The sequence below is a fragment of the Rhyacophila brunnea genome, unplaced genomic scaffold, assembly GCF_057557595.1.
Source record: "Rhyacophila brunnea isolate RB1 unplaced genomic scaffold, BYU_Rbru_1.0 scaffold_14, whole genome shotgun sequence".
NCBI lineage: Eukaryota > Metazoa > Arthropoda > Insecta > Trichoptera > Rhyacophilidae > Rhyacophila > Rhyacophila brunnea.
This window is the reverse complement of record NW_028232796.1, coordinates 25,393,324-25,497,055: the sequence shown is the minus strand read 5'-3', so window position 1 is coordinate 25,497,055 and position 103,732 is coordinate 25,393,324. Positions and strand designations below refer to the sequence as shown.

Below are 103,732 nucleotides of genomic sequence, written 5' to 3'. Positions count from 1 at the left end.
GTATAAATTTTATTGTTCTGACAACAATTTATTGTTCTGTGATAATCGCTCTTATATTTCCTTTCGTTATTATTCAAGTTAGGAAATACCTACAAGTATACACAGTGAGTGGATCCTCGGGTGTGGACCCCTTCTCCCTGGTTATATCTGTAGCAAGGCCCCCACATCCTGAACCGGGCCCCCATACTAGGATCTTTGGCGGGCCCCCTACCTATCTCTAAGGATGATGAAGGCAGTGTGATGCTCTACAGTAGCGCTTTCCAAATGATGTACGCGGTAAAATTAATGTGTATATTTAGTGTTTTTTGTTATATAAATTAATACCAACATCCATTTGAATTAAGGACTTGTCGAGTATCGATACACAATTAAATATTTTATCGTACAACGTATAATTTTAAGTAATAACATTATTAAAAGAGAATAACGCAAATTTGTGCTGAGTGTTTATCTCACTTATCTAGTCGACTGGCCTCGCCGGGCCCCCAGGCTAGAGCCCTGTCAGCCCCCCTTGTGGGGGCCATGATCTGTAGATCAATTTATTATCAGTGTTCATCGGTATAACCAAATCGCATAGTGTCAGTGGTGAAAGCGACAAAACGCGGCAAGTAAGGCGGAGTAAGTACAAAAGTCACATTGGTAATTAAATATGTTGTGTTTATGTTATTCGCTGATGTCTTGAAACACTTCGTAGTTATCACTTAGCTCCAGTTTGATATAGATAATAATATACTAAATTGGGTCAGACGTAATATACTTAACGTAACCATACGTCTCGTTTTTAGGTAGCCTATCCCGTTGTCCCCTTCGGGATGCTTAAATGTCCCGTTTTCAGAAAGAGAACAACCCACGGTAAAAATTTCAAAAAAAGGCGCGAAAATAAAAAAATCGATAGAAAGGGTTTGATAGAAAGGATCTTTTCGCTTATGAATAAGTTGTGGACGAGCGAAAAAACACAGTTGCAAGTCGCAGTTCTTAAACCAATGGGTACCAAAGTGAATTTTAACCTTTTCAATACCGGCAAAAAATAAATAGAAAACCCTCCCACACCGGCATGTGTCAACTGTCTTCAAATGTCTCCAACTGTCTCCAACTGTGTCCAACTCTCGCCATCTGTCTCCAACTGTCTAAAACTGTTTCCAACTCTCGTCAACTGTCTCCAACTGTCCCCAACTCTCGCCAACTGTCTCCAAATGTTTCCAACTGTCTTCAACTGTCTCCAATTGTCTAAAACTGTCTCCAACTCTCGTCAACTGTCTTTAACTCTCGCCAACTATCTCCAACTATCTCCAAATGTTTCCAAATGTCTCCAACTCACGCCAGCTGTCTCCAACTTTCACCAACTGTCTCCAATATCTCCGATTCGGAATTCTCCGAATTTTTCAGAAAACAATTTTTTTCGAAAAATTCTATAGATAGCTGAAAATATTAAATTAATTACGGCCAGGAAAAAAACCAGAAATTTCCGGGTCCGGTATTAAAAGGAATAAACATTTTAAGAAGTCCTGCCTAGAATTTCGTTCTTATTTGAAAACAAAACCAATTAATAGACATTGTTCTTCAAAAAAATATAAGACCAGATCAATTATTTATTTTCACGTGTTAATTCCTGTTCTCTTCATTAATACATAAAAACGATGAAGAAATATGCGTTTTCTTGAATAATACACATAATATTACCTAAAAATGGTAGATGTCCCGTTTTGAGGAAAAAAATAAATGGTCACGTTAAACATACTGGCCTTCAATATTGATTGCTTTGTAATCCTGTGTCGTTTACTGGAGCCTCACGGGTATTGTTTTTCTAATATTCGATGCATGGCAGAATAATTCTCTCGCAAACATCACTGACTTGTCAAGAACCTTGCCATTTATGTTCGACGGTAAACGTTGACAATATTTAGGTACTGGCTATACGGTTACCATATTGTGTAAAGCCGATTGTAGAGCCAATTAAGAATGGGCTATCAGCAACCATGTTCAACTAAATCATTTCGGATATTGATATATTCAGTGGCGGCCCGTCCATATGCACTGCGGTACTGCAGCACCCTCAAGCAAATTGAGGCAAATGTAATATTGTAATATACATAAACTTATGTATATTATATGAAAATATCAATACATATTATCAGCTCGCTCGGGCATCTATACATCCAATGTCCAATAATAATATTATCATACACCGCGGTACGGGTGACCAAAGGTTGGTATGACTTCAGTGGGGTATGCCTTGATGCCAGATCAGGTGTGCTTCCATTTGAAATGCTGAGTATGTCGACTATCCATGATAGCTCTGCCAACAAATCCTACCTCTAACCTCTCCGTGGGGGTCCCTAGGCAATGCAGCATGCTGTAGCAGATAGAGGAGGGTGCAAGGCGAATCACCAGCGCCTAAAAACTGGTACATTCTGGCTACGGGAAGGAAAACCCCAACAGAAATTTTCTGTTGGGGTTTTCCTTCCCGTAGGCCAGAATGTCACCCAGCTTTATCTCGGGTGCTGTGTGATACGCCTTGCACCCTCCTCTATCTGCTACAGACATGCAGCATAGCCTCGGACCCCCGTTTCCATCTTGACGACCTCGCCTGAATTCAATAAACGATTTTGTTTTGGAACCTACAATATCCGTACTCTAAATGTCCCTGGAAAGGCGAGCATCTAACAGAAATACTTTCTCAATACAAGTTAGATGTTCTCGGGATCAGTGAGTGTCGACTCACTGGCATTGGCGAGAAGTTTATTCGTGGGTTTCGTCTATTGTACTCCGGACACGCCACATTGCGACGTAGTGGAGTCGGATTGCTGATGTCGAAGGAAGCTTGCAAGTGCCTCACCAGCTGGGAACCTATCTCCGAACGTCTACTCCGCGCTACTTTCAAGACCAAGTCGGGCTCCATCACTTTTCTGCAGTGCTATGCTCCCACAGAGGCTGCTAGCGATGCAGATAAGGATACATTCTACGAAAGTTTGGCGGAAGCCGCTGGAAATATCCCCAGCTGTGATCATGCAGTTATCCTTGGTGATCTTAATGCCAAAGTAGGATCTGACCCCTCGCGTGGACCCTTTGTGCTGGGAAAACATGGCCTTGGCCAAATGAACGATAATGGTTCCCGTCTGGTAGATTTTGCCTCAATGAATGGTCTTGTGATTGGTGGTAGTCTTTTCCCTCATAAGACCATCCACAAATATACATGGACATCGCCAGACGGTAATACAAGAAACCAGATCGACCACATTTTGGTCAAAGCGAAATACCGGCATGAACTGCTAGACGTGCGGACATATAGAGGTGCAGACATCCACAGTGACCACAAACTCTTGGTCGGGAAATCCCGTATAGACCTCAAACGAGTCCCAAAACCCAAAAGGACGGTCAGACTCGATGTGGAAAAACTGAAAAGTACCCGTGTGCGTGCAACCTATGAGCTGGAGCTGCAGAAGCGCTTATATGATGCTAGAACTCTCACGTCTTCCATCGACTCGGATCCCTTGGAAGGAAAATGGATATTATTCCGGGATGCTAAAATGAGCTCCGCAACTACTGCATTAGGAGAGCGGCATACGCACAGACCGGACTGGATGTCACCTCATACATGGGAGATGATTGAGAAGAGGAAGCTCCTGAAAGAATTGCGAGACAATGGTACATACGACCCACAGCGCAGCGCGGAATACCAGACAAAGGACCGCGTGGTAAAGCGTTCTGCCCGCCGCGATAAGCGCCGACGCCTGGATGACCTCATTCGGGATGCGGAATCTGCTGCCTGCAAGAATAATCCAAGTGCTCTCTTCCGCATCACCAGAGCAATTTGCAGTAAGAAACGTCCAGTGGTCACTGCATTACGCAACTCTGACGGAGTGACAGTCACCGAACCTGCAAAGGTCCAGGAGCTATGGCGCCAACATTTCAGTGATGTCCTGAATCGCCCACCTCCATTGCATCCCTTCGATATTCCGTCGGAGATCACCGCCCTCGGAATCACTACTGCATCGGGATTCTGCGAAGATCCTCCGACAACTGCTGAAGTTAAAGAGGCTGTCAAAAGACTGAAGCGCAGGAAAGCTCCTGGAGATTATGGCATCCATGCAGAATTTCTGCTCTGCGGACTGAGCGCTGTATTGCCGTCCTTGTGTGACCTTCTGCACGAGGTGTGGGAAAGGGAGCAGTGCCCCAAAGCCTGGAGGGATGGTACCGTTGTTACTCTGCACAAAAAGGGTAACCCACAAGACTGTGATAATTACAGAGGAATCACTCTCCTCAGCGTTCTCGGGAAGGTGTTGGCGCAGATTCTCCTGTACAGGATTAGAAGTCCCATGCTGGACGTTTTGCGTGCGCAGCAGAGTGGATTTGTCCCGGGGAAGTCCTGCTCAGAGCATATTTCAACTCTCCGAAGCCTTCTGCAACAGTACCAAGAGATGAATATACCTGTCGCCTGCTGCTTCGTGGACTATGAAAAGGCATTTGACAGTCCTCATCGTGAATCTCTGTGGCAAATTCTGCTAGGATATGGTGTCCCACGGAAACTGGTCGCCGTGATAAGTGCTCTCTACACCAATACAGAGTGTCGCGTGAGAGCAGCCGGAACATCCTCTGACCTCTTTGAAATCACGTCAGGAGTCAAGCAAGGATGTGTACTTGCGCCCTTTCTTTTTATCATCATGATGGATTTCATAATGCGTAAGACGGTTTGCCCCGACAGTGGGATACGCCTACATCATGATGACACAAGCGATCTATGCGAAGAAAGACTGTGCGACTTGGAGTATGCAGACGACGCAGTCGTGTTTGACTCGACGATCGAGAGGTTGGAGGTGACCGTGAACAGGCTAGCCGCGAACTCGATGCGTGTGGGTCTTCATCTGAATGCCGCTAAGACCAAATCCATGTGCAGTGCTGCTTGCATCGACGCCGACACTGCTCTGCGGGTTTCTGGTCTGCCCGTCGAGCTGGTGTCCAGATTCAAGTACTTGGGTGCCACGGTTGCCGATGATGGTGGTATTTCTAGTGAGCTTGGAATCCACATGGGTGTGGCGGGCTCTGCGTTCAACCAACTTGGAGTCGCATGGAGGTCAAGGCTGTATTCTGTGAGGACCAAATGTCGTTTGTTTAACGCGTGCGTGCTACCTGTGCTCCTGTATGGCTGTGAGACATGGCATCTTACTAAGCTTCAAGAGTCACGGCTTTTGAGCTTTGAGAATCGATGTCTCCGCAGAATCTTAGGGGTACATTGGTACGACCGCGTTACAAATATCCGAGTTCGTGAGCAGACACAACAGCCTTCGGTGATTGAAGTTATCACGAAGAGACGATTCACGTGGATGGGACATGTATTCCGGATGCCGCCAAAGAGTGCGGCACTTCGTACCCTTGTGGCACAGCCTCAAGGGTTCCGTCGCCGTGGCCGGCCCTCCCTCACCCTGCAGCGATGCTACAAAAGCGACCTACGTGCTGCAGGTCTGACATGGCGGGAGGCACAGGAGTTGGCGATGGACCGAGGGAAGTGGCGCCAACTTGTGCTTGCCCTATGCCCCAATGTTGGGACGTGACAGGGTGAAAGAAGAGAAGAAGAAGACACCGCGGTATGTACCTACTTGATTTTGCACAGTTCCAATTTCAATAGAATATTATCGAGCGGGTGACGGAGGGAGCGGGCAGCGTTGCTCGCAGCTTCATACTGCCGGTCAGACAGTCCGATTTCTGTATTTCTCTGTTTCTGCGTCGCGCGTGAGCACGCGCGCCACAGCGAGAAAGAAATATAGCTGTAATGATTTATTAACATTGTTGAAATTTATTTCTGCAAGCAATTTATGCAAAGTTCTTTATTTTAATTATTAATATACTAATTATTTATAATTATTTAATTTTGATTTCTTCTTCTTTTTCTTTCTTTCGACCATGTCCGATCCTAATAGGATCATATGGGCCTCCACAGAGTAGAGGTTTGTATTGACAGATTTTGTTTTTTACGAGAAATGGATGTCACCCACTTGCTCAACCTATTAGGTCCATACCCTGACACACATAAATTGAAAAACAATATATGTACTTTCCAGACCCAGGATTCGAACCTGGGACCCACGGCGTTATAGTCCAACGCTTAAGCCACGCGGCCACCGTGGGCGTCAAATCGGAATTTTGATTTAGTAATAGTAAAATATAATCTAAATAAACATTTATTTTTAATTTTAATCAACCGCATCACCCCCAAATATCTTATCCATGAGCCGCCACTGGATATATTCCACCTACTTGAAATGAGTTCAAGTGGACGTTGTTAATTTTTAAAATAGGGTCTACCTACTTAGCTAATTTGGCGTAGGTACTGTAATGTAATGTTGTAGGTAGTTAGATTAGGTAGGTAGCATACCCGACAAACTACTAATATATTCTAAATTCTTCTAAGAGCTTGGGAAATTCCAATATTGCTATAGCGATATATTATATTATGATATGCCGGCTAAATAAAATAACACGCGGTTGAGAGGTTTTCCGGTGATGTCAGTCTACTGAAATACTATTAAGTCATTTACAATCAAAAGTCAAGACCCACATCAAGACCATTTTTAAAATACCTAGCGATACATATCTAACCACCAAAGAGATTTCCGACCGTCCAATCTCTTTGATAACCACCGACATCCGATATGCGACAATTCTTTTAGATTTTACGATTTATTTTTCTCAACATCTATCATTTTTCAATTTCGAAAAATATATTTTCTGACATGAATTGCAGTCAGTGGCGAAGCTCGAAATGTGACTCCACACACTATATCTTAAAAAAAACGTCAAAAATCAAAGTCGATGGCTTTTTTAAACATTTCCTTCTAAAATTTTCTCAGATCAAATCTGCTTTTTCGTTTATTTTTTACTGTCAATAATCAATGTTGGAAGCGGTTTTTAGTTTCCTTCCTTTTTCTGGTTTCTAGGTGATTTATTTGTAATCATTTTTTTTTAGTGAAAATTAATGTTACATGAAAGCAACAGTGAAATAAAGTGAAAAAAGTCAATTTTGTGATAAGTATTCTAATCAATTAATTGTTGAAAGCTATACCTACATTATGAATCACTAAGATTTTAAAAAAAGTGTAATACCTACCCATTTAAAAGCAAAAAATGTCCTGTAACTTCAAAGCAACAGTGGTATAACTGAAATAACCCACTGTTTAATAGTGTTATAAATAAAATCTCACAATAATTTTCATCTACATGATACTCGTATTATAAACCGCAGAATAAACAAAATAAACATTTGATTGACAAAATGACAATCGATTTGATTTGTATAAAACAAACATTAAAGTTCATCTCGAAACTAGTATTTTTTCTGATCCCACTGTTGTTTACAGGTATGGTATATGTATAGAAAAGACATTCAGGCTGAGATTTAGGTTGATTGATTTAGATTTAGGCCCGGCTGGGCCCCATTGCTTTAGATTAGTGGTCTTCAAACTTTGTCGACTCACGGAACCCTTAGAATTATAAGTTTTTTTTGGGGTACCCCACCCCATCCTTAGAACAATATATCTTAAAATAATTACATTTTTTACACAATTTGTCGAAGTCTAGGTCTATTTATCGAATTTTTATTTTGGCTCGTGGAACCCCCAGAGAGGTGTCACGGAACACAGTTTGAAGACCACTGCTTTAGATAATATTACTCTTTTGATGGCTACGCTACTGTTCCAGTTAAATATATTTTAATCCAGGTAGTGGCTGTTTATGATACGTGGAAGCCACAGACGCTGATTTTTGTTGGGTCTCACCTGCGACCTGCGATAGAAATGAAGTCAGTAAACTTTTGGTAAATTTTTTTATTTCGTTTAATTTTAGCTAAGTAGGTAGGTATATATTTTTGGTTCAGACACAGTTGTGGTAACAGTTTTATTATTAATACGTATGTTTCATGTTATCATAATATTGTGTTTGGAATTTTTTGACGCCTTGAAAACCATCATTTTTTCTGGCAGTAATAACCATCTACTCACCTTATAGCAGATAATATTATGATTTCGCAAGCCTAATACTGCAAGGTTCTAAGTGTTCGTCCTTGAAAAAACAAACTCAACAATGAAGTAGTATTCTAAGCTGCCTCATTGTTACTTTTGTTTCGTCAAGGACAAACACTTGGAACCTTGTAGTTCTCCACTCGCGATTTGTCAATGTCTTAAAAATGGGGTTTACCCACAGAAAAGAAAATCTAAGTTTCCTGGGTTTACCTAGAATGTTTTGATCCTTTTTTTATGTGAGCATTTTCATCTATTAGGTGATCTTTTTGAATTTTCATTTTGCCACTTCATATTTTTCCTCTCACACAGTTATTGACTAAAAAGTGCGAAAATAAATCTTACTTTTAATGAGTTTTCCGGCTATGCACCACTCGGTCTTAATCAAGCGTATCACAAGGCGTTTTGCCTACGTCTACGAAGAGCCTACATTTGGATGTGAAGCATCAGCAGTTGTTTACGCATGTGAATGTCTCAGGAGCAGATACCCAAGACTGAGATCGTCACACTCTCGAGTGAGCTTTGACTTGAGTTTACTGAAAGCAGTAATTTAATAAAAAGTGCCATGTGAGAGAAAGGCACAGGAGACTTAACAGAAATAAATGAATTTAATGATATATACAATACATAAGATCAAAGCTTGGCAACACATCTCCCTATTATGGGCCAGTCATATTAGATCAACAATGGCTTAAGGCCCTTACACATTGTTGACCAGTCACCGGCAGCCAGGTTGTCAGCAACCATGACGCATAAGAATAAACATTACTTATTAGAAATCGCATGGTTTGGCAGACACCAGATGGACAGTACTACATATTTTGTATCCTAACTATTTCGCGAGTGGAGAATTACAAGGTTCTATGTGTTTGTCCTTGATGAAACAAAAGTAACAATGTGGCAGTTTTGAATACTACTTTATTGTTGGTTTTGTTTTCTCAAGGACGAATACTTAGAACCTTGTAGTATTAGGCTCGCGATTTGTGGCTATTAATATAAAATATGATTATTAATTTAATATTAAAAATTTATAGTACCCACATCTGTGTTGAGTACCTATAATTAAATTATAGTTCAAAGGTAATATGGGTCAAATACAAACACAATACATGGATGGATATATTTTTATTTTATTTTTCTTTTTATGAGGGAAACAGCTTTCACTGGTAACCATTTCATACAAAATAATACAAAGAATACCACAAAAAAATATACTTACATAAAATACATTGCATTAGGAACCAGGTTATCCAAATATACAATTACATAAATTGCACAGGATATTTTATATAAAAATTAATGCAAACAAATCAATGTTTTAATATATTTTAAAAAAACCTACTTTTTAAGAAGGAACAACATTGATTATGTTCACATTTAGATTCTGGAAATAATAATTATAACAATGTTAAATTTACCTATACAAAAAGATGTTTCATTAATCCTTAAAATAATTTTGCATAAATACATACACGTTTTATAGTTAAGTAGTTTATTATTAGAAAATTTAAGACCAAATATTTTTTATAATTAGACCCAGGAGCATAACAACAGGATACAATAAATCATTCTTATAAATCAGGGTTTCCAAAAGAATAGCATACGAGATCTCATTATAGGGTGTGGGACATAGAGAAAATGTACATACTGTATTCATAATGAGTTCTTGAATTGCAATATGAAATTTGCTGGGACATTGGTGTTCGGCACTGGACGTGTTCACAACTTGGAGGAAAAGTACTGTATGTCCTCATTTCTGCTTGTGTGGCGTGTTTTGTCAATTAAGATAAAATCTTGGAATCGCCAGAAACAAAAGATAGGCTTGCAAACGTTTTAAGTTTAATAAGTCATATTCACAATTATTAGGATTCATTTAACTTAAATCGGACCATGCAGCCTCTCATCACTTTAAACATGAAGAAGCGACATTAAGAGCTACGTGGGATGCCTTAGAAGTATTTCAACCATAACCTGCCTGTTCTTCAAACCAACTAGATTTCGACTCCCTGGAAGTCCGCTGAATGTCATCCACAGGATGTATATACCGGAGCTACGGGATCCTGGCATGACTTGGGGAGACACAAAAAGACTGGTGAGTACATACATTAATCGAACATTTGCTAGCAGTGTGGGGCATAGAAAAGGTTAGGAATGGCCCTGTTATAGATAGTGATTAAAATACAACCCCAAGTGGACTTAGAATTGGACCATTTATAGACCAAGAAACATATCTAAAGCATATTAGTTACAACACCAAAGATAACAGCAGCTGTTAACCTTCGTTAGAAGATGGTACCGAAAGTAGAAGAATTATAAATAAATTTTTTGTTCCTGCTGTTTTGTCTATGGGTTGAATCGTGTTATGGAAGAAGTATTTCCTATCACATTTAAAATATGTCTACCAGTACAAAACCTAACTGCGTTCTTAAATTTTAACATCACATTGATTGAGTGGAACAATAATATATTTATCGTATTTACCAATATGTAGTAATACAAAATAAATAATTTCAGTCTTATAAACTAGGAATATTGCATATTTTTAATACATATCATTGAATAATACATAACATAATTCAGTTAAATATTTTTGTTTCACTACTTTTCTAAATATTTTTATACATAATAAACCTACAGATGAAGGAAATATAACTACCAAATTGGTATTTACAAATTTTGTAAGTTAGACCGATAATAGCTTTACCTGCATATTTTCACTTGACAAGATTTTGGAGAATCTTTTTTAATTACTGAAGAAGGAGAAACTTATCACAGAAACAATAATATGACATACATTTGGAATGAAGTCAAAATCCAACACGTCCTGATTATTGTAAAAATGAAATTTTAAAAGTGCAAACATCGGAAGTTTTCAAAGTGTGCGTAATTCGCAGGATGTTCGAGAACCTAAATAGTTTCAGGCAAATTTATATCCGACCTTGTCTGATCCTAATAAGATCATATGGGCCTTCACAGAGTGGAGGTTTGTATTAGCAGATTTTGTTTTTACAAAAAATGGATGTCAGCCACTTGCTTAACCTATTAGGTCCATACTCTGACTCATACACAAATTGAAAAACAATATGTGTTCTTGCCAGACCCAGGATTTGAACCTGGGAACCACGATGTATAGGCCGACGTTATAGCAGTAGTCATATTACTATGTGTCCGGAAACTTGTATGTATGCAGTTTGCCGTATCACACTTCACTGTGAAATGTATCGGAAATATATGGCAGTATATTAAAGACCGTCCAACCTCTTTGGGTCGTAGAGTACTGACATAAAATTCATGTCTAAATAAAACATAGTTCTTGTTGGTTTACACTTTACATGAAGCATCAGCAAACAAATTTTGAAAATAGCTGATATACTGGATTATTTGTTAGGTTAGGTTTCATTCTTGAATTCATGAATTTTGCCAAAATCAGCTATGAAAATTGAATTAATGTTCATATTGAATCTAATAAAATTGTAGACCGTACGGTATGCGGTCATCTCTTTTCGATAAGAAAGCTCACGGCGAACTGTGCCATGGTGAAATGTTTTACGTACAATTTACATGTAAACATATTACTGGAGACCATAAATCATACATCTAACATTTATGTACTTTATTCAAAATGATCACCTATTCCCTTCATAATCAACTTAATTTATTATATAATTTTTAAAACATAGATATAGCTACATAAATTTATTTCTATCCTGTCACCTGTATAGAGAAGTACATATTAAAATAAAAACTTATAAAAATACAGCTTTCATAATACTATATTATACAAAATACATACATGAATAATTTCCCAATTTCTATATTGGAAAAAATCAGATTTATTATTTTCACTTAATACTGTTTTCTATTATATAATATAATATATGTTTAATTGATCGTTTAATGATTATTTGAACTTTTGCTTTTGTCTCCAAGTACGTAGTAATTATTATCTCGATACATTTGGCATCATAGTATATAATAGTTATAAAATAATTATTATTCATAACAATTGAAAGCCGGAGATAAATTGTAGTGTCAATCCTCAATTTCGTTAAAATAGTGTTGAATATAAACGAGAATCGCATACAAGATATTTGCAACAAAAAAACTGATTTAAAATTCAGCCAATAGTGTGTTTAGACTGTGGAATCCTTTAATCGAAAAATATTTTAGGGTAAAATAGTGTCAACCATAAATCGACGATATACGAAATGTCATATTGTGCACACAAATAAAACATTTTGATCAATTTGTTTTGATTTGGACAAAGTTTAAACATGATTTTCCTTGGAGTTTTAAATATTTTCACACTAGAAAAGTTTAAAAGTTTTTCACTATCTGATCTTGATTTCCTTACAAAATCTATACGTATGTATCTAAAAGCCTATCATAATTTATTGTAAATCAAAAGGTTCATTTCCAGTAGAAAAGTTTAATAGGGTACAGTTCTGGGATTCGATTCCATTAAAACAAAAATCAGAATTCTGGTTACTAATACTTTGACTAGGTACTATTTTAAATTTAAAAACTCAACAAGCGGATAAATATATGAGGCGTCTAATTCCAAAAAGTCCAAATTTGTTCAAAATCGAGAAAAAAATACGCACATATTCTTTGTATAATTTTACACAATATGTATATCTATAAATTCTAAAATGCGACATAACACTACGAAAAAAAATATTTTAAGTCTCGATTTATTACAAAAAGCGCCAAGTCCGTGGTTCATATTATTTAAAGCTTGGTCGATTTCGCGTGTGTTAAAGTCAACCAATAAGGGAACGTTCAATATTGAAAATGGCGTCTCCCATGCTGTAGCATCTGGTAAACTCATGACAGTGCCACGGAAATATGTGCCTTATGCGGAATAAATTTAAAATTGAGGTACAAGTAGCGCTACATCCAATTTTATTTTCCCTATATTTATTACATTTTAAAGTTTATCGGCTGAAACAAATTGCCATTAGGTTCTAATTTTGACATAGAATACAACGGAAAAAATAATCTCACGTTAAAACATCTAATTGAAGCTTGAAACATAAAAACGTTGTTTCCCGAAAATATTGAATTGTGGACTTGTCGCTTTTTGTCATTAGACGCCTCATATGTACTATTTTTTCAAGATATCCTTACCAAATGGACGCTACAATTTGTAGGTTTTCAGCCGTTATGGTACCAAAATTTTGTAAAACATTACATCGGAATCTATAATTATTAATTAATATGGTTTTTTTAATAACAGACATCAGCACACAAAGAAACATCCAGAATCTTGAGATTTTTAAATTCTCGATCTAATTCGGCATTCTCAAGTTTGGAACCACGGACCAAAATAATGGTTACGGTTGACACTATTTTATCGGTTGACCTTTCATTTATAGACCTCGGTAGTTCAGTAATTTATCAAAATATTTTACATATTGAAGAAGTCTAAGTGAAGTGAAGAAGTCTATGATTTTTTTTTAATAAGACACTGAATATACTTTGTTATCAGTGCACTATTATGATCATAACGATCAAAGCAATTTGGCAGCTAAAAGTTCTACGATATTAGTTCCCTCACTACTTACTGCACATCAATATTTTGTATTTAAAACTATTCATATTTTAAAAAAATCTAACTTACAATAAAAACATCCACTATGTATAAAGTTTGTGAATGAGAGATAAAATAGTATATCACACAATAGTTACATAAAATGAGATATCGGTCAACCGTAATATTATGACATTTTTTTTTAAATGGAAGCGAAGATTAATTTAAAAGTCCATCATAAAGCTGCCTTGAACATCACATTGAAAAGATATAGAAATTATTGATTGTCATTTGATTCAATAAGTTCATTTATCTTTTGCTAATATCAAGCTTAATACAGTAAAAATTCATTAATTCGAAATTTAAAAAACCGAGATTTTAAAAATAATTTGAAATTTAAATTATGAATTACAAAGCAAAATAAGAAAACAAACATAAATGTCTGAAGAATTTCTCTAAACTGCCTTTTAATAAGACGAAAACTTATATTATTGTGAATTTAAGATGAAATACATATTAAAATAATGAAGATTTACACAAATTTGGCTGTTATTGACTTTAAGACTTGTTCCAAATTTCGAATTATATGTAGAATTTCAGAGGAGTTAAAAATCTGCGAAATATTTGCATTATAAGTATATGAATTAACTCATTTAGTGCTGATAACGCAACTGCCGCGTTTGCATTAGTTGGCCATTAGATATAATTAACATGATAATTAATTAGTAATTAGTAGGTCAGCATGAATCAGTTTGATTCACTCAGTCAGCAGTGAATGATTTAACTGAGGTTTTACTGTATATTGCAAGAGTTGATGAATTTGACATTCTTTTATATTATATAAAGACAAAGAATCATAAATTTTCTACTGCCCAATAAAATATCAAAATATATTATCTTCAGCCAATATTTGTGTTGAGGGGGAGAGGGAGGACACAGGCTCCCGCACGGCCGGTGTTGAGGGAAGCCAGGGGCCGCCACTCGTCTGCTTGCACATCGTACTGTTCCACCATCCTTAAGTACTGTATGCCGTCATAACCACCTATAGACAGACAAATGAAATATTTAAGAGACACCTTCACTTACACATTAATAAGTTAAATTAGCATATTTTTAAAGTTATACTTCTTTAGGCGCGTTTGGAAAATGAGATCTGAGTGTATTTTTGGCGTGTGACATGTAACACATAATTTATTTTTTCACACAAAAAAACACACTCAATTGGATTCGAACCAACGATTGTTCGGTTATCAGCCAAATGCACAACCATTATGCCACAGAATGATAGTACTGCAATAGTGATGATTATACAGTATAATATTATAGTTTAGAATTGAAGAGTGACATTCCAAACCGGCCTAAGTCTAAAAATCTGATTTTGAGATAATCATATTTTTGTGATTTGCAATTTACCTCTTAACTTTTCGGTACTATAATGTTTGGCAATTTTATAGAAAATTCAAAGACTCGAAAACATAGTATATAAATAACTTTAAAAATTATAGTAAAACTCCAAAAAAATTCATTCAAAAACTGACTTTTTTTTCAAAATGGCCCTAAGTCTGTACTAAGTACAGTTTGGGACACAATAAAATAAAGTTTAGTGTCTTTTGTGTATACAATTATGATTGTGTAATAGAATGTGGTCATGGACAGTTCTGTTGGGATGATTAATGAATAAAAATTATATAAAATTTCTTTCACTTTGATGCATTTTTTGATAAAAAGGTAAACATTGTAACTTTTACAGCATAATAATATATTATATAATAATACTACAATGTAGGATCATTTTCAATAAAAAAATAGTTTACTGATGTGCACATGAACTTATAAAACACAAATTCTCTAATATTTCGTCTGACATTTCTAATCTGACGTGTTACAATATTATATTATGGCCGCTTGAAGCGTAAATGTAGCAAAAAGAGTTCAACTGCGCATGCGCATACATCCTTAGGCCAGTTTGGAAAGAATCAACCGTTACCTTAGTGCTGTTTTGAGAAAAAAAAAGGCAAATAATACTACAATGTAGGATCATTTTCAATAAAAATGTGCACATGAACTTATGAAACACAAATTCTCTAATATTTCGTCTGACATTTCTAATCTGACGTGTTACAATATTATATTATGGCCGCTTGAAGCGTAAATGTAGCAAAAAGAGTTCAACTGCGCATGCGCATATATCCTTAGGCCAGTTTGGAAAGAATCAACCGTTACCTTAGTGCTGTTTTGAGAAAAAAGGCACATTTCGACATCAAATTTAAGAGACTTAGGATTTTTTGTAAAATATAAGTTTTAGTGAGAATATAGATCTCAACACACTCTATCGGATTCCATCAAAACATGAAAATTTGTAATTTTGGACTAAGGCCGGTTTGGAATGTCACTCTTCAATTGTTCCGTTGCAAGGCAGCAAATTTATTATTGTCGGCCATTTGCAATTCCTTACGTAAACAAACTATTAAATGCCATAGTGGCAGTTGTTACTTTAAAAATAAAAACAACGATAAATAATTATATAATTTAGTAATATAAGTTAAAGTGCATAGAAATAAACCAACAGCGTTCCAATAAGCGGTCCTTTTTCTTGAGTGTGTAATTTAACAAGATAATTAAGAGCTAGTCGAAGAATCTAGTTTATCATAAGTTTTGTTTTTGTTTTGTTATGCCAAAGAAGTATAACTTCTAACGCGCGTACATAAGTACACACACCGTTTTTTTTTTTATTAGTTTGACAATTCAATATACCTCGGCTTTCGTGTATTCAGTGTTCAAGAGTATTTTTATTTTTAATTTTTAAAAGAATAAATGTCAATGTTGATTCTCTTGAAAATTTAGATGGAATATATCTGATGTATTGAGTGCTATATTTTTGAGCGAAAAATTTAAAATTACCCGCTCCGATTAGAAAGAGTTAAGGAAATCAAATACAACTCACCAACTGCTACTAACTTATCACCCAGCAAGCACGTTCCGATCGCATCCCTGCCGCAAGACAATTTGGCCACGTACATCCAGGTGTCTGTGGCCGGGTCGTACCTCTCAACACAAGAGAAACGAGCCGCGGACGGGTTAGTGGCCGGGGCATCGTGTCCGCCCAAAGCGTAGAGATAACCACCCGCTACTGCCACCTTTGTATAAATAATAACACTATTATTCATCACATTATTAAATCAAGGAAAATTATACAACGATATGAAAAAATTATAGATTCGAGCTAAAGAGGAGCTAATAGAGGAGCTAAAGAAGCATACATTGACTTGAAAATTAAATATATTATGATTATAAATTCTACATAATTATATTCAATGTTATATGAATAAAGTCTTTTCTCAAATAATCTATTACAGTAAAACCCTGTTAATTCGAAATAAATTCTGACTACAAAATACAAAATATTTGTGCAAAGAAACAGTAAAATATAATATTTGGGACATTCATGGTTGTTCGGTATCGTAGTAGATTTTTTGGTTTTCACCGCGTGTTCTTCCTCCTTCTTTCCTTGACGTTTCGGGCTCATTGCAAAGGCCATTCCCCAGAGACAAATGTCTAAGATAGAAAGAGGAAGAACATGAAAAAAAATGTTTTTTTGTTGCAAATTAACAACATTGTTTCTGTTTCCGATATAATTTCTTTCAGATCATCAGTATCAGTGGTGACTATTATGATTCATCCATCGAATTAATGGAAATAAATAGATTTTATAATTTTTAGCAAATATTTCAATTTACGGCGAATTTTGAATTAACCATATTCGTATTAATGAGGGTTTATTATATTTCAAGAAAAAATATTGATATATTGCAGTGAAAATAATAACTATCTTTTACGCAGAGGAGTTCATGAAATGTAATACAATCGTAATAGATTCTTGGGTTTCCACCACCTGTACTACTTCCTTCTTTCCTTGATGTTTCGGGCTCATTGCATAGGCCATTATCAAGAGATATTGTGTGTTATGATGTAGGTGTATGAATGCAAACGTCGCTCTAAGAATGTCAAAAGGAATCCGAATTCATTTAAATGATTGCCATGCATTCATTGAATTGAATGTTTTCAAATAATTGAATTTTTGATTTTAATACGTAATTTTAATTGAATTTTGAATAATTCAGATGTAAATATTGCGGGAAATAAAAACATAAAACCAGGAATTAAATGCACTAAAACAAAACGTGAATTCCGGGCATGCAAAATCGAGGTTCCATAGTATATCTAATGAAAGTGACAGGGACCTGAGACATTATAAATAAAACCAAGTCGAAATAGCCATCATATCCAACGTCAGTGTACACTTACGATGTAAATGATAGTTCAATTGATATTAATGAAGTTTGGAAATAGGTAACTCAAATATACTTACGCTGACACCTCCCCTGCGTCTGGCCATTGGGGCGCATTGATGCCAGCGATTGGTGTGCGGGCAATAAGCTTCCACTGTCCGCAGGCAAGCGCCCCCATCCCGCCCACCCACTGCATACAGTCGACCTCCCACAACTCCAACACCGCATGTGCTTCTCTGAGCATTCATCGCTGCTACATAAGACCATGTCCTGGACACCGGGTCCCACCTGATAAAATAATAATTATCGTCATATTAATTATGGATATCAAACTAACAAGTTCTATGGATGACAGATTTGTAGCTGCTGTCGAATTAGAAAAAAACACTGTTATAATTTCCAAAATTAATCATTAGGCACGGATCACACTGTGTATATAGCTTTCGTCTTATCATATTTGCAATGGTTACTGGGCTGTAGGGTAGGAGAAATGCAAATGATTTTTAATGTGGTGAGATACTTTTTAATTCACTGTACCTACATCTCATGCACAATTTTGTTTTAAATGGCTGAAAATTCTAATTCAGCTGCTGTTTTCCAAGATAGCGGCAGTAGCACTTACTAGAAATTAGTATATATATGCAATGCTTCCCCTTTAACAGAGATATTCATTTTAACAAAAACAAAAGAATACCCAGAAATTATTAAACAACTAAAAAATTTACAGTGAAACCCATGTACTGTACGACAACATTATTTAGGCAACAACAGGAAGTCGCTCTTATCGCGTATAGAATATTTCACAGTGTTATCATTTTTTGAGAAAACATATCCCGCGAAATTAGGTTTTAAGTTTATATCAATTCTATTCTCAGTAAGTTTATAAGTACATTAATTTATAAGTCTAATTATTGTTCAATAAATATCAATAGAATTTTTTTTTCAAATAATTTCACCTCTTAATTATTACTATTATATTAGGTTAATTAATACAGCGTAATTATTGAATTTGGAAGGAAATGTATCATTGAACCCACATTAACTGATAATATTGGTGCAGGTATTTATTAATTAAATAACTAGAACACAAATTATGACTAAAAAACTAGAAGTAGAAAGATATAACATATTCAATATTATATTGATGACCCAATCACATGTTTTATAATTTACAAATGATGTCTTTATATCGTATTTTTAGTAAAATTGTTGTAGAAACACATACTGTGAAAATAATTTTCTATAAATTAAATTATATCCACCTTACATAAATTTTAAAACAATATGTACCTACTTATCGGTTTAAAAATTAGGAAAATAATTAGGAAAAAATAGGACAATTCATTATCTAACTAATGATCATTTATACTTAATTATTATACGTCTAAAAATATTAATAAAATAGATTACAATACACATAACTTTATAATATACAAACATAATTTCCAGTATTTGGGGAAATATTTCTAGTATTACAACACTGAATTTTGACATACCTGACATGACAGAAACCCGTCAAATGGGCTTGTTGAAAGTATTGTATAGGCTCGCCTTTTAAATACGACTCTGTTTCTTCTTCGCAATAAATCAAAAGTTTACTGATAATAATTCGAACATCATTTCGTATTGTTTTAGACATCTTTTGAATATAAAAAGCTACAAATTACGTAAATTGATAGATGCGTCCAATACGAAGTGTCAAAAATGTAATGAAAAATTTGGGGGCGTTCCTAATTTGAAACCGGAAGTTCGATTAGCTGTACGTAGTTCACAGATTTGCCACGTAGCCAAGATGAAGTTGCCGGACAATAGGAGAGTGTTGATTTTGTGTTATGCTAATATTGGGCACTAGTTACTATTCATATGCAAAGCTTCCCCTTTAGGGAAATTATTTACAGATAAGAGGATAATTTCACCTAATATGACTGAAAGTAAAAATATTTCACCCAGTTTTGCCAGTAAACACAGTGCCAAAAATAAACATTTTTTCAGAATCAAGTCCGGATACTCATCCAGCAACACAATCACTGCTGACCTTTTAATTACCACATTTATATAACACATTAATTATATCTAATGGCCAAGTACTCCGGTGTTAGCACTAAATGAGTTAAAAGATATCCATTGGAATTGAAAATAAAAAGCCCACCTTCGCTTAATCCATAGGCTGTTTGTTGTATGGTACGCTTACCTCTCAACGGTGTTGATGTAGCTCCAGCCATCGTGGCCCCCTACTGCGTAGACGGGGGCATTTGGTCCATCCCCCATAACGGCAACTCCAAGTCCATGACGGTGAGTTCCCATCGGTGGCAACGTTGTAAATGTCATCGTTTTCAGGTCGACACACTCCACCTGGTAACAGTTTATAAAATTTTACATTTTACTAGTGTTCAGTATTCTGACTTATCTCATCAGAAGCATGACAACCGAGGGCAGCTCTTGATTTTCTGCGACAACTCTTTCCATCTATTCCACTCCAAAGTGGCTTCATTCTCCCAAGCAGTCTATAAAATGAAGGTAAAGTCAGCTTTTGATAAATACTTATTGAGAAACTATTACATGAACTGAATTGATTTTCTGCGACAACTCTTTCCATCTATTCCACTCCAAAGTGGCTTCATTCTCCCAAGCAGTCTATAAAATGAAGGTAAAGTCAGCTTTTGATAAATACTTATTAAGAAACTATTACATGAACTGAACATGACAGCTGAACTGCGCCACAGGAAATTAAGAATGCTCGGACAAAGGAACTTTTTGAAGGAACCAAGACCCGCCAAGGGTTATAGTAAATGGTGATGAACATCATCCAAGACTGACAGAGAAATTTTGGTTGAACGTCAGCCTCCAAATCCATGTGTTGTGATACAGACCAATCCTCTTAAGCAATCAATTAATATCATGAGGGTATAAAATGCAGTCTGCACCCGCGATCGACATATTGGAAATCCGCAGCTGACAGACTCTAGGACTCTAGAATTAGAAATCAAAGTAGTACTTACCGTATTCAAAGTTTTGAGGCCGTCTCGTCCACCTACTACCAGCAACTTATCCTGCTTCATGGCCACTCCAAACTGAAGCCTGCGCACTCCCATCTTCATGAATTGTGACCATGAATTCGTACGAGGATCGTATAGCTCTATACTTGTTGCACCCTACAATAAAAAATATGTTCGGTAAAAGATTAAAGTACATAAATCACTATTTCCACCCTGCGACTGAGCATATATGTGGTGGTTTGTTAACAGGCTCCTTCATGCGGATTCACTCAATCAACGATTTCTATCTTTTGAATACAGGGGGTCCTCTTTATCCCAGAGTAATTGCGTCCGAAAAAATACTTCTTAAAGCGAATCCGCTTAAAACGGGGACCAAAATTACTTAGTGAATGGGTTTAATTGAGACATGTTTAGAAAAGAAAAAGACATTTGAGCAAGACAGAAATAGCGTAGGAGTGTGGGATTGAAAGTGGCAGTTGACGACTGTGAGCTATTGCGCTTGTGTTTTTTATGTGTTTTTATAGTTTGTTTGCATTTTCCTTCAAATTCGTAACTACGGGGACTCAGATAACGAATACTCGGATAATGAGAACCCCTATATGTAATCTATCAAGTGTAGGCATTGGAATACTACAAATTTCCCCTGCCCTTTCAGTAAATTTATATTTATCCAACGCCTGTTTCTGTTGTTTCAAATTACATACAGAGCCATGATGTGTCAAAAAAATACTATTCATACCAACAGCATATTACCATCCTGTAACCAGAGTATCTCGAAAAAATGCAGTCTTAAGTTAATTATAGATATTTTATCAGTACCTAACTATACAATCCTCCCACAAATGTTAACAATTACATAAGTAATATCTAAATTTTCTTGAATGGAATTAATCACAAAAATACAGTCATACTTCTAATAAAAAATAGGCACTGGAGTTAACTGTGATTTTTCACATACACAGCAATAATAACAAAATATTTTTTTTTATTCAACAAATAAATCAAAAGATTCTTTATTGAACATGCGTGCGTTAAAATACCTAGGAAAAAATATATAACTACACCAAAGAATCTTTCATGAAAAAATTATGACACCCACCAGGACTCGTACCATCGTTCACTGGATTCGCACCAATGTGCTCTACCAACTAAGCATTGTGCATTCCATTTAATTATGATGAAATTAACTAGCATTTTTACATTTTTAAAGCGCTTCACAAATTGCGACTTTGGCAGTCGGCTATTGTAATTTAAAACAAAGTATTTATCAATTACCTTAATTACTAGCCAATGTCAGAATCACTTCAAATTTTAGTCGAATTTATATTTTTTTTTTCTGAGGTGTTCAAATAAATTATGTACATACATTGTTATTTTAAGTAAGAATTCAAGAATGAAAACTGATAAATTAAATTTTGCAGTCTCTTTCAAATTATTTTTTTTGTAAGCTTGATCAGAAGACAAAGGTTTACAACGTGGTCTGAGAGATATTTGAGATTTTTCCATATGATACAAAATAGAATGTAATGATGTAAAATGGAATTGCTATCAAAAAGGATTTAACCAATTATCTTAATTAGAAAACAAACAACCCATCGAATAGCTGAAATGACACAAGGAAGTCAAAAGCATTCTAAATATCTAAATCTCTCTAAATTTCTGTTTTAAAAACATACACTCAACATAATACTATAGGCTGAGGGTACTTGTTGGAATTTAAATTTATATACTCAACTGTTCTTTAATGAATAAGTTATCTCCATAACACTTTTGCATATTATCAAACAACAGTAAAACTGAGCGAATATTATACCTTATTAGAGTCCATGCCCCCTACGGCCAGAAGCTTTCCAATTGTGGACTTTCGTGGGCTCGTTCGATTTGAAGACAACTGCGAACGGCACTCGGGAAGCAGATGCCATTTTAATGCCTCCATTATGAGCGGCTGGCACTCTTTAATGGCTGCACAAGATACTTGCACTTGATTGAATATGAACTGAAAAATAATATAGAAGAAATCAGATTCGTCTTTATGGTAATTGGCCAGAAGCGTTATTATACTGATGTGCTGTTGTCAGTGGCGGACTCGATACTCAACTATGATCGAAATGGTAGGTGATCAAAGTCACAAAGTGGTCAGTAAGTGATTGAAGTCATGAACAGGTTAACACAAACACATACCCATCCAAACCAATCCGCCTCGCACCACACTCAGTCTCAATTGAGCGTATCACGGGACCCTACGTTTGATGTGAAGCATCAGCAGTTTTCCGCACTGGTAATGTCTGTCTAAAACTGAAGTCGCCACGCTCTCAAGTAAGCTTTGACTGATTCTAATGATTTTACTCTAATACAAAGTGCTGTGGTAGAGAAAGGCATGGAGAATTAACAAAAGAATTTAATAATATGCATAACAAAAACCGAAGCTAATCAATACAGACAGCAAAATTTATGTTAAGAGACGCCAGCGGTATGATGCCGCAAATTTTTGAAAAGCACTAAAATTTGCCTTTGTGGCGGACCAGGTCGGACGGCCCAATAGCTAATTGATCTGACTTGAGCATCTCCTCCCTCTTGGAGCACATTCTTAGAGGATGTGGTTTGCATCTTGTTTTTCTCCGCCGCATGGACGTATTGGTCGGGTAACAAGTCCAAGCTCAAAAAGCTTGGCAACAAACCCACTATGGCCTTTCAAAAATTGATTGGTGTAGTGATCAGGAGTCAACTTGGTCATCTCAAATCGCTATAGTACGTTAGGAAAGAACAAATATGTGTCACGAACTGGTCGAAGTTATTATTATAAAGTTTATTATGAAATTACTGTCAATGTCTAACAATTTATAAACTAAAGTATATATTTTACTTACAGCCGGAGCTAAGAGAGGAAGTTTGACGAGTTGAAGCAAATACGGTATGTACTGTTCTCTGTCGGTTTGATCGTGCGACACCCACGTCATGACACTGTCGAAGACGCATTCTTCCGAAGGTACGTTCAGATCGTCGGATCGTAGCAGAGTGGCCAACTGCTCACTGCCCAGAACGAGGAACTCTTGGTTTTTGAACACCTAAAATTTTGTGAACATCGTATCAAATATTACCAAAACATATTAAAATAAATCCAATATTTGTGAATGTAAAACATGTATTGACTATGTCAAGTCCATTTTGGAAAATACAAAAGTGTCTGAGTGTATTTATAGTTACAATAAAATTATTATTACACGTTCTGATTTTAATATTAACAGTGGAAACTTTACCACAGCGACTAAAATGCGTGTGGTATAAGATCTTTGGTATTCCCAATTTTTATATATGCCCTGGAATCTAAAGGTAAAAGACTAGATGCATTTGAAATGTTGATATATAGAATCAATCATCAACGAACTCCAGATTTGAGACAGATTCTCATCAGTTTACTGGCGACGCTCACTTCACTATACTCATATTTCCCAAACAGGAATATTGATTGATGAATAATTACTACTGACTAAAGATGAATTCATTATTATGCCCATTACTCCAGATAATCGAGGTCCCACTGTGTAAAATAAACTGACTGGTTTTGAACAAATTTAAATTAAACTGAATATGAAGCAGTGGCGAAGGGTAGAGGTAGACTGTTCATGAGACTGACATAAACAGTGCACACTAAACTTTGTCAGTCAAACGTATTTGTTTTCATTGAACTAAGACTACAATGTGTAGGTAGTGTTTGTTAGTTTTTAAAATTCAATGAAACCCTGCCCAATTCAAGCCATAGTAGATAATAGTCAAAAAATATTCGTTTATCTATAAAATATCTAAAATTATACCATTAAACCATACATAATTTTAGATATTTTATAGATAGAAGAATAATTTTTATCGATTACGGTTTGGTATAGGCATGGATTAATGAATTTTAAAAAACTAACTAACACCATAATATGTATTCATAATTCAACGAAAACAAATAAATATGACTGAAAAAGTGTGCACTATTTTTGTGGTATCACCCATAGCATACCTAAACTTTATGGTTGGGTTTAGACAGGTTTTAATTGAATTTAAAAAACTAAGCAGCACCATCTGCAAATTGTATTCTTAGTTCAACGAAAACAAATAAGTATGATTGATAAAGTTTAGTGTGCATAATTTATGTCGAATCTTAACAGCCTACCTCCACCCTTTGCCACTGATATGAAGCTTCACTAATTCTAAAGCAAAATTTATAATTAACATGCTCTTGAGAGATTTAAAAGAAAATTTCACCTCCATAAAATGCTGACAAGTATATTCAGTGGCATATTTTTGCAATGAACAGCACGATTGCTGCTCCGCAAACATGGCGATACCCAAGCAGTTTGACGGGTGCAGCTGTTTCTTGAGGAAACTACAGCAGGCATTGGCGACTGATGTTAGTTGCAGTAGGCATGCTGTGGATAGATATATTTCGACAGTTTCTTCGCGTAAACCTAAAACAACACATGAAATGAATCAATGTTAAAATTAATTTGATAAGTTGGGGAAGAATAGTTGCTATCCTGTATCCTGAATATTACTGGCAACACTGGACCGATGCACACTTGTCTAGGGATTGCAATACCGGTATCCCAATATGTTTGAATACCGATATTAATAAGCAGACAATATCGATATATTCAGTATTGAAAGTTGAAACTAAATGTATTAATTAACACAATGCTTACGGGCCCTTTTAATTAATTTTGTAATTAACGTGTTACACAATTTTGTGAGGCCCGTAAGCTATGGGTTAACATAAACGGTTTAACATGACTGTAATTCTGTAATTAGTAACCTCAGCCCTAGTGGCGAATATTTCATGATGCCTGTGCCTAATTTTTTAATGTTCATCTACTAAAGAGTAGTTTATACAATAATGGGGAAATATAATTTTGATGAACAAAAAAGTGAGCAAAATTGTGTTTGGTTTTACTTCTAACATAAATGTAAAGATAGTTCTAAGTGAAATAAAAGATGTGGAATTACCTGTGGGTCACATACATATTATTGAAGAACGCTTCACAATATTATAAATTGAAAGATCATTAGAATAAGAAAGTGCCAATAGTTCAACTACCACATACTTATCTGTAAACATCAGCATCTCTACAATATCTTACTTTTACCTACCTTACTTTTTTCTACCTATTTAGATATTTTTGCTATAAAATATTATAGTTTAAAGAGATTTTTATAATCTCTATATATATAAAAATCTCGTGTCACGGTGTCAACGGCTCGACCGATTTTTATGAATTTTTTTATGTATATTTGTTAGGTATGAGAATGGGTCGTAAAGTATATTTCACACCGCTAGGTGATTTTGGTATCTCTATCCAGAAAAATTTTTCTTATATTTTTTCGTATTTTTTTTTTATTTGGCATCAAAAAATACATATAACCCCAAATTTTCACCCTCCTACCCCAACCCTCCCATTTTTAATAGCGATTTTAGTATTTTTGTATGAACAAATTTAACCGTCGTTCGTATTTCAAACAGAACGGAATTATTTATGTTGTTGAATGACAGATGGCGCTACGTCCGAGAAGAATTCAAGAGAAGCGTCGTGTCATTTTGACATTTCATTCGACATATCACAACGCAGTGCGTGCAAAATTTTGTATGATTTATTCTAAGTAATCTATTTGTGTGCGTGTATTACAGTGAACAATGCCAGCAAGACGCAAGGGGGCCCATTTGGGCCGTCGAACGAATAAAGCAATAAACATGCGAAATAGTAGAGCAGAAAGAACAGACAAAAAAAAATCCAACAAGATAATAAAAATGTGCGTGTGAGCATGTCGCAATTGCGTGCATCTCAATCACAAGAGGCACGAGCTGAACGAAATCAACGACAATTGGAACGGAGCCAAGCGCGCTGGTTCGCAGTTAACACACGCAGAGCAAATGACCGACAACGCCAACGAGTACATCGAGCATTTACATCCGCTTCGTTCATTCGTCTCGCATTCGAGTACGAGCCAGATATTGAATATTCCGCTCATCCGAAAGTGCTGATTGTATGGACAAAGAATGTCCCCATTGTCATGCGCTCAAATTTAAACATGAGTCAGCCGGGATGTGTTGTGCATCAGGAAAAGTGCAACTACCAGATATTGAGACACCACCAGAACCATTGAACGGCTTGCTCATCGGCACGGATCCAGATTCAAACCTTTCCTGAAGTCCATTCGCACATTCAATTCATGCTTCCAAACGACTTCGTTCGGATCAACAGAAATAGTTCACAATACTGCGGCAAATGTTCAACAATTCCATTCAACGTTCAAAATCAAAGGCCAAGTGTACCACAAAGTAGGCTCATTGCTGCCAATGCCAAACGAACCACATACATTTTTACAAATCTACTTCATGGGGGGTGAGGACATCAATCGTGTGGATGCACGTTGCGGCTACAATAACCTCAATTCGCCTAATGCCAGGCCCATTGTCGGCGAAATGGACGCCCTATTGAATGAGCACAATGAATTATTGAAATTCTTCAAAGCACACATGCACGAATTGCAAAGTGACAATCACGCTATTGTCAGCAATCTTGATAAAACACCAGCTGGAGAGCACGTGCGTCGATTCGATGCGATGTCGTTAACGACGTTGCTGGAATCATGGTTAGCGACCGCACATCGACGCGAGAAATCGTGATTCGAAGAATTAAAAATATTCTGGAGTTCATCGCTGACACACCGTTCATACGACGCTTTCCAATATCCGCTAATTTTCTGGAAGGGACAAGACGGATATTGCATAAACATTAAACAACGAGATCCCGCCACAGGTAATTCATTCATTATGAACATCATTACTCATTTTGAATTGAGAAAATGAATGGTTGGTGTTTTTTTGGTTTTATCGGCGGTCATCGTCTACAGCGCTCCATTCCTCTTTCTGTCATAGATCCCATCCCCACACACTTACAATACAATACAAAGTAGGCTCATTGCTGCCAATGCCAAACGAACCACATACATTTTTACAAATCTACTTCATGGGGGGTGAGGACATCAATCGTGTGGATGCACGTTGCGGCTACAATAACCTCAATTCGCCTAATGCCAGGCCCATTGTCGGCGAAATGGACGCCCTATTGAATGAGCACAATGAATTATTGAAATTCTTCAAAGCACACATGCACGAATTGCAAAGTGACAATCACGCTATTGTCAGCAATCTTGATAAAACACCAGCTGGAGAGCACGTGCGTCGATTCGATGCGATGTCGTTAACGACGTTGCTGGAATCATGGTTAGCGACCGCACATCGACGCGAGAAATCGTGATTCGAAGAAGTAAAAATATTCTGGAGTTCATCGCTGACACACCGTTCATACGACGCTTTCCAATATCCGCTAATTTTCTGGAAGGGACAAGACGGATATTGCATAAACATTAAACAACGAGATCCCGCCACAGGTAATTCATTCATTATGAACATCATTACTCATTTTGAATTGAGAAAATGAATGGTTGGTGTTTTTTTGGTTTTATCGGCGGTCATCGTCTACAGCGCTCCATTCCTCTTTCTGTCATAGATCCCATCCCCACACACTTACAATACATTCGTTATTTTTTATTTAACAACCAAAATATTCACTAGAAATAATTTATATGGCAGGACAACATTTGCCGGGTCAGCTAGTATATTATATAATATTTATTTGTAGATATTTCTGTTTTTTACCATATATTTCACGAATACCGGTATTCAATAGAAAATACCGGTATTGGTATTTTCATTCGGTATTGCAATCTCTACACTTGTAAGGTCCACCCATGTCCATAAATTCACATTTTTTGCTATGTTAAGACTAATACTTAACACTTAAACATAAGACTAATACTTAACACTTATTTAACCTTATCCCTAAGTTTATCTTTTGAATTTGATCATTTCAAGATGGTTCGAATCCTGGGTCTGGTAAATACACATATTGATTTTCAATTTTTGTTTGAATCAGAGTATGGACCTAATAGGTTGAGCAAGTGGCTAACGTCCATTTATTGCAAAAACAAAAATCTCCGTGGAGCCCATATGATTTTATTAGGATCTGACATGGTAAGAAAAATAAATATTAAAAGTATGTGTTTTTTAATGATAGTACATGGGCGCTAGATGTGAGTTGGAAATACTGTCACCAGTTTGTGTACTCAAGTATCGGATGAAACTACCCATACTCGGTAAGTGTGGCCCAATAAACTTGTTCCAAAAAACTTATGATGATATCATTGCGAGTCGCTGGCTAGTTGGTAGACTTTCAATACTATTGACATTAAATGCGCGCTAGCGAGGTAGCACTTGAATACAATTATATTTTAATTTATTAGTCTATGCATGAGAATGACATCATCTTATGTATGAACAACTAGGTCATAAATTTTCTGTAGCAGCATATTATTCCTTCGGAAATGTGGTGAGGTGACTGAGATGACGCAGTTTACAATAAAAAAAATCATTGTTATTCATTGTATGTTAACAAGAATATTATAACATAACACAAAAACAGCTCATAAATTTTAATGTGTTTAAAATTTTATAATAAATGCGACATTTCGAAAAGCCCAGCTCAGTGTATGTTTAGCGACTCTATTGAAGCTGATATTTCAAAGACCAATATGGAGTTAAGTTTTAGTTCCAGTTTAGTATGAGACTTACGTCGCATACGCACGCCAACCGCTCTATATAGTATTCCAAATACTAGTAAGTATTTTGGAACAAATTTTGACACTAAGTTATTTTTTTATACTGGTAGTAAGTATACTTAGTCTTCAAAATCTAAAAGTTTTCCCACCTATAATGGGCACTTTTAAATACGATTTTAACATACACTTTATTAACCCTTTCAAAGTTTTCCTGGAAGTATTTAGATGCCAAAATTTTGATAAAACAATATTGACCAATATATTTTATTTTGTGTGCATGAAAGTGGGGCGACTCCATTGGACAGAACATGTCTTACGGATAGAAGACACTCGAAGCTCCTCTACAACAGACGAGAAGGGAAAAGGAAGACTGTGTAGTAAGAGACAGTATACCCGAGTCTGAGGCGATCTATTTAATTTTTAGATTTACAACAAAATTAGATCATTGATACATTATTAATTGCAATCTGATCAGACTATATAACTCTCACCGATCGTTCCTGTGTAGCAATACTGAATCAGAGCTTGAAGGGCCTCGCCATCCACTTTCTCGAGGGTTATCTCACTCTGTTGGGCTTCTCTCAATGTCCCCGTGAACATGGCTGCAAAGTATTCGCTGGCAGCTGATAAAACCAACCGGTGAGCGGGAACCCTGCAACAGAGAAATGACAATTGGCCTCTGCATTAGTATTGCTGTTACCATTGGACACTAATAATAGTATTAGATAATGGGTGTTAATTGGGGTTATCATACGTACCATTCTCCCCGGACATGTCCTCTTTTTGAAGGCTTAAATCTTTATCCAGTAGTTTTTTTTAATATGTAGAAATATTGTCAGTTATTCTTTACGCTTTATAATTTGAATTTTCTTTGTTAAAATTGCTGTTGAGATATACCAGTGAATTAAAAGGTTGCATGCACAGCAGTTCGCCAGACAGAAAATATTAAGTTTTCACATAGTTCCGCTCGCCAATAAGTAATTTTAAACTTGATCAAACGACAAAGGTCGGTCCAAAATATTAATGAAATTTGATATCACTTCAGTTGAATGGTTATTAGTGAATATCGTCATGATTAGGTATGAGACGGATGGCTTAATTGATAAAATACGTTGGCTGGAATCAAATGGATGCGGCTTCCAAGTCCCGCTTTGTACCAATATTTTATCTATAATTATCTCCTATATATTATTATCCTAAGAAATTTTGGAAAATACGTCAACTTTTTTATTTAAACACCGTTTTGTTGATTATTAAAGGAATTCACTTCAATTTTTAGAGTCCCGAATCTACTTCCATTTGAATCGGGCACAATCTGATAAAACTCGACACAATCACAGATACTATCGTTTTTAAATCGCGTTTTATATCCGTCACCATACATATTACGCTCTTCTCAATATTATAGTAAATCGACTGTGATCTGACAATAGTATCTATCTGCAGTTTTGGCAAATTCTAGATTATTGGTGTATTTTGTACAAAATGGTGACGGATCGAATGGAAATATTATTGTTCTACGAAAAAAATCCTAAAATGCTCAAATTTGACGTGGAAAATAGTGTCTATCTGCATCGAAGTGTCTAGAAACTAAAAAGAAATATTATCTATCTGCGTGATTTATTTTATTATGACATTACAATTTTCATACATCTTTAAATGACTGTTTTAGTACTAATATTAAATCATTTCACTTGAAAAATAAAAATAATACTGATACCGACAAAAACAGTTTTTTGAACCCCATGAAAAATTTACTATAAATGCCAGATAGATACTATTGTCAGATCAACGTCGAAGTATCACACACTTCCATATAAAATAGATAGGTAGTTATCGTGATTCAGTAATAATTGTATTATTTTTACATTTCGTTGGTAAATGAAATTCATGTGACGTTTAATACAAGTAATTAAACATTATTAATGTTTAGGTATATATTTTATAATAATAATTACATATAAAATTACAGTAACCTTTCTTCTTCTTTTATATCATTAGTAACTATTAATATTAATAAAAATTAAATTGCAATAATGTTTCTTTTGATAATGATATTATGCATGTTGTTTGCTATTTCATCTTTTATTTCTTCGTGTGAAATCAAGTGAAATATATACTTATAGTCAAATATAGTCGATTATGACCTTTATACGACACAATTAGGTACAATAAGTAAGTACCTACCTGTTTCTTTTTCCATTTTTGTACATGATAAAAATAATATTTTTTTTATTTCCCCACAAATATAATTTGTTAAATAATAATTTTAGCATGTTGAAATTTATTCATTAGTATATTAAGAACTTACGAATTTTAAAATAAAGTACTATTTTTGCTCCTAAGCAAAGCATATGGACACACCCCTTCAGAGTGGTAATTACGAGTATCTTAAAAGACTTATTATAAGAAATAGTGGGTGCAATCTAAGGTGATCCCATTGAATAAATAAAACGAATTATATCGCAATAATCTAAATGTATGAAAAATAAGACTATCCTGCAGTGGCGATGGGTGGAGGTAGGGTGGATCCACCATAGATAGTACAGACTAAACGTTGTTAGTTAAAAGTATTTATTTACATTGAACTAAGACTACAATTTACAGATAGTGTTCTCGTTCATTCATATTTATTTTCGTTAAACTATGAACATACATTACACGTCATGTTGTTGGTTAGTTTTTTTAATTCAATTAAACCCTGGGAAACCAAGCCATAATACGCATCTGTCTATAAAATATTTAAAATTATGCCATTAAATCATACATCATTTTGGATATTTAATAGATAGAATAATATTTTAACTACTATTGTTTGGTTTAGGCAGGGTTTAATGAATTATAAAAAACTAACCAACAACATGACGTGTAATGTATGTTCTTAGTTTAACGAAAATAAATAAGAATGAATGAGAAAGTGCAATATATAAACATATTAGGTATATTCTATTAAAATGTCAGTAGTAGCAATCGGCGATTGCCAGCTGTTCTGCTAGGCCTATCAGTCTGAAGTGGTGTCAGACGATATTGTAAAGGCCAGACTCCAGAATAGACTACGCATATGACCCCGAATTTATATTGGCAGTGACGACTTGCAAATCGTAAAACTGACAAATCAGCAAAATATCAAACTGTCTGAGGTGAATGAAAATCTATGACGAAGGGAAAATTATGGCGCCGCCTATGCATACTTCAATATTATATTAATATCCAATACCGCCAAGCCGTCTGCAAGACCTAGCGAGACAGACTGGCGAGAGCCAGCTGGCTCAGCTAGTCTCCTATATATTATTATCCTAAGAGATTTTGGAAAACGCACTGACTTTTTTATTTAAATACCGTTTTGTTAATTATTAAAGGAATTCACTTCAATTTTTGGAGTCCCGAATCTACTTCCATTTGAATCCGGCACAATATGATAAAACTCGACACAATCACAGATAATATCATTTTTAAATCGCGTTTTATATCCGTCACCATACATTTTCGCATCTTGCTGTCCATCTACCACATATCAATTATAATGTCACTTAATACTTTCTATATAATCGAAATTTCATAAATCTAAATTAATATTCCACAAAATTATTCAAATCTGTAAGATGCACATTGGCGTACTATTGAGTTTTAACTAGAAATAAATACATCTTTCCTCACTAATTACTACGAAAATATAATCTAAAACTACTTCACTGCCACTTATCTGTCAAACTGAAATATATGATTGATTTTCAATTGTTTTCGCCTATAACAAGTTCATTTGACGTGTCAGAATTCAAATTTAGAATTTGCAGAAACAATCGAAAAATGTGACATTTCTATTAGCATGTTAAATAATCAATTTCAATCAAGACATTTTTATTGTAAGATGAGTTTTCTATTAATTAATAACAAATTTGATTTTTTTAAATACTTCTTTGTGGCTGTTCACGAACTCTTTTTTATTGAATAATTAGGCTACTAATTTCGATAGATTACAATATAGTCATATGAAGTTGCCATTGCAAACAATGAAATAAATTAATACGAATTGTTATAGTTAACAAAATTTGTGATATTGTATAATATCTACCTATTTTTACCATCCTTATCATCTATCTATCCACTGCTGGATGAAGGCCTCCTCAGCTTTATTATACTCCTTACTTACACATGAATTATTATATTTATCAAAATTAGTGATATTATACTATCTAACTATCTATATTTATAATGCCATTATTATCACGAGCCTTAATAAATCCACTGCTGGATGACGGCCTCTCTACGTTGATTGTATACTTGATAGTCTTGAATTTCATCATCATCATCAATCCACTGCTGGATGAAGGGTTTGTTTTAACGAATTTGTGATATTATACTTATTTCTATCATCCTTATCATCGACTTGAACCAATCCACTGCTGGATAAAGGCCTCCCTAGCCTGATTCTACTCCTTTATGTCATTTGAATTGCTGTATTTATCAAAATTGCTGATATTATATTATATCTATTTATATTATATCATGAGCCTGAATCAATCCACTGATGGATGAAGGCCTTTCTAATTTGTTTGTATTTCTGTCGGTCATACGGTCATATGAATTGCTATATTTATCAAAATTGCTGATATTATATTCACCCATTCATAATATTGTCATTATCATCATCAACCAAGATCAATCCACTGCTGGATGAAGGTTATCCCAACCTAATTCTACTCTTCTTAGTCATATAAACTGCTATATTTTTTTAAATTTGTGATTTTATATACCTACCCATTTATATCGTCATTATCGTCATCAACCTGTATCAATCCACTGCTGGATGAAGGCCTCTTTAAGCTGATTCCACATTTTTATGTTTTATAAATTCCTGTTTTTATCAGAATTGGTCTATTCCTCTCAGATATAATATGAATTGTTTTATTATTTATTAACATTTGTCTCAATATGAATGTCCCGCACTGGAAAACTATATTGGTTAAGGTTAATTTTGAATTCAAAATTTGATTTTGTAAATATTATTCTATGGCTGCAGGCATTTATTTTTTATAGACAATGAAATAAAACAATGTTTAAATTTATTTTTTATGCTGCTAACCTTTTTCTAATATGTAAATGGGACCCGAAAGAGATTAATATTTTGATATAATGGATCGCTTTTTAAGATAATCACATATTATTGCTGTATATTCGAACGAATGAGATGTATAATTATTTATCATATTTAAATGCACATACCTACACATATATTGTATTAAAATTAAAATGTCATTGGTAGCAATCGGCGATTCTGCTAGGCCTAGCAGCCTGAAGTGGTGTCAGACGATATTGTGAAGGCCAGACTCCAGAATAGACTACGCATACGACTCCAAATTTGTATTGGCAGTGACGACATGCAAATCGTAAAACTGACAAATCAGCGAAATGTCAAACTGTCTGACGTGAATGAAAATCCATCCCGAATATATACATACTTTACAATTATATTAAAATCCAACACCATGTCATCATGACGAAAAGCTGTCTGCAAGACCTAGCGAGACAGACTGGCGAGAGCCAGCTGGCTCAGCTAGTATAATAATAATATTTTATCTATTAAAAATATTTTCAAATGGGTAAGTATGTTTCGGAGATATTCCAAATTATGTATAATTTTAAACAAATGTCACATTATTAAATCTTGTGATTTATTATTGTGGAATGTACTTATTAAATTAATGGAACCCATTACCTGATAATAATATGACATACCTATATGTTTTCAAAAAAATAGCAATCACTATTTTGACCATTTTCATTGTTGAATTATATAGAATGTTAGACATTGCATGTTAATAGGATTAAAAGTGTTCAATTATAAAACGCAAACAAATGACATAAAATAAACAACAAATAATAAATTATACTAAATTGTCATCAAAATATATTTTTGTGTATTGTCTAAATAAAATTTAGAAAAAAAAATAAGTAAGTAACTTAATTAGTAGTTAATCTTTTTTGGTAAATTTACAATAAAACATTCTGCAATACCTAAAATATTTTGATTTATTAGTTAATTCATTGGACAAGTGAATAAGATACACAATTAGAAAAAGATTTTTATCCCTGACCTATAACATGCGAGTGATTCAGTCATAAAAAGACTTTTGTTACTGAGCTGGTAAGTAGGAATTTAAGAGGGTTTATTACAACAATGTCCTTTGTTCTACTTATAACTGATTATCTGACACATATATGAAATCTATCTATTTTTAATATTCAACGAAACGCAAAGTAACTATGAACTTATAATATATGACTGTGAAAAAACAATGAGGATGGCGTATATTATAGTAAGTAGTGTAAAAACATAAAAGTGACATTAAGAACTTCAGAATATTCTGCTGCACATTTACAGTTATATTCTTCAATCTTTTGTTTTCAGTAAAAATATAATTCAAATTTAAAAAAAGAATATTCATCTAAACATTCTAAACTCACCTCATGTAAAGCGTCAATGACATTGAGCTACTTCACAAGCTGCTTGTTGGCGAATTTACAATCTGCTTGTAACTCGCCCAGTGTCATCATCGAACAAGCTAACAAGCAGATTGTGAACAATCTACCGAGAAAAGTTGAAAACTGCTCAACTTTACACGCTGGAGTGTGGGCCTACTGCGTCTGCGCAGTAGAGTGATGGTAGCGATCTCCCGGTAAAAAAATGAACTACTCAATATGTCTTGTCAAAATAGTACCAAAAATGACAGTTTCAACTCGCTAGCTTGTTAGCTTCTGAGCGAGTGGAAAGTTATGTGTGCCCGCTTTTAAATTCGCCAACAAGCAGCTTGTAAAGTAGCTCAATGTCATTGAGGCTTAAATAAAATATATCAGTTTGGTATATTTTCTTTATGTGAGGTGATCATAGCTATTGACCTATCAATTGGACTTTAGTTAGGCTCCTGATTTATGGGGTAGTTAGCAGACATAGATCCACTAGTCAGAATGGCAAAATTGTCATTATGTATGGTACACATTATGAGAGGATACAATTGGATATAGTTTCATAAACAAACATTGTAATTTTGTGTCATACCTGCGTCCCCCGGCAATGAGGACAACATCGCATAATTGCCTGGATTGGAGATAGCCATACATATGCTGCAAGCTGCTGTCCGCGTGGCCCATGCACCTGAACGATTCATCTTGGCTGGTACTGGAAGCGAGACTCAGCTGACTGAGTTCCCTGGGCAATCCTTCGTCAATTGAACAATTCGAAATCCCATCTTGCGCTGTTTCCCGAGACGGGCTCCCCAAAGCGGACATTTGAAAATACTTGTAGAGGCAATAATGTAAAACGCTGAATTAGATCAAGTACAAGTGCTATGATCTGGTTGAATCGTCATACAAGGAAGACACAGTCAACAAAGAAATTTTAGGATCTACTAATAACATATTTCAAACAAAGAACCGCTGTCAAGTCACTGAACTGACTGACAACACAAACATAGATAATACTGACAACGACAACTCCAAACGACACTGCCAGATTTAAAAATTATTTATTATTCGAATTTGACTTTGAAGTCCTTGAGATAGGGTTTGCTCTTTCTTCTTCGCGTAAGGTTAAGTATATTCTACTAATTTATTTTCTTTTTACTTGTCGTTGGTCATTCCTCCGTTTTTATTTACTGGTCATACCCGCGCGTCCATTTTTTATGTATGGAGCTTGGGATCCCTTTGTCTTCATTCTGGATTTGACTTTCTTATTGTTTACATGTTGCGTCTGACACTTCATTCTAACTATCAAAAAAATTATCTTGGACGAACGTTGTGATAGTTAAGTGAACGTTAAGTGATCAGTGATTATGGCGCAACATTTGAATGACCGTGAGGAGGATATTCTAAAAGCAATGGACACCAGACGGCGGTACGGTCGTAGAGTTAGGTCTAAATGACAAGTTGCGTCGGTGCGACCACTCGTCATCAGCTAACCATCTGACGGAGAGGACCATCGCGGCCCTCCAGAATGCGATGTTTTCCCAACGGGACAGCATATGGAAGGGTATGCAAGGGTTAGTGGATTGGGCAACCAATCCTCAAAACATCATAACAGCGATGAGCCTATAGGTACCAAAAAATCGAAGAGGGTTTTGGGGACAAGGTATAATAAAATTTGCGAGAACATGACTCAGATCCTTACCGGAAGGATACCTTCACTCGGGAGGCACTATCAAGGATTCCTCCGAGCTGAGAGTCCCGGAAGACCCTCGAACTCACATTATGGCCGGGGTACTCCCAAGGGGTGACGTCCTGTGGGAAGGGAGTTCTCCATCGGAGGTACGGGCTCCACCAGGGATCCGTACTCTAAGCGAAGGCTACCGCATCTGGACGACCAACAACATTGGGGGCCACCTAAGTGACATTCGGGGAGTCTGGATGGCGTAGTGTACCCCCCCCCCCAACATTGGTAAAAATAATAGCCGTAACCCGCATACCTTTTGTGCGGACACCACCATTGGTAAGTCCTTATTTACTTTTACGGAAAGAATTTCAAACGCAACAATCAGCAGAGGTCACTCTCGAGATCGAGGACTTGAAGAACTCAGGGGTTCTAGAAGAAACGGGTCAAACCCCCAGTTTTTCTCTCGACCCTGTTTCTGATCAAGAAAGAAGACGGGACCCTATGCCCTGTTTTCAACCGAAAACGTTTGAATGCGTTCCTACAGCCAAAGCCATTCCCGATTTCCCGATGAGAATCCCACCACAAGCCCAACGGGACATCATGTAGTGGCTCTAGGCGATAGGACCCTCAGAGTTGACACAACGCAGGTACAAAAAGGCAGTTGGTCCCTCAGGCAGGCACATGTTCAATCTCTTCTGGGGCGACTTAACTTCGCATCCTACCTCCACGAGGAAGGTTGCATTGCCGACGGCTACAAAGCTCCAGTCATCAATATTGTCAAGGTCCCATTCTCGCCAATAGATGACAATCCCACCACAGGCCTAACAGGACATCATGTGGTGGCTCCAGGTGATAGGCTCCTCAGAGTTGACGCACATCAATCACTTCTTGACGACAGACGCAGCTGACACAGGCTAGGGAGCCCAACTGAATGAACACCACCTATCAGGTACGTGGGAACAAGACTAGTTAGCATGGCATGGCATTCCAACAGGAAGGAAATGTTTGCAATTCAATCTCATGTACAATCAATCATAGGATCAGATCTGCTTCTGCAGACAGACAACAAAACAGTGGTGGCATACATCAACAACGAGGGCGGCATAAAATCTGTCACCCTCCTAACCTATGCCGACAGATACTAGTATTTACCAGTCGAGCCAACATCACGTTTACTGCACAATACTGCTGCAGAAATTACAACTGCGTAGCAGATCATCTCTCCCGCAGACAACTCATTCCCGAATGGCACCTCATCAACACCGCAACCACCCCCCTGTTTCAAAGATGGGGTGTTCCCGAGGTGGATTTATTCGCAAGCGAAACTGCACATGACATTGCAACGTATGTGTCACGAGACGTTACAGACAGTGGCGCGCTGTTTCACGACGCCTTCAGCTGAGTGTAGGACTTCAGATTGGCGTGGATATTTCCCCCACCAAACATACTTTCACGAGTCCGAACGCACCTGAACTCAGCAAAAGGGAAGTACTTACTAGTGGCCGAGCTGGAAACAATGCTTTTGGGGAGTGGACTTACGAAAAAGGGCGATAGTACCTCCTTATACAATGCCTCACCTACATACGACACTAGTAGGTATGGAGACCAACCGTCCACCTCCAAGGACCCAGGACCTGTCCCTTTAACTGTGGATAATTTCGGGTGGGGTGGAAATAACATCAAATTTAATGGTGGAAGAAAGGGCACTCCTTACTTCCAGATGGCGGCCTTCGACTCTAAAAACTTACAAACCAGCTTGGAACAAATGGAAGACTATGACATGGGTAACATGAACCTAATGGATCATAATAGCCCTCAACCAATGGAATTGGCCAGATACCTAGGCTACATGTACAACATGGAGGGTTTGTCGTACAACACCATCCTGGTGCATAAGTCAGCCATAGCCACATTTTACAAACCGATTATCATTGTAGATATCAGCATCAACTTGGTAGTACAACACAATATTATGTTACAGGCAATTTCGGTACATAAAACGAAACCCGTCAAACCACCGGTTTGGGATCCAGGACGAGTGGTAGATCATCTTAGGAAAACAACACCGGTGGAGTACAACCTATTCGAAACGTCTCGCAGGACAGCTACCTACTCGGCTGCTTCTCGCATCGGGACGAAGGGTTCATGACCTCACACTACGCAGTAATAGTAGACAATGGATTAGTGGATAAAAGTGACCACATAATTGTATGGCCAATGTTTGGCGCAAATACAGATACCGCCAAGCATCGTCAATCGGAATGGAAGCTAAGCGCTTCCACGTGTCAAAACATCGACCCAGTATTCTGGTTACGGAAACTCGTCTGCATGTCAAACCCAAGGAGAGGGGCAGGAGGGGATATTTCGGAATTATTTATATTTTCAAGAGGATCACCAAAACCAGCCACCAGGAAAGTTATAGGGAATTGGATAAGGTCAGTACTATTGGAAGCAGGGGTACAAGAACCACCAGGCAGTGTCCGCTCAGCGGTGGCTTCCTTAAACTGTAAATATACCCAATAGATGATATCTTAAAGAGAGGTAGTGAGTCAACATTTCACGACAACTACCAGAGAACGATGGACACACCACCATCAGAAGGGAAAAAGAACCCATTAACTTCTCTATTCAACCATACACATTGAAAGTCACGATGGTCTATACCTCGTCAATGAATCATTGTCACATACAGGAATTTGGCATACCCAACACCAGGTGATAACAAACAGATATCTCAAGGACTTCAAAGTCAAATTCGAATAATGAAAGGAGTTTTACCTACCAATAAAACTCTTATTATCCATGTTGACTTTGAAGTCCAGGTAACTTCTACCTGGTTCCTTGAGTCATATCATAATGAAGACAAAGGGATCCCAAACTCCATACATAAAAAATGGACGCGCGGGTATGACCAGTAAATAAAAACGGAGGAATGACCAACGACAAGAAAAAGGAAATTAAATTAGTAGAATATAACCTCACGCGAAGAAGAAAGAGCAAACCCTATCTCAAGGACTTCAAAGTCAACATGAATAATAAGAGTTTTATTGGAAGGTAGGTAAAACTCCTTTCATTTTTTATGTAATGGTTTTTTGTGAATATTTTTTTTATTTTTGAATGAGTGGATTATTAAAGTTTGCATTCATATTTAATTATTGATTCTCTTTCTCAAACAAAACGTTCTCATTTGTATAAAATATGCAAATTTTATTAGTTTCAATTGGAAAATCATTTTTACGCTTAGCCACCCTAGATAGCTGTCGGCTGTCTCCCGAGATTTAGTTTCCACGGCAGAAAAAGAACAAAATTTCCGATCATGTCTTCGTTGAAGTGTGCTGTTTTGGTTTGTATTTATTAATATATTCTAATAATTACAAACAATCCTCAGATGTGTCCTGAGGTGCTTATTTAAATACCACTGTGTTATAATGTAGCCGAGTAAATTATCTGAGGTTAAGGTTATATAATGTTCATTTGATGTCAAAATTCTTTTTTTCAGTTTGCTGTTTTTTTATTTCGCGAGAATGAAATGTCCATTTATTTTGTTACAGATCCGCAGCTTGAGCACCTCCGCCAGCGCCGGTCAGATGATCAAACCCCCGATCCAAATATTCGGTTTGGAAGGGCGTTATGCCACAGCTTTATATTCTGCCGCAACCAAATTGAAGCAACTCGATGTCGTCGAAAAGGAGCTCGTCAGCTTCCAAGCCAGCATCAAGACCGACCCAAACTTGAAGGAGTTCATCAAAAATCCAACACTTAAGCGCACAATCAAAGCTGGCGCCTTGAGGCACCTTGCCACCAAGGTATTGTACAATTTGTCAGCTCAAAAACGGTCCACATTTACGAAATTCAAAAGTCTGTAAGGACTAACACATTGGTAAACACAAGAAACATGTGAATCCACTTACTGCGTACCTATACACTTTGTCAGCTTATCCTAACTATCTGTTTTCAAAATAGTACTAAAGATCTGTATATCAACTAACAACTTTATAGCGATATCAAGGAAATAACACATTATTTTTAAATGTCTACCATTGTTTCTTAACGTAGATCAGAGGTTAGCACATTGTGCTTCAGAGGGATGGATTAAAATTCTGTTGGCTGGGATATTCATATCATTTTTTTTAATCTATGTGTATTTGGCTCCAAAGTATGGAGGCCAAAGGCTTGAACGAACAGATATAAACGTCAATACTACAGTAACGTTAAGTTTGATAGTTGTGAGAGTTTTCAGAATGGCAACTTAAATGTTAAATTGCAATAGCCATAAACAATAATGCGTATACTTACCGAATCAATTTGGCTACCAGAACTTTAGAAGAAATAATTTAAAAAAATTCTTAATATCTATCTTACCATTGATTTACGAAATTTATTTGTACATTAATCATTAAAATGATAGTATGCATTGATTTACTATATTATAAGCTTAGGCCTTTAGCTAAATTTATATAGATTTGATGCATACACATGCCTCACCCAGAAGACAACCCAGTTCCTATTTTTATGTTCCGTGTCATACAGATCTTAGAGTTGAGTATTTTTTAACATCCTAAGAGAGCAGAAGAAATCAATCATTTTTCGCTCATTACACATGTTTATTGCTATACAATTTTCAGACATCTATGTCTGCAGCCACTGGCAACCTTTTGGAGCTCTTGGCTGAAAATGGTCGCTTAGGAAAGTTGGAGAATGTGATCAACGCATTCAAGACCATGATGTCTGCCCACAGAGGCGAGGTCATCTGCGAAGTCATTACTGCGAAGCCTTTGGATGATGCCCAGCGCAAAAACCTGGAAGGTTCTCTTAAGGTGAGGTGTTTCACTTTGAAATTCATTTTGACTCATTTTATTATGACACTATTTTTTAATAGGATTAAATTTAATACAAACCGAGTATCGTTGTTGAACTGTTAAAACCTCCATTGTTGCAAAATTTAAATGTATACAAGAGACAAAAAACTGCTTTATTAGCTATGTCCCAACAATATTACAAAATCTGTGTGCTACAGGAAAGGCGTAATAATTCTGGCAAATGGGAAAATTAGTTGAATATGCCAAATTGGCAATAATGCAGAGGCAAGGGGTGGAGGAAGGCTGTTAAGAACCGACATAAATAATGCACACTAAACATTGTCAGTCATACTTATTTGTTTTCATTAAATTAAGAATACAAATTGCAGATGGTGTTGGGATAGTTTTTTATAATTCAATAAGCCCTGCCTAACCAAACCATTATAGATAAAAAATGTTTTTCGTATTTTAGATATTTTTGGACTATTATCTATTACGGCTTAGTTATGCAGGGTTTTATTGAATTTTAAAAAACTGACGTAATACAATCTGTAGTCTTAGTTCAATGAAAACAAAAACAAGTGTAGTGTGCACTATTTATGTATGATCGTAACAGCCTACCTCTACCCTTCGCCACTGCCATAATGCATATATGTGTAAAGAAGGAAAGGGACTACTTGAATTAGTATATGTATGTCACACAGAAATCTACAATTCGTAATAAGTGAAAACTCGATCATTCAGCTCTCCTGAAAGAAAAGTAATGATTTTTGGCTTAGCTTCCTATTCCTATCGCACATAGACATATTTCAAGGTGTTCTGCAAACAAAGGTCAGGATTCAGTAGATTGAATGAATGGCTAACATAGATTCCTCGTAAATAATCTTTTAAGATAACCTTCACTCTGTGCTCCGCTTATGAATGAAAATAATAGTTTGCCTTTTACTACTTCACCATGTTTCATCCTAAGAGGATCATATTATGTGCCTCCACAGAGTGGAGGTTTTTTTTTATGATAAATGAATGTTAAATCACTTGCTTAACCCATTGGGTCCATACTCTGACTCCAAACACAAATTGAACAACAATATATGCGTATTTGCCAGATCCATGTTCGAACCTGAGACCCAAGTCATTATAAGCTGACATTTGTTGGCTTTTGACTTTAAGGATATCGTTAATCAGTGCTACATATATTAAAATTAACCATAGATTGATTATGGATTACCACAAAATGAATGCTGTCTCTACCAAGTATTATCAATATTTTTTTTGTGTTTCAGAAATTCACAAAACCCAACGAAACAATCCACCTGACAGCCAAGGTAGACCCTGAAATTCTTGGAGGCATGATCATCTCCATTGCCGACAAATATGCTGATATGAGTGTCGCCAGCAAGGTGAAACGCTACAGAGAAATCATCCAGGCACCCGCATAAATTAATTGTCTCCATCATATAACTAGTGAACATTTTCACTAAACACTGTTATTATTTAATGATCAAGATGATATAAATTGTATGGTTGAATGTTCATATTGTTTCAAATTAGTGAAAATAAATGTATAAAATCTTTATTATTTAATTACGACTTCATATTTAACCGTCTCCATCTGAAATTGACATCTTCCAAGTGACCGAATTCACGAAAATAACAAAATTTTCATAGTACAGTACTCTCTCCGTAACCCGCTACCCCAAAAGCCAGACAAGTGTCCAATTAGTGAAAGCGGCGGATTATAGTGCATAAAATTAGAACAGGTACACATTTATTTTTATAATAAAATGAACAATTATTCACCCATGAACAAAGTTGATAATTTAATTAAAAAAAAAAAAAAAAAAGGCTATTAGAATTCTCCACGTAGATTCACTTTTTAGCAGTAAGCAGAAACACAGAAGAGGTTCGAAGAAATGAAATCACTAATAGGTATAATTAAACGATAGGTTTCATCGTAAATTGTTTATTTACTATAAATAACACCTTGTATATATAACTTTTATGAAAAAGGATCATTATTTTTAAATTAGTTGAAGATGTTAGCGGGCGGGTGCAAATCAATTCTTGGTAGGCTCAATGGTTTCCCCTCCGCGAATTTGCCCCCATCCGATCAATCTGAAAAGAAACAACAAAAGCACACATTAATAACAGAAATAAAAAATTCAATCACAATGAAATGGATATAAAATTCGGATAACTTAACACAAATATGAACCACATTAAATAAAGGAAATGCTGCTTATTTTTAAAAGCAACAAATTGCTTTTTTGAGCAAATATATCGCACCCCCAGTAAAATACTGTATCGTCCATTCTACAATTGAGCAGCAGAAGACCAGGGCTCTAAAAAGTGGACCAATATTTGTGCCCAGCCAAATGATTACCATTGTACAAACAAGTAAGAAAACAGGACAACCATACATAGTTAAACCCATGACGACAAATAATTTTCTCAACATGAAAAAACTAGCAGATGAAATCGGTAAAAATTACAACACGGATGAAAATGGAGAAAAAGTTTTGTGGCAGAAGATTAAAGTTATAAAAGTAGACAGAGACTATCCATACATTATTTTTTTTAAAACCAGTTATCATGAAGAATGTAGGAAATTGAATGTTCGACAACAGCAAATAGGCAAACCGTTACCAATGGATGGTCTCAATATATCCAAAGCATATCAAGAGTGGCCAAAAATAACAACAATTAAAAAGAAGGATTTGCTTTCCTCTGCACCGCTAAACATCGTGAATTTTATTATGATTTTTTGCTTCTCTTCCAAGTGATGTTTAAAAATTAAAAATCGTATGTAAAAAATTTATTTTCCCATTAAATTAAATAATTAAGTATTTTTTTGTTGTTTTGAACTAATAATTGTATTTTTCTTTTTTTTTCAATAAATCTTTAAAGATTGTACCATAACTTAATATTTTGAAAACCTTCCTTTACAGTGCCCAACAAATTAGTTGAAATTATTAGAGTGATGGTAGGGAAATTTACATAGAAAGTATTGAGTTGATTCAAATTTTGCCATGAAATTGTCAAATATCCTAATAAAATACAGTCGTAACTCAGAAATATTCAAATATCTCCGTTTGTATATGTTTTAGAGAAAAATGATGAATACAGTTGAAAATAGATCATGTTTTTCCATAAAAATGAGTAATAATTTTTACATTCAGACTTTTCCTGTATTTACAAAGAATATTTGAAACTTCAAATGGCTCTCCTGCAAAATGCCAATTTTTGACTTACTACAGTATTTTACTGGGGGTGCGATATGCATGATGAAAATTCCATTTGGCCTAGATGCGTTCCTGTTATTTGAAATTTGTTATACTGAAAATTTCACCAGTTATAATGATACTCCTCATAGACAAATGGAGAATTGAGATACTACTGTATATTATATTTTAATGTATGAAAAAATACTATAATATTACACATTTGATTGCACGCAATGGTTATGCGTTGCTATTAGACCATCCATAAATTAATAAACAAAACAGGACATATTGTATTGGCCGCGTTTACACATGGTAGACAGACCACACCTTAAAAGAGTGAGTACACATAAAACGAAGTTACCTCCAATGTTTTTCAACGCGTCTGCTGAGAGCGATCTTCTCGCCCACCTCGGTGCAGACGGGACTAGTCAAAGCGATCTTGGCCAAATCAGCCTTGGTGGCCACCACTCTGCCGCCTGTGCTCAGGGACCCTATGTTCACCAGCAAAACCTGCACGCAAAAACAATTGGTGTTAAATTACATTCTATATATTATCTTATATATCAACATAATAGATCAATCTATCAACAATACTGCAAAATACCGATGAAAGAAAAACTTTTAAAACCATAAGTGAAAAATGACAATCCTTATGATGGATTTTTTTTTTTTTTTTAATTTGTTACCCACTTCAGTATTTATGATTTAGTAATTATTATTAGTAGTACAGATAATTACTACATAATAATTATATATTATGAAGCATTCAGCAAGCAAAACACAAGGGTTTTATTAACTTTTTTAAACAGTAAGTTTCAAATGGTTTTCCAAGTTATATACTCTCAATTCATTCAATTTAATAACACCATCAAACAATGATGCTTGGTAACTGGATGAAATCAAGTACTTGATAGACAAATATCTTTTTTTTTCTTTGACTTTTTGTGAGGATTGATTGTTAGTCCACTTCACTTAAGATAATAAGATTAACCCGGCACCTGCCTCAAAAATCGTATGACGCACCATAACTACGCATGAATTTCATTATCGTCTTTGTTCTATACTAAAAAAAGCAATAAAAAATATGTCACAGCTCCAGTCGAGAACCCAAAACCATTAAAATAATTTCGACACACTAGAAAACCGTAATAAATCAGTTATAATATCAGAAACACTCGAACAAACGAATGCTATCCAAATTTGAAAGAACTCACCGTAAGACGCCATTTTGTAGCCAATAGTTAGAGCTCTGCGCGGTGTGTACTATTTCGACACTTGTGCATTACGTTCCCACGAATTGAAGTGTTACTAATTTTCAAGTGCATATCGATAAATCACATATTAATGTCTTCGGGTTGAGTCGTAAACAAATATAAAGGGGACCCTTTTAATATATTTAAACTACACAAACACTTAACTTATTGAATATTATTGATAAATTAACACGAACTCAGATATTAAAAAAAAAACAAATACAATAATAAACCTATTTTAAAATTCTTTTGACGTGTGATATATTTTAAAGCAAGGTGACAGACATAACGCAACATCACACGTTGGGCACATATAGCGAGAGAGTTTTGTTTTTTTCGGATTTTTTTTAGAATTCCCGCATACGAAACATCTCCTTCTAGGCTTATCGGTATTTTGTGTCGGTAAAATGTATTCTGGCAAATGTCCCGTTGCACTTTTGGGCAATAATCGTACGGGATTATCGCTAGTTGACGCTGTCGGCTTGGGCAGGGGTGCATTTGAAATTCTCACACAATATTTGTTCACTAATTGTTTTATTACACAGAGTTGAAAATCGCCCAATGTTTTTTTGTCACATTTAATAAATTTATATAAATAAAAAGCATTTAATAAATATAAGTCGATCATGTGGAATGCGACCTTTTTATACCACTTGATCGACTTTCTCATACACGACAAGTTGCTAAGCATCATGTCGGACTTATCTACCGTACCCATATTTTTGTTATAATCTATAACACATTTTGGTTTTTCGATGTTTTCGCCAGTTCTATAGTTCACTTTTCCCGTTGGTCCAAATGATGCATCGTGGAGGGTGGATAGCATGTGAACATCCCTCCTATCGTGCCATTTCAGAGCCAAAAGTGGACTATTGTACTTAGACTCGGTATCTCCCTTTTTCAGTTTGCTGAACTCTGGCATATCTTTACGATTTTTTCTCACTGTACCGCAAGCATTCGTTTTGTGAGAGTGAAGGTATTTAAAAAGCGCCGGACTCGAATACCAGTTATCACACCATAAGGTGTGACCTTTCCCGATGTAGTCTTTCATTAGCGTTGTCACTACCGCACCGGAAATACCGAGATTTTCATTGTCTTGTATGTCAGTCCCTTCCCCACAATAAATTATAAAGTCAATAATATATCCTGTCATTACGTCACACATCACAAACATTTTTATTCCAAATCGATGTCTTTTGGAAGGAATGAATTGTTTAAAAATTAATCTACCCTTAAACACGATTATGCTCTCATCTATGCAAAGATTCTGATACGGTATCATCGTTTCCCTAAAAATTGTTCTTGTGTGTTCTAACAGTAATCTAATTTTAGCTAGTCTATCATTTGAGGCGGTCACACTAGGATCAGAAAAATGAAGCATTTGTAAAATAAGTTGGTATCGATTTCTAGCCATTATTTTCCCAAAAATGTCTGCATGCAGGTAAGGATCGGTACTCCAATGTTCCTCTATCGACGTGTGCTTATTTCGAGTCATCAGCATTGATACGGCAAAAAATGTATACAACTCCGGCACTGACGTGTCTGTCCAATTGTGTGATCGCGATTTCGGTCCAAGGTCTCCCGCACTGTACGAATGGTTAAAAAATGTATTCGTTTGGTTCACTATTTCCGACATTATATTTTTATTCAAAAAATGTTCAAAGAAAAGACATTCGGGAGAGGATTCGTTCAAGTCGTTCGATGTCACGCCAGATCGACAATCATTGAATTCGTGAACTATTGGAATATACGGGCCAGTTCTCCACGACCGCAAAAATTCAATTGGCTCGTCAGAGTCCGTATCGTCGACGTCATGATCAGTCTCATGCTGTTCCAATTCCTCTTCCGACATATCATAATCTGAGTCCAATTCCTCATTAGTACGCACATTTTCTTCCTCCATATTTACGCACTATAAAACTATGAAATGTTTTTAAAATGTTTAACTACAGTATTAGGGAACGCCAAATCACAGAAACCATTAAACTCACACACAATAGTTATTGATATCAGTATTAATTTTCACATTCACTAAAATGGGACACGGTAGACAGTACAAAAAGTATTTTAAAAATCGCGGTAAAATAAAATCATACGTTCAATAGTTAATCATGCCAGTTTTAATGTGATAAGTACACCAGACAGCAAAAAAAGTATTTATCAACGATTGCGGTAAATATTCAACTTGTATGCGATAAATACAATCCCGCGCAATGGCCCGCTCGGTTGAAAGTCTGTCGTATACTGCGCAGTCGCGGCGCGCAGTTCAAACTGATTTCTGTCGACCGGCAAAACTTGGCCGTACGAATTGGTTCGAAACTTTGGTGATTATTTTATATTTAGAACCAATGCTTTTAAAATATGTCATAGGTGGCAGGAGAAGGACAAATCAGGCCAAATTTACGTGAAAAAATCAGTCCCGTATGATAAATATGGACGCGGTGACATCGATTTATACACATGCGCATTGCGAATTTGGCCGATTTGTACAAGGTGTGTGACATCGGCGCCGGCCGGGTTAATAAGAGGTGGGAAGAAGCAAAAGGAGAACGTTGACTAAAACATATGTTCCAAATGCACACATATCAACTAACATGTGAATTTCACCCGCCAACAAGATTCCATTCTATTTCCAATCCATGAATGTGTTTTTTTTACATAGAAACAATATAAAACATTTACCTCATTTCTAGCTAGTTTCTGCACCTTAGCAGCCTTCTTATCTCCCTCTGTGCGGACACCCAACAGTCTCTTTAACAAATAATACGACACTTCCAGAACCACAAATATTCCTGGCAACGCACCGACTGCACCCAACACCTGAAAAAACAATCCTCTTTAACTTTTTACCCTCTATATGTGCCAGAATCAAATAAGGTGGCCACTACATTGCAGTGAGATCATGATAGAAGTCAAGACTGTCACATCCATCCATATACTGAGAAAAAACCACAATATATCCAAAAAACTGCAGAATGCACCTCAGACATTTTATCGAGAGCCGTTCCTTTATCTGAAGCCACTGGCAGTGGTTTTCAAACTCTTTTGCTTCACGCCACCCATAGTGTAAAAATTGTTTCAGGGCACCCAAATTTTTTTTAGCAAATACGAAGTAGAAATAATAATTACCTGTCCCACGAGTCTGTCAGCCCGACAGAGGGTTGGCTCAATTTTAGTTCCGACTCCAATTAAACCACCGGGAACAGCAAACTGAAGTTCGTTCTGCTCCGTGTACAGCGACACAATCCGAGAGAAGATCGGTTTGCAAGTGAGTTTGCCTTCCGCATCTTTGCTTACCAAACCAGGACGAACCTGCAGAGCGATACATACGTCAGTTACATACATTTGAGATATGATATAGGACAGTTTACACAAATTCTTATCCGCTTTGCGGTGACTGTTGTATTTGCTGAGCTCTGGACAGCTCATATAATATTAGCCATCCTACAAAAACTGTTATATTTCATATCATCTAATTTATATGAATTATACGTATATATACATCATCAAATTATATTTCTAGACATTACTGACTATAACTGTGCCATGTTCGTATTAACAGGGTCTTACTGTATACATTTAATGGATGGAATGGATACATGCCTCAATTTCCATGCCAACTTTGAGGACTCCCTGCAGAATAGAGCCTCCGGCGACGCCTCCCTTGAGGTCGACCACCTCGCAACCGGGCTTGTTGACGTCGAAAGACCTGATGACGATCATCCTGGGCGGAGATGTGAAATCTCTCAGCGGGACGGGGATTTTCTTGGTGATGTACTCGCAGAGCACTTCGATGTTGTACTTGAGCTGGGCGGAAATGGGGATTATGGGCGCGCCCTCTGCGACTGTGCCCTGAACGAACTTTACGATCTGCTCTTGCTGCTCCTTGGCCTGTCCCTCCTTCACGAGGTCAATCTTGTTCTGAAGGATCACTATGTGCTTCAGCTTCATGATTTCTATAGCGGCCAGATGCTCACTCGTTTGTGGCTGAGGGCATGACTCGTTGCCTGTCAACATAACGATGGATGGCTATATAATCATACATATAAACATATCCACTCCCCCATCTTCAACAGGTCATTTATGTATTATAACACATATAGATCTACTCCAACCACATAACCCGACAACACTTTTTCGTTATTTTTCTAGATCGAAGATAAATACATTGTGTTACGAATGTATTCTGGGTGCAAGACGATAATCTAAAATAACTTGACAGCACAGCGTTAGGTGAAACTTTGAGTTAGTACCCATGGTTCACGCTTCGTGCAAAATCACACCTTACTTAATGCAAACTCACGCCTGCGAAATAAATTGTCGACAGCTCGGTGATTTATCTAATCAACACATCAACTGGCAAAAACCATGTTGACAAATGTTTCATAGCCCTGTGATAAGTTCAGAATACATAATAGCATATTTAGCAAAATTTTTCATGATTTCGCAATCAAGTGTTACATTGGAATAGATCTGTCAATGTAATTCAAAGATGTTTTTAGTATGGTTGAATTTTTATAATTTTTTTAAACAAGTTTTTACATAATTAAACATTGCCCAGTTTCCACCCAATCAATCAATACCTGGGTACACCCAGTCTTAACAGGGCGTATCCTGAGACACAAAAAGTGACGGTGACATACAACAGGCCAGAACAAGTTTCATATAATTATAGGGAAAATTTTAATTTAAAAGATTAGTAAAAAAAAAGATGAATTTTTCAAAAAGGTTTATTCTGGAAGTAAAACAGATATTTTATTATTTTTTCAATTATCCAGATAATATTCTTGTCATTGTAAGCAAATTAAGGTGTTTAAGTGAGAAGTTGTGAGGTGTGTTAAATTTAAGCATTTTTCTGATTTTCTCTGAAAAAAATATGATCAAATTCCAAACACGGTCAGAGAATCGCTACTAGGTGAGGGTTAGTCGTAGTATATACCTGCTATTAAGAGAAGAGCTGCATCCATGACAGCAGCTCCGTTGAGCATGGTGGCCATGAGGATGTCGTGACCGGGGCAGTCCACAAAGCTGACATGCCTCACCAGCTGGAACCTTCCGGTGCAGGCGGGCCGGAGACAAGGGAAACTGTCATCCTTGGAGGAGCCTCCCGATATGTAACTGGCCGGACGAGAACACTTTGGATTGTCGCATTTGTAAATTTTTGCATTTGCGTAACCTGGAGAGATCAAAAAAGTTGCATTATACTAAGAGTCATAATATGCACAGTCATACTTATGTAAATATTTAGGTGTATGCATTATGTAGCCAATTTTTGGATGCATAACACATGAATGACAGGTATCCAATTAATATGAATTGTTGACAAAAAGTTAATAAAGTGAAACCTCCATTATCCAGACTGATTGTATGGGAATGTAGGTTATTTTACACTTTTTTTCATATACTATTTAAATCGTTCATTATTAAAATATACTAAGTGGAAACTGACGATCATATAGAAATCTGGATAATCGAGGTTCTTCCATAATTATAATATTGATTATAATTCAATCTTCATTAACAAAGCAAAGTTGTATTGAGTACTGATTTATCTACACTAACACAAAAGAGTAGCAGCATAAAAAATGTTTTATTATAGTATCCAAGCTATTGAAACCAGTTTGATATTTATTTGTCATATGCATACATCAACTGACGTAGAATTGTCTAAATAACAGGCACACTGTATCAGCGATGGGTGCATTTATTCAAATAACACTGTCATTTCAGTCACTTGTGCTAACCGATGTCTCATGCTATTTAACTTTATATGGGCCCTTCAACTTTCGATGATCAGACAAATACCAGAAAGTATAAACTCCATAGATCAGACAGGTGATAATTTCCCCTCAAGGAAACCTTTTCAAATTCACAAAATTATCCTAGTAGCATTGCCCCATGTACCTATAATAAAAGAGCTCATTTATAACACCACTAATAAAGCAATAAGAAAATTTATATTGACTATTAATTTTTAATTATTAGCCTTGTAATTTAGTATTTCGCTATACTGTGTAAAGGATGAACAATTAATTAGTTTTATAAAACATCGCAATTACGGTATTTGGCCCTTAACCAAAATGTCCTCTTGTGTTTTTTACTCAATATTTTAAAAGTATGAGAGAAAAAGAAGGTCTGATGAAGAAAGAGATAGATGGAAGAACCGGTTGACAACCCAAAAACAAAATATATAATAAATTAGCATGTAAATCTGTTGGCCTATTCAACTTCAAGTAGACTGTGATCTACCCTGACCATGGCCCCCACATCATGAAGAGGGCCCCCAACCTATCGCTAATTTTAAGGGCAGTGTAATGTGTTTCCCAAACGATATACCGTGGAACTCCAGGGTTCCGTGTAAAATAAAGGGTATTGGTATTCCGTATATTTTTAGCGACTTTTGATGTTTTTAAAAAAATCCGTTTGAATTGTCGGCACTTAGCATCATATTTTGAAGCACTGATCGCAACCCCCTTTTGTGATAGCCAAGTAACATGTGACCCTTCACCATGTTGGATAAATTTTTATTAGTCAGGAAACACAAGATATTATAAAATAAAATTCCACTCGCCTAACAGCGCCACAGGTGACTTTTTTTACTATTAGAGCAAATTTGTGGTGCGTTTATCTCGCTTGACCTGCCACACCGGGCCCCTTCTAAGCCCGGGCCCCCAGGCTACAGCCCTGTCAGCCCCCCCCCTTGTGGGGGCCATGACCCTGACTATCCAGTATTAATCAAAACTGGCAGTAATCTAACACTGTCCCATTGTCATTCTTCAAACTGGAACAAACGTACGCTATTTGACTAAGGACACTGGGACGTTACAAATTAAACACCATGTCTTTAAACATCATAAAGATATACCTGCTCAATTTTCCACTTGTCGGGAAAATGATAAGTCTTGGTCTTCTTTTGGACACTTATCGTCTAACTATTCTCCTACTATGCAAAAAGCCTACTGCGTGACGGTAAAGGGAAACTGCATCCCAGTTTAAGTGTGTAAATTCACACATTCTCTCACTTCTACAGCAGGTCCCTGAGTGTACAAATACTAATCATGTGATACGATGAGATCACGCAAGCTTCCTATAAACCTGAAAACACCTGGTTAATTAAGGAAATAAAAATTAGAATGGTCAATGCTTCTCCTTTAAAATCTCTATGAAATCATATTATACGAGGGTGGGTCAATAAGTCCTTAGAAAAGCCGACAGGTGGCGCGACTAGTACTGTAAGCGGTTTGTTTTCATGCAGCGGCACTACCGATTCAGTATGCTGCGAAGTTTCAATCAGATTGGTCGGGTTGTTGTGTGTTTCTCGTACATTTAAAAAAAAAAATTTGCTTGTTTACAAAAATGGAGAAAATTGAGTTTAGAGCTGTTATTAAACATTTTAATATAAAAGGGTTAACAGCAAAGGAAATAAAAAATGAGTTGGATTTAGTTCACGGCACATCTGCTCCTTCACTTGCAACTATTTATAACTGGTTAAATGAATTTAAACGTGGTCGTACATCAACAAAGGATGAACCACGCTCAGGACGTCCTGTAGAGGTGACTACACCAGAAATGATCAATAAAATCCACGATATGGTGTTAAGTGACCGAAGATTAAAGTTGAGTGAGATAATTGAGGTTACAGGGATCTCAAAAGATAGCGTCATTTCTATTTTACATGACAAATTGGGCATGAAAAAAATTTCTGCAAGATGGGTGCCGCGTTTGCTCACAGTCGACAATAAACGCAATAGGGTGGTGGCCTCTAAAGCCCTGTTGTCGCTCATGCAACGCAATCCGGATGAATTTTTTCGTCGCTTTGTGACTGTAGATGAAACATGGATACACCACTATACTCCCGAGACGAAAGAACAGTCAAAGCAGTGGATTGCGAAAGGCGAACCATGTCCAAAGAAGGCGAAAACCGTAAAATCAGCTGGTAAGGTTATGGCTACTGTATTTTGGGATGCACGTGGAATTATTTTCGTTGACTATTTGGAAAAAGGAAAAACAATAACAGGGGATTATTATGCATCTTTATTGGACCAGCTAAAAAACAAAATTGAAGAAAAACGGCCTCATTTAAACAGGAAAAAAATCCTCTTTCATCAGGACAATGCCCGTGTTCACACATGTTTACGATCAATGGCTAAAATTGAAGAATTGAAGTTCGAATTGGTCGACCACCCACCGTATTCGCCAGATTTAGCCCCCAGTGACTTTTTCCTTTTCCCAAACTTAAAAAAATGGCTAAGTGGACAACGTTTTTTTTCAAATGAAGAAGTCATCGATCGGGCAAATGCTTATTTTGAGGACCTTCCGAAAACTTATTTTTCTGACGGTTTAAAAAAAATTGAGAAACGTCTAACCAAGTGTATTGAGCTCCAAGGAGATTATGTTGAGAAATAAAAAAAAATACAAAAATAAAAACTGTTTTAATGCTTTTTCTAAGGAATTATTGACCCACCCTCGTATTATACAACTGAATTTCCAAACATTTTCCAAATTCTCATTATTTTAGGGTGTGATTGAGCAAAATCCATCCATAATGTCCCAGTGTTTGTTAACAGAACTTTCAATCTCCACTAATGATAAAAATGTTTTGTCTATTTTGAAATGCAGTCGAACTCGGTTATTACGATCACGGATATCTCAGATGTAATGAGGAAACATTCGTTGACATTTTAGTTTAAGATTTTCTCCATACATGTATTCACTGTTATAACGAGCAACTTATCGGATATACTGAGATAAAATATCGAAAATATAAAAACATTTCGACCCTAAGCAATAAAATCCGACCGGACAGGATGCCGCCGGGATCTAAGTACCTAAGGTACCTACTAAGTACCTACCTAATTCTAAGTACCTACCTAATTGGTGTTTTCGCCGACAATATTGAAAAAGTAAATAAGTAAAAAATCCAAGGTTTGTGAAGTCAGTAGGTAGGTACCTACCAGCGTTCATTACAATAAACAACTTCTTTTGTAGTTTATGAATGCCAGCTTGTTTCGGGGATTTTTACAATGGTTTTCAGATTTTTTATTTTCGACTTTTTGTGATATGTGACCGCTCATTTAAAAATACCTATTCTCTGTTTTAATGAGTAACGCTTATAATGAGCAAATTCAGTCGGTCCCATCTTCCTCGTAATAACCAAGTTCGACTGTATTTGTCTTTTATCGATGTTTTCCAATAAATATAAAAGAACAAAATAGTTTTTTTTATTTCCATCCGTCTAGTTCAGGGGTTCAAAAACTTTTTCGTCAAAGGGACAATTTTGAAATCAAAAATATTTGGCAGGCCTTCCTTTTGTAAATATTTTCTGTATTTAAAAAAACATAAGGCAAAAAAATAAAAAAATATTTCATTGTGTAATCTTAAATTTTGTGGTGAAAACATGCAAAACATATGCGATATGGTTGTCTGTAAATTTTCCGCATACGCAAATATCAAAGTGTCCGACCATTCATTCTTGCCAGAGGATATTTAATTTTAAATGTAATTTTTAATATTCAATATGAAGAATAAAAAATACTACAGATTTAACATAAATCTTGCAAGACACAACAAAGTCACGCGGCACATAATTGGCCTGCGGGACACACTTTGTGAACCACGGTCTAGTTTAATATTCCATAACTCAAAAACCACTGGACAGATATTGTCGATACTTACATAGCTTATAGACCACATTATTGGTATCAGATTAGTAAAGTTTTATACCGCTTTCTCAAAAAGTACCCAGACAATACAAAACGTACGCAATTGCAACAATTCATCAAGAATTGGTAAAATGATCAGATAGCAATGTTAAAAGTAATAAAGTGAGATGTGGGCAGAGGGGCAAGCAGATTTCCAACCGTTGTCGATAACATGGGCTTAATCAAGTGTGATGCTGATATACCGACAGGTTTTTATAGAAATGAAATAGTTGGATAGAAATACAGGCACACTTAGGTTGGAACTGTTGTCTGATCACATTGATTTCAACAATAGGATTTGAATCAGTCTATTTCTTCATACCAGTGACGAAGGGTGACTTTTGGAAAGAAGTAGGCTGTGGAGAAAGCATACTTGTCAGGTTTACTTACGGGAAATAAGAAGATAATCCAATATTACTATGGCTTAGGATTCCTAGCTTTCCCTATAACCAAAAACTTCATTTTGTGTGTCCCGGTTGCATTGGAGCACGGCATAATTGTGATGCAGTCCTTGGGCACTTTCCTCCGTGGAACATTACATTATGTAGGTTTTACGAAGGAGAAGTTTCCAAAATAAGCCTGTCTCATCTGCGTTGTATACATGTACGCGGCGGACTACTGAATTTGACAATCAAATACCGGCGAATTATAGAGCTTAATTTTGTGCTTTCAACTAGTAAAAATAACGGCAGATTATAGAAGTTGTCGGATAATCGAGCGGCGGATTACTGAGAGTGTACTGTAGTGTGTTTTGAAATTTAGTGACACATTTATATTTGATTGAACCTATACATTATTTCTTTAAATTATCTTATTATTAATTATTTTGAACAGGAGCCATAGATAATAATACTATGGGCAAATGTGTTAGGCGCTGCTTCAACAGCCTACCGATTTGTATGGACTACTAGATACCTTGAGATCACATGACATAAACTCAATACAAAAAAACACTCGGATTCACCAGCAAATAATCTATACATTACAATGTTGAAGAGTCGTGATGTGGTGTTTTTTTTAAAACTTTCGACAGATACCACAGATGGTGCTTATCCCTATCGATTCCTACATAATTATACAATAGATGTCGTTGGCATATTGAAGAAATTATTTTTATACAATATTTATGTGATTATGTAAATACGTCAATGTGAAATTGAAAATTATTTTTCTTATGGTAGGCTTTAAAAATCGCCTAATACGGAATCTTCGCCACTACTTCATAGTATATTTAATTTATCTTTCTGTATTAAGAAGGGATATCACTAATTTTAATAAAATATATAATTAACTCATCTTGATTTGATGTAATCAACGACAATGTCATAATTTTTGGCTATTTTTCTTATTTTTAAATCAATAGCAACTTAACATTTTACTTCATTTTGAAAGAGTCACATTAAATCGAATCACGATTTGATCGAATCCAAACCTCATCTTCTTCTTCCACGGCGCTACATCCTGGGGTGGTATTTGGCCTCCTCTACAACCGCTCTCCGCTCACACGGGTCTCTCGCCACACTTCTCTAGTCACCGGGTCTTTCTATATGAAGCCAGTCCACTTCTACGACTTCAGCCCATCTCCTTCTTGGACGGCCTCTGGGTCTCTTCCGTTGGGGTAGCCACTTCGTCATGATCCTTGGCGCTCTAACTTCAGGCATTCTCTCCACATGTCCCACCCATCGTAGTCTTTGGGACTTACAGTATCTTATGATTGTTTGCTGTTCAATCAGCTCTTCCAACTCGTGGTTCATTTTTATTCTGTAGTTCCCATTTTCCAACGTGGCTCCAAAGATTTTTCGGAGTATTTTGCACTCGAAGACAGCTAATTTATTTTCTTCGTTTTGAGTTAAGCACTAAGTCTCACAGCCATAAGTGACACTGGCCTTATAATTGTTTTATTACTTATTCGGCCTAGAATTTTCGACCCCACCAGTCGCTTGCAGGCATGCCAGCATTTATTCCCGGAAGGCGGATTTTTATCTCCTCTGCTGTCTTATTTTGGGTATTTAGGCTGGATCCGAGATACGTGAACTTATCCACCCCTTCATATGCATGCTGTCCTATGTCTATATTCTGCAGCAGTACCTGATCGCGTGTGCTGACCATATACTTAGTTTTCTGCTTTTATTTTCATAGTGCCACCATGGTCGATCATCCTGTTTGGATCTGCTTGTAATTACTATGTCGTCAGCATAAGTGCACATCTGCATTGTACTATTATCTACCCATCCTCTTATGTTGGTTTCACGAGCTATGGATTCCACCACAAGGTTAAATACCATAGCAGATAGCGCATCCCCATGTCTCACACCTGATTCGATTTTGAAGCTTTCAGTTTGCTCATTTTGCACACATCCAAAGCTCATATAGGAATAAAATTGGGTAATCAATATAAATAATCACAAAATTGGTATAAATGGGAAAATTTATTATATAAAAATAATTAGTACAGTGATGACATGTTACAACTGACATCCTCTTGTGGTGATAAATCTAATCTTAAATTTATTACATTACAACAGAATGACTGCGCATTAAATGATTATTTAAAGGCACATTGAAACATTTTTTTAATAGGTATACATTAAATATATAAAAATCATTAATCATCACCTAAATTCACCTATAAACATTTGGAACTATCAACTACAAAAACTATCGGAAAACATAAAAAGTAAATTTCCATATTCACTCCTAAGCAGAGCATGTAGTCTGCAGAGTGGAGGATATATTTACAAATTTTGACATTAGCCATTCTCTATCTTTTCTCGCCATATGAATAAACATAAATGCTGTCTGTTCTAAAATTTTGAAGAATGTCATACGTATTTATGTCATAGGACAGGGGTTAACAAGAAAAAATTGTGCATATTATACAATTATTTGTAATAAAAAAAAATATGGCTTAAATGAAATAAACATGAGTAATTAACTGTGAATAAATAATAAATTATCTTTCATTGTGAAAAAACATTTCACAAATTAACAATCACAGACGTATTTTACATATTGCCTTATTACTCCAATAGAGGTATGTTATTTTATTTTTATTTTAATTCCAGAATTCCTCATAAGAGCAGATTGTTTTGGTCATGCAAAAAATTTTTGAAGACAAAAATTTACAGTTATACTTATGAGTTTAATAATATTAACCTACTTATTAAATTTTGCTATGAGATCCAATCTGATATCGACCCTGCAAACCATAATTTAGCAAGTGACAATGTAATGAGAAGTCATAGATTACCCAAAGGGCTTGATGTTAGTCCAGCAGATGTTGTGAGCATTATCAGGTGCTACTGTAGTTCAGAGAAACCTTACTCTTCCACCACATAAATTGACATCTGGTTGAAAGGGGTGGTGAAGTACGATAAGTGGTCACAACAAAGTTATGATTGTAATTGGGTAGTTTTTTTATAAATGATATTTAGAAGAGGTTATGCTGAGAATATAATATGATGTATTTAATCAAGTATGTCAAAAGCCTTAAGGGCCCACATGCCCAACGTAGGTCAACATGGAGTTTTATGGTATTTTCAGAGCATAAGCCTGGACATTCCTTAAACATTGTAGATGATCTATTTATATAATTTTGAAGCCTATGTCAACATAAATTTTATTAAAGGTTTTATAAATGCGTTTAAAAATTAATAAACCTAAAAAATCATAACACCACTGCACATGGATGTACTGAAATACGACTATATTCTAAAACATTAGATCGAGAGGTTTGAAAGAATACAATTTTGTGTAATAAAAATAATTTATGCAGTCATCAAATGTTTAAAATAAAGGATAATAAGGCTTCAAAACTATATATATCTTTGAAAATAACATAAAATATCCATTTTGACCTACGTTGGGCATGTGGTCCGTTAAATGGAGAAGAGCCCGACACATAACTTATAGACAAGATAGTCACTGGATAAATTAATGTTCCAGTGGTATTCAAAGACAAGTGAATGTCTACCCCAAGGTTTGGTAGAGTTACTTGGCAGTGAAGAACAAGGAACCGAGAAGAGTGAGAGAGGAGGCGTTCATCTAGCAGTGTATTGAAATAGAAACATTAATTTCTCATTGTTTTGGAACTGTTAAACATGCAAGGTAGCTTTTTTATGTATAATTTTTTTTTTTCAATTTAGAATTAAATTTCTGTAGAGATAACTGTTTTTGACTGTCATCAAGATGGTGGCGTTTCCACAAGGGTGCCGGAGTGGCACCCGGCAGATTCAGTATGCGAATATATTAAGATAGATATAATATATAATGAGGAACTACTGTCCGACAAAATCTAGGCGATAACCAAAAGTCGCTGTAGTCGAAGTGCGATTAACTAAATAGGAGGGGCTTGTTAGTTCACAGTTTTAACATGTGGACAACTCGTTGCAGTCGAAGTACGGTTAAAAGTAAGAGGGGGTTATTTAACACATTGACAAAATCTTGTTCGACAGTATAAATTGAAGGAATCCAAGTACACCAGAGACCAAGTTGACTCAGTGGACTTCCAAATTTAAAAAAAGGTGATTGTAAATTCCTCATAATTATTTTCAACATTTCGTAAATGGATCTTGTAGATGTCGTTATCAAATTCACTCATGCACCCACTCGTATGGTGGCAGGGTTTAGAAATAAAATCTTAAGTACAACATGTCTTTTCCTGTAACAAGTTACAAATAATAATTAAACTAGGTAGCTACTTACTTATATATATTTTTTTTATTCTAAATATACAAAAAAATTATCAGTCTATAGTGCGAAATCTTTACGGTAAGCGGCGGCTTGGAGAACTAGATCATCTCCTCTTGCGTTTCAGTACTTACCATACTTCGAAAGCGAAAACCATAGACAAGATACAACACGAGCGCCGCCGCCAGGTCTAACGTTAAAGATTTCGCAGTCTATTTGGAGCCGTATACACATATTATTTTGAGTTATGGTTTTTTATATTTGTAATCAGCAACAATGTTGAGTGTCTTTTTTGATTGGTCAGATATTAGTTTTCAACCGGTTGTCACTGAGCTATAGTGGAACAATTCAACCTAGGACAGGGTTGGCGAACCTTTTTATGTACGCATGCCAAAATTTCCCAAATATTATTTTTCGACTTGTCTGACATGCCAAGCAGTTTTTCATGGGGAAAAATGAATAAATATTTTTTTAAAAATGCTATTGAAAAAGTTATAATTATAATATTCGCCTTATTTCTAGCCTTTCTATATCTTTTATTCTTTAAATAATTCTTTCCATGTTCAAGGAGATTGTGGACGCATTAACCAAGCTTCCTCCATATATATTCTTCCATTTTTAGAGATCATGTTTGAGGCAAAATAACAATCAGCTTCTTGTATTTTGAATGACTGCTGATAAATTTCATCAGGTTTGTTGATTGAATATTTTTAATTTTAATTGCCTGATTGGTCCAACATTGCAACCTGATCAAAATCAGAGGTAAACGACACGGCTTATTCGGCGCTTGATAAGGTCAGTGCGATAATATTATATATGACGTACAAAGCCTTATGACTGACCTATAAAATTATATATTTACTTTAATTTTATAAACGTAATGCTCATTCTTGTATTATTTTAGCATTTGCCTGCTATTTTTATACAATGTGATCTCTCATTTTTTTGCATTTCGCCGTTTGCGTATCAATTGGTAAATATTATTCGTAAAAATAATATTAAAAACCGAAGAAAATATGCATATGCATGGCTATGTTGCCATTATTTTTTAATATATATTAATTTATAAAACTGTTTTTTAAACAAATTTTTTTCTTCAAAATAAAATATTCGCGCGCACTGCAAAATCATCTTGCGTGCCACCAGTTACACGCGTGCCATAGGTTGGCCAACCCTGACCTAGGACATTCGCTGATGTGATTTCTTCTAGTGCAGGGCTAATGAGATTATTGTTGCTGTTATCGTGAGTTGTATTAACACCGAGCATATTGCATTGCTTTCTTTGACAGCGTATGTTTTGCTCGGTATACCCGAGAAGTAGCTCGTTATAAAAGTGAATAAATGTATGGAAAAAATCATAAATTAAAATGCCAACGAATGTTTCCTCATTACATCCGAGATCTCGTTATTTCCGTGATCGTAATAACCAAGTTCGACTGTATATATACTGAGCATAATTTCTCCAGTGTGTTTAACTCATTTAGAGTTCTTTCTTAGAATTCTTCACAATTTATGACTTTTCTAGAGTTGGTTTTAGAGAGGCATTACAGTATATTATTATCATTTATATTACAGTGAAACCACGATTCCACGATTTTCAAGGGACCCTAGAAAAAAATGATAAACGCGGAATATACAATTTAAAAAAAACTCGTTTTCTCATGGATTTTTCCGATGTCTTGAATTATTTTCAGTTTCTCAGCTAGAGTTCTAGTTGTCATGGGTGGCATTTTAGTTGGAACTTACAAAAATTCGTGATACGAGATGCGAGACAAGCCTGAGCGTCGACTGACCTGTGCAAACAAAGCGACGCGACTAAAAGGTCCGTAATACTATGAACTTATCATAAATAATTCTGCGAAAGCAACATGAAAATCATCCAACAAAAACGGTCAATCGGGATAATATTTGTGACGGAACCATAATATTTAGACGATAGATCGAGGAAAACGATAAATCGGGGAACGGTTAATGCGGGATTATTTAACATTGTTCTTATGGGTGTTTGGCAGGACTTTCAAAAATGAACTATCCGTGCGGGAAAACCATTAATGCAAGAACGGGAGATCGAGGTTCCACTGTAATTAAATTAATAGTTATGCAAATCCTATATGGATTTGTTATTACATACCTATTTAACACTATCTTACTACTGTAAGGCACACGGAATCACAAATCATATTTGTATAATATGTATTTATTTATCATCAATTATTCAATTCATGCCAGGCTCTGTAGGTTGACCATTTATATGTTTAAATATAAATTAGTATTTTGTAATTAAATCATGCCAAAAAAATGTTTTTTTAGTCAGATCCTTAGTCGAATAGTAAGTAGCTTTCATATACCTCAGGGATTCAGCTGGTGGCACAGGCTCACTTCACCCTGAGGATCTTATTATTGATAAACTACCTAATTGTAATACTTTTAATCAGCACTCATTTATTTTCACAAAACATCAATCGTCAATCCATTTTAAATAAAAACTGCCGACATTTTTTACTAAAGCATCTGCACATGGTCTGAATGGTATTGTACTTGTTGGGTGAGGTGACTTTCATCGGAATGCTGTCTTTTTTATCAGGGTCACCGTTTTCATCGACGGTTTCTTTTGGATCGGGAAGATCGGCTATTTTCTGCAGATAGTCAAAACTGATCTCTTCTCCCCGCTCTATGTCCCTGGAGGCGAAGAGACAGAGCAGTGGCATGTTGGGATCCAGGCAATTCACCCAGACAGCGAAGACGGCGATGTTGGGATCGCAGGAGTGGTTGATAAAGTGGGAGACATTGCCGATCTGGGACGCGTCTATTGTGTACGTGGCCTCCTCATTGGGATTGAAGTCCAGATCGAACAGGTATGTACTGCGCCAAGTATCGTGAGTGAGGCTCCTCCTCTCGGCCTCCTCAGACAGCATCAGTTCACCGACGTACTCGCAGATGAACTGGCCCTCTTTAATCTGCTGCTCCGCTCTGACACCCCACCCGCACCCGGTGAACGTCTTGAAGATGCATAGCTTTGCGGTTCTCCCCCTCTGCGTTACCCTGTTGGCGCAATCAGCCGAGCAGGAGCAGTGTCTGTTGCACTCGTAGATGGGAGTGCCGACGTTCACCCGCAACCTCTTGTTGGTGGAGTAGGCAAAAGGGCCGCCCAGTTTGGCGCAACCACACCCGCTTCGCGAGTTGCACCCGCCGCACTGGCATCCCATGATAGGATCGTCGGGTATTATAATTCCCTCAGCAGGCACGTTTTCATTTATGTAACGGAAATTCTCCGGCGGCCCGTCCAGATCTGCATCATTCTCCACCCGGATCTTCCCAACTTTATCTATCGCGTTAATGTTCGTCTCCCATTCCTTGAGCGATCTAAGTTGCGCGGCTCTCATCTGCGTCAATGCAGAGGCTCGCAGACTGCTCCGCGCCTTGCTCACCAAGTCTGCAGCCCACTCCTCTTCGTCAAGATGCAAATTCAGCAACGCCAGCAGATCGAGAGCACTCTCATCGATGGCCTGCGGACGATCTTCACTTAAAACCCACGCCTTCTTCAGTTCTTCTGGGTCCAACAATTTCCCAAAGGAAAGTTCCATTTTGAGTGCCTCCAATTGCGTTTTGTGAAGTTCCATCTGGGTGGTTAAGAATTGTTGGAGCAGTTTAGGGCAGTTATCGAGATGGCTGATGGGCTCCCACGTGTTGTTCTCGTGGGACCAGCCCTTCCACTTGACATAAAACAATTGGCACCCGCTCTGCACTTTCTGCTCCAACACCTCTTCCACAATGTACTCGCCGTCCTTCTGGAGGCCGGTCTTCCTCTTTTTGGCTGCCCCGCCGCTTGTGAAAGTTCCACTGCGCTTTTTCATGCTGTACGCTTGGATGACCGCCTCCGGCAGCCTCACTGCAACACACCACGTCATCATATAAATATGAGGTATAAATCTCGCACCACGGCTACATTATTCCAACAACTACGTTAATCGACGGAGACTGTGCCCGAACCTCACATTCATATGATGAGCGCGGCATGGAGTACAGCAGGAGGGTCCCGGAGAGATATTTCTCAGCGGACAATATAACTACAAAAAAAGACCCCCACTGAACATCATACGACAGTGGTTTATACCAAATTTCAAATTGCCATATTGCGATGACCATAGCATTTATTACACAGCACACAATACTTATCACATTATCCATCCAAAATGCATTCTGGGCTTCAATGGTGAATACTCATTACAGAACGATTGTTTAATAAAAAATATTGTTCATGAGCATTCAACAGAATATTTAATTGCCACAAATAAATTGATTAACAATAATATAGATGAGTTTTAAATCCCATCAACAATATAAATTGGTGTTATCTAAATCAATGTTTCTTAAGGCTATAATTCAGCTGAGGCATGGTCTAAAAATATCGTGACTAGATGCGCCGATTGTGCAAATGACGCATGCCGAACGAAATATAATTTGTCATAAAAATTCAACATCAGTCCATTTAATGTTATGTTTATTGTTATATTACTAATAATAAGTATATCCATTGACATGTTTTCTTTTTCAAGTACATACGTAAACTTTTTTAGTCATCTTTACACGATTTAAGAATATATTCATCCGACACCATGACAAAACAAATCGACATGCGCACACCTCGACTGTCGGTCTCCGATTGGCGAAGAGTGCCAGATTTCGACGCACCTACTGTTGAAAATTATTTGCTGTTTTACTGAAGTACGCTCTTAACCTTTTTACATCCGCGGACCACAAAAAAAAACAAAAAATGTTTTGCGGACCAATAGGAACAAAATAGCAACAAGTGTCGAAATATAATACAACCCCACTTCAAATGTTGGGTCTCTACGTAACTATTTTTGAACTGCAAATTTTTTTTTGAGTTACATCTAAAAGAGAGCTGATACATTATTTAAACAAAGCGTTGCCACCATGACAGGAACGTCACTGAGAAGTCTTCCATTTGCGACTACAGCGACTTCCTGTTATTGACGAGATCTTGTTGTCGGGTAGTATGCTTTGTTTAAATTTGGTTGCAGTACTGAGAAGCAACATGACAGTATAACGTTTCATAGTTAAGTTAATAATAATAAAATTGAGGTTCTACTGTGCATTATACACAAAAAACACAGCTTCATATAGCTGCACAATACCCAGTTCTTTATATTATTACTCTACCAATTTATTTGTTTAAAATGGTTAATAATTGTCCATTGTCTATGCTCGCCGAAATACTACAATTATCAAGATCACATCTTATTACCGTGAAGGCATCTTATGTTGTATAGAAGTTAGTAATGCATATATCTGTGACCGTCGGGGGGAACTAGTCAGTAACAACACTATAACTTTAGATAAATACACATTAGGCCATTATGGAATACCATATTTTTAGCAAATGCTCCAAAGTCCAACACTGGGAGGAAACCGTGAAATTATATGCGATGTGAATAAAAAAAATGGGGTACACTTACCCAACTTAATGGTGATGTTACGTTCCAATTCATTTTTAAATCTGACAGTCTGCACACCAGAAATAGCTTTTACGACAGTCGACTTGCCGTGCGCTACGTGACCAATTGTTCCTATGTTGATGGTGGCCTGACGAGATATAACTTCTGGCGAAACAGCTGTCAACTTTGTAACGTCCTGAAATTAACCAAAATAAATACATATTATAATCTCTACACGAAAAATATAATTATTTCATTGGCAAAAATAACTAACAAACTTTGATTATAAAAGGTCACTTCACACAACTTTTGATTACGGTTTGGTCCGAATGACAGTAGGTACGGAGTGAACACAGAAGGACTTAAGTAACCATTGCATCACCCCAAAAAGTAATCAAATTAATCCTAGAACAAGAGTGTAAACAAATAATGAAATGATATAAACGATATAGACATATGAATGATCGACAAATATACAAAGCTATCCGCTAATTTTTAGAAAATTGTCGGCGAGACATAACCAAAAACCGCCACGTGTTACTCGGTTACTGCACGGTAAGGCCTGACATATGCATTTGAAATCCGCGAGTCGGATTTTGCTATCACTGTTAAGAAGTACACTTACTAATTTTGACAAGTCTTGTTGGTGTAAATTAGATTGTACAACAGCGCGGGTATCGGTGGCCGCCATTTTCAGGATTCTATCAAACCGAAAGAAATTAACGTATTTCAAACAATCTCTTCGGCTGAATCAGTGAGATGGTGGGGTCACCTGTGTTGACGGAGGGTACTAAAAAGCGGGTTATAAGCTTTGACTGATGAAAACCAAACAATCTTTTTGATGATAGCGTATTAATACGAAGCTTTCATTTTGGTCTACATCATCTTGACCCTAGAAATTCCATTTTGAGATTTTACTATATTTTTGGACACTGACGCCGCCTCTCTTTTTGAAACGATGAAGTTGCTAGGCTATTAGATGATTATATAAATAACCACTATTGCATATGTGGAATACTTGAACACACATTAGTGATTTTATCAAATATTTTTATATGACTATGAATATTATTAAATTAACATAAAAAATATGAAAATATTTGTCAAACCAGTTTATAAACATTTTAATTGTTAATTCTAGTACCTACGGAATACCTACCTACCTAGGTAGGTACCTAAATTAGTATCTAATATACAAATGAATTATGCATTACATATTCATTCACTACAACTATTAACATAATATTATGGTGTGAAATACAGTGTTGTTAAAATGTTCAACATTACAAATTTTTAAGATTTTCTGTGGTGACACTGGTGACAGCCACAATGACGGATCACTCGATGATCTATTTATATTGTCTATGACATAAAAATGATGGTTGATTGATGCTAAATAGGCCTAGTGAAATAGTGAAATGTCCGTTACAATTGGCGAATACTATCATATTATATCAATCCGATTACATTTAAAATACATTCGTGCATTCGTATGAAAGTTCATTTGAAATGTTGAAGGTATTTAAATTCTAGGTGACACTTCATTCTTGCTAACACGATTTATAGGTTAACTCATATTGATCTTTCTGTTTACAGGACAAAGGACAATTGTTTTTCGAGGATAAATGGCCTTCTATGCGTCCAATTGTTGTAAAATTACTACAGCAGGAACCAGTCACTCAGCCCGAATGGCAGGAGTTATTTTATTCGGTTCATTTAGTCTGCCTGTGGGATGAGAAGGGCCCCACAAAAGTGCGAGATGCCCTGCAAGAAGATATTGTCACATTTATTAAGCAGGCTCAGGCCAGAGTCCTGGCGCAGTGCGAGGAGCAAGCTTTACTTAAGGCCTACATAACGGAGTGGAGAAAATTTTTTACACAATGCAACTATCTACCTACACCATTTCGACAACTAGAGACGGCCCTCTTAAATAAAACTCCCGGCAGTGGGCTTAGTTTTGGAACGCATAAAAAAGGCGCGTCCAATTCGGAAGAGAGTATAGTGAGAAAGCTTATGCTAGACTCATGGAACCAAAGCATATTTTTGGATATAAAACAGAGGTTACAAGACTCTGCAATGAAATTAGTACATGCTGAAAGGAATGGGGAAGCATTTGACTCCCAGCTTGTTATTGGTGTCAGAGAATCTTACGGTATGTTGTTTATAAGATAATTATTCCAGCTTACTACTTTTTTAGTACTACAGTTCGACTTACAACGGGGTTTCGTTCCGCCACTTTGGTCATGAGTCGAAATGGTCGTAAGTCGTATTTTATTATAACAGGCAAGTGCTTGCTGAGCGTACCTTCGAAGATCTATCAGTGTCCGAGTCCATATTTTAAAAGTATTGAACTGCATCATTGATTCGATTAAATTTGCAGCCATGTCTTCTAGCACAATTTTTTTGGGTGGTTCTTCAACTTCATCTAGTTTTCTCAGTTCTATTATATATTAAAACTATGTCTTTTTCATCACAATATTTCTTTACTTCTGGAATGAAACAGTTGACAAACCAGTCTTGAAAAAGGCGTTGTTGTGTCATGCCTTTTTATTCCAACAATAATGTAGCGGTAAAGTAAACTTATCTCTTTCCTTGAAGACTCTTCGATTTTTAGAATGATAAATCAAAAATGGCTTCAGTTTATAGCCTGCAACATTTCCATCCAACAAAAATGTTACACAATTTTTACATACTTACTTTAAACCCGGGAATGCACTTATGTGGCGCACTCTGGATTTAATATTGGGGGGGGGCCCAAGGAGGAGAATGTAAATTAGTCCCATAAGCTCTTTTTCTTCTTCATATAATTATTTTTAAATATTTTCACAATACACGGCGGCATTTTTGTACAGTTTCTTCTCATTTTTATTAAATTGGAGGCATATGGCGGTAACCGTTGAACCGTCCTGCGACCATGCTAGACATGTGCGCCTAGTACCTATGCCAGTGCTTTCCAAACTTTATGTTACTACGCCTCCCTTTTAAAAAAAAATCTTGGCTCCTCCCCCCCTTTATTTCATTAAATATTATAGAGATCCTTTTAAATGGTCAACATTGTAAGTACTAATACATATATATATTATATTCATTTTTAAATTAATTTGTTTTTCATGCGATGAATGTGCTTGTTTATTAGCACAATCAATTTCAATAGTAGTCAATCCAAATTCATCATCGTTCATTGACAAATGGATTCATGGACCCCACATCCTGAAGCGGGCCTCCAGGCCAGGAACTTTGGCGGACCCACCTACCTATCGCTGAGGTTAAGAGCAGTGTGGTGCTCTAATGTAGTGTTTCCTAAATTATACACGGGAGTTATCATTTATTTAAGTATATCGATCATCATATAGGTATCACGTCAAATTGCAACGCACAACCACATATTTAATTGATTTATTGATTGATTCATTCACTGATTTATTCACTCATTTTTTTTTTAAATTTCAACCAAATAGACAAGTTTAACAACAGAATTATCGTATTTGTTTAGACAAATTTGCCTCAAATTTCATCATTATGATTTGACCTTTTTATTTCATCTTTTTTCTCATCATCTTTCTTTCAAATTAAGGGTACTTATACAGTGAATTATTAGCAATTTTTAATACATCTACTTTAATAATGGAGCTGTCGAGTATTGACACATTATAATCAGAAAATATAATGCACAGTTATTATATAATTTAAAATATTCGTGACCATGAAGAATAATAGCGCTTAGACTTTAGACTTGGACTTTTTTTACTATTAAAGCTTATTTATGATGTGTGTTTATCCCACTTATTTGGTCAACCTGAAACGCCGGGCCCCCCAGGCTAGAGCCCTGTCAGCCCTCCCCAGCCATGACCTACACCACTCCGGAATTCGGGTGGACACCGAGAATTTTTTGACAGTTCCATTAGGGATTGGGTTTCTAAAAAAACGCGACATTAGTATTACGAAATTTTGTGTTAGAAATTAAAATCTAAGATTTTTTTCTAAAAAGGGTGCTGGAGAATTACAAATCATTTTTTTGCCATCATTTTTTATAGTTTATTGGCTTTCAATTTCAATGTTTAAAATCATTCTGATAATTTTTATGTTTGGGGGGTGCCAGGGCCCCTTGCCCCCCCCCCCCCCCCCCTGGGTGCGCCACTGGTGCACTAAGCTTATATTTGTATGTATCTTCACATTATGATAGCTTTCTTTCAAGCCGTAGCTTGCATTAAAATTTTGGTTACAGATGTCACCTTCCTTCTTCTTCAAATCTTAAGGATAATTTAAATTCCCGTGACAAATCTGATACGTTTTTCTCACACATGATTTTTTCGATCGTTGCAAATGTGAATGGGAGCCCCGCCCCGGAGACGATCAATAAAATTGTCAATGTCAATTGTCAATCAAAATTCTGATCATTCATCAACTTACTGTAATTCCAATTTTATTAAATAGTATTCTGGACCAGTTTCAACTGCCTCAGAGGGATAATGTCATTACAAAATTGCGTTTTATTTAAATTAATAATATAATGCCTTTCCCCCATTAATTGACAGTTAACACAATAAATAAATACCTCTGAAACTATTGATTTACCATACAGGCAGGCGATCCTCGACTTTCGTACATAATTGGTTCCTGAAAATGAATACAAAAGTAGAGCAAAAAAACATCAAAAGGTGTACATATTTAAAAATATTTTGGACAATGAGGAAATACATTCAATTGCATCATCTTTATCTGCACTGACAGCGTCTCCAGTCAATTAGTTATTATGTAAAAAATACCTCAGTTTAAATTTGTCGAACCAACCTTTACTTGCTTGAAATTCCATGTTAAATTTTCTTTTAATAGAATCTTCCAATCTTCATGCAAACTATAAGAGCTCTTGAATAAACTTGAATAATTGAAAAACTGGAAAGAACATATTTTTGATATTGATCATCAATCCATGATGACAAAGATTTCTCAATTTCATCCATTACCATGCTGTGTCTTTCGGAAACAATCTTTGAAGATATATTTCCATCGTAGACCGGCTTAAGTCATACAAACGGCCTATTGAAGCAAATGATTAGCCGCTATCAGGATGCTTCCATCGTTGTCTCGATCGTATGAAGTGAGTCTTTAATTTCTTTTTGTTAGTATCGACACTGCAGTATCTCCGTTTTTTACTCATGTTTATAAATTTATTATGGCGAAATATTTCGGGGAGTGGAGGAAAGGAGAGCAACTGCATGGAAGTGTCCAGTTTTTGCATTATCGGTAAAAATCTAAATTTTAAGATATTTACGAAATATCGAATTGTACGAAAGTCGAGACCGCCTATTTAGGAATGATGACCTTTTTCTAAATTTGCATAGCTTTCACGCATACACATACTCAGACATTTCGTAAGGCAATCAGGTGTTCGTTGGTCACCCTATTTATATTAGGTGGTATCATCATTTTTACATAAATTTATAAACTCAACACTCAACCTAACCTAACCCAACCATAGCAGGTGCCCCATCAGTCGTTACTGATACTAGTTTATAAATAAGAAATCGAGTATGATTAATATATGACTTAACCCTTAACACTCGAGTGCCGCCATATCGGCGGCATTAGAAGTTTCCCGTATTACTCGAGTGCCGCCGTAGCGGCGGCATCGCCTATAAAGTCATTTTTTGTAATATTTTCAGAAATTTTTATAATGCGATTTCAATCAAGTTAGAATGAATAATAATAGGTTATTACATTTATCTGAGAAAGAAGTCGGCAAAAGAATACTGCGTGCCTAATTTCAACATAGTATTTTTATCGGAATCTTCTCTTTTTTTATTCGTAGGTCGTCGCTTGCAAGCAATGTTTTTTTGTCACATAAATTTTATTTATTGAACGTTCCCAGACTAGAGTGAAGTGTTTGTCACGCATGATTTTGAAGTGTGTTTATATTTTTTATTGGTTCTCGCTTGCGCAGGGGCGTCTCGTATAGTTTACAGTTTTATATTTGAATACTGTTTTTGATGACAATACTTACTAGTATATTATGCCGATTCGGAACCTATATAATGTGAAATACTCTAATGAGTCAAATGAAAATTATTACGTATCGATTTATTATTTTTTGAGAAATCTTTTGATAATGTGTACCGCACTGGGAATGAGTTGTTATGAGCCCGAAACTAATTTAGGAAATTTACGAGACAGCCGCTTATATTACAAGTGTATTTGAAGGCAATTCATTTGTATCATATTTACAGTCATAATGGACGATTTACACTTTATAGCCAGTTCTCTACATACCGCTATTTCATTACGATTCTGTGATAAGCCAGAATTACATATTGGAGATTGCTTTGTGAAATACCACACAATCAAGAATTATAAATAAACTAAAAATAAGTACAGTATATTCATTATAAATTTATTTTACAGAATAAAAAAAAAAAAAATTTTTTTACATTTTTTTCACTAATTAAATGTTTTATATTGAAATTATGCTTTGTGCGGGAAAAAGTCTCGAGTGGGTGGTATGTACCTATAAAAAAAATTTCGAGTGGAAAAGGTTAAATGCATTAAATATATCTTCTCCTCTGGTTCGTTCCTTCAGTAGTAAAACTGTTAATAATTCTTCTGAACCAAACATATCTTTAAAAACCAATCGAATAAAAACGCACAGTTGTGCTATATCCGTGTAATCTACAGACGCATCAAATAGCGAGTATAGGCATTTACATTTATGTATTAATGTTTTCCTGTAGAATTTCTTCCAAGCTTAAGAGTGGTCTGAAGAGCTTGATGTTCAATTATAATTTAGTATAAAAAGGACCTCGGCGTCGTGTTAATTTAAATCAATCTTTTCGCAAAAATCACTAATCATCAGAGATTTTATTTCAAGAAACATTATTATTATTATTGATATTGTCGGGCTGCCGAACATTATTATTTTGATAAACACCTGCACGTTGTCCGCCGATCAGAAAACAGGGCTATCAAAATAATATATGTATTATTTTTAAAATGTTAATTTCATCATAGTGTTCAATCAAACCTGTGCAAGTACATACTGATAATTTGGGTGGATTTCGTAGCAAAATACTATTGATATATCTACGGGTATATTATTATTATAACCAAATTCAAATTGAACATAGGTTGATACTCAAATACTATTATAGTATGTTTATGATTTCGAGAAAATAATACGATGGTATATAATCCATATCAATTATTTGAAAACATTACATTCGCATATACATATTATAGTGTAAAGAACAGATAACTGTTTACTTTGCAAGATAACATCAAAATGTGTATATACTTATCTAAATGACATCGAGTGTGATGAATGTGTTTGTAATTTTGTGTATTTTATGTTTGTGTATCACGCATTGTCGGCCATATTTGCCGGCCTTTCTGATTGCCGTGATTTGTACACATCTTCCTTCCTGTCTTTTTTTATTCGTAGAAACAAACAGTATTTTTTATTAGTTATATGAAGTTGGCCTTGAATCTGTAATAAAATAATACACAATTAAAAGATTTTGAAATAGAAAAAAACACATTTCCAAGCTCTCAGCCGTGCTCACTCATGAATGTCATTCGTCATTTAGATAAGTATATACACATTTTGATGTTATCTTGGAAAGTGCGAATGTAATGTTTTCAAATAATTGATATGGATTAATTATACCATCGTATTATTTTCTCGAAATCATAAACATACTATAATAGTATTTGAGTATCAACCTATGTTCAATTTGAATTGGGTTATACTTTGCTTTGGGTATTCCATGTATTCGGGGCACCCGAGATAGTCCCACATCCCCTTCATCTTGTAATTGATATCTGGAAGATTTGGATTTGGCTGCTTCTACGTGGTGATGTTAATTGTTCCCGGTTCTTGATGAGGACCAGGAGAGGCTGTACGCCTCCAAGGTCAAGTGTTGTTGATTTTGGCTGCTTCTACGTGGTGATGTTATATGGTCCTTCTTGAGGAGGGCCAGAGGCTGCTCGCCTCCAAGGTCAAGTGTTGTTGTTTCAATTGAAGTTAGTTTAATTTCGACTCTTGCGATCTCGACAATCCATTCGGCCACCGCGTTCGCTTCTATCTTCTTTTGCTTCGCGGCCTCTTCTGTATCGGTCGTCCATCTTCTCTTCGTTCTTCTTTATTTCCTGGTTGCAGAGTGTAGATCCGGATCAGCGTCTGTTTCTGGATCCGAATCTGGATTGGTTGGTGTGTCGTCTATTTTCATGGTCAGTTATGGTATGGGCGGAGGTCGTGATCTTCGTTGTTGTGTCTGGTTATCGTCGATTTGTCCTTGCGCTTCTTCTTGGTTTTCTTTTTCGTGTTGGAGTGCTCGGTTCGGTGCTGGTCGGGATGTTGAATTGAGTTGCAATGGTTGTAAATCGTTGGAGATTGTGATCGGTCACGCATTTGTGCGAGATATCGTATGTGTCCTGGAGATATTGTTTTGTGAAGGCTTCTGTTTGTGAGGGATCGTGTTTTATTGCGAGTTCGCGTTTTTTCGTTAATCCCAATATGACGTTGAGGCACTCCTCGATTTCTTCTGTGTCTTCAGGATATTGGGTTGTTCCGGTAGGCGACGTAATAGGGGAGCCCGCTGGGGTGAACAGGGCCTCCCCTTCGTCGCTGCTAGGGTCGTCATCATGTTGTTGAATGGGCGAGGGTGGCATAGCCGTGGGTTCGTCTGCGTTGAGTTTGTTGTTAGAGTCGTTGGTGGTTGAGAGCTGAGGTGATGTGGGCTTGGGGCTGTCCGGTGGAAGTACATCCGTCTGTGTTTCAACATGTTGTTGAATGGGCGAGGGTGGCACAGCCGTGGGATCGTCTGTGTTGAGTTTGTTGTTAGGGTCGTCTGTGGTTGAGAGCTGAAGTGATGTGGGCATGGGGCTGTCCGGTGGAAGTATATCCGTCTGTGTTTTGTTGTTGGCTGTATGTGGGGATGCAGTTGGCGCCAGGATGTTGGCGGCCTGTGTTTCCTTAGGTTCGCTGGCTTTGTGTGAGCTGGTCGGTGAGTGACTGCTCCTTCTCGGCAGTTCTACCTTGATCCTGCGGTGAAGTGCGTGATGTAGGTTGTGTATCAGCCTCCCTCTGTCGTTTTCTAGGAGGCTGACCAGGACAAGAGGCATCGGGTGCTGGCTCCTGCCCCGGGTCATCCTCCTGACGTTGATGATCGGGAAGCCGCTGCGGAGGAGGTCGTTGGTGATGTCCTCCGTGTGTACGCCGATCGAGAGGCCCCTGATAACGACCGACATCCGGTCGCTTTCTTGTCCTGTGTGTATGACGGGGTTTGCCTCCTTGATCGGCGGGTGTGATGGAGATCTGTAGTTGCGGGATGGTGGTCTGTATTGGTGCGTCCTGCTCTTGTTGGTCCATGTGTGTGATGATATGGAGCTGGCGTTGTTTGTCCTCCAGGTGTGAGGTAGGGCAGGCGACGCGGCGTGGATAGTTGCCGCGGCTTCGTCTTGGTACGCCGTCAAGAGCAGGAAGTGTAGTGTCATGAAGTCGCGTAGTCTGGTAGGTTTGTATGCAGCGAGTTTGTTGATCTCGCTGGAGATTTGCTCCATTGTGGAGTCGGTGGATGGTCGTCTATACATTTGCGCTGTTGGTGGCAAGTAGGTATGTTGATCGGTTGGCGTGTGGATGAATCGCTGTTGGTAGCGGGTAGGTATCTTGGCTGGTCACTTGCGGCGGTGAAAGTAGGTAATAATTTTCTTTGTCGGCTGCTTTCTATGCGGTATCTTGTTGTGAGTGAAGGTCTCGGCTAAAGTTCTAGGCAGGTATCGGAGCGCAGGTAGGGACGTCTGCTCGCGACGGGTGCTAGACCGCATATACCCATATATATATCAATAGTATGTTTGCTACAAAATCCACCCAAGTTATCAGTACGTACTTGCACAGGTTTGATTAAAAACTATGATGAAACTAACATTTTAAAAATATTAATTCATAATATTATTTTGACAGCCCTGTTTTCTGATCGGCGTACATCTTGCAGGGGTTTATAAAATAATAATAATGTTCAGCGGCGACAATATCAATAATAATAATAATGTTTCTTGAAATAAAAATTGAATGTCGAGCTCTCCAGCCCCCCCCTTAAGGGGACGCTCTACAGAATTGCCCTTGAGAATTGAACATATGATTTTTTTACATGTGGTCCGGAATTGTTGCTCTACTGGTAATATTCAAAGGTCGCCGACAATGCTTTGGTCTAAAGTAAATAATGATCTCTTAATTAAATTTAAATCATAACACTGTCAAAGTGTATAAAATATGGGGTGACCAAAAAATGATATCTTCTAATATACGTAAATGTTACTTAATTCAATTTGTTAATCAGCTGTTTGGTGGGAAATATTGCAACCAATATGATGGATAGCCATGCTATAAACTTAATAATAATATATTAATAACGTTTTAACCTGAAATTGTCCGAGCTAAACGTACGGAGGATGTTGAAATACATATCTACCAACATTTTTATTTCATGTGCTTAATGTTTTATTTCAAAAAACATTATTAATGAATAGTATTTATTTTGAATGTGTAAGACCTATTACATAATTATTAAAAAAAAATAGGTACATATTGTTCTAATGCATATTTTTAAAAAAAAGTGGAATATAGTGATGTCTGTTTATTATAAAAAGAAAGTGACTTTTTATTAAAAGAAATGAAAATATAATTAATTATATTTTCATTTCTTTTAAAATGGAATTCTACCAAGTAAATGCTAACTCAATTAATGACTTTTTATTACTTACCCGATTAGTTTAATTAATTTAGTCTGACACTTTTACAAACAAGTAACGCAATTTTACTTTTAGTTGGTAGGTACAATAATTATTGTATTTTGTTGGTAAGTAAAGCCAATGCAAGAAATAATTTATACTTATAAAAAATGATTATTAACGTGGAGTCACCCACAGATTTTTTTTATTCAAAGCTAGCGGATCGCTAAGAACAAGACAAAAGGTACCGACAGTATTGAAGCGCCCAGGGCTGTCGAAGACGTCTTACTTGCTTTTATGAAAAATTGTTTTTAATTGTGTGCAATTTGGCGGAAAAATATAATATATACAGTTGTTTACCATTCGGTTATCCAATGAGCTGGGCTTAGTTTACTCTTCTGCCGACATCCTACAGTTTTATTTTTTATCTTGCCCATCTCGCGTAAGGCTATTTGATATTATAGAAGTCACACAGTACAACAGTGTTTAAATCTAATATGTAATTGCACAGTTTAGTTAAAAACTATAACGAAATTAACATTTTAATGATTTACAGATTTTCCTATGTTATATCAACTTAATAGCAATTTTAATGATACAAGATACATATTACGATATACCCAAAATACACATCATCAGATAATATGTGAAATATTTTGATAAACAAAAAAATAAGAACAATACAAAAATAACATAACATAATCAGCTAGTCTTTTCATGCTTATTTTAAATGAATGTTGTATGCCGTTTGACGCTTGGAAATATGTAATTATTCCATCTGTACTACTGTACAGATGAAATAATAAGAAAATAGCTTACTAGCAATTTTTAACTTTAAATTTGCAACTCTTTAAAACGCTCCATTAGATTGATATTATTTTGCCCTGTATTCCTACGTTCCCCCTGTATTGACACCCACGGTGGTCGCGCGGCTTGAGCGTTGGACTATCACGCCGTGGGTCTCGGGTTCGAATCCTGGGTCTGGCAAGTACACATATTGTTTTTCAATTTGTGTGTGAGTCAGGGTATGGACCTAATAGGTTGAGCAAGTGGCTGACATCCATTTCTCGTAAAAAACAAAATTTGTTAATACAAACCTCTACTCTGTAGAGGCCCATATGATCCTATTAGGATCGGACATGGTCGGATATGATATGTGTATTCCTACGGCCGGCATCAGGTTGCGTCGTATACATGTTATGTTTGAAGATAATAATACTAATAATAATAATGATTATTCATTCGACTGAGAATTGTAATTAATAATTATTGCGTTTCTTAAAATAAATCCCCGATGGTTAGAGGTTTTTGAGGTTAGACTGAATTAAAATGACATCCTTTCAACGCTGAGGTTAATTTCTGACTAAACTATGAATGACCTTGTCCTGTTCAGCTCAGTCTTAAGCTCATCACTTGTGTTCTTTGCATGACTGTATTTCTTGATAATGATAGGTATATGTATCATTGATTGAAGACATTTCAGTTTTATTTTTAAAAATTTTAAATAATGCCCGGCTTTAATAAAACCCTCTTTCCATATTTCACCATGATCGAAGGGTTTCTTATGTTTCATTAAAACATCTGCTACTACCAAAGAAACCACGGTAGCTGTCTTGGATATTTCATTAAACTTGGTGAGAAAAGACTTGACCAGACAATAATTGTGATTTCAATTATCTCACTTTTTTTTTACGCAACTCAGTACCAGGCGGATAATTTCCATCATATTTTCCATGGACAGTTCTTCAATGTTGCCTCTTTTCGGAATTGATACACTTGAAGTACAAATAATACAAATATAAATAATATAAATAATACAATTTATTATTATGTCCGCGATCGACCAAAAATACCTTCGCAATCGTCGCACTGACCATCCCTGGATAGATGAACCCAGAGTAAATGTGGACTCTACAAATATAATTGAATTTTTTTGCAGTCAACCTCTGCTCGAACCCTGATGACAAGCTACAAATCTATAGAGAAAATTTCGAAGCCGCATACATGCAAGCGACAGAGGCCTTCTATCGGTTAAAGGCAAGCGAGCAGTTGCAAGCGAACGGAGTTCAGGCGTACATGAAGTACGCTGACAGCAAGCTCAGAGAGGAGGAGAGCAGGGCCCAGCGCTACCTAGAGGCAGGCAGTGGGAGTGTTGCGGCCCTGACACGCTGCTGCGAAGCCGTCCTGCTGGGTGCGCCCCTGCCCACGCTTCTGGCCGAGTGCGCACCGCTCGTCCGCGCTGGAGAGACGCAGCGCCTCCATTTGATGTTCAGATTACTAGACAGGGTGCCGGACGGCGTGTCACCCATGCTCAGGGATCTGGAGACTCACATTGTGGATGCTGGCTTAGCCGACATGGTTGCCGCTGCCGACATCATCACACAGGATTCGGAAAAGTATGTCGAAAGGCTGCTGGAGCTGTTCAGAAAATTCAGTGCTCTCGTGAAGGATGCCTTCCAAGATGACCCCCGTTTCCTAACGGCCCGGGACAAAGCCTATAAATGTGTGGTGAACGACACAACCGTGTTCAAGTTAGAGCTGCCATCGTCGGCCAACGCCCGCGGCAGCAAGGTGACTGCCCCTGAGAGCAAGTGCCCCGAGTTGTTGGCAAACTACTGTGACATGCTGCTGCGCCGCACTCCTCTGAGCAAACGCCTCACCAGCGAACAGATCGAAGCTCGCCTCCGAGATGTCCTCCTCGTGCTGAAGTACATCGAGAACAAGGATGTATTTATGCGGTATCACAAGGCCCACCTCACCAGGAGGCTCATCCTGGACTCAAGTGCCGACTCGGAAAAGGAGGAAGACATGGTGGAGTGGCTGCGAGAGGTGGGCATGCCTGCGGATTACGTCAACAAGCTTGCCCGAATGTTCCAGGACGTGAAGGTGAGCGAGGACCTCAATGCGCATTTCCGAGCGGAGACGGCGCGCCATGATGCCATCAACATCAAAATCCTCAATGCGGGGGCATGGGCGCGAGGCTCGGAGCGCGTCTCCGTCAGCTTGCCACTCGAACTAGAGGACTACATCCCTGAGGTGGAGGACTTCTACAAGAAGAAGCATTCGGGACGCAAGCTGCAGTGGTACCACCACATGAGCAACGGGACGATCACGTTCGCCAACGCGGTCGGCCGCTTTGACTTGGACGTGACCACCTTCCAAATGGCCGTTTTGTTTGCGTGGAACCAGCGGCCCCGCGACCGTGTGTCCTACGAGAATCTACGCCTGGCCACCGAGCTCCCCGATCCCGAGCTGCGCCGGACGCTCTGGTCCCTGGTCTCCTTCCCCAAGCTCAAGAGGCAGCTCCTTCTGCACGGGCCCGTCGTGCAGGCACCCAAGGACTTTGCAGAAAACACCCAGTTCTGGATTAATCAGGAGTTCGCTCTGGTGAAGAACGCCAAGCCGCAGCGGCGGGGAAAGGTGAACCTTATTGGCAGGCTGCAACTCAGCACTGAGCGGTCGCAGCTGGAAGACAATCATTCCATTGTACAGTTGAGAATTTTACGGACACAAGAAGCTATAATAAAAATCCTCAAAATGAGAAAGCGCATTTCAAATTCATCTTTACAGGTCAGTATTTTCAACTTTTGCTTGTAAAATTCACATCATTTCAATCTATTCCATGAACTTTGTATGTTGCTTCAAAAATATTTTTCCATAATTTTAAATAAACTACATTTCCTCTCTAAAATGTACATATTAGAATAAATTCTTATGTTATATACTTACTTATATAGTATAATCTTTAATTTGTATTTTTCCGCGTCAAATAATTTATTTTATCAAATTTATTCGTTTAAAATTATTTATTTTGTCAAATAAACTTTTTTATCTATTATTTGTTGTGTGAATGAAATTTTATTTAAAGAATTTTTATACTGGGGCTTAATTAATGTCCTATACGGTTATAGCGCGTGTACACATGGATTTACTGGCACCAATAGTGTGTATTTTAAACTATAGTGACAATAACTGTTTACACGTAAAAGTGCTGACTGTCTCTCCAATCTCATTCTTCAAGAGTAAGCAAGACGTGATGTTGTCATTTTATGGTACTATTTGACAGGTCGTAAAAATCGGTTAACCCCAAAATAGGTCTCTGTGTAGTTCGTTTTTTGCCGGCAGGTTCACCACTATCATTCTACTGCGCAACTGTCGCCTGAAAATTCAGAAACTTCCGAACTTTTTTGATTCATGCATACAATCTTGCAAATACAGGATAATACATGTTTACACGTACATTTTCTTGTTATGGTCACAATAATACCTACTGTCGGCAATAAATCCATGCACGTGTAAACGGGGTATTACTATCCAGTGGGTAATTGTCCCAGAACCGTTTTAACAAATCAACAATTCAATTGTTGTAAAAACCAAATGGATATTGACTCAATATCAAATTTGTAGAATTCAACCAATTTAATGTATTTGTACTGTAAGTAAATATAATTTAAATTTAAACTGATTAGAAATTAGCTTCGATAGTGAATGTATGTATCGCAAGTTACCCCAGTTTCATCTGTTGATAGTTTAATTTTTAAAATTAACGAATTTAAATTTTTCAGGCGGAGCTGATTGACATACTGAAAAACATGTTCCTACCTTCCAAAAAAATGATAAAAGAACAACTCGAATGGCTAATCGAACATAAATACATGCGAAGAGATGACGACGACATCAACACATTTATATACATGGCATAATTAATGTTTAAAGAGTTAATATTATGGAAGATAGTTATGAATGAAAAAAAAAACAATTACATGCTAACAACAGTGTAATTAATCACTTGCTGTACCAGTTAATATTTACTCCCTGTAAAACATGCGGGTGCAGTTAAAATGTAAAATAAAATACACAAGAAATATCTGAGCAAAATAAATGAAATACTCACTTTTTATTTACATTATTTTTTTATTATAATGTTTGAGTTCTGGATTAGAACCATATTGCCACTGTCAATACTTACAATTTTGTGTTGTTCCTTTAGCCCGGTAGCGCATATAAAATTGTCTCGACTGCAACATGGCCATAAATCAATACTGCCAGCAATGTTGCGACTCTATTCCGTGCACACAGCCGAGGAAATGACATTATGCGCTGACTGCGAAGAGCAACGTCTATCTGCGCATGCTTCGGTGTACAATTTGCTTTGTTCGACATGCAGCCTGTGACAAGTGAAATTTGTTACATGCGACAGGAAATGTTTCATTCTACCAAAAATGTTGCGTACACGCTGTGTACAACGGTACATTAAACTTGAAAACAAGGCAAAAGGTCCCTCAACACGACGCGCAATATAGAGTATGTGACACCACAACATTGCACGCAATATATTTCTACATGACACGGGAGATATTGCATGCTCTTGGTCTGCGAGCGAGAACGCGCGTCAGATGTCGGCGAGTGTAGACGGGTATGCAACATGACAGCAGTGTGGGGAAACGAGATCGTACATCAACTCATCTAGCTTTCAAAATCAGTTGTCATTCAAGTAAAATTTACAAATGATTTGTCAGATATTCTAAGATCACTTGGATTATCCATTCTCTTTGTAGTTGGTAGTTTCGCACCCACCGCCTTTTCTTTCTCTTACGTTTCAATAAACTAATCATTAGAATAAATATGCACATACACGCAGCACTGCAGTACAAGCAAAATGATCCGAGTCAACAACGCAGATGTTGAGCGTCATGTTCTGCGATATGTTGCCCCATTCGTCCCCTAGTGAATACAGGGCTTAAGTTACATGTGTTTTGTGAGTAAACAAAAGATAATTTTGACATGTTTGCATGTGCGACCCGACGTACTGTAGCGAATAATGGCATGTTACAAATACTCAAAGCATCCAACCGTACGCTGTGCTTCGAAAATAGATGTTTGCGCCAAATACTGGGTGTGTGGGTGGTATGACTTTATTTGGACATAATATACTGTTTAAACACAATCACTGCTGACCTTTTAATTACCACATTTAAATAACACGTTAATCACATCTAATGGCCAAGTACTCCAAATGCGCCAGTCGCGGTGTTAGCACTAAATGAGTTAATTAAGAAGGAATGTGTACACGCAAGTTGGGTAACATGATCAATCTGATAGTTGACATCAATGACATTATTAATGGACGACGCATTCAGTACAGTAGCTAGCAAGTAAATTCGCCCATAGTGACATTCGCACGTGTATAGGTAGACATCACGCAATATCATTATGAGATATCACGCATCGGGAATTTATAGCAATATCACCTTTATTGTAACGGCGTTAGAACAGTGTTTCTAGTATCAATGTTCGTTTGAGCGAACCTGTTCGAACCGAACTATTCGGCAGACCCGACAAAAAGTTTCAGGAATTTATAGCAATATCACCTTTATTGTGATGGCGTTGAACAGATTATGCCATTCGGCAGACCCGACAAATAAAGTGAGTGTCATTTTTTTTCCCAGATGCTTCGTCCATATTAATGTCATTGGTTGACATATTCCAACTAGAAATTAAAAATAGTTTTTATTGTCGCGTCCAATAAAGGAAAATTATTTTAAATGTCCCACTATATCAGGATTGGCGAACCTTTTTACGTACGCATGCCAAAATTTCCCAAATATTATTTTTCGACTGACGTGCCGAGTAGTTGTTCATGGTGAAAAAAATAGTTTTCAAAGATTCCATTAAAAAATGACGATGTTCTAGATATCACTCACAGAACATAGCACACATATAGCTTTATTACTTTTTTAATTACGCCGTTCATTTCGGTCCACCAATTTTGAAACGTCTGCCAGAATTACCACAAGCTCCGCCAAGTTTTTGTTCCTTATTTTTTTTCTGACCATGTCCTTATTTGGTAGAGCTATTCTTGTGTGTAGAAATGAAATTGTTTGTTACTGTATTACTTAGTTTGGTTCTTTACACACAAATTGACACCAGAATTGCTCCGATCAGATGACGCATTCTCTCACTACAGTGGTCTCAAGCATTGTAAATCAATGAAAATCAGAGGTTCGCAGCGCGACTTCTCCTGCCGCCGCTAGATGTTACTGCGATAATATTAAATGTGACGCATAAAGCATAAGGACCTATGCAATTATATATTTACATTAAACGTAATGCTTATTCTTGAAGAGTATTTACCTTCTGTTTTTTATACAATGCGATCTGTCATTTATTATTATTATTACATATAAGAGTATTTTTTCTCTTCAAAATAAAAAATTTGCATGCCACCACTGCACTATATTATTAAAACCATTTAGACACTTCACACGCATGTATCAACTGACATAATATTGTAATTCAAGTAGCATTGTCCAAATGCCAAAGTGCGAAAATTATAAGTGTCATGGCCGCCGTGATATATTATAAGGATTGTCAGTATTGTAATTCTCAAAACGGCCACGCTTCACGTTAAACTTGCCGCAGTCTAGACACTCCGCAGTGCATCCATTTATACAATTTTATTTTTGATTTTATGAAGATTATAATATGAGCCTATGTATGTATGTGGACCTTTGTCAGTAAACTGGAAATAAGAAAGTAGACCATGCAGCCCCTCATCACATATTATGTACTACATTCATAACACTAGTTTATCTAAAGCCAGCCATTCGACTCAGAGACAGGTGACAGACCTGCATAGAAACGTAGTGTCACACTAAGTCATATCGTCGGATGTCTACAAACTAATGCAGTTTGAAACCTGAGCTTTGTTACGATGCAGGTAGAGTTAATTTTTCCATCACTTTCATCTGTCTGTTTCAATCCACTGCTGAATGAAGGCCTCCTCGAGCTCTCACCACTCTTTTCAGTTCCTTGTTCTTCGCAGCTACTTAATTCCACTGAACCTTAATATTTAATCAATCCAGTATACCTTGGGGCGTCTTCAGTCATTTTCAATCTCAAGTCATCTCCAATTTTATTATTAAGGGATTTGGCGTACTTAATTAGGCCACATATCGTCGTTGAAATTAGAAAAATGTGAAACACTGTTTTAATCGAAAATTGACTTTGAATGCCATATATTTGTAAACCAAACCATGTTTTTTGTCTCCTGTAAACTAGCGTTTTTGGACGATATGTGACTTTCTCGTTTGCTTGTTTTGGAAATGTGTGGCGGTGCAAGTCACTAAATCCCAGTAGCGAAGAGTGAAGGTAGGCTGTTAAGACCCACCATAAATAGTGCACAATAAACTTTTTTGGTCATACGTATTCGTTTTTATTGAACTAAGACTACAATTTACAGATGGTATTGGTTTGTTTTTAAAAATCAAATAAACCCTGCCTAACCAAACCAAAATAGTTTTTGTCTATTTTTGGTGATACGACAAAATTATGCACACTTTTTCAATCATACTTATTTGTTTTCGTTGGATTAAGAATACATACTACACATATTCTTAGTTAATTTTTTTAAATTCATTATGCCCTGCCTAAACCAAACTATAATAGATAAAAAATATTATTCTATCTATACAATATCCAAAGTTATGCATGATTTAATTGCATAATTTTAATTACTTTATAGTTAGACGAGTCTTATTGACCATCTATTATGGCTTGGTTTCGCAGGGTTTAAATGAATTTTAAAAACTATCCAATACCATCTGTTAATTATAGTCTTATTTCAATGAAAACAAATACGTATGACTGTCAAAATTTAGTGTGCACTATTTATGGCGGATCTTAACAGCCTATCTCCACCCTTTGCCACTGCTAAATCCCTGATGTCGGCTGCATAAAACCACTTAAATGACTTTACATTTGGCCCATATACAGTGACACAGCCCAACACGGGTCTTCGTGAATAGCCTGAGTGGACAACGTTTGGCGGGGTGTGAGCGGCGTACGCAACTCAAACATATAACCGTCTGTGAAAATGTTCGTAGACAATGTCTTGTTTTGGTTATGCGGTTATATGTTTGTGTTGCGGACGCCGCTCACTCCCTGCCGAACGCTGTTCACTCAGGCCGTACACTTACATTGTTTTGTTTCTAATAATTGGATGGTTTTCAGTCCCTAATTTCTTTCTTAACTTTCTTCTTTAAGCACTACGGTGCATGATTGCAGCAACAGTCCCGTGCAGCTCCGTCTTGGGACGGAATGAGCACTTAAAATCACTTCTTTCAGACACGTTTAAAGCGTCATAGAAAGCGGCCGTGCATATCCACGGCTGTGCATATATGACGGGTGGTGGTGGGAACTTTAAAGTCCCTATCACTTCCGCCAATGTGGTGTCTAAAAACACACACAACTCCATTCCATAAAATAATTTTTAATTTTAATACGTCATTGAATATTTCATATTGAAATTGAGGGAAATAAAAACGTGAAACCGGGGTATTAAATGTATTAAAATGACACGGGACTGCAGAAACTACAAGCAAATAGTGGGAAAATGTAAATTCTGGACATGTAAAATTGATATTCCGCTGTAACTTTTGATCTAGCAATCGAAATTTGCTGATTTTTATGAAACATTGATGTTACCTGGTGAGTAGTAGATAAAGTTTTAAAAAGGCGAGAGAAAAAAACAGCAACAGAGTTCTGAGAATGAATTTGTTGAAATGGAAATAATCGGTTTTATACAAATATAATATCCTGTTTCAAATATACAAATTTGATGGTATTTTAACTTTAGGAGCAAATTGTTTTGAACATGGTATGTCCAGTTTAGCAAATAGATCAATCAGAGGCTTGACGTTTGTAGAATCCAATCCGAGTATAGTGCAGTCCATGTAACACGCGTAAATTGACGCAGCTTTTCCCATAAAATCTCTACGGCATACCACTGGAAGAAAATAAAATTTTATGTAGAAAAGAGATGGATAGATCACGGGACGACAGGAGTTCCAATCGATCGGCTGGAGTCTTTGCTATCTGGAATTTTACTCTGCCCTTCATACTGACATCACATATAGTTGAATTTAACTTTCAAACCCAATTAACTCGGATCAATAATTCGTTTTTAGAGGCCATTCATAATATATAACATCTTGCCTTAAGGAGGGTGATATTATAATGTGATTATTTGTGATGATGGAGATAGGGGGGGGGTTGTATAAAATATTACAAAACCAAAAGAAATATAAACCATTAAAAAAAAAAGTGAAGCAATTGTGCTCACTTTCGCAAAAAATATCACGATGGTGGGTTATTCTTGGATTTCTCGCGGTTTGTAATATCCCTCGCAACTAGACTACCCTCCTTCTCATGGGCATTGTGCCTAAGCATGTCATATCAAAAGAAAGAAAGAGAATTTTTAGGTTTTTCATCAGTCAAGCTTAACTTCTAAAAATATAGATATGTCAGTTATATAGTCTTAACAGCAAAGCTTGTCACTTTCTTTCCACGGACTGTTTGACATATTTCATGGACTTAAAAAATAGGATAGTTATTTATTTGAAAACACATCGGTATAGTATTTTATTATATCTAGATGTTTTCAATATCACTGTTTACACAATATACATTATCTGTAATGTTTGTTTTTATTGAATTGAGACTACAATTTACTTAATATGTTAGTTAGTTTTTAAAAATCAATTAAACCTTGCCTAAACCAAACCAAAATAGTTTTGGTATGCTTTGGCCGATCAGAAAAAATTGTACACACTTTTTTCATTCATACTTATCTGTTTTCATTGAATTAAGAATACATATAACAAATGTCATTGGTTAGCCATAGTAGATTTTTGGGTTTCCACCGTGTGTCCTTCTTCCTTATTTACTCATCGTTTCGGCCTGATTGATATCAACATATCATCTCTTGATAATGGCCTCTGCAACGAGCCCGAAACGTCGAGTAAAGAAGGAAGAAGGACGCACGGTGGAAACCCAAAAATCTACTACGATAAAAAACAACCGTGAAAGCCTCAAACATTATATTATAGTCATTGGTTAGTTTATTAAAATTCATTAAGCCCTGCCTAAACGAAACCATAATAGATAAAAAATATTATTCTATCTATAAAATATCAAAAATTATGTATGATTTAATGGCGTATTTTTTTTACTATTATCTACTTATTATGGCTTGGTTTTCGCAGGGTTTAACTGAATTTTAGAAAATAACTAACACCATCTGTGAATTGTAGTCTTAGTTCAATGAAAACAAATACGTATGTCAGCCACTTCCTCAACCTATTAGGTCAATACTTTGACTCATATACAAATTGAAAAACAATATGTGTACTTGCCAGAACCAGGATTCAAACCTGAGACTCACGACGCTATAGTATCTGATAACAATGATGATAGCGTTATTATCAGATATTTGAAACCAATTAAATTAATGTTCATATTGAATCTAATAAAATTGGAACATTATTGTCTGCAATGGCTAGATGAACAATGCCATTGCCGACTCAGTAGAAAGACGATACATTCACAACGACTGGTCCTACTTTTTCCGCCCCTCCTGTTGTTGTCTATGGACGACCTGTCATTGTTCTATAGAGTGCTCATACTGACGCGTTTGTCGTGTTCACACAGGGAATGGTTTGATTAGGATAGATGAGTTACATGATAAATAATACACTAGCATTAACACACCTTCTATAATGTAATGCAGGGGCCGGCACCATGCCCAACTATTAGGACCCTAAAGTATAGGAGTATTTTTAACGCTCCGTCTTCAAATAGAGCAACCTCCACAGGAAATAAGAGTCACTCTGGAGACTACACGAAATTAAACAATATGACACAATAATATCTTACATAATTTACGATCCCGATTTTTCGAACAATCTAACAAGAGTCTAACCACTCTAATCCCACTCCTATTTCACTCACTGCCATTACTTCTTAAAGATGCACTTAACCAAGACCAATACAATTTTTAACACATTAACATGATGATGATACACAAAGTCCAGTTTATTGTCCTAAACGACCTAAACCTAACTTAAAGTTTCAAATTATACTGAAATGTTTGTTGTACCAAAGCGTAAATTTGATCGTATTCGCGAGCCTTTTTGTGTAATAATTTTTTTAGGAGGCACTCCCTAAAAGAACTGTCAATGTACATTTTTAAACATATTAAACAGATTATATTGTTTTCGCGTTCAATGCAGAAATACGAATTTTTCCACAACTCTTTATAATCACGAATTCGGAACTGTCTTACATTTTTTTGGCTACTCATTTTACTTAAATTCAATAGAAACACGGACAGTCAAATGATTTTTGATTGAAATGATTATGTAACATGTGGTATAAATACATACTTGCGAATAGGTTTTAAATAAGATAATTTCGCTTTTTTTACTGAAAAAGTTACGTTTTCCACACATATACTCTCGGGTCTAGTGCTGTTGACTTAACTTTAAGAACTTTGCAGTTTAATATAAATATTGAATGTTAAGGACAAAAATAAATTTTGTGGCTTGATTACTTTTTACGTTTTTATTAGCTCGTATTCTTATTTGTCCGGTGGTTGTTTGTCCGGTACAAATCTTGCAAACGATTTTTAACTAACTTCCCGACTAGCTAGACATTTGAAACTTTTAGAATATACCAGAACACTATGCCAATGCATTTTTTTAATACTTTTAGTCATCTTTAAGTAGACTTGAATTCATTTTAAGTTAATTCTGTTTTGAGTGAAAAGTTATTTCGGAAGAAATCCGTAATCCAATCCACTATTATTGGTTGCTAGGGGTCTGGGGTCCTAGCAACTAGATTATTAATATATACGTGCGTTACTATAGAAATCAAAATGACATTTCAGTATTATTTCTATCAAGTACAATTTGTTTTGATTGTTTAAGCTAGCAAGTCAAGTGTATATGATTCAACAGAAAATTTAAAACCGTTGTATATAAAAAGTTCGTTTTATCTTGTAATTATTGTTCTTACCCCGTCTTATCTGTTACGAGTCATGTGTTGACACTCGACTTTGCAAATTGCTTCATCGATACATATTATGCCTGTCCTATTCCTTCATCGACTTATGAAATACTGTAACATGCGTTAGAAAAGGACCGACGTATATAATTGAGACACACTATATAGGACAATTTTATTTAAAATACTCTATTTCACCTGTCATTTCATAAATAGGTATAAATTCTGGTTACGGTGCCGGCCTCTGATGTAATGCATACATCAATGCTACCTATTTTTTGGAAATCGATATTATCATCGGTTTTTGTGTGAAGGACTAGTCTGACTTTGACAGCTGATGAATAACAGGAATGCATATTATTTATAAATAACACTGATAGTTAATATATTTGATTTGACAATTTTTTATACTTAATTCAATTTGAAAGGAGAATGGCCGAATCAAAATGTCAAGCAATGTGGGATCTGATTTTGACAGCTAAAGAGTGGACCACTCGTTGCTTGTGCAAAAAGATATGCTCAGGCTTTATTAATCTAAAGATGGCGCTGACAACGCGTAATTTTTTCATCTCGGTGCTATATAGACGACCGTATAGTATATGGTCATCTCTTTTCGATAAGAAAGCTCACGGCGAAGTCTGCTACGGTGAAATGTAACACGTACAATTTACATGCAACCAAAATTGGTTTTATCTTTTATTTTTTTAGGTTGGGCGGTGTTTGGGTCTCTGGTCGGTAATTGTGCCGCAGATGCTGTCATGAGCTTTTATGATTTTTTTTTACGAAAACAGTTTAATCCATGTAGACAATTATAATAAATACCTTTTTCGGCTCTATATTACGACCGTACACCCTGGTTAAACTTCAGATTTCTTTTATCAATACTTGAAAGCATCTAAGCGAGATTTTTTGAGCATAGACAATCATCGAAAAAACCGCTATTATATGGCGAAAACGCTATTATAAACGTAGACAATAAGTACAAATATAAAAATCATTTACAATGTAAGTATAAAATTCAAACATTTTAAATTAATAAAATTCGCCGTTTTCAAAAATCAGTATAGCATAATAGAGTTCGCCAATGCATTTCATAAAATTTAAATAATTATAAAGTAACCTAAGACATTCGTGCACACACCAAAGCAAATTTTCGCCAATCAAGCTCATATTGGCTAACGGGAAAGAGCACGCGACGTTCAGATTTCGGAAGGTAATTAAGTTATTATCTTACAAAGTTCAATATGGAGCGCTGCGATTGTTTGACGTTTCGGTATCGAGCATTCAAATAATATATCAATAATTTTATATTATCATTGATACAATTATTTGTCTCCGACACTGCCATCCATTCGCATTTACCACGTCAAAATAACCCGAAAAAAGCACCCGCATCGATATGGAAGGTCCGGTCAAAAGAGTCTCAAAAAATAGCCAATATATGACAAATTGATGGCTTTCATTGAAGAAATACGAGTGATAATGGCTTGGATGGTTTGTATTTACACTTTGATTAGTGATTGTTCTTATAAGATTGTAATATTTATATCCATAGTCAGTATTCCGTATTAACGCATAACCGAGAAAATTAAGATTAAAAAAAAATACGAGGTTAGTTTGGTATAATATTTAATATGAAAGATAACACGCTTCATGAATATTTATGATAGGTATATTATGCCGAAAGGTAAGTTTTAAGTAGGAAAAGTGGCATTTTAATGAAAACTAGTGAGTTTAATTTCAATCAGTGTGAGCCGTTTTATCGAGGCTATTTGACAGGGCCATTTGTTTGTGGAAGCGAAATGTTAAATATTATAAATTGGAGCCTGTTTTATTTATTATACATTTAATTAAATGAATACAAAATAAATACGGAATACTGACTATGGATAAATATTATTATCTTATAAAAACAATCACTAATTAAAGAGTAAATAAGAACCATTCAAGCCATTTTCACTCGTATTTCTTATTTTATTGATTAAATTTGAGTCGGAATTATCTGAAATAATAACAATATCGTTTAGTTAACACGGCTAAATTTTATATAAAAAATATTCTTATCTATAACGTTATTTTCAAAAATGTTCCTTATTTTCGCATACTTACCTACCTATTTAGAGCGTTTTTATACGAAGGTTCAAGCACGAGTGTCTTTGTGTCAAAGGTTACTTTATAATTATTTAAATTTTATGAAATGCATTGGGGAACTCTAATATGCTATACTGATTTTTGAAAACGGCGAATTTTATTAGGTAATTGAAAATGTTTGAATTTTAATTTAAAATTTTCATACATTTTGATGCATCATTATCACAAACTAAGATTATATTAGGTAATATTAGGTTGGGGGTAGGTTAGATTAGGTTTGGTTTGGTTCAAAAAGAAAGTTATAAAATCTCATGACGGCAGCTGCGGCACATTTACCATCTACTTAGTCTTATCTTTAAATTTCTGATACCTATATAAATTGGAAAAAATAAATACCTCCTGCTGCAACACCGCTTAAGATATTCGGCTGCTCCAATAGCTTTATATTTGTAGTTTTATCACCATATTCTGTGCGAAGAGTGCGTATACATGTACCATCTGACCCCATATTGCTTTTATATTGTGTCAGCGGTAGTGATTGGATGGCAATAACAATATTTGATGGTCCGAAATACGGTTCTATCAAATATAAAAGATCACTCATTTTATTATCATCACTGTTTAGGCTTGTACAAATGACAGTGGATTTATTTGGTAGCACGTACAGATGCATCTTTCCTTCATCAACGTAATTTATTGCTTCTTCCGTAATAAGGCATCTTTCAACAAATTCAACGGCTGAATTTCCTTCAACTAACAAAAATAAGTCAATGTTTTCCAGAGGCTCCACTTGTTTATACCACGATAACCTAAAAACATAAAATAAACAGTCAAGAAACTTGTTAATTATTGATATACTTAATATTGTTATTGTGAAAGATCAAAACAATGTGGGGAGGTCTAACTTCTCTTCGCTTTCATCGTCACTATCGTATGTCTCCCAGACAGCTCGGCTAGACGGCTCAACAATTTCACCGAAGGTAGCCATCGCAAATTCGTAAATTGTAAAAATTTTGCAATTCACGCCGGCGACTGTCAAAAGTTAAATTGACATCAGTGCTGCCATATTTTGAAAGTGGAATTATAGTACAGTGCCTTCAAAATTATAGTATTTCGGCAAAAAATATAGTACGCGTTGAGTGACCGATAATTTTCTGCATTTTCAAAAAAATATACATGAAGGGTAATTAGCGTCTTGTTTTTTTAGACAAACTTTAAATGTTAAGTCAGTGGTTTCCAAACTTTATGTTACTACGCCTTCCTTTAAAAAAATCTAATCTAGGCGCCTCCCCCCCCCTTATTTCATTAAATAATACAGGCACCTTTTTAAATAGTCAACAATGTACCTACCTACTTACGAATAAGAAAATGAAAAAAAAATTAACAAGGTTTTACTACTTAGGTACATTACATTATTTTTTGATGAATGTGCTTGTTTTTTAGCACAATCAATTTCAATAGTTAGTAGTCAATCCAAGTTCATCTTCGTTCATTGACAAATGGATTCTATCATGGACCCCACATCCCGAAGCGGCCCCCCGAGTCAAGATTTTTCAACCACATATTTAAAATATTTAAAAGTTCCGAAACAAAGCAGCTCCGCATGCGACATTTTTTTGCTATTAATAAAATAATGTGAAAAGTGCATTAGCAAACTAACCAAGAACTCTGGCGTAGAAATCATTTAAAAATAATGGAGACATGGCGAACTTTTTTTTTGTCATTTTGATTTCCTAAGCTCCAATTTTTTATGACTGCCTTCACTTTGTTGTTTTAAATCAGTGAATGCATTAGTGGTCCTTGGATTGACTTATTCACTCATTTTTTTTTTTTTAATTTCAACCAAATATACAAGTTTAACAACAAAATTATCGTTCCTAAACAAATTTGCCTCAAGTTTCAACATTATGATTAATTTGACCCTTTTATTTCATTTTTTTACGAGATAGCCATTGCGCTTCACAATTGTATAGAAGTGAGGGATTATATAATTAGTCTCCATATTTACAGAAAGGTTTGGAAACAACCTTTTATAGAACTGTTTTTTTGTGTAGTTTATAACTAGCGGCCGTTTTATAAACTATGCATTTGCAAACTGCAAACTTGTGGCTACATTAATTGTGTTAAATTTTTCGCGCCTCCCAGTTTGGAAATCACTGTGTTAAGTAATTAACGTCACCTTTTTTAGACATGCGGATTATTTATTTCTTTTGCTTCTCACGGATTATTTTTCTTCTATTGGCAACTTTTTTTCCGATTTCTCAAAATTATAGTATGTTGGGCGTACTATACCTATTTTATATCGTACATAGTACGCAGACAAAAATTATAGTACAAATACTATAATTATAGTACGGTTGGCAACACTGATTGACATGGACATCGGACAGTGTTGCACATCGTTTTCTATGCTGATTCAAAGACAAGTACAAAAATGTAAATGTTTAGTATTTCTCAAAAAAAAAACCACGGTACAGGATCAGGATCAGAAAATTATTATTATTCAAAATCATGGTAGGTATAATAGCATACCTATTTGGTATAAAATAAGTGTAGTATTGCGTCCAATCTCTTTGAGTATTTTACATTTTTGGCGGAATCACACTTATTCGAATATCGATTGAGAGCACTGATAACACATAAAGTTCGTACCATTGACGGTTGGATCCGTCTAGATATGAGAAATGAGTCACTTAATAAGGACTCCGACCGAATAGGTCAATTACGGATAGTGATTTGTTCGGACAGATTAGGTCAATTGTGTCTTTTGTTGCTTCGCACCCATGTTTCTTCCTATACTGCGCTCGCACTCTCGCAAATCTAGTTCGTGCCGAACGACATATTCAGTTCGTCTGGCAGCGTGTCCTTCGCACCCCCTTTCCTTTCTATACTGCGCGCGCACTCTCGCCAATCTAGTTCAACGGAACGATATATTCAGTTCGCCTGGCAGCGTGTCCTTCGCACCCATGTTTCTTCCTATACTGCGCACGCAGTCTCGCCAATCTAGTTCAACGGAACGATATATTCAGTTCGCCTGGCAGCGTATCCTTCGCACCCACGTTTCTTCCTATACTGCGCGCGCACTCTCGCCAATCTAGTTCAACGGAACGACATATTCAGTTCGCCTGGGAGCGCGTCCTCTCACCCTCGTTTTTTCCTATACTGCGCGAAGTGGACGAACGACGAACTGCATAAGCGCCAGGAGACACGGGACCGATTTGTTCGCTGGCTATAGATTAGTTTAAAAAGATTCGTACGTTCGAGAACGACGCATGTCTAGATCCGTCGGATGGCAGAATTTCCACGGGAACGCGATTTATGAGAACTAATTAGTGGTGCCAGTAGGTACTTAAAATTAAATCAATAACTTATTTGTCTCTAAAACAGCAACATATTTATTGAATTTTCAACTTGTTATGAAATTCCCGTGTGTATGAGATTCCCAAATTCTTTGTAAGCTATTTAACCAATTTTCCATCATATAGCGTATAGCACTGTTTGTAACGTACGCAATCGCCGCCACACGCCATTCAAAATGGTTGCTTCATCTGTCACTTTCAATTCAAATGTCATTTTAATAATGCATTCATTACAACAAACGTTTGCTTGAGGCCCTCGTTCATTTTGTAGACTCTGTAAAATATTTGCGAACTTTAAAAACAGTTCCTAGTCGTGCTGTTTACAAAATATGTATAATTTTGATCCCTATTCTATAATCTTGAGGCGTAGAGTTACAAAACCTTTTTTGAGTTTTGAGTAAACGACGAAAAACTGTTTTGGGCATATTATGATGATTTAAGTGTAATTTTAGATGTTATATTCCTTCCGTTACATACGAAAAAGTATAATAAATGTGAAATCCAATGTATAAGCTGTATTTATTCAAATAAATGCATTTTAATTATCCCAAGAGCGGTCTCTGTCAGTCTTTACCTGACAGAGCGGCGTTCGACGCGGATTTTTTTAAAAAGAGCGGTGATTGTCGCACAGTGGTACATTGTCGACAGGAGATGATAGTTCAGTAGCGGTCCGTATTTATTTTAATTATGTAATATATTTTCGAATTTACTTTGTCTAGAAAATATCTGTACCTCAGAGGCAGACAGATGCACATCCAAATACCCAATTGTTCAGGAGAGCCAAAAAACAATTTTTATTTTAAACGAATACTCATAACTTCTAAGAAAATATACATAGAATGATCATTATTTTTTAAATTCTAATTCAATTAAAGTACTTCTGGAATATGTAAGAAAGGAATAAATACAATACAATTTTATATCTAAAAAAATAAAATAAAAAACGTAGTGTGGATTTGCATCCTTCTGCCTCTAAAGATATTTTGCTAATGTGGATTTGTATCTTATTTACCAAGCCAAAATAAAACAATTTATAAGTTTAAAAAATTTATAGGTATAAATATAACTTTTTATATACCTATATAATTATAATTTTTTTATTATGTCATCATCATCATCACCAGACTGAATCTATTCACTGCTGGATGAAGGCCTCGCTAATCTCCAAGCTGATTCCACTTCTCTCGTTCCTGTGGGTTGCGTTGCCAAGTTTTTCCGCAGAACTTTATCATTTCATCGATTCAGCGGCCTTAGAAATATACCATGGCAAAGCCTAGAGATTTTTGTTAATTACCATGGCAACGCCATAAAATATTTCTAAGTATGTATGTTACGTTTGTATATTATAAATTTGATACCTTGGCAACGCCTATAATTTTTTGTTCATTACCATAGCAATGCCATAAAATATTTTTAAATTAACGTTTGTTTATAAAAAAATTGTGACCATGGCAACGCCTAGAAATTTTTGTTTATTACCATAGCAACGTCAGAAAATATTTTGAAATAAACATTTGTTTATAATAACATTGTTACCATGGCAACGCCTAGAAAATTTTTGTTTTTACCATGGGAACGTCATAAAATATTTCGAAGTATGTATGTATCGTTTGTTTATGATAAATTTGTTACCATGGCAACGTCTAGAATTTTTTGTTTAGTACCATAGCAACGCCATAAAATATTTTGAAATAAACGTTTGTTTATAATAAATTTGTAACCATGGCAACGCCTAGAAATTTTTGTTTGATACCATAGCAACGCCATAAAATATTTTGAATTATGTATGTATCGTTTGTTTATTATAAATTTGTTACCATGGCAACGCCTAGAAATTTTTGTTTATTACCACAGCAATGCCATTAAATATTTTGAAATTAACGTTTGTTTATAATAATTTTGTTACCATGGCAACGCCTAGAAATTTTTGTTTACTACCATAGAAACGCCATAAAATATTTCGAAGTATATATCGTTTGTTTATTATAAATTTGTTACCATGGCAACGCCTAGAAATTTTTGCTTATTACCATAGCAAAGCCATAAAATATTTTGAAGTAAGTATGTATCGTTTGTTTATTATAAATTTGTTACCATGGCAATGCCTAGAATTTCGAATGTTGTATTTTGAAATTTGAATTTGGAATTATGAAGTTTGAATTTGTAATGTTGAATTTTGAAATTTAAATTTCGAATTTTGAAGTTTGAATTCGAATTTTGAATTTTGAGGTTTGAATTTTGAATTTCGAATGGTGTATTTTGAATTTTGCAATTCTAATTTTGAAGTTTGAATTGGAATTTTGAATTTTGAAAGTTTGAATTTTGAATTTCGAATGTTGTATTTTGAATTTCGAATGTTTTATTTTGTATTTTGAATTTGGAATTAGGAAGTTCGAATTTGAAATTTTGACTTTCGAATGTTGTACTTATTTTGAAATTTGAATTTCGAATTTTGAAGTTTGAATTCGAATTTTGAATTTTGAAGTTTGAATTTAGAATGTTTTATTTTGAATTTTGAATTTGGAATAGTTTGAATAAGAATTTTGAATTTTGAATTTCGAATGTTGTATTTTCGAATTTTGAATTTTGAATTTAAATTTTTGAATTTCGAATTTAGAATATTGTATTTTAAATTTTGAATTTCGAATGTTGTATTTTCGAATTTTGATTTTCGAATGTTGTATTTTGAATTTTGATTTTCGGATTTCGAATTTCGAATGTCGAATTTCGAATGTTGTATTTTCGAATTTTGAATTTCGAATGTTGTATTTTGAACTTTGAATTTCGAATGTTGTAATTTGAATTTAAATATCGAATTTCGAATGTTGTATTTTTGAATATCGAAATTCGAATGTTTTATTTAAATTTTGAATTTCAAATTACGAATGTTGTATTTTGAATTTTGAATTTTGAATTTTGAATTTTGAATTTCGAATTTAGAATGTTGTATTTTCGAATTTGAATTTCGAATGTTGTATTTTCGAATCTTAAATTTTGAATTTTCATTTGGAATGTTGTATTTTGATTTTAAGATTCGAATTTCGAATTTTATATTTTCTAATTTTGAATTTCGAATGTTGTATTTTCGAATTTTAAATTTTGAATTTCGTATGTTTTTTGAATTTTGAATTTCGAATGTTGTGTTTTCGAATTTTGAATTTCAAAGTTGTATTTTCAATTTTGAATTTCGAATATCAAATGTATTTTGGAATTTTGAATTTAAAATTTTTATTTTGGAATTTTAAATTTCGAATGTTGTATTTTCGAATTTTGAATTTCGAATGTTGTATTTTGAACTTTGAATTTCGAATGTTGTATTTTGAATTATGATTTTCGGATTTCGAATGTCTAATGTTGTATTTTGAATTTCGAATTTAGAATGTTTAATTTTGAATTTTGAATAGTTTGAATAAGAATTTTGAATTTTGAATTTCGAATGTTGTATTTCCGAATTTTGAATTTTGAATTTTAATTTTTGAATTTCGAATTTATAATATTGTATTTTAAATTTTGAATTTCGAATTTCGAATTTCGAATGTTGTATTTTCGATTTTTGAATTTTCGGATGTTGTATTTTGAATTTCGAATTTTGATTTTCGAATGTTGTATTTTGAATTTTGATTTTCGGATGTTGTATTTTGAATTTTGAATTTTGATTTTCGAATTTCGAATGTTGTATTTTGAATTTAGAATTTAGAATGTTTTATTTTGAATAAGAATTTTGAATTTTGAATTTCGAATGTTGTATTTCCGAATTTTGAATTTTAATTTTTGAATTTCGAATTTATAATATTGTATTTTAAATTTTGAATTTCGAATTTCGATTGTTGTATTTTCGAATTTTTATTTTCGAATTTCGAATGTTGTATTTTGAATTTCGGATTTCGAATTTCGAATGTTGTATTTTGAATTTCGAATGTTGTATTTTAGAATTTTGAATATCGAATTTCGAATGTTTTATGTTAAATTTTGAATTTCAAATTACGAATGTTGTATTTTGTATTTTGAATTTCGAATGTTGTATTTTCGAATTTTGAATTTCGAATGTTGTATTTTCGAATCTTAAATTTTGAATTTTAATTTTGAATGTTGTATTTTGATTTTAAAATTCGAATTTCGAATGTTATATTTTCTAATTTTGAATTTCGAATGTTGTAATTTTGACTTTCGAATGTTGTATTTTCGAATTTTAAATTTCGAATGTTGTATTCTGAACTTTGAATTTCGAATGTTGTAATTAGAATTTTAAATATCGAATTTTGAATGTTGCATTTTCGAATTTTGAATTTTAAATTTTGATTATCGAATTTCGAATGTTGTATTTTCGAATTTTAAATTTCGAATGTAGTATTTTGAATATCGAATTTCGGATGTTGTATTTTCGAATTTTGAATTTCGAATGTGGTATTTTCGAATTTTGAATTTCGAATTTCGCACATTGTATTTTAAATTTTGAATTTCGAATGTTGTATTTTGAATTTCGAATTTCGTATGTTGTATTTTGAATTTTGAATTTCGAATGTTGTATTTTGAAATTTTGAATTTGAATTTTAATTTTTGAATTTCTAATATTGATTGTTGTATTTTGAATTTTGAAATTCTTATTTCGAATGTTGTATTTTGATTTTTGAAATTCGAATTTCGAATGTTGTATTTTGGAATTTTGAATTATGAATTTATTTAACATACTTATTGTCATCAGTGAGTATTTTATAATATTATTAAACATAGTTTTTTTTCTTAACATACTTTTTTTTATTTCCTTAAGTATTACATTTATAAACAAACATTGTAGAGCGATTCCTGTTTTTTTTTTTGGAATTCCCAAATATGAAAATAAGTTTTCACAATAACATAATATGTAACTGAATGTGTGACAATGTAATGTATGGTATTATCATTGTTCTGAATTGCCTATATAAAAAGAATGTTGTTATAGCTAAGTTATTGGTTAAAATAGTAACTTAATGTGGTGATCAGACACAGAAACGAACTATTCTACTTTTAACCTTCGTATTGTTGACGTTGATACACATTATACAGTGTATTACATTAACATTTATACCAATCGTTGTGAACTACATATTGATTATTCTTTTTCTTCTTTTGGCAAAAATGATTAAAATCTTCTTTTTTTTCATTATTATAACTTACAATATCGGCGATAAAATTGATGAAAACAAATCACTAACTTAAATTAGTATTTTATAATTTAGATTTCTTTTTACAATATCAATTGATTGAGGTTTCTATAATCTATATATATAAAACAATGTCGGGTTAGTTACACCATTTATAACTCTAGAACGGCTAGACCGATTTTTATAATCTTTGATTTGTTGGATTTGTCTCCGCCCCGAATATCAGAATAACTATTAAAACATTGGATAAATCACTGAAAAAATAAAATTATGAATAAAATTCATTTTCTCATACACTTTGACATTTTAAACAATGAACCTCGCGCATTCGAAAATTAAAAAAAATCACAAAAAATTTAAATCCGTATACAACGCCATCTCTGATACATGACAGAAACAATAAACAAGAAACAAACAAACAAAAGAAAGTATGAACATGGCGTTTTTGACAGTTGATTCAGTTCAGCCTCAGATAATACCGAAAGACTTTGTTGTAGACAAATAGCGATTTTGATCGTGATTTTCAAACGATAAGATGTAATTTTGAATTGTGTGATTAATTTTCCAGTGTTATTTACAATGCCGCGAGCCAGAAGATCTAATCTATCTATATATCGCACCCCCAGTAAAATACTGTAGTAAGTCAAAAATTGGCATTTTGCAGGTGAGCCATTTGAAGTTTCAAATATTCTTTGTAAATACAGGAAAAGTCTGAATGTAAAAATTATTACTCATTTTTATGGAAAAACATGATCTATTTTCAACTGTATTCATCATTTTTCTCTAAAACATATACAAACGGAGATATTTGAATATTTCTGAGTTACGACTGTATTTTATTAGGATATTTGACAATTTCATGGTAAAATTTGAATCAACTCAATACTTTCTATGTAAATTTCCCTACCATCACTCTAATAATTTCAACTAATTTGTTGGGCACTGTAAAGGAAGGTTTTCAAAATATTAAGTTATGGTGCAATCTTTAAAGATTTATTGAAAAAAAAGAAAAATACAATTATTAGCTCAAAAAAACAAAAAAATACTTAATTATTTTATTTAATGAGAAAATTAAAATTTTACATACGATTTTTAATTTTCAAACATCACTTGGAAGAGAAGCAAAAAAATCATAATAAAATTCACGATGTTTAGCGGTGCAGAGGAAAGCAACTCCTTTTTAATTGTCGTTATTTTTGGCCACTCTTGATATGCTTTGGATAAATTGAGACCATCTATTGGTAACGGTTTACCTATTTGCTGTTGTCGAACATTCAATTTCCTACATTTTTCATGATAACTGGCTTTAAAAAAAATAATGTATGGATAGTCTCTGTCTACTTTTATAACTTTAATTTTCTGCCACAAAACTTTTTCTCCATTTTCATCCGTGTTGTAATTTTTACCGATTTGATCTGCTAGTTTTTTCATGTTGAGAAAATTATTTGTCGTCATGGGTTTAACTATGTATGGTTGTCCTGTTTTCTTACTTGTTTGTACAATGGTAATCATTTGGCTGGATACAAATATTGGTCCACTTTGTAGAGCCCTAGTCTTCTGCTGCTCAATTGTAGATTGGACAATATCGCCTTCATTTTGTTTATGCCCGGTGACCAAAAACCTATGAGAGATTGTTGTATTTTTTTGTGAATTTCCGTTGGCATATAAATACATTGCAGCAATGTATTTATTTTTATTCTGCCCGGCACAATTGTCACTGTAAAAAATAAAATGCTCATTGTGGTGATATTTTTCACATGCATTTTAATCGAGTACACAGCTACCAATTTCATTGGATACTCATGCAGCTTGACTCTCGTCCCACATGTATCAGTTTGCAATATTTTCAGTGATATTATAGACTGTAAGATTGTACATTGCCAAACTTTCGTTTATAATAGAAAGTTGACACATTTCCGCAAGGAAGCGGTAAAACAGCCTGCAAATCATATACAGTTACATTAATGACACTATTTTGGCCATTAGTTCGGGACTCTGCTACGTCTTTGGTCTTTTCATCCCTTGCCTCTTTTTTCCAGGTTGATGTGTCTCATATTTTTCTTGAAGTTGTTTTTTTTCATCTGGTGAAGAATTATTGTATAGGTCGCATTCAACGCACAAATCTTTTTTAGGCTTAAAGAAGCCAATATTAAATTCGTCATTACATATGGATGCGTATAATAGTGTTCTTTTCCAAATAGCATATTGCTGTCAGCTTGTTGTTTTTTGTATAACCGATACATTTCAGCAATTGTTAATTTACCATCTAAATACAATTTAGACGTCTGTGCACGCAAATAATGTTACTCGATCACTGGGAAAGACTTAATGTGAGCTCTTATATAATTTTTTAATCATCACCAATTTTTTTGTGATTGCCATGGTGATCTCTTTGTTCTGGAATTGGCGTTCCGGAAAGGAGATCTCTTGTTTTCCACGCAGTGGAGCAGTACATTTCACTCACCCCAAATGGGTTGATAAAGTATTTTTTGCATACTTCTTGTATTTTACTTCCATTTAATTGTTGATAACAAAAATTGTTGCCTCTGCTGCTTCCAGTTTTTTGTTGTTTGAATACTTTGGAACAATAATATCCATGCAATTAGTGAGAAAATTACGCTGTATCTTAAGATTTTCCTGTAGTAACAGAGTTACAACAGTATTTTTTTGAAAAGTATTGTTTTAGTTTTTTAGAAAGCTTCTTGTAAAATACTGTCGTAACTTAGTTACAACACTATTTTATTATCTATTTAACAGTTTTCGGAAAGTAATGTACTGTATTAAGTGCTTTCTCTCTGACACTATTTGAGTTTGAGATAC

At 35.6% G+C, this 103,732-nt stretch overlaps 5 protein-coding genes across 6 annotated transcripts; 2 read left to right on the top strand and 3 right to left on the bottom strand.

Moving 5' to 3' along the window:
• Positions 1–13,750: 13,750 nt before the first annotated feature.
• On the bottom strand, positions 13,751–36,977 carry LOC147075800 (kelch-like protein 5). The gene is made up of 10 exons (XM_085942111.1): positions 36,546–36,977; positions 29,980–30,140; positions 25,079–25,281; positions 23,695–23,892; positions 22,641–22,823; positions 20,831–20,983; positions 20,023–20,183; positions 17,912–18,119; positions 16,487–16,679; positions 13,751–14,584 (listed from the first exon to the last, which is right to left on the bottom strand). Exons 1-10 carry the CDS (start codon positions 36,773–36,775, stop codon positions 14,442–14,444), a joined length of 1,833 nt encoding a protein of 610 aa, XP_085798237.1. The 5' UTR covers positions 36,776–36,977; the 3' UTR covers positions 13,751–14,441.
• Positions 36,978–40,885: 3,908 nt separating this feature from the next.
• Positions 40,886–44,017, top strand: ATPsynO (ATP synthase subunit O, mitochondrial). Its single transcript, XM_085942117.1, has 4 exons — positions 40,886–40,977; positions 41,186–41,440; positions 42,260–42,451; positions 43,717–44,017. The coding sequence occupies exons 1-4, from the start codon at positions 40,951–40,953 to the stop codon at positions 43,870–43,872; spliced, it is 630 nt and encodes a 209-aa protein (XP_085798243.1). The 5' UTR covers positions 40,886–40,950; the 3' UTR covers positions 43,873–44,017.
• Positions 44,018–44,363: 346 nt separating this feature from the next.
• Positions 44,364–67,475, bottom strand: LOC147075798 (eukaryotic translation initiation factor 2 subunit 3-like). Of its 2 annotated transcripts, XM_085942113.1 has the most exons (8): positions 67,385–67,475; positions 66,781–66,955; positions 51,850–52,086; positions 50,514–50,917; positions 50,040–50,222; positions 49,593–49,730; positions 46,019–46,167; positions 44,364–44,548 (listed from the first exon to the last, which is right to left on the bottom strand). In XM_085942113.1, exons 1-8 carry the CDS (start codon positions 67,448–67,450, stop codon positions 44,491–44,493), a joined length of 1,410 nt encoding a protein of 469 aa, XP_085798239.1. In that variant the 5' UTR covers positions 67,451–67,475; the 3' UTR covers positions 44,364–44,490. The 2 variants fall into 2 exon arrangements, with proteins under 2 accessions (XP_085798239.1, XP_085798238.1); XM_085942112.1 differs by lacking the exons at positions 44,364–44,548; positions 46,019–46,167; positions 49,593–49,730; ... (1 more) ...; positions 50,514–50,917; positions 51,850–52,086 and adding an exon at positions 62,398–65,189.
• A 639-nt stretch (positions 67,476–68,114) lies between these two features.
• Positions 68,115–82,384, top strand: Cul5 (cullin 5). The gene is made up of 4 exons (XM_085942108.1): positions 68,115–68,277; positions 68,356–68,911; positions 79,418–81,048; positions 82,044–82,384. Exons 1-4 carry the CDS (start codon positions 68,269–68,271, stop codon positions 82,179–82,181), a joined length of 2,334 nt encoding a protein of 777 aa, XP_085798234.1. The 5' UTR covers positions 68,115–68,268; the 3' UTR covers positions 82,182–82,384.
• A 4,632-nt stretch (positions 82,385–87,016) lies between these two features.
• PSMG1 (Proteasome assembly chaperone 1) lies at positions 87,017–93,467 on the bottom strand. The gene is made up of 3 exons (XM_085942091.1): positions 93,318–93,467; positions 92,809–93,221; positions 87,017–87,265 (listed from the first exon to the last, which is right to left on the bottom strand). Exons 1-3 carry the CDS (start codon positions 93,398–93,400, stop codon positions 87,081–87,083), a joined length of 681 nt encoding a protein of 226 aa, XP_085798217.1. The 5' UTR covers positions 93,401–93,467; the 3' UTR covers positions 87,017–87,080.
• Positions 93,468–103,732: the final 10,265 nt, after the last annotated feature.

Bases quoted from the DNA above. Each gene is read 5' to 3' on its own strand.
- ATPsynO (XM_085942117.1), top strand. From the start codon at position 40,951: ATGTCTTCGTTGAAGTGTGCTGTTTTG. The intron at 40,978-41,185 runs GTTTGTATTTAT...ATTTTGTTACAG, and splicing joins CGTTGAAGTGTGCTGTTTTG to ATCCGCAGCTTGAGCACCTC. The intron at 42,452-43,716 runs GTGAGGTGTTTC...TTTGTGTTTCAG, and splicing joins ACCTGGAAGGTTCTCTTAAG to AAATTCACAAAACCCAACGA.
- LOC147075798 (XM_085942112.1), bottom strand. From the start codon at position 67,450: ATGGCGGCCACCGATACCCGCGCTGTTGTACAATCTAATTTACACCAA. The intron at 66,956-67,384 runs GTAAGTGTACTT...GGTTAATTTCAG, and splicing joins AACAAGACTTGTCAAAATTA to GACGTTACAAAGTTGACAGC. The intron at 65,190-66,780 runs GTAAGTGTACCC...GGTGTGTTGCAG, and splicing joins TAACATCACCATTAAGTTGG to TGAGGCTGCCGGAGGCGGTC.
- LOC147075800 (XM_085942111.1), bottom strand. From the start codon at position 36,775: ATGTCCGCTTTGGGGAGCCCGTCTCGGGAAACAGCGCAAGATGGGATT. The intron at 30,141-36,545 runs GTATGACACAAA...TCTCTGTTGCAG, and splicing joins CTCATTGCCGGGGGACGCAG to GGTTCCCGCTCACCGGTTGG. The intron at 23,893-25,078 runs GTGAAATTTTCT...ACAAAATTTTAG, and splicing joins CTTGTCAGCATTTTATGGAG to GTGTTCAAAAACCAAGAGTT.
- Cul5 (XM_085942108.1), top strand. The intron at 68,912-79,417 runs GTATGTTGTTTA...ATTTTTTTGCAG, and splicing joins TGGTGTCAGAGAATCTTACG to TCAACCTCTGCTCGAACCCT. The intron at 81,049-82,043 runs GTCAGTATTTTC...TAAATTTTTCAG, and splicing joins TTTCAAATTCATCTTTACAG to GCGGAGCTGATTGACATACT.
- PSMG1 (XM_085942091.1), bottom strand. From the start codon at position 93,400: ATGGCTACCTTCGGTGAAATTGTTGAGCCGTCTAGCCGAGCTGTCTGG. The intron at 93,222-93,317 runs GTTAGACCTCCC...TTATGTTTTTAG, and splicing joins GACGATGAAAGCGAAGAGAA to GTTATCGTGGTATAAACAAG. The intron at 87,266-92,808 runs GTATTTATTTTT...ATTTTCTTCCAG, and splicing joins AAGCGGTGTTGCAGCAGGAG to TGGTATGCCGTAGAGATTTT.